At 34.8% G+C, this 130,587-nt stretch overlaps 21 protein-coding genes and 1 non-coding gene across 36 annotated transcripts; 11 read left to right on the top strand and 11 right to left on the bottom strand.

Moving 5' to 3' along the window:
- The first annotated feature begins 552 nt into the window (after window positions 1-552).
- Window positions 553-9,464, top strand: LOC109006538 (kinesin-like protein KIN-7E). 7 transcript variants are annotated; one of them, XM_018985842.2, is made up of 18 exons: window positions 553-743; window positions 817-948; window positions 1,277-1,479; window positions 2,142-2,231; window positions 2,315-2,563; window positions 3,516-3,605; window positions 3,696-3,796; window positions 3,907-4,020; window positions 4,094-4,175; window positions 4,252-4,319; window positions 4,420-4,485; window positions 4,632-4,756; window positions 5,404-5,740; window positions 6,609-6,710; window positions 6,798-7,259; window positions 7,416-7,775; window positions 8,248-8,567; window positions 8,917-9,464. In XM_018985842.2, exons 5-18 carry the CDS (start codon window positions 2,344-2,346, stop codon window positions 9,236-9,238), a joined length of 2,769 nt encoding a protein of 922 aa, XP_018841387.2. In that variant the 5' UTR covers window positions 553-743; window positions 817-948; window positions 1,277-1,479; window positions 2,142-2,231; window positions 2,315-2,343; the 3' UTR covers window positions 9,239-9,464. The 7 variants fall into 7 exon arrangements, with proteins under 7 accessions (XP_018841387.2, XP_035542398.1, XP_035542400.1 ...); XM_035686505.1 differs by lacking the exon at window positions 817-948 and having other exon boundaries at window positions 2,327-2,563; XM_035686507.1 differs by lacking the exon at window positions 817-948 and having other exon boundaries at window positions 8,254-8,567.
- Window positions 9,465-10,160: 696 nt separating this feature from the next.
- On the top strand, window positions 10,161-14,579 carry LOC109006539 (NADH dehydrogenase [ubiquinone] 1 beta subcomplex subunit 9-like). The gene is made up of 6 exons (XM_018985848.2): window positions 10,161-10,361; window positions 10,509-10,550; window positions 12,746-12,827; window positions 13,245-13,300; window positions 13,883-13,956; window positions 14,345-14,579. The coding sequence occupies exons 1-5, from the start codon at window positions 10,230-10,232 to the stop codon at window positions 13,922-13,924; spliced, it is 354 nt and encodes a 117-aa protein (XP_018841393.1). The 5' UTR covers window positions 10,161-10,229; the 3' UTR covers window positions 13,925-13,956; window positions 14,345-14,579.
- A 4,267-nt stretch (window positions 14,580-18,846) lies between these two features.
- LOC109006541 (arginine decarboxylase-like) lies at window positions 18,847-21,786 on the bottom strand. The gene has a single exon (XM_018985850.2). It carries the CDS (start codon window positions 21,308-21,310, stop codon window positions 19,157-19,159), a length of 2,154 nt encoding a protein of 717 aa, XP_018841395.1. The 5' UTR covers window positions 21,311-21,786; the 3' UTR covers window positions 18,847-19,156.
- A 13,877-nt stretch (window positions 21,787-35,663) lies between these two features.
- Window positions 35,664-39,588, bottom strand: LOC109006542 (V-type proton ATPase 16 kDa proteolipid subunit-like). Its single transcript, XM_018985851.2, has 3 exons — window positions 39,338-39,588; window positions 38,129-38,414; window positions 35,664-36,200 (listed from the first exon to the last, which is right to left on the bottom strand). Exons 1-3 carry the CDS (start codon window positions 39,411-39,413, stop codon window positions 36,068-36,070), a joined length of 495 nt encoding a protein of 164 aa, XP_018841396.1. The 5' UTR covers window positions 39,414-39,588; the 3' UTR covers window positions 35,664-36,067.
- Window positions 39,589-40,732: 1,144 nt separating this feature from the next.
- LOC109006543 (polyprenol reductase 2-like) lies at window positions 40,733-44,871 on the top strand. Its single transcript, XM_018985852.2, has 6 exons — window positions 40,733-41,257; window positions 41,895-42,244; window positions 43,115-43,349; window positions 43,963-44,061; window positions 44,224-44,295; window positions 44,411-44,871. The coding sequence occupies exons 1-6, from the start codon at window positions 41,102-41,104 to the stop codon at window positions 44,513-44,515; spliced, it is 1,017 nt and encodes a 338-aa protein (XP_018841397.1). The 5' UTR covers window positions 40,733-41,101; the 3' UTR covers window positions 44,516-44,871.
- Window positions 44,872-45,590: 719 nt separating this feature from the next.
- LOC109006544 (protein BASIC PENTACYSTEINE4-like) lies at window positions 45,591-49,747 on the top strand. 4 transcript variants are annotated; one of them, XM_018985858.2, is made up of 4 exons: window positions 45,591-45,761; window positions 46,434-46,604; window positions 48,395-48,574; window positions 48,680-49,747. In XM_018985858.2, exons 3-4 carry the CDS (start codon window positions 48,506-48,508, stop codon window positions 49,556-49,558), a joined length of 948 nt encoding a protein of 315 aa, XP_018841403.1. In that variant the 5' UTR covers window positions 45,591-45,761; window positions 46,434-46,604; window positions 48,395-48,505; the 3' UTR covers window positions 49,559-49,747. The 4 variants fall into 4 exon arrangements, with proteins under 4 accessions (XP_018841403.1, XP_018841401.1, XP_018841404.1 ...); XM_018985856.2 differs by having other exon boundaries at window positions 46,434-46,714; XM_018985859.2 differs by lacking the exon at window positions 46,434-46,604.
- Window positions 49,748-53,942: 4,195 nt separating this feature from the next.
- LOC109006545 lies at window positions 53,943-57,722 on the top strand. Of its 2 annotated transcripts, none has more exons than XM_018985861.2 (5): window positions 53,943-54,133; window positions 54,323-55,716; window positions 55,863-55,995; window positions 56,089-56,173; window positions 57,188-57,722. In XM_018985861.2, the coding sequence occupies exons 2-5, from the start codon at window positions 54,452-54,454 to the stop codon at window positions 57,415-57,417; spliced, it is 1,713 nt and encodes a 570-aa protein (XP_018841406.1). In that variant the 5' UTR covers window positions 53,943-54,133; window positions 54,323-54,451; the 3' UTR covers window positions 57,418-57,722. The 2 variants fall into 2 exon arrangements, with proteins under 2 accessions (XP_018841406.1, XP_018841405.1); XM_018985860.2 differs by having other exon boundaries at window positions 53,943-54,227.
- Window positions 57,723-60,141: 2,419 nt separating this feature from the next.
- On the top strand, window positions 60,142-60,225 carry TRNAL-CAA. The gene has a single exon. It is a non-coding gene; the product is annotated as a tRNA-Leu (tRNA).
- Window positions 60,226-60,989: 764 nt separating this feature from the next.
- Window positions 60,990-63,169, bottom strand: LOC109006546 (amidophosphoribosyltransferase, chloroplastic-like). Its single transcript, XM_018985862.2, has one exon. The coding sequence runs from the start codon at window positions 63,110-63,112 to the stop codon at window positions 61,367-61,369; it is 1,746 nt and encodes a 581-aa protein (XP_018841407.1). The 5' UTR covers window positions 63,113-63,169; the 3' UTR covers window positions 60,990-61,366.
- A 3,140-nt stretch (window positions 63,170-66,309) lies between these two features.
- Window positions 66,310-67,182, top strand: LOC109006562. The gene is made up of 3 exons (XM_018985882.2): window positions 66,310-66,431; window positions 66,554-66,619; window positions 66,827-67,182. The coding sequence occupies exons 1-3, from the start codon at window positions 66,384-66,386 to the stop codon at window positions 66,872-66,874; spliced, it is 162 nt and encodes a 53-aa protein (XP_018841427.1). The 5' UTR covers window positions 66,310-66,383; the 3' UTR covers window positions 66,875-67,182.
- A 4,850-nt stretch (window positions 67,183-72,032) lies between these two features.
- Window positions 72,033-72,777, top strand: LOC109006551 (indole-3-acetic acid-induced protein ARG7-like). The gene has a single exon (XM_018985871.2). The coding sequence runs from the start codon at window positions 72,336-72,338 to the stop codon at window positions 72,774-72,776; it is 441 nt and encodes a 146-aa protein (XP_018841416.1). The 5' UTR covers window positions 72,033-72,335; the 3' UTR covers window position 72,777.
- Window positions 72,778-80,730: 7,953 nt separating this feature from the next.
- On the bottom strand, window positions 80,731-81,438 carry LOC109006553 (auxin-responsive protein SAUR50-like). Its single transcript, XM_018985874.2, has one exon. The coding sequence runs from the start codon at window positions 81,333-81,335 to the stop codon at window positions 81,021-81,023; it is 315 nt and encodes a 104-aa protein (XP_018841419.1). The 5' UTR covers window positions 81,336-81,438; the 3' UTR covers window positions 80,731-81,020.
- Window positions 81,439-83,786: 2,348 nt separating this feature from the next.
- Window positions 83,787-89,840, bottom strand: LOC109006549 (transcription initiation factor TFIID subunit 14b-like). 4 transcript variants are annotated; one of them, XM_035686693.1, is made up of 8 exons: window positions 89,418-89,704; window positions 88,974-89,062; window positions 88,643-88,864; window positions 87,639-87,826; window positions 87,439-87,569; window positions 85,050-85,826; window positions 84,710-84,890; window positions 83,787-84,097 (listed from the first exon to the last, which is right to left on the bottom strand). In XM_035686693.1, exons 1-6 carry the CDS (start codon window positions 89,535-89,537, stop codon window positions 85,740-85,742), a joined length of 837 nt encoding a protein of 278 aa, XP_035542586.1. In that variant the 5' UTR covers window positions 89,538-89,704; the 3' UTR covers window positions 83,787-84,097; window positions 84,710-84,890; window positions 85,050-85,739. The 4 variants fall into 4 exon arrangements, with proteins under 4 accessions (XP_035542586.1, XP_018841414.1, XP_018841413.1 ...); XM_018985869.2 differs by having other exon boundaries at window positions 83,787-84,229; window positions 87,439-87,560; XM_018985868.2 differs by lacking the exons at window positions 83,787-84,097; window positions 84,710-84,890 and having other exon boundaries at window positions 84,956-85,826; window positions 89,418-89,840.
- Window positions 89,841-90,785: 945 nt separating this feature from the next.
- LOC109006548 (pentatricopeptide repeat-containing protein At2g13600-like) lies at window positions 90,786-93,140 on the bottom strand. Its single transcript, XM_018985867.2, has one exon. The coding sequence runs from the start codon at window positions 93,102-93,104 to the stop codon at window positions 91,683-91,685; it is 1,422 nt and encodes a 473-aa protein (XP_018841412.1). The 5' UTR covers window positions 93,105-93,140; the 3' UTR covers window positions 90,786-91,682.
- A 400-nt stretch (window positions 93,141-93,540) lies between these two features.
- On the bottom strand, window positions 93,541-94,088 carry LOC109006557 (auxin-induced protein 15A-like). Its single transcript, XM_018985878.2, has one exon. The coding sequence runs from the start codon at window positions 93,993-93,995 to the stop codon at window positions 93,690-93,692; it is 306 nt and encodes a 101-aa protein (XP_018841423.1). The 5' UTR covers window positions 93,996-94,088; the 3' UTR covers window positions 93,541-93,689.
- A 1,320-nt stretch (window positions 94,089-95,408) lies between these two features.
- Window positions 95,409-95,998, bottom strand: LOC109006558 (auxin-responsive protein SAUR21-like). Its single transcript, XM_018985879.2, has one exon. The coding sequence runs from the start codon at window positions 95,929-95,931 to the stop codon at window positions 95,629-95,631; it is 303 nt and encodes a 100-aa protein (XP_018841424.1). The 5' UTR covers window positions 95,932-95,998; the 3' UTR covers window positions 95,409-95,628.
- A 1,693-nt stretch (window positions 95,999-97,691) lies between these two features.
- Window positions 97,692-98,163, bottom strand: LOC109006559 (auxin-responsive protein SAUR21-like). The gene has a single exon (XM_018985880.2). It carries the CDS (start codon window positions 98,086-98,088, stop codon window positions 97,786-97,788), a length of 303 nt encoding a protein of 100 aa, XP_018841425.1. The 5' UTR covers window positions 98,089-98,163; the 3' UTR covers window positions 97,692-97,785.
- Window positions 98,164-104,083: 5,920 nt separating this feature from the next.
- LOC109006554 (auxin-induced protein 15A-like) lies at window positions 104,084-104,951 on the bottom strand. The gene has a single exon (XM_018985875.2). The coding sequence runs from the start codon at window positions 104,858-104,860 to the stop codon at window positions 104,549-104,551; it is 312 nt and encodes a 103-aa protein (XP_018841420.1). The 5' UTR covers window positions 104,861-104,951; the 3' UTR covers window positions 104,084-104,548.
- A 1,188-nt stretch (window positions 104,952-106,139) lies between these two features.
- On the top strand, window positions 106,140-106,615 carry LOC109006556 (auxin-induced protein 15A-like). Its single transcript, XM_018985877.2, has one exon. It carries the CDS (start codon window positions 106,208-106,210, stop codon window positions 106,514-106,516), a length of 309 nt encoding a protein of 102 aa, XP_018841422.1. The 5' UTR covers window positions 106,140-106,207; the 3' UTR covers window positions 106,517-106,615.
- A 2,476-nt stretch (window positions 106,616-109,091) lies between these two features.
- Window positions 109,092-109,424, top strand: LOC109006552 (auxin-responsive protein SAUR21-like). The gene is made up of 2 exons (XM_035686242.1): window positions 109,092-109,144; window positions 109,181-109,424. Exons 1-2 carry the CDS (start codon window positions 109,092-109,094, stop codon window positions 109,422-109,424), a joined length of 297 nt encoding a protein of 98 aa, XP_035542135.1.
- A 1,001-nt stretch (window positions 109,425-110,425) lies between these two features.
- On the top strand, window positions 110,426-110,962 carry LOC109006561 (auxin-responsive protein SAUR23-like). Its single transcript, XM_018985881.2, has one exon. It carries the CDS (start codon window positions 110,492-110,494, stop codon window positions 110,783-110,785), a length of 294 nt encoding a protein of 97 aa, XP_018841426.1. The 5' UTR covers window positions 110,426-110,491; the 3' UTR covers window positions 110,786-110,962.
- Window positions 110,963-111,388: 426 nt separating this feature from the next.
- LOC109006547 (pentatricopeptide repeat-containing protein MRL1, chloroplastic) lies at window positions 111,389-120,409 on the bottom strand. 2 transcript variants are annotated; one of them, XM_018985863.1, is made up of 19 exons: window positions 119,962-120,409; window positions 118,735-119,500; window positions 118,277-118,571; window positions 118,007-118,070; window positions 117,772-117,916; window positions 117,559-117,674; window positions 116,932-117,060; window positions 116,507-116,680; window positions 116,224-116,382; window positions 115,750-115,890; window positions 115,577-115,676; window positions 115,373-115,481; window positions 115,166-115,257; window positions 114,194-114,284; window positions 113,633-113,864; window positions 113,443-113,535; window positions 112,853-112,901; window positions 112,269-112,365; window positions 111,389-112,111 (listed from the first exon to the last, which is right to left on the bottom strand). In XM_018985863.1, the coding sequence occupies exons 1-19, from the start codon at window positions 120,289-120,291 to the stop codon at window positions 111,874-111,876; spliced, it is 3,420 nt and encodes a 1,139-aa protein (XP_018841408.1). In that variant the 5' UTR covers window positions 120,292-120,409; the 3' UTR covers window positions 111,389-111,873. The 2 variants fall into 2 exon arrangements, with proteins under 2 accessions (XP_018841408.1, XP_018841411.1); XM_018985866.2 differs by lacking the exon at window positions 119,962-120,409 and having other exon boundaries at window positions 118,277-118,588; window positions 118,735-118,848.
- Window positions 120,410-130,587: the final 10,178 nt, after the last annotated feature.

Raw genomic sequence — 130,587 nt, 5'->3', positions numbered from 1 at the left:
CACCAATGTTTTGTTTTTTTGTTTTCCCAATATTCTTAGGAATCTCAGAAACCTCACTTACAAATAGTAAAATACAACAAATTTTCGTCTATTATTATTCTTGCTTTTATTAAAGAAAATCATGATTTTTCAACTGCCAAACGTACGGATCGAAACTTTTTTATTTTGTTTAATGACTCAATAATTATTCATAATTTTTTTTTTTTTTGATAATTGGAATTTGGGACGGCATTATTAAATCCAATGAAAGCATAATATACATTTAATAATTATTAAAAAAGGGAGGATGGAATTCTCCTGAAAAAGAAAGATGCAATTGGACGGTGATCATAAAGCTGAAATCACGACTCGAGCTACCTATTAGATTAAATAAATAGAACCCACGTGGCGCGAAGTTAACCACCTCTGTTGCACTTTTTTCACGTGACTTGGGCGGAGTTCCCCACCCCACGGCCCACCGCTCTCGGAACAAAAGCAAGGGCACATAAGTAAATTCAGCACTCATTTTCCATAGCTCAGCAGAGAGAAACTTCAACGTTGACACCGCGTCAGAAAATTCTTGGAGCTTTGCTACATTCACAGACACGGACACGGAGAGCGAGAGAGAGAGAGAGAGAGAGAGATGGTTGGTGTTTGAGTCTAGCACCAACTCTGTCTCTCTCACATTGTATATGCTACGGTTTTTCTGAGATCGTGGAGGCCGAAATTTCGCCCATTTTCACTGTTCTATCAACTTCCGTTCAGTTCAGTTCCGTCCCTTCCTTTTTTTTTTCGTACTTGTTCTTCGTTTTTCCTCAGTTTCTTTCCTTTTTCCAGCTTTCATCGCTTTATTCCACGCGTAAAGCTTCATTGTCTCTGCTTTTACTTCATATTTGCGCTTTGAAGCTACGTCTTTGTATATATTTTTCCCATCTCTCTCCTATTGTGGTCCTCAGAAAGTTTGCTTAGGTCAGTGAAATTAATATTCTTCTTGATTTTTTTGAAAATTATGGACCTTATTGTAAAACAGTTTTCAAGATCTACTGGATGCTTCTGATTTTCAAGTAATTCGAATTTCGAAGTGTATTTCATTTTCCTAGTTCAGAAGGTGAATTATTTGGATTTGAAGGGGTTTAGGTATTTTTGTTGAATGCATTTACCGTTGGATTAATTTTAAGCACCAACGTTTAGATGCGCTAAATTCGGGGAGTTTATGGGAAAGCGTTATAAAGCTTGTTCAGGAGCGTAATATATACATACATTAGTTTATAAAGCGGTTTTGGATTTTGTGCTACAGACAACGGACGTTGAGGAAGAGCGAGAAGAGAGAGTAGCCAAGCCAAAGCGTTCAGACTTGGGTTTTTTTTTTTTCACAACAACGCGGGCAAAGAGGCTGAAGCGGCGACTTATGCGGGACTCAGAAGAGAATCACAGAAGGAATTGGAGCTTCTCTGTTCTCTAACGCCTAACAGCTTCGTGAAAAGGACAAACAAACCAGAGGTAAACTTCACCTAGTAAAAGTCGTTGTGCTTGTAGATGATGTATGCTTGTGTGTGTGTGTGTGTGTGTGTGTGAGAGAGAGAGAGAGAGAGAGAGAGAGTGACGGAGCGGTAGGTTGGGGACCGGCCTATCTGCAAAGTTCCAAGATCGGTTGCCACCGAAAATTATGTGATATTCCGTTACTTCGTCTTCAAGCGTGGTGGGTTGCCACTACTGCAAGTCTTTCTGTTCTGACATGCCATTGATTGTCGTTGAAGGAAAGAGTAAAAATGCAAAACAAAATTTTAGATAATTAGGAACGAGGGCAATCTGTGAAAAGTAGTAATAATAGTAATTATAATGATAATGATATTATTAATGGCATAATAATAATTATTATTAGGATCTAAGTATTATGAAATGAGTTAATCACAACAAACCCAAGAGTAAGAGTAACCTTCTTTTATGCTTTTCCATTTTATTGGGTGCTTGCTGATAATCATGATTAGCTTGTCGTTTCAGATACATGAAAGCCTTTTTTTTTTTTTGGTTGTTGGATAAAACACACGATTAGCTTGGTGGTGCTGGTATAACCCTTAGTTAGTTCGTTTCTCTTTTTGCGTGTTTCCTTTATTTTTCTTGAGGTTGGTTGGTTAAGACCCATGATTAGCTTCTTGTTGCAGATGATGATGCGTCTAATATCTTTTAACAAGTGCAACAACCTTGCTTTTAACATCTAAACCGTCTTGCATTTTAGGAAAGCAATAGCTACTGTGAGTACTTGACCACTAGCACTTATTTTTACAAATTGAAATTATGGATTTGTGTTGATTGAATTGGCTTTTGGCCCTTGAAGAACTGTTGATAGAAACTGGAAATTAAGAAATGGGAGCAATAGGTGGGGAAGAGCTAATGAAGTGGGAGAAGATGCAAGGAGTGAGTGGTCGGGAGGAGAAGATTCTTGTTCTTGTCAGATTGAGGCCTTTGAGTGAGAAGGAGAGTGCATCGAATGAAGTTGCAGACTGGGAATGCATCAACGACACCACAATATTATACCGGAACACCCTGCGTGAGGGATCCACATTTCCAAGTGCCTATTCTTTTGGTAAGGATGCGTTCATCTATATGTTTACTCTGTCCACAGCTAATCCTTTTCCATGGCTGCATCTTGAGTACAATGTTACATGTAGCTTGTATGGATGAGGCAGGTTCTCTTGCTTTGGAACGTATTTAGCAGACTTGTAGTATACACACAAGCAACTAACCATTTGTCATGATTAAAATTTGCTTGCTTTAAGCTTTGGGCTGGTATTCTTAGTAGAGCTGGGCTAAGTTGGGTTATGCCCAAGAGTGTGGTGGACCTATTAGCATGCTGGAATAGGTCTCATAGTAGTGCCCAATTAGCAGCCGTGTGGCGGATGATTCCTTTGTGCCTAATGTGGTGTCTATGGTTGGAAAGGAATGACAGATGTTTTAATAACAAGGAGCGTGCAATGGGGGAAATCTGGAACTTCTTTGTATTCTCTATTTTCCAGTGGTTTTCTGCTATTGTATTGAGGGGAGGGAATGTTCATGAGTTCTTATCTTCTTTCTAGTCTATTAGAATGTAATTAGGTGCCTCTCTTAGTATATTTCCTGTGTACTTGGGCATTGCCTAATTTCATTCACATCAATAAAAATGATTACTTATCAAAAAATTTGCTTGCTTTAAATAGAATTTGTAGATAGCTTGGAATGCTATTGTAGCTCTGCTTCATCTTCTTCTTCTATATTTTTTTGGTCGACACTTTTCTCAATTTAATTTGACTAGAAAGCTTTAAATTTATTTTTCCCTGAATTATCATGCATTGCTTATAAAACCAAAACATTTTCATAGGTTTAAGTATTGAAATTAGGCTTAGATCTTTTCAATGCATCAAGCATCAAAACAGGCGTTACCAAATTTGTGTTGGATTTTACAGTGGTTTCAGTTGGCAGATGTTTTAACAGAGTTCATAGAGATATAGGTTGGTGTATGTTATCTCAGTTCTTTTCCTTTGGTCTTATTTTGGTGACAGACAAAGTATTTCGGGGCGACTGCTCTACAAGACAGGTATACGAGGAAGGGGCCCAAACAATTGCTCTTTCAGTTGTCAGCGGTATCAACTGTAAGTATAATAGTGTCCTGGCTATCTAATCTATTTTCTACATGTTTATTACTCAACAAGTGAAAACTTTCCACCATTTTGTATTTTCAGCTAGTATTTTTGCATATGGGCAAACAAGCAGCGGAAAGACATACACTATGGTTGGAATTACCGAGTACACGGTGGCAGACATATTTGACTATATACAAAGGGTAATAAAAACTACAAATCTGGTGTGTTTGTTCCAGTAGCAATTTCATATTTCAATGAATATTCTTGTTTGTAGATTTTGTTGACAACTTTTTTTTTTTTTTTAATTCAGCATGATGAAAGAGCGTTTGTTTTGAAGTTCTCAGCAATTGAGATATACAATGAAGCTGTCAGAGACCTTCTTAGCACAGATAATACTCCTCTTAGGCTGCTAGATGATCCTGAGGTGGATATTAGTTTTCTTGTAAGTTCCTTCTATGAGTATATGTATTGATTTTGTGATATCACATTATCATCAGCGAGGGACTATCGTGGAGAAAGTTACAGAAGAAACTTTGAGGGATTGGAACCATTTTCAGGAGCTCCTTTCCATTTGTGAAGGTAGAGTATTTTATAAAAATTCTGCTGTTTTCTGATATTTTATATGTATATTTTTTAACGTAGTATATTATTGCAGCTCAAAGACAGATAGGGGAGACATTGCTGAATGAGAGAAGTTCCAGATCTCATCAAATTATCAAATTGGTTTGTCCCTTCTCCTTCCCCTTCTCAAATTAGAGCATATATTTTACACGCATTGTTCTTGTTTTTAACCAAAACCTTCTCTGGGTATTCACTGTTGCAGACAATCGAAAGTTCTGCTCGCGAGTTCTTAGGCAAAGGCAATTCAACCACCCTTGCAGCAAGTGTGGTATGGACAAATTATTTCCCATTCAATCTGATGTTCAATGACAAAAACATTGCCTGTGGGTTTTATCAGAAGATTCCAGGGCACAAAATTAAACTGCAAAGGTAGTTAAAATTTTTGAAGTCTGTGTCTGTGTTTATTATATGCAGAATTTTATAGATTTGGCAGGGAGCGAGCGTGCATCTCAAGCATTATCGGCTGGGGCAAGATTGAAAGAAGGTTGCCACATAAATCGTAGTTTACTTACTCTGGGAACCGTTATTCGCAAATTAAGGTTGTCTAATTCTTCTTTCTTAACAATTTTCACCTGCAAAATCATTCACCAGTCTAAGAATTTTCTAACCTATCATCAGTTAGGGTTGTGGGTGTGGCTATTTGTTAGTTACTGATCGTGTCTATTTCAGAACACTTTTATGGATTGAAAGCTTTAGTGCAGTTCTATATTTGTATTGAGTTGCTATCACAAAAATTGAAGCTTGGTTGCTTCTACCACAATGTTTAGGATGTTGCTTGTAGTGAGAATTCCCTTGAGACATTAATTCCAGAACACAATATCTTGTTATGTTACTGTCTCCAAATATTTTGCTTGTTACTTGTCAGATGCTACACTTTGCACTATGACGAAGATAAATTGTAAAAAATATTGGAAGGGTAGTGACTAGTTTCTCTCTATGGGTAAAATCTAAGCAACCTTAATGCCCTGTGAGAACTAAATATTACCTTGTTCATTGACACTCAAACCTTGTTCCCACATCATTGGTTCATCTCTCGTTCTCTCTCTCTCACTGGTTGGGTATGTGTGCACATACGAGCTATTTTGCTTGATTTTTCTGCCTTTCTGGTGTTATTTGGTGATTGACATGCTATAGTGGTAATAATATTATTTCTAGCTTCATGATCTGGTAATATGATTGTATGCAGTAAGGGAAAACATGGACACATCAATTACAGAGATTCTAAGTTGACTCGCATTCTGCAGCCTTGCTTGGGTGGCAATGCTAGAACTGCCATCATTTGCACTCTGAGTCCTGCACGAAGCCATGTTGAGCAGACTAGAAACACTCTTTTGTTTGCTTGTTGTGCAAAAGAAGTGACGACAAAAGCACAGGTCAATGTTGTCATGTCCGATAAGGCCCTGGTTAAGCATTTGCAGAAAGAGCTGGCTAGGTTGGAGAGTGAGTTGAAAAGTCCCACCCCTGCTTCCTCAACTAGTGATTATGCAGCACTACTGAGAAAGAAAGATCTCCGGATTGAAAAGGTTATTACTCTACTTTATCTGTCTTAACTTCCCTTCATATGTGACCACAGTTACACATTTTACTATATTTGTAAGTCAAAATGTTATTTGCACTATGTTGGGCCCACCTGCACGGCGGCGCGCGGGGATAGGTTGCGTTTGGGTACTGAGGTAATCTCAGGTATTCTGTGAATAATAGTGAAAAAGTAATGATAGAATATTGAATAGTAGTGAAAAGTAATAATAAAATAATGAATAGTAGTGCAGTATTCTCAGTACCCAAACTAGGCCTCAATGTCATGCTGAAGTTGTTCCTCTTTTTCTATCACAAAATGTTAGGAAAAAAGAAAAAAAAAATGTCATAAGAGATGTTAGAGGGTTAGCATCTGAATGTGTCGGATGTCGTCCATGGGTTTACAGGCACCTACTTTCAGAAGGTGCTGTGTACATCTTTTTCTTAAGGGCAAGGTCTTTGTGTATCTCTTTTCTAAATAAGTTCATAGCTAGTTTTGACAAAAATGTGACAACCATAGACTTCAAAGTATAGAACTTTGTGCCACTCATAAGACTATGAAAAGATTCCTTTATAAAGTACCCTTAAGGATCTCTTGGCTAGTTACAAATGTCTTCATTTTTCTTTAGTTGATTACATGTTATAGGTTTGTTTCCAGAAGTGGCTGTATCTGATTCAATTATTCAATTTGTACTAATATCCGTACTGTATTCATGCATTCTGAAACCCCCTTTTAACATAATCCAGGAGGCTAATAATATGACCTGGTGTGACACCCAACTTAAAGCATTTTAGATTTTAAAGGTATACGAGTTATAAAGAGCAAGCAACTTGTTACATATTGACTAATTGTTTATATGTTGTTCTATCATGCAGATGGAGAAGGAAATTAGAGAGCTAACTAAGCAACGAGATCTTGCTGAATCGCGGATTCAGGATTTGCTTCGCATGATTGGAAATGAACAAAATTCAAGACAAGTACATAGTTTCATAATCATTATTGAGTTCCATTGCATGTTCAGAATGCTGTTCTAACTGCTAACTCTTGTTTTTATTCTCATTCAGGCTAGTATTAGTGATCATCCTAGATCTCATGGGGAAGATATGTGGGATGATGATTGTTCAGTATCAGAATCAAGTGTTGCTGATCTTGGTTATCCAAATGTAGGGGTCAGAAAGTTTGAAAATCCTCATTATGATGATGGAGATGGAGATGGCAGGAGCTATCCAGAGGACCATTCTCTTTCTGATGGTACCTTGTCACCACTGTCAACTGGAAAGCAATTGGTTAGATCTCATTTTAGTCAGAGGCAAGCGGACAGTGCAGTAGGAACTGCAGAAGATGCTGATGACTACTGCAAGGAAGTTAGATGTATCGAGATGGAAGAGTCGAGCAAGGACAAGAATTCTGAATCCCATGCCTTAAGAACTGGTAGAAATGAAGAAACACTGGCTTTGAATGTGTCTAGGGATGGAGATGGAGCTGGCCAGGAAATGATGTCTACTCCTGTGAATGCAAATAGAGAAGTAAGTCAAATCCAATTTGTTTCCTAAATATGGCGTGTTGGAGCAGAAATTCCATGATGTGCAAATGACTATTGATTCTCTCGTCAGTTCTTACCTAATTATGTGCAAATGACTATTGATTCTCTTGTCAGCTTACCTAATGAATCATCTCCACAGGCCATGGAAGCTGGTATGATGAGCTCTGGAAGGCTTAAGTTAACAAGGAGCTGGAGTTGTAGGGCAGATCTCATGACTGACTCAATTGAGAGCACCCCACTTAATTGGTTTGAAAGAGAATTCCCTGGAAGACCAGAAGGTCTTAGAAGGAAGTTACCTTTATTAACTTATGATGCCAACGCTAGAAGCTTGTCAAGAAATGATTCTCAGTCTTCTATTGGGACTGCTTCCATAGACGAGCAACAAGCAAAGGGCGCCAAAACTTCTGCAGATGTGGAAATTACAAGCATCCAAACTTTTGTTGCGGGACTAAAGCAAATGGCCAAACTTGATTATGAGAAGCAACTTGTTGATGGTCATGTGAGACCATGCCTGTTTACTTATATTTTAACTCCTGTTATGCTAGTATTACTTTTCTCATAATCTCTGTTATCCTTTAGGCCTCGTTTGTTTTGGGAAAACTTTTCATCTCATCTCATCTCATCTAATCTAATCATTACAACTTTCCCAACTTCCAATACAAAATAAAATAAACAATTCAACTTTTTCAAATCCCAAAACAAAAATAATATTAAAAAATATACTCTAACAATATTTTATTCAACTTTTTAACTTTAATCTCATCTCATCTCATCTCATCTCCGAAAACAAACGAGGCGTGTCAGTTGAAGTTTTTTGTATTCATGTCAACAGGAAAATACTATTAGATGCAATGAAATGCTTGTATGGGCTTGGAAAAATACTGATAGAATAATAAATTGCAGAGTTTAGAAATTTTGGGCAGGCTAAATCTCATCAAATTTGCCACCTCCATTTTCTATGTGCATGCTAGGATCAGGAGACAGGACCAACTGTTGATAAGTTTGGAAAGGATGTGCAAGATGTAGGAGTTGATCCAATACTTCCAGCACTAGAAGCTCCTCTAGATTGGCCTCTGGAATTTGAGAGGCAGCAGAGAACGATAATTGAACTCTGGCACACCTGCAATGTATCATTAGTCCACAGAACCTACTTCTTCCTGCTCTTCAAAGGTGATCCAACGGATTCCATTTACCTTGGGGTGGAGCTAAGGAGACTATCTTTCCTCAAGGAATCATTTTCTCGTGGAAATCAGATTCTGGAAAATGGTCGGAGTCTCACACTGGCCTCAAGGTTCTCTCTCTCTCTCTCTCTGTCTCTCTCTCTGTGTGTATGTGTGTGTGTGTGTGTGTGTGTAAGGAATCTCTGTGAAGAAACCTTTAAATCTGAAACTCTGGGATGCGAAAATATTTTATGGTACAAGTTTTTTTTCAAGACCTCGTGCGCCTTTCTTCTCTTTACCCATTGGGAAAAGCGGATGGGTGTCCTAAGAAAAATGTGGTAGAAGTTTAATCTTTCTTTCAACTCTTTTCCCTCCGGTCTGAGGCTTTGTAGATGTTACACTTTTGGTTCCTTGCAACATAGAAATTGTTCCACGGGTGTTTTATGCACAAGAAACTAACATGCTTGTTTGGAGAGACAGCATGAAGGCTCTTCGTCGGGAGAGAGAGATGCTGAGCAAGCTATTGCAGAAAAGATTTTCAGAAGAAGAGAGAAAGAGACTTTTCCAAAGATGGGGTATTGCATTGGACTCAAAGCGCAGGAGACTGCAGCTGGTGAATCAACTGTGGGGCAACACAAATGATACGAATCACATCATAGAGAGTGCTGCTATTGTTGCAAAGTTGATAAGGTTTGTAGAACGGGGGCGGGCCCTCAAAGAGATGTTTGGGCTTAGCTTCGCTTCTCCACATGCAAGACGGAGATCGTTTAACTGGAAAAACAAGAAGGCAATCCTTCTGTGAGCTTGTTTGTATGCCCATACATATATATATAAAATAGCAGAGGTGATGTCTTTCGGGTTAGTTTGGCCATATAGCTTTCTTTTTTCACGATTGAGGTTGAGACAGCTTGTTTATGATTGTAATAGAAGCCTAAAAATCTTTGACTTGGAAAACTTCATTGGGTTTTGGGAATCTGGCTTCTGTTGTATCCTTCACGAATATAATCCATGCGTGTCAATTTCTTGGATCTGCCGAGTTAATTAAACTCTAGTCATCTCTCCTTGAAACTCTCTCTCTCTCTCTCTCAAACACACACCCTTGTAATACCTGAGAAGATGATTTCCTATCTAAATTATATGGCAGTCTGTCAGCCTCTCATTGAGAAGGTGAAACATAAAAATGTATTTGTTAAACTGCAGAGGATTTTGGCTTAATGCAAAACGAGCTATACCATACATCAAGACTCTAATTGAAGTCAAATTGTGTTACGTCAGCAATACAAAAGATGTATCTTCCGGCTTCCATTTTCAACAATTTTTTAGGACTCGTTCCATTTCGCAAATGAGATTAATTGAGATTAAAGTTAAAAGTTGAATAAAATATTATTAGAATATATTTTTTTAATATTATTTTTATTTTGAGATTTAAAAAAATTAAATTGTTTATTTTATTTTTATAAAAATTTAAAAAAATTGTAATGATTAGATGAGAAGAATTGTGAAAATAAACAAGACCTTATAATTGAAATGTTAGTTCCGAAATAACATAATGGGCCACAAAATCATTTCTTTCCGGTGCTTAGGCGTCACATGGGAACAGGCCCCCTCATTGGGCTCATGTCTCAAACACAACTTTTTAAAAAGCTGCTATAAAACAAAAGCCCAGAAGAAATCCTAATCCAGGGTGTATACGGTGTCGTTTTGGTGTCCTAGCCTTCGACAAAAACTATAGCTTCCGCTGCCTGAACTGTGCCGCAGAAGGACGAAGAGTTTACCGAGAGAGAGAGAGAGGGATGAGCGTGGCATCTACAGCAGCGTACGCAGCTCGGAGAGCAGCCCAGAAGGAGAGGGTTCGGATCCTGTACAGGCGAGCCCTCAAGGACACTCTCAACTGGGCTGTCCATCGCCACCTCTTCTACCAAGATGTACTACTTCCCTGCATCATTCTTCACAGATCTTTTGTTCCCGATTCCATATCGTCGATTCACATAGCCTCAAATTTTGAATCTTTTCTTTTTTCTGCTGCTGCTCACCTTTTCCGCTTTTAATTTTTCTTGATTTCTCTATTTCAGGCTTCAGACCTCCGTGAGCGTTTCGACGCCAACAAACACGTGGTTCGTTCTCTTAGAGCCTTTTCCTTCAAACAAATTTCTCTTCTATTCGTTTAGAAGTAATTCAATTTCGCTGCAAAATTGGTTTTTTAAGCCTTACCAATGTAGTGGTCTTCTGTTTGTAAAATTATACCTATAACGCAAACAATCCCAACTTTGATTGACGGGGACTTGTAAGAGTGGGGCATTGCTATGGATAAATTTTAATTCGCGTTCTGATAATTTTTTCCCCTTTGTTTTTGCGTAGAAAATACTTCCCGGGTGTTGAATTATGAATGGGAACTGGCCAAATCGTTGCGAGGGGAATTTTTTGATCCTGGATTTTGGGAATTAAAAGACACTGCATTTTAATAAAATCAAGAGCATTATCTTTCTTTTATTTAGAGTTAGTCGTGTTTTCTTTTTCTTTTCTTTTTTATAAGAAAGTTTTATTAATATGAATGAAATAGGCGAAGTCATGCCACATGGAGTATACAAAAGAAACACCTAAATACATTCTAAGAAGCAGAAAACGTCAACAGAAAATCATGAGCAGTTGCTCTGTTAATCGTGTTTTCTTAGAGATTCTTAGAGCTAGCCATTGCCAAGTCTAAAATTTGGCTAGAATCTTACATTTTGACTATAATATTAACTTTTGACTATCTGAGTCCATATTGGATTAGCCATTTTAAAGTCAAAATAATAATATTATATTATATATTTTAATAATATTTGACAAATTTTTTTTTTCATATTTTGCAAATACACTTCATATATTTTAATAATATTTGATAAAAAAAAATTATACAACAATTCTTGAAACAAACAAACTAATTTTTGCCAACCCTTCTTCTTTTGCCAACAAGTAGAGTCATTGACTTTAATTTGTAGTACGGCAAGTCACTCGGATGCACATTAACTTTACGCACCCAGATTGCTACATACATTCATAGCATTGTGAGATTCACAAACCAACTACTCAGTATTAACCAAAAAAAAACTAAGAAAAACTATGATAGAAAATAAGAATATTTTGCTATTTATATTTTTATATTGTGTATTAAGCCGATAATGATAGAAAATAAATGTACCCTCAATTGGAAACCTCATCATAAAAGAAAAGTAATTTGGCAAGAAAAATTACCAGAAAGGGATGGAAATTAAGGAAAAATAATAAAAAAACTCCTTTGGCCCTTCAATAGTGTGTCGCCAAATATAGCTAGGTGGGGAAAGTTACTGTAGCTGTAGCTCAAAACTAAAAAGTATGGCTATAGCTAGTTCAATGTAGAAATTTTGTGACCAAAAAAAGTAAAATTTGCACTTGGCGTTGGCAATGGCTAGGCCATTGCCAATGCTCTTATGATGGTAAATTCCTGAGTTTTGACTGTTCAAATATGGTAGGAATCACCCTGAAAGAAAACAAGAAATAAAAGATCAGAGCGAGAGAATTAATTAGAATCTATTCTAGCGTGCTCTAAACCTACAGTCAACTAGCTACTTGCCTCAGTTGTCTCCTGTGAGAAGCGTGCCCATACCTACTACCAAAGGGATTCTTAAGCGTCCCTCCATTCCAGACGAGAGAGCTCAAGTCTAATTCTCATTTCCCACTTAGTCACTCACAAGATTCAGAGGGGGGAGCAGCAAGTCTTTTCTGAAAAAACTACCTTATTCATGTTTGTTATTTATCTATATGGTCTGTCTTTCGACTGTAAGTACTGGAGGAGAAGCTCCTTACTTCAGGGCATTGCAATAATGTCACTCACCCGTTATAAATAATGAGATGTCAACTATAATGAATGCTATTATATTTTAGAATCAACACTATGTGATATGTTGTTTCTGTGTCCTCAAAATGTTTATATCTTGAACTGAAACTGCAATATGAGCTTGGCAACAAGTCTTGTGTGCAATTCACATATCATCCAATTTAGTTTCAAGTTTCTCTCACGCAGTTCAGATGTTACTATTGTTTTTACATGACTATACAAAACATAGATAAGCACAGAAATTTGCATGGTATGCCGATGTATGGTATACAAAGCAGTTATCTGTGGAATTAAGGAAGGCGTATAAATTATTAGAATTGTGATGACGGTTATGATATGATGGTGAAGGTAATAAATTCTAGTACCGTATTCAAATGCAACTCCATGTGACTAAATTCTGTTCCTTTATTTTGTTAGTCTGCCTGATGAATTGTTTTGTATGTGGATTTACAGGAAGACCTTGACACAATTGATAGAATGATAGCTGATGGTGAAGCAAGTCACAATAAGTGGCGGCACCCTGATCCTTATATTGGTAAGCAGTATGGTGGAATGTAATTCAGAATTGAGGTTAAAATATACTTGTGTTCTACTGCAGCACCTCGGTGAAAAATCTTGAGTGTTATTTTGATGGCATGTTCACGATACTTCCTAAGGTTTGGAAATTACTGACAGAAAATCCATCTGTGTCTTGGATCTTAACATGCATATAAAGGTTATGACCCTTGTAGGATTGGCATTCGTAATATTTTTGGGACATTAGACAAAACTGCATGCATTGGCATGAGGATGGACTACTGTGCAAATATATTATTGAGTTATGTTCAGTTATCGTTGGATGCTGTATGTGATTGTGAAAATATGAATCCCGCAGTGCTTTATATTTATAGTTTTAAGTCTACCTATGCAGTATGGAGCCCACTTATGACTTCCTTTCCTTCATTTTTTGCAGTTCCTTGGGCTCCTGGTGGTTCAAAGTTCACTCGAAACCCAACTCCGCCATCTGGGGTGAGTTATTATGATAATTCATTTTTGCAGACATGATATAGAATCACTTTTCCTTTGTCAAATTTTGTAGTGAAGGCATTGCATTCTTGTTACCAAGCCTGCACTTGTGCATTTGAAACAATTGTTAAATGAAAGACTACATTGATTTTTGTCTATGTACTTGAATGTTGTGTACATGGGAGAATATGTGGACATGGATAGGCATTTTTCTTACATTGATTGTATGACCGTGGCCATATGAGATGGTTTCATTTTACTTGGAGGAATCCTCATAAAAAGGTATTTCTACCTTTTACCTTGTATACGAGACTGGAATATAAAAAAATGTGAGAACATTGGGAAAAAGAAAGAGGGAGATTCTATATGTTTGGGAATAGGGTTGTTTTCATTTGTTGAACTACTATGTCCTTTCTGTTGATATCCCATTATTCCTATTAGATTGTGAAATGTAGTAGTAATATTACATGTTGGTGGATGTTTCAGTTCAATCCGCAGCCTCTCGGACTTCACCACACTTGTGAGTCAAGTGATGTGGTTTAAATTTGTTTCTGACACAGTTATGATATTTTTTTATAAATGCAGATTGAGATAGTATACAACTATGGTCGAGAAGACAATGACTAAAACCTGCTTTCTATTTGTGGCAATAAATAAAGGTTAGTTAAATAATTTGCTTGACAGCTTGTTTTTTGGTAATTTTGTTTGAGCTTGTAGCTTAATCATGAAATCATTTTCAACAAGTACAATTGCACAATCGCTGCAACAGAATTGAATGAATATCAGGAAGGGATCAATTAATTTTAGGTCAACCTAGATTTGGTTATATGTTATTGTTCTTTCTTTGTTGGGAAACATGTAATGCAAGATATTAAAGACATTTTGTTGCTTATTCCCCTCAAGCATTTATATTAGCAATGTGTTCGACACACACACCCTATCAAGTATTGCACACAGTAGTCAATTGGAAGGAGTTGGGCTTATTCACTCTCTCTACTTGTTGTTAGATCTTTTCAATATTTAATATGAACAAAACTACTGGTGCAGATTGACATGGTCAATGACTCCAAAGATGATGATGGTTTTGACGATCAAGGTTGGTGTCTTTGATGCTTTTTATATGTGATGCCAAATGGTGGCTTTGAACTTTTGAACGCTTGAGATGTTCACTTGCTCATTCATGTTTATTTGGTTTTCCCTGGAAGTGGAATATAAAAGACCTCCCAAGTGTTAACTTAGCATGCTACATGTCGCAAATTCAGCATAAGCATTTTGATGAACACCTTGATTCTGTCCATCCGCACTCCTCCCCTGTAATTTTTTGCCTAGTCCGCAATTCGGCAATCATTCAACATTAATCAGGGTCTATCCAACCATGAAACTTTTACAGTCCGCAATTCCCAACCCTTTTTGGCCTAGTAAATTAAAAGGAGATGAGCGGATGGTGCATTAAACATGACTTTGAACCCACTGAGCCACTGCAACGAAGATGGTGTATGAAAACAAGGATTCTATCCATCTAGTGTGAAATATGATGTATTTTAATCATTTCATTTGTTAAAATGATCAAAATATTTCATATTTTACCCTAAAATAGATAATGGATACTATCCATTTCAAGTGAAATGGAAATGAACCTTTCATACTTGGAAAGGCGTTTTCTTTGCTCTGTATGTGAAGGAAATCTGTACACTATAACACTATAACGTTCCTTCCAGAAATTTTAGTTTTGAAAAAGCCTTGGATCTGTTAAATATAGTCACACCATTATCCTCGTGTCAAGATCATTTACGAATCCAAAGGTGAAACATCATCCATACTATCCCATTCCCTGGACTGCCAATTGATGCTTCCAATGAAACAGGCTCAGCATTCAATCTGTGCCAAACATCTTTATAATATCTCTACTTCTCCATCAATACCATTCTCAATTGAATATTGAAATGGTTTGAAGGCATTGTAATTTGGAAATCACTTTTTGTCCATAACTCCAAATATTCGCGTCTCCCACTTTCCTTTCATGTTAAGCTATTTATATATATATATATATATATATATATATATATATACACTTCAACTTTCATTTTCTCAAGCGTTTAGTTTCCCTTGTGCTTTGCCCTGATTTGGATTGAAAACTCGTTTCATCTCTTCATTATAACTTTTTTAAATTTCTACATAAAATATAATAAATAATTCAATTTTTTTCAAATCTCAAAATAATAATAATATTAAAAAATATATTTTAATAATATTTTATTCAACTCATCTAAAACCATCTCAACTCATCTCTGAATCTAAATGAGGTCATCTCATCTTATCACATTATTACAACTTTCTCAAATTTTTATATAAAATATAATAAATAATTTAATTTTTTTAAAATTTTAAATTATAATAATATTAAAAAATAATATTTTATTCATCTTATCTAAAATCATCTCAATTCATCTTTAAATCCAAATGGGCCTGGATAAGGTGGCGGTGGATGATGAAGTATCGAAGGCCGAGGTCAAGGAAGTTGTGATCCAAAGAGATGCTGCAGCTTGTTACGTGTAATATAGCCTTGCTTATAACATAACATAAAGCCTCAGCACTCTTGAAGGCCATATCCATGTTGAATAGTGAGAGGAAATTCATTTCCCACGCTCTCAAATTGCTTAACATAAAGCCTGCCCCTGTTGATCGTAGCAAGTTCAATCATATCAGTTCTTGCCTGTTCAACCTTCATCTTTGTTGCAACGTGAAGAACATCCCCAAGTTAAATGAGATGAAAGGGAGGGGCCAAGGAGTAGAGCTGGGGACCTCGACCTTGTCCTTGATTTGCTCAATCTTCTTCTCCTTCTTGGGCGTCGCGTTCCGGTACGGTACGAACCCTTGAACCTCTTCCCTTTCTTTCGTCTTCTTGTCCCCACGCCCGCACACTATCGACGCCACCCCTCCTCCCGTTGATGATAGAGCATGTCGCTGCGTCGTCATCACCCGCCTCGCTACCGTGCTGCACCACTACATCATCGCCATTTTCTCGTGCTCTTTGTTTTGTGCTGCACATTAATCGATGCCACCCTGTCCCAAGGGGATGGAAATGAAATGGCAATCGATTATCGGTACTCACCCAACCTGATCTGAAAATTCCGGTTTCATTTCGAATCGATTACGATACTTCAAAACTAACCCGGCCCGAATCAAAAGCCTTTGAATTTTTTTTTAAAATTTTGTTTGTAAGTTGGTGTTAAGAAAAACATTCTACATGTAATTTAATTTATAGATTAAAAGTTAAAATTTAAAAATTTAGATTTTGCAAAGAAAAATGCAATATTAATATGTTGAAAATTATAAAATTCAAAATTCAAAATTGAAATTAAAAAAAAATTAATAAAATGAGTAAAATGGTAAGTAAAATTATAAATACACGTGAGTAATACTACTCTTTTGCAAGTAAAAAACTTAATATTTAATCTTAAAACCCAAAATGATAAAAATATTGATCATGGATGGCACAATATTCTTATTATATATTACAGAACAAAAGTGCCAATATTCAAATTCCGAATCTACCCAACAATTAAGAAGTAATCTTACATGATTACCCAAATTCCTACAAAACTTAATTTCCTCTTCTTTCATTCAAGTTGAGTCTCTAATACAGATGGGGGGGTGGTGGAAAGCATTTTGCTTTACTTCTGCCCAAAAAGAAAAAACTTGTTTTTTGCCTTACAATGAATGAATGCTACAAAGGGATTCCGATGGCTGAAGTTGGAACTGACAAACACTATACAAAGTTGTTAGGGCGAACCCCAATTCAGAATCACAAACTTTCCTCTCTGCTGTCGTATTCGATCGTGGATTGTCATCATTCTTTTTCTTTTCTTTTCTTTTTTTGTCCTAAGCGTCATCATTCTGTGTATGCTGTTGTAAAGGTCTAATAATAATAATGGCTGAAGGTCTCGAGAACTCCCAAGAAAATGAATGAGATTCTCATCAACTCCAAGTCTAAGCACTGTGTTTCATTTGCTAGCAGGAAAGTTAAGTGCCTCATCATCCTACTCTTTTGGGCCTTTCTAAGTGCATCTTTTTTGTCTTTTGGAATATTTTAGATTGTTTGTAATTTACTGATCGGCTGGGATTTGTGATGACCAAAAGGATTGACCCACAGGCCACAGCATTGAACCCCACTCACTTCAAGCACGCGAGAGAGATCTTTATCAGAAAAAAGGGTCTCTATACTGCACAAAAATTCAGCAAATTAAACAAAGGAAAGGTTATTATCTTGTGAAAAGAGTCTTGCTCATGTCTGGTTCCATAACTCCTAAGACTGAGAGACTCAAATCGATGCTTGTCCTCCCTCGTCCATGTTTTCATTCATTGTCCCATCCCATAAAATGCAGTATCAATTTTTCCTTCTTTTTTTTCTAAATTCCTATCACGACATTTATGTGTTTCACAGGTCACAACTCTCCGGGTCCGGCCGGTCCCTACATCTTTTGTTCCATGTTTTGAACATTGCATCCAAATCTTAGCCACGAATCGTCTGGAGAACTTACAGCTACGCAGAAACATACAAAATTAAGATCGGCAAACTCTCCCCCAGTTCAAAAAACAAAACAAGTCCATCCAAACCTCCCCACGGTCCCTTTTTGAATGGCATGGAAAGACAATCAGTCCTATCTTTTTTCTTTTTTGTTTTTAATTTCTAAGACTGAAGGCAGAGAATAATCCGGGGGTATCGAAGATCTTTTAGATTTCTTGTTAAAATCTACGTGGAATTTCTTTTTGTAATTTCAATCACTATTCCGTCGTAGTAAATGGCATATATTAAAACAAAAAATCTACTCAACCTCCTACTATTCATACAACCTCCACACTCCACATTATTTTTAATTTTTATTATTTTTTTCTTTTATTAAATATTTATTATATAAATAATGAATAAATAATTTAAAATAATTTAAAAAGAATAAACTCAAAAAAAAATTTTAAAAAAATATTAAAAATTTAAAAAATTTAAAAAAGTGTAGAGTGTGGAGTGTGGTGGAGGTTGTGTAGCAAAGCTCATATTAAAAACACTTTGATAGAGATCACTCCCGATCTCTACGCATTAGGCTTACCACACGTAACCAAGGGATGTGTAGTAAAATATTAAAAGAATAGAGAGTATTATATATACAAGAAAAATTCTTTTCTTCAACTACTATTTATCACCCCACATCTTATGAAAAACACCTCTACATCCTATGAAAAAAACTATAGATATGGAGTAAAAAAGTGAATAATAACTAATGGACAACATTCCTCTATATCCAATCGCAATTTTGCTGAAATTTAAGATTAGTGCTGTTAGTGTTTAATGGCACCAAAAAGACACAACTATAAGAAGACAACCCCAACCCCACAAACCCCGAATCTCACTACTGCTTGACACTTCCCCTTAAGATTCTTACACCGTTTCCATTTGCATCAGTCCAAACAAAACAAAACCCAAACCACCCAACCAAAGGCCCTACACCGCATCGAAAGTTCAACGGCCAACAAGTCTATATGACATGACAATATAAAAAAGGGTGCTTGCTTGCACTGGCCGAAACTTTAAAAAGTCTAATTGAAAAGAGGAGTAAAATAGAGAGGATAAGATCCCGAATTTACAAAAGGGCGGATTCGGTTCTCAACCCCCCCACCTTCACTACTTAACTACATGCAAAGGACCGACCCTCTACTACTTTCTTCTACGTCCTTCGCTCTTCATGGAATAAAAAAGAACATTAAAAATAAAAATAGACAACGAAACACTTGAAAAAAAAAAACAATTAACGACGACGACGACGACCACCTCAAGCACAAACAACCAAAGCAACTCCACAAATCTCAAACAACACCATAAGACCACTGCTCGTCCTCAGCGGCAGCTGGATCCTTGTAGACATCCTCGTTGCAATAGTAAAAACCGCTGTTATTGATAGCAGTCATGCTGCAAGAAGAGGCTCCCACCACCAGATATGGCATGTTACGGAAGGAATGGGCCAGGTAGGCGGCAAGAGAAGCAGTCGCAGTCGCAGTAATGCTGTTCCCATCAACACACTCCTCAGCTCGGTGCTTTAGTGTCTGGAACATTAGCTCCGGTTCGTGCTGCATCACCCGGAGAACATCCCCACACGACGGGCCCGGCACTGCCCGTGTCACCGCAAAACTTTGCGGACCGTCGCTTTGCAACACCCGCACAACGCTCGGCCCACCGAACAGATTGTGAAGCCCACCGATCGCCTCCTCATAAGCCCCGCCCAAGAACATCCCTAAATAGTACCGCCCATCGCCTTCCAGCTCATGAAGCGGCAAGCTTGACTCGCCGCCTATAAACTTGTCAATCTTACCATCGCTATCACAGGTTAAATCCGACAGAATTCCCCTCGCGGACGGCCTTTGATCGAGACGATGAATGGGAACTATTGGAAAAATCTGGCCAATGCCCCAAAAATCAGGAATCGAGGTGAAAATAGATAGATTCACATGGTACGTACGGACTGGATCGGCTGCTCCTATTTCCTTTGATACCAAATCACACAACCCATCAACAGCTGCGAGTTGTTCCATCCCCAAAGACCCATCCTTGAACTGATCGACACAGCGTTGCTTCAACTGGTCAGCGTAGAGCAAACAAGTCTCGTACTCACCCCTCATTGCCGCATCCGATAAGTTTTCATAATCGGCACGAGCTTCGTCCGGAAGCCCCTCAACGAAATACTGTAACCCAAACGGAGACACCGCTGGGGACTCGTATGTACTGGCTGAAACAGCTTCAAAGATCAGAACCGAGTGATGGGAGACAATAGCTCGGCCGCTTTCGCTGCATATAACCGGGTGCTTGACAGACCTGCGGCCGCATACCAACCGAACAGCTTCAACTACAGTTGACGCATAGTCTTCCAGACTATAACCAACCGATATATCGGACTCGCTGGATTTGGATCCGTCGTAATCGATACCCAGACCGCCTCCGATGTCGATGACCTGCATGTGGGCGCCGAGGCGAACTAATTCGCAGTAGATCTGTGCGGCTTCACGGACACCATCGCCTAGTAAAGCTGTGGAAGGGATCTGAGAGCCAATATGGAAATGCAGCAATTGCAGGCAATCAAGCATGTCCAACTGCTCAAGCTTCCTCACCACGCGCAAAATCTGAGTCGTTGTTAACCCGAATTTCCCTTTCTCGCCCGATGTCGACCCGAAATGGCCCGAATGCTTCGTCCTCAGCTTCGCCCTTACACCAATAACAGGTCGAACAGAGAGCTTCTTGCTCAAGTCGATGACCAAATCAAGTTCCTCTTCTTGCTCAAGTACAATCACAGTGTTCAGGGCGAGATTTCTAGCAAGCAAAGCGAGGGAAATGTACTCTGCGTCCTTGAACCCATTACAAATAAGAAGTGACTGTGGATTACCTTTACACAAGCAGCTCATCGCCAAAAGGAGCTCCGGTTTCGAACCAGCCTCCAACCCGAACCGAAAGGGGGACCCGAATCTCACTATGTCCTCGACAACGAACCGGTCTTGATTGCATTTCACCGGATATACGCCCTGGTAATGAGCCCCATACCCCTGGGACTGGACCGCGAGATCAAAAGCAGATTGGAGGGACTCGAGCCGGTTCTTGAGCACGTCAGGCAGGCGAACAATCAGGGGCAACTGCAACCCCAGCCCACCCAACAATTTCGGATCCGAGACTTTCTTCACAATCTTCATTAAATCTATCTCCTGGTGTGCCAGCGTAGCCGCTCCATATGGGCGCACCGATAAGTTCCCAGACGCGTTGGCCGAGAAGTATGGCGCGCCCCATCCATCGATATTGTAGAGCTCGGCCGAAAGGGAAGGCGACCAATGGGATGCCTCCACGTTGTTGCTTGCTGGAGGAACGCCCGAAAGTGGGACCGGCGCGGGAAAAGAGCTACCCACCACCGGCGTGGCAACAGCGTAGCCGGGAGGGAATCGAGCTGCAGCAGCGTCCACGCAACACGCCATGGCCGGCATCTCTTTCCGCGACGATCTCAAGAGTTAATTACAGAGAACCAAAAAATGAGGGGAAGGAAAGGGGTCAAAAACTGTTGTTAGGGTTTTCTTGAAAGAATCGTTTTTCCATATGGTTTGTGAAGGTGGGGGCTTTAAAACCCGCCGAGGCCGAGGCCCCGGCTACCCCCTCAAAAGAAGCAGTAACAGATCTATCGAAAAAGAGAAACCCCCTCTACTTCTACCCTACAAGCCCGAATCCTCACTCCTGACCCTCAGAAGAAGAAGGATTTCACGGCTTAAACGGATCTGCTCCGTTCCGACTGGGAAACAAATCAACGTTTAAGCTGCGAAAACAGACCCTACCATGCAGATCTGGGGAAAGATGAGGGAGAATGGAAAAGGGCAAGTTTCCCGGGAAAGTGATGGGAAAACGGACGGGGAACCGACGGCAAACGAGGGGCGTTGCAGGGTGTGAATGAGCGAGAATTGCATGGGAGGTGAAGCGGCTATTTATAGTAGTGGGTAGGGTTGGGAGTCGGATGGTTGGCCCGGAGCGAATATCTTTTTCAATTTCTCGGGTTCTTCTCTTTTAATTATAATTTTTTTAACTTTTCTATTTATGGCTCTGGGATTCCTCTCCTAACGACTAATCAGAGTCGAGTTGCCGCGTGGCCGCTTGGTTGTGGGACCCGTTTCTTTGCAGTGCTTTCTCTCCCGAGCCTTCTTCGGGGCTATATAACGCCGAGAAGCTTAAAGTAGCGTATAATTCGGAACGATATCGAATTAGGAAGCCAGCGCGAAGTTTCTTTGTGATGTGGATTTCCTTCTACAGCCCTGATTTTGCCACGTAGCCATCGGGCTGTTACGAATACCTGGTCCTCTCTTCAGTTTCCACGACAGGTGTTTTTTTCCCTCAAAGCAGGTCACGTGCCGGTCGCCTGGACTATAAAGTATAAACCCCCCCCCCCCGGATAAACCTTCTTCATCTAAATTAATACCAAAGTTTTTCTTAATTTTAGTTTGAATTTGAATTTAGAGATGAGTTGAGAGTAATTGTAAATAATAGAATAAAAGTTAAATTATTTATTATAGTTTAAATAAAAATTTAGAAAATTTATTTTGAAATTTGAAAAAATTAAATTATTTATTATATTTTATATTAAAATTAAAAAAAAAATTATAATAATTAAATAAGATTAATTGAGTTGAATTTTAAATCCAAACGAGGCCATAGTCAAAAGGTCAATAAATATAAAATAAGAGCAGTGCTACTCCCACCGCTGGGGGCTCCCGTTAGTTGTTTTATGTTTTTTCTTTTTTTATTTTTTTACATGTATTTTTTAACAGTTTTAAATATTTTAAAAAAAATCATAATATTATTAAAAAATAATTACTTAATCATTTAAGTAAAAAAATAATACAAAAAAACCAGCAAGAAAATTCAACGAGAAGAGTAGCATTTTCTATAAAAATAAATACCTTACCCACTTTCTAATCATTTGAGTTTCATTTGAGTTGTACTTGCCTCAAAAAGTTTCTTCCTTATCGTGTGAATATTATCAATGTTTTCAAAATTTTTTTTTTTTTATTGAGCGTGATTTAGGCTAGATTTTGATTAAATATATATATATATATATGTCATCTCATATCATGATTATAATTTTTTTAAATGTATATATATAATATAATAAATAATTCAAATTTTTTTAAATCTTAAAATAATTATAATATTTGAAAATAACATTCTAACAATATTTTATTTAACTTTCATTTTAATTCATTTCATCTCATCTCATCTCAAATCAACTCAACTCAATATTCAAACCTCTTATAGTCTATCTATTCTTTATAAACAACTAATTTCTCATAAAACATCCCAAAACCACGTGACATCATTCAATGAACACATGCCAACATGCCATCATTGACAAGTATTATGTCAAGAGGTGTTAAATAGTGCAAAAAAAAAAAAAATTTGCACAAAAACATTCAGTTACGAAGATGCCCATATTGTTTTGTATTCAAAATAGAAACAGAAATTGTTAGGGTTATCGCATTCTTCATTATATAGACACAAACAAACAAAATAGTGAAACTTTATTCAGTTTAAAATACATATATATATATATATAATTTGTATTTGAACCTTCTAAAATACAAATTAACGTGATATTGCATGTAATAGTGACACGTCAATTTAAGTTAAAAAAAATAGTGTCGTCAATACTATGTGGTTGACCTAACATAACTACACATGATATAAGTTAAAGAAAAATTAAAAAAATAATTAAAAATGCTGGGTAAATAGAATAAAAGAGAAAAGTACAAATTTGGCCCTTATAATTGAATCGCGAGAAATTGAGGGGCATTCAAGAAGCACAACTGGTCCTCCTCGGCTAATCTTATCCACGAGAGAATCTGCAAAGTTGACGCTCCAATTTTTGAAAAGTTTTCAACGGCTCTGATGCGATGGGCCCCCCCTCTTAAATTTCTTTGACGCGCATCATACGCGTAGCTACAGGCATATACGCATCCACACCCTAATTTTAAGTTTGGTGCATATCAATACTAATCTAACATCAATTGATTTATGATATGAATTATCATTTAAGTTACGTGGACCGTATATTGATAATAAAATAATTTAAAAGTTAATAAATTTATATTTATAATTCACATAAATAAATAAAAAATTAATAATGTGTTTATTTGATATGATTTGATTTAAATAAGAAATTTTAAATTTTAAATTTTATAAATGAAATATTATCATTTACGTTATAGTGCGGTAATATGTTTGATTCAGTCACCGCAACACATAACGTTGTTTGTAGGCATTTTATCTGATGCATTTATTTCAAATATTTTAAAATATTGAACATAGTAGATATTGTAATTTGAAAATAAATCAAATATTAATTTAAAATAATCATTATAATAGTATATATTATCTCCTACACCACACACTAATATATAATTTATTATTTTTTCTTTATGTTCTTTTTTATATATATATATACAAGGGGAATGAGAGGATATATACCATCAGGCCATCGAACTCTTGGCTCTTTATGTTTTCTTAAAGGAAAAATATCATTATTCATTCATTAAGAAATTTAGATTTATGACTGGATATATTATGAAACGTCCTCACATCAAACATGATATCATAAAACTAAAATAATGTATTTAGAGCTTCACCAGTATACTATTTTATTTTGTAACTGGTTTAGTCTTCACTACTGCCGATACTCTCTACAGACAAACGTCAAAGAAACAACACTCTTTGTCTAAATAGAGACTCAACCTCTACAAACAAAAGTTCGAGAGGCGAAATCATTTTTTATTTTAATTAACAATAAGGAAAACAATAAAATAGATGCAAAAAATAACATAATACAGTTTAAATCAACTCCGGCATATTTCATAAACTATAGTGATACGTGAAGGGAACACGTTTGTCTCTTTCAACCATAAAGATCAAATTTAAAATATATGGTGGTGGCAAGTCCGATGATTTGGCGAGTATGGCGAGAAGAGCTACTCGAAAGGCGTGACACGTGAGAACCACGAGTAGATATGAGAGGTAGGTGAGGACCACTCACTGGTGAGAGAGGTGCACGAGAATCACGCGCGGTAATTTTTACAAAATCATCATATTATTCCGAACGATTTATAGTCTGATTGTCTGTTTGTACAACGCGTATCTCTTAAAAGTCATCAGAAAGCTGTAAAACTATTTTTTCGACTCTTTATGTTTAAATATGCATATTGATGTATAAATACAGTATTCTAAAAAAGTATGGAAAATATTATTAAAATGAACTGGAATTATAATCGGGGGAGGTCACGGGTGGGAGTGTCTGGGTAAGGTTGATTTGGTGACTGCAGCCGCACAAGCCCGTCAAAAAGTGCACACCACGCCCCCCGGGCCCACAACCACGCATTAGCTTGCGTCTTGGTGAGATGAAGTTACATATATGCCCTTTATCGTTCGGAGTTTTCCCAATACGTCTTTTGATATTTTCAAGGATTCTTGCATGGGCTCACGGGTGCCGCCTGGAGATGCGGGTGGGGTGGGTATAAGCAGGCAGGAATTATTCACGTCGTGAATGGACGACATTGACCTTGTCAATCGTGTCAAGCTACGTGTTCCACTCTGTTTGCATTTTGTGGCATAATGGATTTCTGTGTTCAAAAAGAAAATGATTTTTTTTTCTTATTTATTGTTTAAAAGTAAAATCATTTTTATTAAATAAGGGCAGGTTTGGGCATTAAAATAAAACATAAAATTCTCATCTCATCTCATCTTATCTCATCATTATATCTTTTTCAAATTTTTATACAAAATATAATAAACAATTCAACTTTTTCAAATCCCAATACACATTTTTCAAATCTCAAAACAATAATAATATTAAAATTTAATATTTTAAACTTCAAAACAAAACACAAAATTCTCATCTCACCCCCCAAACTTACCCTAAGAAACATATTCATTAATAGCAGAGAGCCCGTGACTATTCCAGCTTGAAACTACACTACAGCTACTCTGTCTGCAACATTTTGCTCCAACAAATAAAAACAAGACTAATGTAAATTTAAATAATTTTATTTTTAAAAATTTTTTAAATTATAAAATTATCTCTCTTAAAATGATATTTTTTTCATTTAATAAAATATTTGCATATACAGTCTTCACTTTGAGACTGTAAATAGAATTTTTTCAAAAATAATATTATTAATCAAAACAATTAGGTTCTAAAATATTTGTTGTGAATTATATTCGCTATAATCTTTTGTTTATTGTCGTTGTTGTCAGTTATGAACATTATGACGAAAACATGTCAACCGTTAGTATTTCGTCACGTTGTTATTGTTATTGTTGTTATTATTATAAATATTATTATCGTCGTTATTCTGTATGCCTTTTGGTCTCTATGAATTTTCTTCAAATTTTAGTCAACTTAATCACCCCATTAAAAACACCATAGAGTATCTACAAAAGGCATCAAATGACGAATATGGGTCAACGTACGAAAAATGGTAATATAAAAAAATACATATATCTATCAAATGAAAAACGCTTATATGTAGTCGGATATTTGCATAAAAAGAATAATTTCTTATTGAAACGAGTACATTCTTATAGTAAAATAAATAGTCATTTTCATTACAAATAAATATAATTCATAAAACATAATTATCTTTTTTTTTAGTGTTTTTTTAACATACTAACCACGTTAATAAGTTACCCAACTAACTAATTAATATGAGCTTTGATTTCCTTTATAGGCATAATAAAAATCCAGAAAATATATTTGTAATCATAAATTGTATAATCGTCACATAATCACTTTAAAAAAAATAAGTAAAATATGATATTCATATGAAAAAAAAATAATTTTTAAATAATAAACTCTACTTTTTTTTAAAAATAATTACACAATAATTACATACTTTACGATTGTATATAAAATTATTCATAAAAATCAGAACACGAGATGATATATTTACCCTTTGAATTTACTTGATAAAATATGAGCATTAACACGTGAAAAGGGAAGACCAAGAAGACCACCTTTTACACGGAACTCCGTGTTATTTGACTAGGAAGGCCTGCCCGGCGAACATCTCGCACGTGTGTTTCTGTATTTTTAGCAATATTTTCCTTAATTGTATTGTATTTTTATTTGTACGTCGTTGCAAAAGTGTTATCTAATTGGTCGATGTTGATCTCTTACGACCCATCCAGATCCAAGGTTGTTAAACACGAAACGATTGAGTACAATTTTCACCCACTAAACTCGTGCCCCCCACCGACTTAAAATTCAACCTGATTACAAAAGACGTAACTCGAAAGGCCAATTAAATTTTGAGTCTTGGACCCAACCTCGTACGACAAGTATTATTCATATTATTTAAATTATTATAAGCATCAATTGATTACTTCTTTTGTCAGAAGAGTCATCAAAAGATGATGAAAAGTATTTTTATATTAAATAATTGGTCTAATTGTTGATTCTTAACTATTGGTTTATCTATTAAAATTAAATAAAAAAATATTTTAATTATAAATAAATTTTTAAGAATTGATTATTTTAACTCATAAATTATCATAATTTAATGTGATATATTATATTTACTTTATAATAAAAATAATTATATAATCTGATATATCACATCAAATATATCATCTTGTAAGTTTATTTTTATGAAACTTTTTTATGGCCAAATTATTTTTCTAAAAATATATTTCGAATTCAATTATATTTGTTAACTAGCAACTAAGCATGCCTATACCAAGTAATTGGCTGACGATGTTTTCTTAAATATGTAACAAATATAGTTCATTTTTATTATTAAAATTTTCAGATTTAATCACATGTATCAATAAAATATTTTTTAAATGATTTCATAAGTTTTCTTTTAAATGGAGATGTAAAAACATGACACCAAAATAAATATGTTAAAACACTATTTTAATTAGAAAAATTATAGATATATATATTTTTTATAATTATGTTTTAAATCAATATTTATTTTATAAAATAATTTATAAAAGTAATATAATATCCTCAAATATGATTATCTATTCATGTATGTTTTATCTTCTAATTAATGATGAGGCTTGCTCGGTAGAAGTAGTTTTGGCACCAAATTTTGTACCAATATTCATATAAATTTTTTTTATTTAAAAAAATAAAAGAAAAAAAAGTTTAGAGAATAATAAGATCTTCTATTTTACAAAAATTATTTTTATTTTTAATTAATATTATTTTATTAAACAGATATCTTACGTACAGTAATGCAATTGTATGCCACGTGGAGAAGTTGCATGTTCACCCTGAATGATTAGCGGAGCAGAGAGCAATAACCGTATGGGCATTTCGGACCTTTCAATGGAGCCGGGTTCACGAGGAAGAAAAAGAGTGATTGGGGTTGGTAGGCCGTAGGGGGGAGAGGGGCTGCTATGCTAATAATTCTGAGGTGGCAGAATCTAATAGGTCTGAAGGTATCTAACGCAATCCCCGCTACTTTTACTTGGGATTAGACAAGCGATTATTCCGGAGTTCTGATCCAAGTGGGGCCCACCAGGAATCTGAAATTAGGATCTTCTTTTCCCCCACTGTGGGCCCATAATCCAGATTCTTGACCGTTGTGAATTTCAAACTTAGATAAGGTTGGCCGTAAAAATACTTATTTTATATTCAGAACTGCCGTAAACGTAAAGAAATTATATTAATATAAATTTATAAATTAACGTAATTTTATAAAATTTATTAGATCTATTTTATAATAAAAATTATTTTGTAATCTGATATATTAAATTAAAACATATCAATTTATAACTTTATTTTTATATAATTTATTTGTGAATAAAATATTTTTTTTTATATTATATTTTAATATATTTTGTAACCATATAGTTTCATTTATCAAGTTGCATAATAATTATAACCTTCATCCAAATTTTTTATTTTTACGAGAAACATTAGATTTATAAAAACAAAACTCACAAATAAAATATGACTTATTAAATATATTTTATAATAAAAATAATTTTATAATTTAATACACCACAACAAATCTCATCAATTACTTTATTTCATTGTTCATAAGTCTGGTCAAACCATCATCAATAAATCTAATTATTCCAATTAAGTAAGGAATATAGGAACCGTCGAGTCGGCAGTATTATCAATGGGTTGTTTGTTGATTTTTGGACAATAACCAACCAACACACCATGTGTTAATTATTATATTGTCTCTATTTCCATCTTCATCTTAATCTTCTACAAGCTCGATGACTTTTGATTATGCAACAAAAAAGTAAATATTCTATGCTTTTCATGCGGTCCTTCTTGCAATAAAACTTTGATTAATTAACTTTTATTCATTGGCTGTTTCCTCTTTTCCAATATTGGAATCTCACCCTATTTGCTTTCTGTATTCAAAGATATTAATAATGCTGGAGCCACCACTAGGGCTTCTGTTGGGCTTTAACAAGTATTTTTTTAAGTTTTTTTTTTTATATAGATTTTTTTAACAATTTTAAATATTTAAGAAAATCATAATATTATTAAAAAAATACTTTCTTAATCACGAAATAATTTATTGATTAAGGAATTATTTTTTTAATGACGTTCTAAATTTATTTTATTTTTTTAAAATATTTAAAAGTGTTAAAAAATTCATATAAAAAACAACTTAAAAAAAAAAAACATATGAAACAATACATGTTAGAGCTAGCGGGAGCTCAAGCGGTGGCTCTAGCATTGTCCCAAAGATATATAATTTTCTTGATTGCTAGCTCTGTTTGTAAATTACAATAATTGGAGAAATATTATTACTATTATTATTATTATTATTTGATTTCTTGAGCATGCATGATGCATGCATGGTTCAACCTCTAAAAGAAAATTAATTAGCACTCTTTGTGATTGCTACTTCTCGAGGGAGATTCCATGCAACAATCATGTGACTTGTCTGTCAAATAGGGTCGAGTTCGATGATATTGAAATAGAGAAATGATTTGGGACCTGAATTTGGGTCATGAATTTGTATCCCGAAAGATGCCTCTTTTTTTTATTATTTAGTGATTAATAAAATATTTTTTCAATGGTTTTATGAATTTTTTATTTTTTTAATATTTATGATGATTAAAAAATATATATATAAAATAAAAAAAATAAAGAAACACTTTTAACCTTTTCGGTGAGTTCTCGGACTACACTACTCCTGGAATATTATTGTCTAATAATAAAATAAATTGTTTTTTTAATTAATATAATATCAGTGAAAATAGAGAGAGAGGACCTTCTTTATTAATTGCAAAGATCGGCTCCTATTTGTTTTTACTTCTTATAATAATCAATGCTCTTTTTTTTTTTTTTTTACTTTTTTTTTTTGCCTTTTTCGATCATGTCTCGAAAAGCTAGCAAAGAAAAAGGGGGAGGGGGGACAAGTTATGCTGTGCCCCAAGCTTAAATATTTTAAATGTCTTTTATCGAGAGAGAGAGTAAATAAAATAAATATTCATTATAAAAAAATTTATGTACAGTCAAAAACATTTACATATTTTATTAATGTGATTAATTATATTATTTTTCATTCACATATTTTTTTAATATTATTTTTTTAATATAAAATAATTATTTAAGTCAATCACAACAATAAAATATATAAAAAATATACAAAAACGACTGTATATAACAGAACTCATTTCTTATTTTCATAGTATTTTTCAACCAGAACAAAAGTATGTATGATGGGTTTGAGCATTAGCATTTGATGATTTAAAATTAAAACATCTAGCAAAGTTGGAAAAACTAAAAAACAAAGTTGAATTACTATAAATTTATTTGACACTCTAGTCTATCTTATATCCTGTAAAATAATATTATAAATAACTTAAATCTCTAGATAGTCCAAATGCATAGAAACTAGATTATGTGAACTACCCAACATGTATTTATTTTTAGCTAAAATTTAAACTAGAAAATTACATAATGAGATGCCGATGCTCTTAATTATGCATGCGTAGGGGTTTCATGTGAATTCATTAACAATCTATGCATGTTAAGTGAAGAAGTTATTTGACATTATTAATTGCACCATTTGAAATATTTAAAAGAAAGTTACAAAGTTACGCACAAACTAATCGAGCTCCTTTGATTTGTCAGAAGCGGAAGATGTAGAATATGCGCCGGATGCAATCCTTAATGGTCTACTGTTGGCGAAAGTTAATGCAGTATGGGCTATAATCGAGTTGAACCGAGCCAGTTTTTGACTTATTGAGCTTGGCTCGATTCAAAATACTCAAACTCGATATTTTTAATTATTATTGTTTGAATTCGACTCGATAAACTAAATTTCTAATTTGAGCGCGAGTCTAACCCAAAAAAGAGCTCTCAGATTTAATAATTAATAAATTAAATAAATAAAAAATCTAATTTTAAATTTGTATAACTAATAAGTAGAACATCTAGTATTGAATTATAAGATTTTAAAATTTTATAAATAATAAATATCTAACCAGTTGATATTTATCAATAATAACAATATATTATATGCATACGTAAATTATTAATATATACATATAATATAATATGATAACATATATATATTTTATACGTAGTTCTCATGTACTAATATATGAAATTATTAAATCTTATCGACTAATTATTGTACAAATTATAAAATATAACTATGAAATATATTCAATATATAGATATAAATAATTAGGTAACATATTATATATTTAATTATAAAAATGACATGTTTATATTATTAGCTAAGACATATACATATATATATATATGTATATACATAGTGTATGTACATGTCTATTAATCTATTAATGAGTTTTAATTTAGTCGAGCTAATGAGTCGATTTGGGCATAAAAGAGCGGGTCTTAACGAGTCTTAACCGAGTTGTATGTGTTATTTACTAATCGAGCGAGTATATTGTTTCACAGACGAGTTTTTTTTTTTTTTTTTTACGAGTCAAGTTCAATTCGAATTTAACCGGACGAGTACCGAGAAGCTATCGAACATACTGGTTCATTTACAATCCTACCAAAGACTCATTATGACTGAAACAATCTTTAAGGGATGTGCCTTGACCAAATTAAAAATATTCATTTTTCAAAAAAGAAAAAAAAATGTATTTATAAGTTGGTATATAAAGTAAGGATAAATGATATTTGCAGTTGTGTAGTACGTAAGCGTCATGTAATAATTTAAAAAAAATAAATAAATACGAGACATATATATAAAAATTAATTTTTTAATAATAGATATCACTCTTTTAAAAAAAAAATTACGCTATATTTACACATTCCCTATATCTAGCATTACTCGCCCGTGGAACTCAATCTGCCACTTTTGTCGCCAAAGTTGTACCTCATGTAAATGGATGGTTCAAGCCGCAGCATTCATGCATGAAATGCGCTGTCGACCTTTTTTTCCGGTAAATATAGCCTAAAGTTGCTTTGGTTGTTAGCAAATTAACAGTAGTCTCTATCCACATGCTCTCTATCCACATGCATCAAACTCGTACAGCACTCCAACTGCATTCGCCAGCCAACGCCGCACGTAATTAGACAGAGATTTGCTACACAACCTCCACCACACTCCACACTCCACACTTTTTTAAATTTTTTAAATTTTTAATATTTTTTTAATATTTTTTTTTGAGTTTATTCTTTTTAAATTATTTCAAATTTTTTATTCATTATTCATATAATAAATATTTAATAAAAGAAAAAAATAATAAAAATTAAAAATAATGTGAAGTGTGAAGGTTGTGTGAACAGTAGGAAGTTGAGTAGATTTTTTGAATTAGACACGACGTAGAGAGATAATAAGTGGATGATGATATTAGACAATAATAAATAATATTTTTTCTTTTAAAAAAATGGCATGTACGTCAACCACACATGAAAATATTAATATATCGTTTGTGTTTATCTATTCACTTTGATCACTTTTGTAGTTAATTTTTTTTTTATTTAATAATTAAAAAAAGTGACTTTTAATATATTGATATGTTTTTTAAAAAATATTTAAATATATTAAAAATAAAATAAAATACAAATATAAATTTATGCTAGGCCGCCCTTGTGCTAGGCCGCCCAGCAATCATTACTGGACGGTAACCTAGCATGACTCTAATCTTAAAAGTAGCCTATTCGAACACTTTCGTCAAAATTGTGTGCAAACACATACATTATATGAGTAATTCTACGTACAAGTTCTAAATAGATAAATTTTATACAAATTCTTTGTAAAAAAGTGGATCCTACTAATAAAGAATATGTTTTTTTTTTTTACATTTTTTTGAATGTGGGATCCATTTTTTTTATAAAGATTTGTATGTAATTTATCTATTTAAAAATTGTACAAATTATTTACCTATATATTTATATATATTGAGTACTATGACGTGGGATTATCTCTACAAGTCCATGTTAGCGTAATATGTGGAAGCTCTTTAGCAGAGTATATTTTATTGACGATGGAGTCACCCACATTCTCTCTAACTGGAGCTACTAAATATTAAAATCGATCCTAGCTAGTTAGATACAAAAAAGTGTCAACTTTTGTGTTCTTTTTATTTTCTGTCATTTAATAATTAAAAAAAAAAGGGATACAAGAGATGAAACATGATATGCATCCAAAAAGCCGTAAGATTAAATAATTGGGAGCCAACGTACAGATCATGTTATCATGCATCCATGGCCAACCAAAGATTAAAAAAGCAGAGCATGTGAAGGAGAAAAAGATGCTCATGATCAGGCAAGTAGCACTGAAAATGTGGCTTTCCATGTGAGAGTGGGAGCGGAGGAGGAAGAGATAAAAAGGAAATTATAATATATATATATATATATATTTATATATGTGGGTTCCAACATATGCATGTAATTATCCTTAACTTATTGAAAGATGACCTAATTTTTTCAGGTTGTGAAATCTGACCGACTTCCTGAACACATTGTGATCACCATGTATACCCATATATGTTCCCCACTATCCACCATTGATAATGTTCATTACTACGAGTTTAAACCATTTAATTGTCTCTTCGAATTCATTTAAGTCAAGACTGAATAGTTTTGGGCTTCAAGCAATATTCAAAGCTTCCATTTACCATCAATAGTTCATATAAATATATATATATATATATATTTTTAAAAAATTATTTTTATAGGTAAATATATATTTTTTATTTGGGAGGAGGTTTCAAACTCTAAATCTTCATTTTGAAGGTTAAGGATTATGCCAACAAGACGACAGACCTTTGACATAAGTATATATTCTTACGTAACAAGTTAACAACTAATTACTCAAAGCCTTAATCCAAATTAGTTGGGGGGTTGAACCCATTAAGAGCACTCTCATTGGATTAGCTAAAAACTAAATTCAATGAGTATTTAGCTATTAAAGAGTAAAATATGCTCACATTGAATTAGTCAAATTCTAAATATTTATAATTTAGCTACAGTAACTTTTAAAATTTTTTTCTAATTTAAAGGTTACTGTACATATATCAAATACATATTTTATTAATTATTTCTCTTTCATTTTCTTTCTATCATATATTTTATTAATATTAATATATTAATTTGACTTAGTGATATATTAATTTAATAAGAACATGATTATTAATTAATATATAATAAGTAGAATAGTAAAATATGATAAAATTAAATATTTTTGAAATTATTAATTATTCATTACTATATAATGAATAAATGTATAATCTAATGTGGAGATTTAATGTGAATAATTAAAATTAAATTCATCTTATATTATTTTATTATTATATAATAAAAAAATAACTATTATAATGTAGAGATTTATGTGAATAAAATAGTTAAAAATTAAATTTCTCTTATATTCATCAAAATTATCCTTTAATTATAACTAATCTAATAAGAATGCCCTAAGAAGTGGGTGATGCGAATGGTTCAACTTTCTTGGCCTCAAGCAATCATTGATCAACGCTTCCATTTATGCGGGGATGTTAATATTATGATAATGGTCTATATGGGCTTTGATCTATTTGAGATTCGCCCACTAATAGTTTACACACTCCAATCATTGCCCATCAACTCATGCACGTGATCTCCCATGCACCATTATTTTTAGACCCTTTTGCCAATCTTCAGGACACTAGCTTATTGTGATAGGCTAGAAAAATTAATCTTATCGGTTACTATTTATTATTTCATATCTTATATTTTATAAAAAAAAAATTATAAATGTAAAATATGAAAATATGTAGTAATTGATGAATAAAATTACTTCATTTTTTATTAACAATTTTTTCATTTGTTTTCATTTCATCCACCATATTCTTCTTAGTTATTAATTTGGTCAAGTTTTTAATTTTCAGAATTATAATATTCAACAACGTTTCTAAATCCGACATTTACGGCTGGCTCATTCTATCCAATACTAACCCCTTTCTCCCGTGAGCCTTACCAAAAGTCTCCTAGTATTAGGCACCATCGTCGGTTCCACAAACCAAATTCACCTTTTGACTGATGTGGTCATTTTCAAGGCACCTAGTTATTATGAGAAATTGTGATACACTGTAGATTTTCTATATTTCATTTTATGAGAAAATTCATGATCCTTCCTAAAATGTATGCCTGGAGTTCAACAACAAACACGGAACCCATCTCAAAAATCACACGGAAGATTATCTTTTCTTGACATCAAGCACAAGAACACATACAACCAGCTCGACGAGCCATTTCCCCATAATGTATTTTTATATTCTTTGCGACTTAATTATCCAGTTTATTTCAATCAGAAGAACCGACCCCAATGTCCTTGTATAAGTATACATTTGACAACCAACTCACTGAACTAGGAGTATAAGACATTGCCAAGATAAAAGTAGGATACTGAAGCCAGATGTTCCGACATTTGAAATTGATGAGAAAATCACGGATGCACTATTTCCATGACCATGATTCATGAATCCTATATCAGCTCGAATTTCTAAATGGCAAGATACATCAATAGATGAAACCAAATCAGAGTATGCTTCAGAAGCTTTTTTATTAGACGCACAAACTCAATCCTACTTCTACAATCTCAATACCACCAAATTGCTGGCAGAGCACCACCCGCTTCCAACAAATCAATCTAGAGAGCTCCCCGGTACCATCCAGGAATTACTAACCTGTCCACAATTAATTTCCTCCTCAAAATTACACAAATAAGTAGGTAAAAAGAACCTTCAGCAACACAGCACCCTTCTTAGTCTGCTCTGGACTGGCCAGCTCTTGAAGACAAGATAATGCCGACAATAAGACCATAGAGGGCAAGTGCTTCGGCAAATATGAGAATAAGAATCATTCCAACGAAAAGTTTTGGCTGCTGTGCATTAGCTCTGCAAAACACATTCATATACTCAAGGGGCAGCACAGATTAATGGAAACTAATATGAAATGTGGAAGGAGTGCTGATTATAATTTCACTACAAGCACAAATCCAACAAAAGCATCCTCAAGAAGTAATCAAAATTCTAGAAAGTCCATAAGCTACACACCACTTAAGCATAAAAATCAATAATGCATCATAATCCAAACAGTGGCACAAGACTACTGAGTTTTGCAATACATGAGCTATTTTGTATTTTTTCCATTTTTCCTACCAAGTAAATCAGGGTACCTACTTGTTTCAAGCATTAAGTTCTCTGTCCATACCTAAGCTCTGTTTCCATTCACGTCATAAATGACACTAACCCTTAAACAAGCAAACTGATAATCAGTTTATACCTTATACCATTATTGATATCATCTTTGTTGTATTAATATGAAGCTGACATTTCAATCGCAAATCAACGTAGGATCCCAGCTATCCCCAGAATGCAGACTGAAGCGGAGGATCACAAAATGCAAAACAAGGTGCGGACCAACCGCTTGATATATATTAGAAAAGGTCTCCTTTGCTCATAAGTGAATTTCAACTTACAGAAATCGAATGAGAAATAACAACATATTTCTCATTCACAAATATAAGCTGGAAATGGAGGGGTTTAGAGAAAGGACCGATCATAATAATTTGAAAATAGATAAGAAGATACCACTCTGAGCATGATATCATGATAATACTTGATCTAGAATTGCGCCTAGAATAAACAAAGCGATCACTAACCAACATGGCTGCCATGAACTACCCTGTGCAGGCTAGTAAATTTTAAGGCATGCAACACGCTTTATTTACAAGTCATTACTTCTACAAGGTCAATGTACTTCTGACTATGGTTAGTCTATAACATCCAATCAAAAAAAAAAAAGTTGAACTTCAGAAGAGGTGAAGATGAAGACCACCCTCAAAATATAGAGCCACTGCATGCTCTTGAAAACACAGTCCTTTATCATCCTATTGGAACCAGGAAGCATGGGAATGCCAAATAAAATAAAACGTTCATGTGGATGAAAATTGGTTGTGGTTCGTTCATCAAGTTCCATCTCTGTTTCTTTATTTTACTTATATAAAAAAAAGTTCCATCTGAATTACCAACCACTAAGAAAGATAACCACATTCAGCACCAACATAATGTAGACACTAGAGATCATTATACACTAACCCCATGATGACCACATCTTTTCATCTAGTGGTTCAGGAGGAATGAGCCCCTAGTTGGACAAGGAGGTTTAGAGTAGCAGATACAAAGATAAAAGATACCCATCTTTCTTACATGAATAATTGGGATATTTTCCTCAAACCCTTCTATGTCAATCAATTAACCCATTCCATCCCCCTTCCCCCCCCCCCAAAAAAAAAAAAAAAAAAAAAGACAAATGCCCCTAGAACATCTTAAAATAAGGCCCCATTTGGTTTCACAAATGGTCTCAACCCATCTCAACATCCAAACACCATTCAAACACAAACACTTTTCAATTTTAAATTTCCAACTTGTCAACTTTTTCATCTAATCAAACTATCTCACTACTATTCACAAATTTCTCATCTCATATGTGTAACCAAACGAGGCCTAAATATTCTGGATTGGTCTTGAAAATGTGTACTAGATGAAGAAACAACTATAAGCTATTTCAGTAAGTCCTAAAATCTACTGCGAGAAGGTTAGCCTGATATTGCAACCAAACTTGATGGTCCAATGGATAAAATAAGCATGAGTAATTATTAGTCTGAGGCTGACACACAACATTAGAAATAATCAATTTAAGAACCGACCCTAAGTCCCAGAACCATCCAAGAAAATAAATCCACAACTCAGTAAGAAACAATTACTGATAATAGGAACTGAATATATGTGTACCAAATTCATATAAGAGATTAGAAATATACCTAACACCAGCATCACCAACAATACCAATTGCCATACCAGCAGAGAGGCCAGCAAGACCACAAGCAAGCCCAGACGAGAGATGTGCATAACCATCAAACAGGTAATAGGACTTGGCCTTTGGGTTAATCCCGGTACTGATGATAACTGCAATAATAAGGCCGTAAATACCCAGAACTCCAGCCATAACAACTGGGACAATGGACTTCATCACCAATTCAGGCCTCATCACACCCATTGAAGCCACACCAACACCACTCTTTGCAGTCCCATAGGCAGCTCCCATACCTAAAGACGAAACAAAAATAATAAACTACGCAACTAGCACTAAACAATCACATTGTTCCTAAAAAGATTAAAGAAAAGCAATTCCCATTAATTTTTATAATTTTTTTTTTATTGGCACCGGGTGTCAGGGAATAGTGTCCCGACTAATCCCAGGGGTGCACAGGCCCTCGACAATAAGTTTTCCACAAGTTCACATCGGGTAATTCAAGAGAAAAATCCCTTAGCCCAATGGCCCTTAGGAATTGTTTGCACCCAAGATGATTCGAACCTTAGAGCGAGCGAGCATACTACAAGACCAAGGCCTTTACCACTTGAGCCAACCCCTAGGAGTCTTTTTTTTTAAGAATCTTACTTTTATTTGGTTAGCCATAGGGTGATGGGTTCTCTGGTCGAGGTTTTAGATAATAAATAATCAAACCTAAAAAAACGTAGTAAGGCCTACACCAACCACGCTAAAATATGCAATAATTACATAATTGAGCGCTTTAATCAAATCTTACATATTACACCACTTGATCTCCTAGGGAAACGAGAACTATACATCAAACTAGCGTTAGCTGATATATTTTTTCCGAGCTACATGTAATAATAAAATCGATATAAGCCATCCGACAATTCCATACAAAAAGCAATGACAATGGGAAAGGAAAAAAAGAGTAGCAATCATATGTTAAGTTTCCGTCGAAATGACGAATGAACTGAAATACAGTTTCTTTGCAGTTGGGAAGAGGCTACAGGCTTTATTATCAGCCAAACATACTCAAGAAACAGAATGGAGAACCGAATTTCGGATTTCTTTGGTTAGAAAATATTTTTCCCGAAATCAGACAGATAAAAAAAAAAAAAGGAAAATTCAGATCGATCTAGATGAGATAGAATGTATCGGTGAAAGAAAATGTAGGTAAGGTTTAGGGTTCAGTTACAGGAGAAAACAAGAGCAGCAGCGGCGCCAAGGAAGCCGAAGAACGGTGCCGTTTCATCGCCGCTGAAAGGAGACATTTTCGATCGTGGATCCGCAACGGCTTCCGTTCGGGATGTGAGAGCTTTTTTAATAGAGTTATTGGAGCTTCGGATCTTTCCCTCTCCGCGTCCTAATTTTTGTTTGTTTCCGTCCAAGAAAAGGCATGGAAACTGGAAAGAACAGGACGGTCCACGTGCTTTGTAACGACTAGGACACCTTGCGAATCCTATCACTTTACAGATTATTTAAAATATATATGATTTTATTTTAATTAAAATATAAAATATAAAGATAAAAAAATAAAATTATATATTTTTAAGTGATATATAATTCAATTTAATAAGTGAATTATACTACATATAATTATTATTTACTAATTATTATTTATAACTAATTTATTATTATTTTCATGTTTAAAAAAAAAATTAATATTTATAATCTTAAAATATGTAACTTTTTAAAAAATCATTTCTTTCATTTAAAATTTTTAATTTTTTTTGACAAATTGAATTTTGATACATCAATATTAGCGTAGAAACTAGGCATTCCATATCAGCATATAAATAAATATTTTCTTCCATATTTTAATATGTTAATAAAAATATTTATAAATAAATTTTTTCAGAGAGTGATGTTATCAACTTCATGGATTCGCTACTTGTTGTAAAACTTATTACAACTATAAAAAATATATATATATATGATGAAAAAAAACTTCCAAAAGTATTAATGAATCGACAAACATTAATAAATAAACTTATAAATTATTATCGTTTTTATTTTTCTCCGTCGCAGTTTGATGAGGCCGGGCTGATCAGAAAATTAGAAAAAGGAGAGAAGACTAGATCTTATGTCTGAAATTGGGTTTAGGACTTTTTAAATAGTAAGGTGAAATGAGATGAATTAAGATAGTTTGTGAATAATCATAAAATTATTAATTAAAATTAGATAAAATAAAATAGAAATGAAAGTTTTCAACTCACCTCCATATCCAAACGGACTTTAGTATACGTAAGTGTTTGTGGTCTAAGACTTGCCACAAACCAGATTATACAACCTTGATCTTGGCTCCTGCTGGACTGCATATACGTACGTGTTTGAATTAATGTCAGGTGCCAGCATGTTTCATGGGCTCCAAACTGCATGCATGTGATCTATATTAGAACTTTGAAACAAGCAGTAAAGATTCTGAATTCGAAACCATATGATTCTAAGCCGATCCATCGTTCAGGCTCGAAACGCAAGTCCGAGCACGCTCAAATAAGCATGTGCTATGATAAGCCCATTAGTGATCAGCCCGTTGTGGATTTAGATTGACATCTCGTCTCATATTATCTTATTTAATTTTAATTAAAAATCTCGCAAATCCGAACGCAATCAAATCATACTGATCTCAATCCAAACGGCCGACACTGCGAACCGTTCTCTCAGCCGTCCTCTCATAGACGCGCTGTTGTTTGTGTCCGCACAGTGCGGCGCCGTGTGCAAGATTGGAGCTCCATGTTCCGCAACCCAAGACTGCACGCCTCGTACCGCTTACACTTGGCGACTCGTGCACCTCGTGGTCCTGATAAATCCACTACAAATCCGGTGGTTTTATGGGCCTTTCGTGCACCATTGCTCTGCGGTGATGGCGCTTCTATGGAAGCCAGCTGAACTGGACCTTTCTTTTTAACTAGCAGTTTAGAACTCGTTGGGCTTAGTTTTCCTCTGGGTTTCTTCCAAAATGAACTTGTGGCTTGTTGGATTGCTGAGAGCAGCTTGGATTGCTGGGAGTTTGCCTATATTGATAGCTTCCGTGCCGTCTTCTAGGCTGTTTTGGTTTCGTGATGCTCTTTTGGGCTTCGCTAAGCGTGGGAAGACATTGCAGTCTTCGTCGAAGGTGAGTGATAGTTTGGTTCGATGCAAGTGTTTTTGGGTCTCCTTCGTTGGGTTAGTTTGGTTGCAGAGAAATTGAAGGGAAAAAAGAAGGAAACGAGATGAGAATATTGTGATTTGCATCTCCGTTTTGGCTTTTGGATAATAATAAGGATTAGAAAATCAACGGTTGTGTTGGGCTTTAGCTAAAATGATCTGTTGAGATTTCTTCAATTCATTATGTTATATTCAAGTTTCTTATTTCTCTAGTTCATTCCTGGAGTTTTGCTGATATTTGTTCTCCAACATTTGTTGGCAACTTAGAGAAGCTTTACTATATTTTTTGGAGTAATCCCACCCAGTTTTGATGGAAGTTTAGCCTTTCGGTTAGTTATGGCCTAGCTTGTCATTCTGCCGTACGTTTAAAGAATCATACGAAACTTTCTGTCCTCTGTAGTTATTCATCTTTTAGGGTGTGTTTCATTATCAAACTTCGCCGTATTGTTTATTTTATCATTTGCAATGAATAAATGGAATGAGTGCTAATCCTAACGTTTCACCTCAAAGAGAATGAGAAGTCCTGCCTCAATCTACCGTTCCTAAAAGAAGAGAGAGAGGAAAGAAAATCATACTCTAATTTCATCTGTGTTATTGGATTGCAGAGATTTACCGTTCCTCAAAGGTTCTTTCGCCACTTTTATTGGGTGGCTGTTGTGTGGACAACAATCCTGCTTGGTTCAACTTGGATGTATGCCTATTACACAGCTCCGTTGGTTTCAGAGCCATTGCTTTACTCCGATATGTCCAGCTACTTGACTGGAGGCTCACATATTTTATCTTGGTCCAAATCACATGCAGCATCAACAAAACAAAGATTTATGATCTGGAGATCTGTTTTTCTTCTTTTGTTGATGGAAGTTCAAGTTTTGAGACGACTTGTTGAGACAATATACGTGTTCAACTATAGCCCCTCTGCTCGGATGCATATCTTGGGTTATCTAACTGGCCTGTTGTAAGTTTCTTGAAAATCATTAGACTTATTGTTCCCTTGCGTTGGTTGTTTACCAATTAAATAGTTCTAATTTTTTGAGTGTAAGATCTCAGATATTTCTTATTAAACTAGAAAAATAAAAAGATCCCAGATATTGGAATGTAGTCTCTTCTGCTCATATAGCCAACTCTAGTACCATATTAGGGTTGTGATCTTAATTCCTATGGTGAAATCATGAAAAAGAAAGCATTTACCCTTTTACACATGAAGTGACCTCCTCAAAACTCAAACCCTCCTCACCTTTATGCTTGACAGCCCAAGGCTTTTACCATTGCAACAAGACATGAGACATGTGATCGCACAATTTTCCATTGACTACTTAACACAACATGATTGTGACCAACCTGATAAACTTAAGATATTGAATTGAATTGATCTGCTGTTATACATGTAGTCTAATAGATCAATTTTAGTCGGGGAAGACTTATTTTTCTGGTTGAACCTAGGTTTTAAATTCACCATAAATAAAATTATATGGTTCCTCACAACTGGTGAAGCCTATCTCTATACCTAACTAAAGAAATATTTCTAAAGATTATTCTATTAATAAAATTTATTTTACCTAATAAAAAAGGAAATATATCTAAAGATTAACCCTGTGGAGGTATTTATATTTTAAAATGTGAAATACTATCTTACTTGCCAAAGTAAAAATGAAAAAAAATACAAATCATAAAACCTTCATTTAGTCTTTTAGTTCCACAGCGAGAATGCTATTAATGATAATTACAAACTATTTTCAGCTTTTCTAGTTCCCTGTTGTTGGTATTGTTTGTGTCAGAATTAAGTGATGATCTGCTGACATATTTTATTTTCTGGAATCTGGATTAGTTTCTACACAGCAGCACCACTGTCGCTTAGTTGCAATTGCATACCAGAGGTCTATGAATTTCTAGTGAGTGAAGTGGCTGAATTCATTGTCAGAGGCAAAAATCAGATGCCAGCCATTGAAATTCATTTATGGGAATTTGTGAATCCTCTTATGAAGCTTGGGTGGTGCCAGTGGATTGGTGCAGCTATATTTTGTTGGGGATGGATTCATCAGCAGCGTTGTCATTCAATTCTTGTTAGTTTCACTATTTCAGCGATCAGTTTGTTGATTTAGATGTCAACTTATTAGATCTTTGACTCATTGTTAATGGAAGCTTTAGTCATACGTATTGTTTAGGGAACAGCTTTTTTTCTTCTCTATATTTTGAAAACAGATGTCCTTTTGGGTTATTAAAATTTGAAGAAATTGACATTATGGAAGCATAATTCCAATATATGTACACGCGCATGCACATCTATATTAATGCACCTACTTACGTATTATATGTATGGATAGATACGTGTGCTCAAACATGTAGACTTGCAGCTATTTGTCTGGCACACGATAAATTGTTGTTGTTTTCTTTGGACATGAGTACGTTAAACTACATTTTGTTCTTTCTTGTACGCTCTTTATTTGCTTTTCTAGTTCCACTTTCCACATTCAAGTTTGTCAAGTAAGTGGGAAGTGAAGTAACGAATTTGCAACAATATGGAATGATCACTTCCATTGGTGTTGCCAACACAAATGCTCACTTGTTTTATCTTGGATATGCAGAATGAAAATGTTAGTTTGCATGCTGAGACAGCCGCTAAAATCTTCACATTTACTATCCTACTGTTGTTTGACAATGCATGTTTCTTCTCAGGGCTCGCTACGCGACTATATGGAACAAGTTGATGAATATTTAATCCCCCATGGTGATTGGTTCGAAAGTGTTTCATCTCCGCACTATCTGGCTGAGATTGTACCTCTCTTTCTCTGTGTGTGTGTGTTTGTGTGCGCACACATGTATTATCATTCCCCATGCATTGTTTTGATATCATGGAACATCCTCCTATTATTGTGTGCCATTTATGTTCTGATTAAAATTTGAAGGTCATCTACTTATCGAAAAAGTAATTTGTAGGTCATCTATGCTGGTGTTGTGGTTGCCAGTGGAGGAGCAGATCTCACCATATGGTTACTTTTTGCGTTTGTGGTATGGTTCTCAATTATCTGTGCCAAGTTTTTCACAATCATCTTTGTTTTCCTTTCCTTTCCTCTGTGCTTCACCTTGATCCTCATCTAAATGAAGTTATTTTTTTCGTTAAAAGGTGGCGAATTTGGTGTTTGCAGCAGCAGAAACACATAGGTGGTACCTTCGCAAATTTGACAATTACCCAAGCAACCGGCTTGCTGTTATTCCATTTCTTTACTGAGCCTATGAAGAAGAAATTTAGGAGAAAGTTAGTTGGCTTTGGGTCTGTGTAATTACTACCATTAGCTGCTTGAATGAAGGAATTTAAAAGACACTCGGATATCACATGAGTCAAATGAGTAGTGGGAAAGTGGTGATAGATAACAAGGAGAAATCTGGTGAAAGAAACTTGGGGGATTGGTGTGAAGCTAAATAGAAATAAGTTATAATCTTTTCTTGAGCATGGCCCTGATGGAAGATTTGAGCATTCTCTGTTTAAGACAACATTTTTAGGTGAAATTTACAAGTAATCTTGGGGATTCGTGTATTGACCATACACAACTTTTGCTTGGATAAGAAAAGTTCAGTTTTTTGAGCTATTTTTTTAGATGAAAAAAGTTTGCAGAATAGATAGGAACCATTTTAAAAATTATTGAGATGTGTTTCTTTCGAAAGTGATAGAATTCATTGAAAATATGAAATTTTTTTGTAAGACATGATTTTTATTTTATTTTTTCTATCGAAAAATATGTTTTTTAATTTCCAATGCATGTTCCATTCCACTCTCCCCAATTCAAGAAGACGGAAAATAATGTGGAAGAAAATAATGCTGTAACGTGGTGTATAGAAGTTTTTAATAAGAGTAATGTTATATACAGTTGTGGAATATATAAATGTCGTGCAGTCGTTTTGAAAAATTGTAAGATCTATTATTAAAAAATTAATTTATTTTTATGTGGGTCTTATATTTATTTATTTTTTTAAAAGCGACTGTACGGCGTTTGCAAATTCACAATTGTAACTATTATTTCTTTTTTAATAATAAATTGTGAGAGATTTATGTGAAATTTCTTTCATTTAAAAAATATAAAGAAAATTAAGATCCGGTTTAAATATATAAAATAATTTTATTTCATTTCATCATTATAATTTTTTTAAATTTTAATATAAAATATAATAAATAATTTAATTTTTTTAAATATTAAAATAAAAAAATAAAATTTTATTTAACTTTCAATAAAACATTTCATCTGCTTAACCGAACAAGTCATAAATATCAATACAATTAATTAGAAACTTTCAGGGAAAAAAATGGCCGTAGGCCCGTAGTATTGCAATTGGAGCATTGGCGAAACCAGCCAACATTAATACATCCTCTTCAGTCTTCTGCCCGACACTGGTTTTTATTTTTGTTGACAATCTCTGAAAGTTTGAAGCTAGGCGTTTTCCTCTTGGAGCCTGTCCATGCCGGGTTTTCCGTCATCATTGTGAGTATTCTTCTGCCTGAGTACTCTTATTCGCCGTCTCTCTCTCTCTCTCTCTCTGAATTTTCACGATGTTCATACATTTTTTATTTGCACCTCTCTGGGTTCGTGCTTATCTGTGTACCTTTATTTTGGATTTTGTTTTGTTCAAAAAACCTCGACGTTTACTTAAATTCGCCCATACAACACTCATTTTCTTCGGATTCGAGCTGCTGTTTTCTTTGGACTCGTCATTTTTCGTTGAGTTCACTCGAATTTGGTGTTGTGTCAATTAGTCTAATTTAGGTGTTTTGTAACCGGAGTCGTGTCATACAGAACCTCACACCCTCACACCAATTAAAAATATATGATTTTACTCATCGATCCTCATATTTCATGAAATATATTTAATAAAATATGAGGATTAAATATACGAGGGTAAAAAATACAATCACGTATTTTTAAGTGATGCGCAAGAGTGTGGAGCTTATATTTAGAATTTTTCTTGTAACTGTGATTGAAGTCGTAGCTTAGAAAAAGAAACTGGAGTTGGGATTTTTCATATAGAAATTGCATGATTTTATTTCAACTCTTTCAGATGAGCGTTCTCTGTTATTTTACTGTTTCTATTTGTTTCGTAACTTTTTAGTGAAAGCTAAGTTTTTTCCCCACTATATTGAAATTTGATATGTGCAGGAGTTCAACCTGTAAGAAAACCAGAATGCCGTGGGACTCGGGTTCCAAAGCTAATGTATTGTATGATCTTCGGAAAAGCTAGTCCATCTTTGCATGGGTTTCGATAGTGAGGAAAGAGTGAACCGTGAACGTATGTGGAGATTAGTTGGTGGGGCGTACGTCTAAGTCAAGGTCAATAGTTTTTTTAGACTTGATGGATGATAAAAGTCGATGGTACTAATGAAGAGGCCATTTTTTGAAACTATTCTTGTGATGGTGAGGGTTTTGGCAGATGAAAAAAGGTATAAGTTAATGGCGTCTAACAACAAGGATGATTTTTTATCTTCACTAAACACGTTTCTGGATTGAAAATCTACAAAATCTCTGTGGCTGGTGTCACATATAGTGAAAGTGGTCTTTTTTCTCTCTCCTTTGTTTTCTTTTCTTTCTTTCCCTGTTATTGTGAGCAGGGGTCAGGTGAGATGTTTAGATTAGATGTTTGCTTTTGTGAGTCATTAATGCGAGCCATTTGAATAAATTGGACTTTGATTGGTATTATATATACACACACATGTATATTATCGTTTGAGGGGTGGACATGGATGATAATGATATATGACAATGAGAAAGGTAAATGCATTTTAAGGTTGGGGAGTAAAAGGAAAGGAGATAGAGATGGGCTTTGGGTTGAGTAGTTTCCTCTTTTATAGCCTTTGAGTAATTTTTATCCGTGGCAAGTTTCTTTCCTTATCCGAATTTTTAATTTTTTACTGTCCTTGCTTATTTAGAAGGGCTATTCTTTCTGGGCCAATTAGAGATTAAGTTTTGATTCCTGGCACATCCACTAAAGCTTTGTTTGTGCTCAATGAAAATTTAAAGTGGAACAAAGCTAACGGTTACCTTTTTTTGCTTCATTCCCTAAATATTACTGGAGATAATGGTTGTCAGATCATATATGCATGCTTAGATTACGATAAGACTGATAGACGATGAAACTTTAGGGTACTAATTATGAAGCTGGAATAATGGAGTTGTAAGAAACTGTTTTTATGATGCTGCTTGTTGCAGGAGATAAATGGTAAAAAATATGAAGAGGCCTTGCTATGAGGGCTTGGTATCTTCAAAACATATACTTTGGATGCTTGTGCTGTGTCCTTGCAAGGTTAAGGCTTGATTTTCTATTTTTTGGTAGTTTAAATGATGCAGTGGGAGTTAGGCTACCTTTCAAAACACTGCAGCTTATCATATATATATATATATATATATACTGATTTAGGGCAATGATAAATTATAAGATCTTAGAGAATTTTTATAATTGTTGGTTTCTATCTGCTTAATCTTTTATACTATAGAGTTTTTTCCCCTTTTTAGCTAATTAGTTGCATTTAGAGAAGACTTATGAATGGGTTGGTTGCTTAACTTTTATGCTGTGAGTTATGGTTAGTCAAAGCAAATGAAAAGTGTTAAGTCATGGTAAAAAGGGTAAGGTGTTTTGAGTGCTATTCCTTTTTTTTTTTTCCAGTGTCCATGATGCGCAGACAAAAGTCTTCTTTATTCTGTGTTTGAGGCATGCCATTAAAGCCGACTCTCCTGCTGTGAGAAGACTAAAACCTTTGCTGGTAAAAAGGTTTAACCACACATACAGTGCAGTTTTAGGTGGTGATGCTTTTTTCACAATGTCTGATACTGGCTAACCTAACACTCCCTTCCCCCCGCGCAGGGGGAACAAAAAGGAAAAGAAGAAGAAGAAGAAAACACATAAGCTCACTAAGCACCTAAGGATAATGCCCTCTAGTTACATTATGGCAGTTGTAAATAGAAGAACACTTAAAAGTTGTGATGTTTTCTTTTTGCTCTGCCATTCTTATGGTTGAACTTCTTTTCTTAAAAGTTTGACACCAGAAACTAAGTGGAGGCATCATTAGCTCTCTTGTTATTTACTGTTTGACTTGGTATTCAGCTTTTGGTTTCTTTGATAGCAGACCGTGTCTATGAGATGGGAAAGTAGTTGAGGCCAATTTCTTTTCAATTGGGAGTTTGAGAAGCTGCTTGAATCCGATTTCTTCCTTCACTGCTAGTAATCTGGACCTAAGATGGATGATGGTCGGAAACATGAAAATGGGAGACATAAAATGGATTATTACAGAGAATCACATTCTCCGGTACCATGAAAGCAACAAAAATACCATTTTCTGTTGATATCTTTTTTTTCTTTTAGCATACAACAATTCTATATAATTTGAATGGGATAAAAATGAAACTTGCAGTGGAATATGGTGCCCCAGCATCAACTGAAGGAACCAAATGCCTTAGTCATGAATAAGAAGATCATGTCTATTATTTCTGAGAGGGATGCTGCCATTCATGAAAGAAATGCAGCAATATCAGAAAAGAATGAAGCATTGGCTGCCCGAGATGAGGCACTCCATCAACGAGACGAGGCGCTTGCTCAGCGGGATAGTGCCCTAATGGAACGAGACAATGCCTTTGCAGCACTTCAAGTCCGGGATAATACCATGAACTTCCCATTGGGTGGTGGAATTCAGCGTGGTACAAAGCGCATGCACCACCTCTCAAACCATCCAGATAACTTGGCAGAAGCTCCTTACAACACAAAGGAAGCACAGATAACCAATGCCTTCCCAATAACTGTTATAGCTTCTGAAGCTGTCAGGTCACATCAAGCAAAGCGTACAAAGGACAACAAGTCAGTTTGCTCTAAGCAATCGAAGTCTCCGAGAAACGGAAAGAAATTAGGTGAGGATTTGAATAGGCAGGCTGCTTCTGTTGGTACGAAGTATAGATCTGAGTGGGACGGTCAGGATGTGGGCTTGAACCTTGTTATTTTTGACGAGTCTACCATGCCACTGCCAGTTTGCTCTTGCACTGGAGTACTCCGACAATGCTACAAATGGGGGAATGGTGGGTGGCAGTCATCTTGTTGCACCACCAGGATGTCAATGTATCCCCTGCCTCAGATGCCAAATAAGCGCCATGCACGAGTGGGTGGGCGAAAAATGAGTGGAAGTGTCTTTACAAGATTGCTCAGCCGGGTGGCAGCAGCAGGCCATGATCTATCACTACCATTGGATCTCAAGGACTCCTGGGCCAGACACGGAACAAATCGTTACATCACCATCAAGTAGGTTATGGATTCAATCTCTGGGATAGAGTGCATTTTCGTTTTGAGCCTCTCTATCATATCCTAAATTCTACCGATATCTTCATTTGTAAATATTGCTGGACTGAATGGAAGCAAGAGATGGAACATTGATAGGGGGTCCAATATAGATGATTTTTTTCTTGGTAGTAGAGTTTGTACTGATTGCACTATAGATTGCCAGACTTAAAAGTTCTCTGCTTGTTTTGCAGCCTCACCAAAATTCCACCTAGAAATCTTCAGTCCAATAGAATCAGCTACATTTAAAAGAAAATCTTCCATTTCCATAAATCTTTATTTCTTCCGAAATCAGAGAATAAATAAGAGCAAAGAAACTGGAGTGAAGACCTCCAATTATATTGTGTATTCATGTAAATGGCATTTGTTAAAGACAAACCATTGACCACGAAGATGAGATGGAAGAAATCAGTCGCTGCAGTCCGCATTCCCCGTCTCACTTCCCAAACCTATCGTAGTTAAAAAAAAAAAAATTATCACTGGTTGTGAGTTGATTGTCAATGTCGAAAATCAAGCAATTACTGGGGATGAAGCTCAGTTTGTGCCATTTGGTTAAGGAGATAATAAGATTTGAACTTCCACATTGGCTTCCATAGAGGTTTTTCAAAATAGAAATCAACATAAGAATATCAGAGAGAGAGAGAGAGAGAGAGCCAAGACATAAAGTAACGCCGTCGTTTGGTATATTGGGCCCCAAGAAAGGACAAGACGGATTTCCCTTTCCCAGTTTAATGGGCTTTGCCCTTCACGACGTAGGCCATGCTTATTTTTTTGCTTTTTAGTTGTGCTCCAAAAATTTGCGACGTGTTTAGAAGGTCCTATGACCACCTTTGGGGTCGGTGGATCCCACTGTTTTGAACTTGAAGTCAACATGAGGATGTCATCAAAGATGTCATAAAAAACGGTACTTTTATGTCCACGTGTAAGCTATCACATATCCATTGCAAACAAATATTATTTTATTTTCAAAATACTTATATACATTCATAAATATTATAAGACGTATATATTTTCTATCACTTTTTTAAATCCTCTTCTGACTACACAGTTCATATAAAATGTAATGAGATATTTTAAATAGTAAATAATTTTTTTGAATTAAAATAAGATTAAATAATTTATAAAAAAAATATTATATATTTATAGTGAGATAGAATGAGATGTTTTTAACTTTTTTGAAATTTGATAAAATGGTAGGGGCTATCAATTATTGAAAAATATTTTTAATTATTGGGTAAAAAATATTATGAATATATTAAAAATAAATCACATCTATTATTAATTTAAAAACTCATAAATATTTTGGCTTTCCCAAAAAATATTTTTATATTATTATATTATGACATATTTATTATAATATATTTTATAAAATTAGAAATATATTTTTCTTATTATATATTACAATAAAATAAAAAATTCTAATTGATAATTATATATATTAAAAATGTGGTAATTAGTGTTAATGTAACGGTACTATAGAGACAGATAAAACTTTGTAGCAGATCAACTGTAATTTTACTGTAGTGATGGTTGAAAAATTAAAGATGAAATAAGATTTTGTTTTCTACCGTTGGGATAGGCATATTAAAGATGAAGTACAACTCAGATGATATGGGCATCCAAACCGACACTAAACTTTTACTCTAAATTAGTTTTTCTTTCGGAATAATTTTAAAATTTTATACATTTTCAAGCTTTGAAAAGAGGAAAAATACCATTATGGTACCGACCATAACCTTGATCAAATAAAATTATTGCCCTTTTCTATGACCAAAAAACATTATTGCCCTCTAATTCACTTAAGTGCAATACATGTTAAAGAAAAAGACTATTTGTAAGGCTTTTTTTTTTATATATATATAAACTTAATATATAATTGGAGTGAATTATACAACGACGAAAATTATGATGTTTTAACTTTTTTTTTTATATAATTATAATAAGAAAAATGATGTTTATAGTTTTAAGTTGTGTAAGTTTTGTGCATTTTATAAAAAAAAAAATTGATAAATTTGAGATTTATATAAAAAATTATTTTTTAACGATGCAATTAAGTATAAACTGCACAAAATCTGTACACTTTATAATTATAATTTTTTTAAATTATAATATAAAATATAATAAATAATTTAATTTTTAAAATTTTAAAATAATAATAATATTAAAAAATAATATTTTATCATCTCAACTCAATTCAATTTAATATTCAAACACATTTTAAAACCCTTAGCCAAGGCAGACATGGTTGGCAGCGTTTGTACGGTAATTCCATAATAATGTGTAGTTATTTCCCTGCAAAGAGTGACTGATTTCCAATTGAAATCACTGCCAAAAAAGTGGCATATTTAAAAGGTTTTAGGTGAGTGTGTAAGATGCCAATTTAAGATGTTGTTTTCCTTTTACTCACTGTGCATCAACCATTTCTTGTTTGAATTTTCCAATAATTAGGGTACATGGAATTCGTATTTAAGGAATTAATTTAATTTTTATTATAATATGGAGTTTTATTAAAATAAAAATACAAAGGATGAATTCAACATCAACAAAGCTTATTGAACAAAATTTTCAAAATAAAATCATGGGATACTAAGAAGTATATGTCTTAGATGTTGAAAGTAATTAGAGCTAGAGATAGCATGCATAAGATAAGATGTTAGTGTATTCCGTTTAAAAAAAAAAAAAAAGTAAGATTCATAATTAAAAAGTAATTTTTTTTTAATAGAGATTTCATATTGGAAAATGATAAACGCATAATATTTTTCACAACACTTTACACAACTATATTTTAAAATTATGAATATTTCTTATAAAATACCTCATAAAAATAACACAATTTTATAAAATATCATTATTTTAAAACATAGTTATGAATTATGTTGTAAAATGTATCGTGGATATCATTACTTGGGATTCATTTCACTCAATTATATCGCTATTTTTTTAGCATTTAATTTGTTTAATGCTTTAATGCAAAATATAGATTGATGGGAAAAATACTAGTTATCCTCATCGATTTAATATTTTTAAATGTATGAAAATAAAATATTACATGTTTTTATAAAATAAATATGATATATTTTAAATGAAATAGATAATATATATATTTTAATATAAATAGAGAACAAAACCAATGATATTTATAAAATGTCCTTTTAGGAACAATGAATGTCAATGTTGAAAGCTCTTATTTACTATTTATCATTTTCACACACCATATATTATATATTTTTTATATATTTTTTAAAAATTTTTATATTATTCTATTTTTTCTAAATTAATTGAGTTCTTTTATTCATTATCTATATATATATATATATTAAATATTTAGTAAAATAAAAAATAAAAAATTATATATGATATATAGTGTGTATAAATGATGAATACATTTTTTTTTTTTTATAAATTACATACCTTGTGAGACGTGGACGGTGTATGACATACACTCTTGAATTTTATAGTTTTTTTATTCTTCGTTCTTGCGGATGAGCTCCAAGTGGAGTCTCACCTTTATGCTATGTGCATCCACGTATTTAAGTTAAAATAGCAATCAATTAGAATTATTTAATTAATAACAATACCAACAATACAAATAGACTATATATCTATAATTTTATAATTTTCGAACTAATAACTTTATTTTATTGAAAGGTAACTAATACAAATAGCCATCTATTCATATGTTAAATCATTATAAATTTAAATAAATTGAAAGGTAATTAAGTTTTAAAAATTAAAAATTATCCGTATTTCTTTTATCTATAACATTTCATATTTTCTATATATAATTTTAAAAATAATTTTTGGTCAGCCGAATTCATCCATTTTTATCTTTATTTAAAATATTTTGAAAAATCATAAGATTTTAAAGATCAGGAGGAGTGCGTGTTTTATGCTCGAATACTTACGGAATATAAGCATAAAAATAGAAATAATAAAAAAAAGAAAGTCCTAATTATCACAAGAATAAAACCAAAAAAAAAAAAAAGTAATTAGGCCCACATAAAATTAAAAACAAAAAGAGTGCAAACCAATAAATAAGAAAATAAATCACTTAAGTTATCACACTTTCTAAAATAATACAGAATAATAATATATCTATAATTATTTTACAATCAATTAATATTATTTGTAGCGTTTTATTAGAAACAATTTTAATATATAATTATAAAATAATTGTAAATTTATTATTTTTTATACCAATTTTGAGAGAGAATATAAGCTGGAGAGAGAGAGAGAGAGAGAGAGAGAGAGATGAGGTCGGAATAAAATTGAAATGCGCAGGAAATGCAAATTCCGCCCAAATGAAATTCCTATTAAATTCACGCGTAACCAGCCATGAAATCCGTGTCGTAGTCATCGTCGGCGTCATCGTCGTTTGAGAGAGAGAGTGAGAGACACGAAGAAAGCGCTTTCTTGAGTTCTTCTCCTTCTCCTTCTTGTAGAGAGAGAGAGAGAGAGAGAGAGCGTGAATTATTTCGCAGAGACTGTGGCTTTGGCATTTCCGCCAGACTAAGTTAAATGAGGGGGACAATCTCATTTAGAGGTGCCATTCTCTAACGCGGACCATCTCTGTCTCTGCTAACTTGTGTTGGCCGGCAATTTTTTGCCGTCTTGTTGTAATGCCACCTTCTCGGACGGTATTGTTTAGAGAATTCCGGTGGTTATACCTTTTGAATATCCTGATGCGTTTCCCCTTCTTGTTGTTTAATCTTTGCTTTTACTCATTTTGCAGATTGTTGAAATTTAATTTGCGTCACCGAGTGAGTTTTGGTTTGGTTTAGAGTTTGAGTTAAGATTTAAGAACTCTGTCAAGTGGTAGTTTAATTATCATAGAGTAAAGGAGTGAGAGCTTTGAAGCAAAATGGGTGACACGGAAGAAACTAATAGTGATACGATGCAAAGACTTCATTCTTCATTTGGAACTTCTTCTTCTTCCATTTTAAAGCAACATTTATCAATGGATCAACTCAATATACGCCAATTGAGCCCTTCAGTTAACCGTGCCCGCCATTTTCAGCCAAATTTTAGTGGAGATAGTACCAAAAGAATTGGTATACCGCCTTCGCACCCCCATCAGATCCCACCCATCTCGCCGTATTCTCAGATCCCGGTGTCCCGGCCGGTAAACCAGCAGACGGGTTCTCAGAATTTTAGCCCGGGGCCCGCTCATTCGCGGTCCTTGTCACAGCCGTCGTTCTTTTCGCTTGATTCATTGCCCCCCCTGAGCCCGTCTGTGTTTCGTGACTCCTCATCCACGTCGATTTCTGATGCGGTGCCGGGTGATGTGTCCATGGAGGATCGGAATGCGGGATCGCGTTCTTTGTTGCCTCCCTCACCTTATTCGAGGGGAGATGCTTCCCGGGTTGGGGATAGTTTACCCCCTCGGAAAACGCATAGAAGGTCTAATAGTGATATTCCATATGGGTTCTCTAGTATAATGCAATCTTCACCGCCCCTCGTTCCTTTGAGAGTAGCTGGTGGTTTAGAGAGGTCGTTGTCTGGAAGAGAGCCTGCTCAACCGGTTAAAAAGGAATCGAGTTGGGGGAAAGGTGGTGAAATCAATACCGAAGGTATGGATGAGAGGAAATCAGAAGGGGAAGTTGTGGATGATCTGTTTTCTGCATATATGAATTTGGATAACCTTGATGCATTGAACTCTTCGGGAACAGATTACAAGAATGGAAATGAGAATCGCGAGGACTTGGATAGTAGAGCAAGTGGGACAAAGACTAATGGAGGTGATAGCAGTGATAACGAAGCAGAAAGCAGTGTGAATGAAAGTGGGGGCAACATGCAGAGGGCAGGACTAAATTCTTCAGCTGGGAGGAAGGAAGGGATAAAAAGGAGTGCAGGGGGAGATATTGCCCCAACTACCAGACACTACAGAAGTCTTTCTATGGACAGCTTCGTAGGGAAGTTGCACTTCGGTGATGAGTCACCGAAACTGCCACCTTCACCTGGAACTCGTCCTGGACAATTGTCACCCAGCAATTCAGTTGATGGTAATTCGGCTGCCTTTAGTTTGGAGTTTGGAAATGGCGAGTTTAGCGGGGCAGAACTGAAGAAAATTATGGCAAATGAAAAACTTGCTGATATTGCGTTGATGGACCCAAAGCGCGCGAAAAGGTATTACATTCTCTATCCTTTATAAAACTCATCAGAATAAATCACCAAGAAGCATAAATGGCCGTGCTTGGTTTCCCATTTTTTGAGAAATTTTGTGTGAAATTTTTTAGATATATTCTATTAACCTTAGTGGTTGTCTAAATTAGGATTTTGGCAAATCGTCAATCAGCTGCTCGTTCCAAAGAACGGAAGATGCGGTACATTTCAGAGTTGGAACATAAGGTTCAGACTCTACAGACAGAAGCTACCACATTGTCTGCACAGCTTACCTTATTACAGGTGGGGATTTGAACTGCTGATATTTTGTTTCTGTATACCTTCATTAACCATTTCCTAAATTGCTTTGCTTTGTCTTCTTCACATTGTGTGCAGAGAGATTCTGTTGGTCTATCGAACCAGAATAACGAATTGAAGTTCCGTCTCCAAGCAATGGAACAACAGGCACAACTCCGAGATGGTACATACCTTCTCTTCTAATTTTGCTTTTTATCCATTTCGTTGGTAGATTTCACAATGTGCAACTATTGACATGTTTAAGTTTATTTAGGAAGTAGGTAATTAGTTATGGATAATTACTAATTGCTTCTTATGATTGCTCTCCTATATTTTGGGTATTATTTTCTCTAATTTTGCAGAAATATCTTTATCATTATACATTCATCATGAATTGGAATTGTTACCGTAAGCTCACCACCTATATGGGTGGGTCTTAATGCTTCATTACTCGATAGACATATGAACTGTTCACTCATTGTTGGTGTATGATGCTTCTTTCACTATATTGGGAGAAGAAAACCTTATACTTGAGCATTGCTTTGTTCAGTTGTTTGGTTCTTTTCAGCTAGATATATCAGTTTATCTGCAGCACTTCAGCTAGATAAAAAGTCTGGCCATGTCAAATTGTGAGGCATCAGGTCCCCTACTGCTAGAAAGCAGGAACAACTAACTTGACTTAATTGTATGTGGACTAGATTCATGAACTCCATAGATACTTAAATGCAAGGATCAAGGGCCCTACCAACTTCATTCGCCTGCATTCATAAACATTTTATTCGCTGAACAAGGCAATTAGTGTCATTTTTTTCTCCTGACAGTACAATGGCAATACTGATTTTGAAACATATGCATGTAAAAGCATTTGAGCATGTGGATCTTGATTGGCTTAGTAAAACAATCTTTTGGGTTGCAAAGAATGAATTAGTCAGTTGCATATATTCTCAAAATTCATTTCCAGTTCCCAACCTTACAGTTGGAGGAAAGTATAAGATACTGACCTAGAAATATCCAGGATACGCATCTCTACACATGTGATGTCATCAGTTCTCTTTCTGATGCTCCATTGACTGTTCCCTTCCACATTTCATGTCATTATTCAATTTTCAACACCCAGTGTTAACACCAAAACTCAGAACCTTTTGTGCTACATTGGGCTGCTGATGTGACTTTACTTGCTTGTGGCATAATGGGACAGCTTTAAACGATGCCTTAACAACCGAGGTCCAACGGTTGAAGCTAGCTACGACAGAGTTGAGTGGGGAGAACCCTTCAAAGTGCATGGTTCCACAGCTTTCTGTTAATGCTCAAATGTTCCAGTTGCAGCAGCCTTCTTCTACCCAGCACAACATTCATCAGTTGCAACAGCAGCAGCAGCCACGGAACGAGAATAGTAACACAACCTCGAAACCCGAATCCCTCCAATAGGATGTGAAATATGGGATTGTTGATTGGTTGGCCCTTCGTATTATCGCTCACTATAGTTTAATATCCGGTAGTAGTTACCAGATGCATTCATTCGTTCTTATACCGTCTTTCAATCAAGGTGTGTTAATCATTCATTCAACCTGTAATGCGTGTCCATCTCGGACTATGGTATGAAGTCATATACAAATCCCAACACTAATTTATGTTCTTATCTTTTGCTTAATTCTGGTAGATATCTTGGAGTGTACGACATTATTGGGCACAATTTCGTGTTTTTTCTTTATGACTTTGGAAGAGTTGATTCACTTCCGCCTTTGTAAGAATGATGCTTATTTTTTATTGCTTCATGTTCTGCTCGGTGGTTAAGCTCACCGCGTTATAAAATTTTATAAATATAATTTTAAAAGTAACAGTTTCCTCTTAATAAAAATAATAAAGAAATAAAAACTATATTCACTCTTGGAGTACCACTCCATGGGAAAAAGTTGAGATTATGGTTGTTGTTGAGGTGATCTAAGATATTTTCATATGTTAGACTATACTCAACATTCAAACGCACTCAAGTATTTTAATTTGAAGTGGTATGGAGTGGGTCATAATATTTGTGTTTTATTAGCAAAATATATAAATAAAATAATTATTCCATTACTATAATAAATTAATTATTGATGGGATCTATTACTTCAATTTTTCATAAACATATCTCAATTTACTAACTTTAACATAAAACTTATTCAAATATCTTAACTCACTACTATTTATAAATAAACTTAGATTATTTGAGATATTTTTAGCATTCAAATGGAGTTTTAAGAAGATAGATGGAAATTGAGGGTTGGAGATTTGCTATAGATCAGCAAGTGTACACTCTCACACCTTATACCTGACGTAAACTTTTTTTCCTCCCCTCAAAACGAACAGTTTGAAGACCTACCCACCCATTTCTTTCAAATTTCCACCCATTCAAATTTGATGCCCACGCCGCCCTTCCTCTGCCCAGCACCCCGCGTCGTCCTCGCCCTTCCCTTTGGCCAGCACTGCGGTGCATCGCTCCTCCCTCTGCAATTCCCTCTGCCCAACGTCGCTCCTCCCTCTGCCCAGCTCCCCTCTCTCTCTCTCTCTCTCTCTCTCTCTCTCTCTCTCTCTCTCTCTCTCTCTCTGTTTTTGTTTGTTTTTCTCGTGCATTTGTTTTTGTTATGCATTTGCATTTGCACTTGTGTTGTGTTGTGGAGTGGTAGGGTTGCCGTAAGGTTTTAAATTCACGCACAGGCCATTCTACAACTAGGGTTGCCGCTTATCTAGCGTAGAGAGACCTCCACTACTTGATCCTCCATGTCCAAATCGAGAAGAAAGTTGCAGTAGGCTAGTCACCAACAACCCACTATCGAAACAAAAGCACCTCTCACGGCAGCACCACACTCTTCTTCACAAACGATTTCCTCCCCTGCCACTCCACCCCTTGCACTGCCCAACATGGTTGTACCGCACGATACAAAACCCAATAGCCCCACGAGACCAATGCAATATTTATTCTTGTGTTTTTTTGTTTTTATGTCAGGGAACCTTTCCAAGGCAAGGCCCTTTGGACCCACCTCTGCAGAGTAAACCTCGATCCCGTGCACCACACTCTCGAAAGTTTCCCTACATGGAACTAGTTAAATTGCTGGCTTTTCATCATGGGATGTGGCCCCAAATGATTGTTTGCACCTATGAGATGTTGAATCTTAGACCTTGAAAGAAGTGATACCCCAAGACCAAGGCTTTCACCACATGGGCCAACCCCTTGGGGTTCCAATGCGACCTCTATTCTTTCACCACAAAAATAGAGCACTACACTTCCACCAAGCATAGAAAACTAGAAAGCCACAACTCTCCACAACCTCTCTCCTCCACTGCATGATGCTCCTTCACACAAACCTACAGCCACCGTCACGTCAATTGCTCTACCATGGGCAATATAGAGCAGCGACGAACCAACGTGCCCACGATTGCCGTGAACCAGCGAACCTCCACAAAAATTGCCTCATGGAGCTTCCAGCCACCCCATTTCCGTTGCACGATATTCCCTCTCTCGTTTGGCCCACAACGACTCATCTCTTTTTTTGCTCCTTGCTTCTCGGTATGATAGCACCCATTGGTCTCTCTCTCTCTCTCTCTCAGTGCTCTGCCGCCACTCTTGCCACCGTTGATCTCAACTCAGCCACCCATGTAGTCTTGCCTTCTTCTGCATGGTGTCCTCTATTTTTATTGGGAGAGCTTTCAAAAGAGAGGGGAAAGAGTGAAAAAAGGGAGGTGGAAGAGCAAAAGAAGAATTCCTGAAGGGAGTGGGAAATTAGGCGTCCTTGGGAGGTGGATTGAGAGAATTGGTTCACTTTAGTTAGTGAATCTAGTTCACACGTAGGGTGTGGGGTATGGGATTTGGCATAGTCTCTTTAACAAATTTAAGTTAAAAGTTTCGGTAAACTCTTGATATTGGACAAAGATTGCCCACGAGTTGCGGGCACATGGGAGAAGAAAAGAATCCCATTGCTCTACAAATTACGAGTTCCTAGAATTTGTACGGACACATGGCCCCTTGCCCTCACTCATCAAAGTCAAGGCGATGAGTGAGTCGGAGTGACCATTGCGAGTATTTGACAGAATATAATCTCATTCATGACAAATTATATTCACTTGATATAAGAAAGTTAATGTATAAATGAGATGGAGAGAAGGGAACGAACAGTCAGGATGGCCGAGTGGTCTAAGGCGCCAGACTCAAGTTCTGGTCCTCGTGAGAGGGCGTGGGTTCAAATCCCACTTCTGACATCTCTCATATTTTTTTTTTTTTTATTCCCCACCCCCCTTCTCGTTCTCTTCATAAACGGTAATTAATGTAATTTATGGCCAAACAAAAGCATAAATCATAAAAACTGATGCTTGTGTCGGGCAGAAAATGGCCGACTCTGCAGTTTGCATGGCCAGGAGTTGCACTTGCACTAAAGTCTTTCTTTGCTTTGCCCATTCAACGCCAATGATCTTTCCGAGGTGCGTGGCAAAGAGATCTCGGTTTGACGTCCGTACTAAAATTTTAAAAGTCGGTTTTGCCAGCAGATCACCCAAATGTTGGAGCTGTGCGTTGGTCATGCGACAAGTCAACATTGTAACTTTCTCAGAAGACAAAAACATGAAAGTTTGATATCATGTTTTTAATTATAATTAATAACATTGAAATCTTCTTGAGGTTGATATATATATATTATCAGCTGTGCTCTATTATATTTGTTCTTTTGTTTTGGGTGACTTTAGAATTATTTATTAAGGATCGATTTGTCTTGTTCTGTGGAAACTTGGAATTATTTACTTTGGTAGGATCTTTGTTTTTCGAAGCAACCTCAGTAAGGTATTTTCAAATAACAGATGCTTTTAACCAATTTTCTAATGCATTAAATTATAAAATTATTTTAATAACAAAATAAATATATAAATTTCTTTGTGACTGTTTAAATTTAAGAGTACAAGAACATCAATAACTTTCATGGTGCACGATTTGGAAACAATCATAGAATTTGTAAAAGTCACACATCAAGCAATTCATCCATGGCAAAATTGAATACTTTATTATGTAGTAAAGGGGGAAAAAATGGTAGTGGGAAGAGAGCCAGGAAGGAATAGTAAATACTCCAGAGTCCAGATATCAAAGCAGACCTTGATACACAAGATTTGACCTTGCATATAACAAGACCATGCAAAGAAAATCTGGTAAGCTCATAGAGATCAGATCATTGCCCATCATCACAAAAACTAAATACTACGACTAACAAAATTGTACAAGCATTATAGCTTTAAGAATCCGAATTCATTTGAGGATGCAGATACAACTGCATTTAGATCATAAAAAAAAAAACGTCTATACGATAAAGCCGACAAATCGAAAGCAACACAACTATCCATCCATGTATGACGGGCATTAGGCACCACTAACCTCCAATTCTGTTTTGGGTTTTGCTTGAACCCAACCTCCATCAATGGATTCTAAACTCCCATTTATGCCATCATCGACAAAATCACCAACCCTTTTCACCTTAAGTTCTCTAGGTTCAACAGGATACTTTCCAGAGAAGCAAGCATAACAATAATTGGGAGAGTCAGTATCCAGCAACTTCTTCAAGCTATCAAATGGCAGAAAAGCAAGCGAATCTGACCCAATAAACTCCCTAATCTCCTCTGCGTTCATCCTATTAGAAATCAACTCCTCAGAACTAGGTGTATCCACTCCATAATAGCAAGAACCGATAATGGGTGGACTTGCAATCCTCATGTGAACTTCCTTAGCTCCTGCCTCCTTTAACAACCTAACAATCTTGGAAGAAGTTGTTCCCCTCACAATCGAGTCATCGACAACCACAACCCTCTTTCCCTCCAACACTGCTCGCACCGGTGACAATTTAAGCTTCACACCAAAGTCCCTTATCTTCTGAGATGGTTCAATGAAAGTCCTCCCAACATAGTGTGACCTTATTAACCCCTGCTGAAATGGCACGCCAGCTTTGGCAGCATAACCAAGCGCAGCCACTACCCCAGAATCCGGCACTGCTATCACAACATCACAATCAACGGGGGTTTCAGTTGCAAGTATCTCTCCAAACCTGTAGCGTGACTCGTAAACAGACCGCCCGAAAATCACCGAATTGGGCAAAGCAAAGTATATATGCTCAAAGATACATTGTTTTGGTTGAGGATGAGGCATTAGGCAAAGTGATTGCATCCCACTTTTGTCAACCACCAAAACTTCACCAGGAAAGACCTCCCTCTCATATGTGGCTTCAATCAAATCAAGAGCACAAGTTTCCGAGGCAAACACCACAGCACCGTTCCTCCTCCTTCCCATAACCAAAGGCCTAAACCCAAACGGGTCTCGCACCGCAACCAGCTTGTCCTCGGTCAAGAACACCATTGAATAAGCCCCCTCAAGCTTCTCGCATGCATCCACAATTCTCAAAACAAAAGGCCTTTCTTTTGAAATAGCAATAAGATGAAGCACAACCTCTGTATCAGAACTAGTATTGAAAATTGAACCAGTCTCTTCAAGCTTAGCCCGAAGAGAACGATAATTCACCAAATTACCATTGTGGGCTACCCCAACAGAGCCAAACCTGTACCCTGCAACAAAGGGCTGCACGTTCTTGAGCATAGAAGAACCCGCAGTCGAGTACCGCACGTGACCAATAGCCAAATCGCCGGGCAAGTGATCGAGTTTCGACTCGTTGAACACTTCGGAGACTAATCCCACCCCTGTAACCGATTGGAGCACGTTGTCTTTAACGGCAACGATGCCGGCGCCTTCCTGGCCACGGTGCTGCAGCGAGTGGAGAGCCAAGTAACAGAGCCGGGATGCCTCCGAGTCGCCGAATATTCCGACGACTCCGCACTCTTCGCGGGGCTTATCGTCATCATCGAAATCCAGAGAATGATCTTCCGGGCATTGTTTTGTTGAGGGGAAAAGGTCGGATAGAGGGTTTTTAGATGAAGCTGAGAGAGGGGTTTTGTGGGTGTGAGAGGAGGTGGGGTAGTGGGACAAGCAAGGTTTGTGAGGGAAGGAAGATTTTGGGAGGACTTTGGAGGGTAGAGAAATATGGGTATGGGGTTGGTTCAGAGGGAGAGGAGCGGGTTTTGCTAGATAAGAAGAGACAGGGGAGAGATTGGTGGCGGCCATGGGAGAGAGTGAAAGAGCTTGAAGAGGAAGGAATAAGAGAGTTTGAAGCAGCGAGAGGCTTTAAGTACTAGGTCGTCTCATTCTAGAGACTCCGAGGGAATCAAAAGACTGATTCTGTTACCATGTATTTTGACTAGAATATTGATTCCCACTCCACATTTTAAAATAAAATATTTTTTTAAATAAACGCTATTTTTATAAAATTATCTCTTATTTAACACATTATTATAAAAAATATTATAAATAAATAATTTTTCTTTATATTTGACTTTCTTTCATAATTCGTATATATTATTATTGCCTAAATTATCCCAAAAAATCGTACAAGATGATATTTTGCCTCAAAATCCGGGGATTACATGGATAAAATTTGGATTGTCGTGTCATTATAATTATAGAAGGTTATAGGCTATAGGGGCTCCGATGATGTCGTTTTCCATATATCTAACTACTGACTAAGAATTTCTTTTTTTATTTTTAGTCCAACACTCCAACTTCATGGTTAGTCGGCTGGTCCAATGACTTTTGAATCATAAGGAGGCGGTCAATGTAATGAGCACTAGCCCCATCCCCACGTTTGGAGGACATGTTACATTAGATGTTTGGTTGAGTGCTTTTAATCTTTCACATTCTTTGCCACTATCATGCTTCTAAATCTACTTTCCTATCGAAGAATTAAAGCCACATTTTTTTTAAAAAAAAAAACGTTAGTCTGCAGTCCCAAAGGTACCGTTCGGTTTGACCGTTAAGGTAATTTTTATATTTTTTTTCTAAATGATGAATGAAGTGATTTTAAATATATTAATATATTTTTTTAATATTTAAATATATTAAAAAAAGAAAAAAAAACTCAAAAGTGACGTGAGGTACACTTGAGCGGACTATTCTGAGTGACAGAGTAGTCCGAATCTTTTTTTTTTTAAAAGAATAAATTCAATTCTTTTTATAATTATATTTTAAATGAATCATATTTTTGTGATATATTTAATAAAAATATCTAATTTTGATTTTTTTATTTTTTGGAGTACTTGTTGACCCAACCCACTTAAGGAGTTTGCGATTTGGGCAACCTCAGTTAAAGTTTTTTTTTTTTTAGAAGAAAAATAATAAATGTACTTAAAAAAAAACTTCCTTTTCCTCGTATCATTATTGATATGTTGAAAGAGTAACGTTACATATACTTACAATTTTTACCTATACTTTTATTTATAAGATTTATTTTGATAGTTTTGTTTTCAAATTCAAATTTTAAATTTTAAATTTCATAATTTTTAACATATCAATATCTAACATATGGATAAGTAATTTTTTTGTAAATTTTTCTTAAGTACAAATAATATTTTTTATATTGAAAATATGAAATTTAAAATTATTATAAGTAAAAATATAAGAGAGATGTTAGGGAATTCGTTTTGAGCTTTTCTTTTGTTTGCTTGATTGGATTTTTTATTTGTTTTTAATTTTTTTTGATTTGGTGATTAAGAAAATATTATTTAATATTTTTTTTCACATTATTTTTTTAAAATTTTTAAATATTTTTAAAAAATGAAAAAAAATTTAAAATATTATTAAATAATATTTTCTTAATTATTAAATAAAAAATAAAAAACTCAATCGGACAACAAAAAGGTGGCCCGTAATACCATAGTTAAGTCGATTGGGCGGTGCTAAACCAAAGGTACTTCTGAGTCAATAATGTCATGCTATGCTATTTGGTTGGCGGATAGGACTTGAGAGAAGACCTTGAAATTTGATACCCTCATCTTGGGCCGATGGAGCAGCAAGTGGCACAAGTTGTGGAAAAATCTACCCTCCACCTTTCTGCTTTTTCCACGCCGCTGGCTAATATCTATAGGGTAAGGAAGAGTTGGAATTTCTTTGGCAGGGCCACGAAGTCCATAGTATTTCTTGATTTTTCTTTTCTTTTTCTTTTTTGAAGTAATATTTTAAGTGGGGTCCTCATGGTGGTGGAACCCAAAGGATCAAGGCTCTCCATCGTCCCCACAGAACGGGAAGAGGTGCCAGTCAGGCGAAAGACTGCTGGATTACGTACCTGTTTTTGGGTTTCGAAAGTGAGTCCCAAAATCCCACGCTCCAAGAGAAATGGGTAACAAACATAGGGACGATAAAGGAGATACAGGACTACACCACAACCTCAAAGACACCAAAAGATATACCATTACCAACACAGCCTGTCCTTGTCTTCCCCTGTTCATTACGTTACTCTTCTCCAATGAATTATATGTGTTTATGTGGTGGGTCAGGCACCCACCCAGTTGCAACCCTTCGAATCTGGTATCTGGTCCATGTTCCGGCATGCTACATAAACATCAATCCTTCTTTCAAAAAAGATAAAAGAGGAGATCAGAAAGCGATAATAAAATAAGACAGAATCTTTCAGCCTTTTGCCATCTAAAACTCAATGGAATGCATCAACCATAACAAAACAACAAAGATGATACTTTAGACGACCTTTGTTTGATGTAAATGCTGTTCCTTCTTCGGATGGTTACTGCAATATCTTTTAATTGTAATTTATTTGCCTATTAGAAAGGATTGCATTAAAAATGGTGTTTTAAGGTGATGGTTAATAATTAATTAATTATATTTTAAAGCACTAATTTCAAAGTTTCATAATTGATAATTGTATTTTTATTTGTCGTTCTAAGATTATTTCATTGCCCAAAAGTGATATTATTTGAAATTCGAAAATATTTCAACTCATTTTATTTAATTATTATAAATTTTTAAACTTTCAAATCAAATACAATTAACAATTTAACTTTTTAAAATTTTTAAATTAAAAATAACAACAAATTCTATTCATCATCCTCATATCACACACATGATTTTTTAATTTTTATTTTTATTTTTTTTATCAAATATGTGATGTATGAATTATGAATAAAAAAACTCAATTAGTTTAAGAAGAATAGAACCAAAAAATAAAAATAAATATGGTATGTGAGATGATGAGTAAAAAAATTTAAAAATAATATTTTAATAATATTTTATTTATTTTTTAACTTTTATCACATATCATATGTCATATCATCTCAATTCATTATTCAAATCTCGAGACGTTAACATTTTAGTTAAAATTGGGTTGTTTCGAGAGAAAACGGCCGAAAATTTAACGTCGTTTAGGACTAAAGAAAATGAGGTCGTCGTTTCGTGCTTTAATTTATAAGGCCCTTTGATCTTTTGCACGCTCCTCTCTGTCTGTTTTCTCTCGCTCGCACGCACAGATCCGAAGAAGAAGAAACTTCCGATGGCGCCGCCTCCTGGACCTTATTCTGGAACCAGCACCCTCGCTTTGGTAATCTAGTTTCTCTCTTTCTCTCTGTTTGGTTTCCAAGAAAGAAAAAAAATGAGAAAAGGTCAAAACTTCATATCTCGAAGCTTTGTAAAATCCGTGGGTTTTTGGGATTTCCTTAATAGGTGGCTCGTGCTTCGGCTTTCTCTCTTGGACTCGTTTACGGTAGCCTTAAGCTCAAGTACCTAAAGGTACTTCCAATCGTTACTTCTTCTTTATGCAAAAATTACTAATGTTCGATTGTATTGCAAAAATTCATTTTTCATTTGCATAAAATTTCTTAGTTTTGGAATTTAGAGTTCAGTCAGTAAATGTTAGATTGACATACATATTTAAAAGTTCATTCTTTTAATCATGCACTGCTCGCTCATGAAAGTTTTTTTTTTTCCCATCTTCAGGCAAAGGCTAATTCTCATAAGAATGCTGAAGTAAAGGCTCATCACTGATGGGAATAGGCTCCCATTAACGACGGGATCTAGGCATGTCTTCTGTTTGGAATAGAAATAATAAATAATGATTGATTGTACCAATTTTTTCATCTTTGCTTTGAAGCATTTTGGATTCTGATACCCAGCCTATAGCTGCTGAAGTTTCCTATGAGCCATTGTTTTCTCTGAGATCTCTTTACATGGTCGCCCCCAATTGTCATGACATTTCAGTTTTTACTTCTGAGAACCATGGGGGAAAATCTTAGATGATTGTATCTTCCCTTTGTTTGAATAATTATCATTTTTGGCTCTGAATTCCTATTGTATGATTTCTGCAGTGTTTGATACGCCCTTTACCCTCTTGGCATTTGTTTGTCTTAATGATCTTTAGGTCGATATGTGGTTTCAACTGCTTATTTTCGACAAAAGAAACTCAGAATAAACTTATAGATGGATTTGTTGTGTACCTTGTACCCTAGGTGCCGTCATACTTTACTCTAAAATGATGAAATTGATTAAAGTTTTTCGTTTGGATTGGGGAATACCTGGATTGACTTCATTAGGCTTCTTGATAGCAATTTACCCAAATCTGTGTAATGTCACAAGTAGAACTGTAATTTTGTGCTCTCGTGAAGCAAGTAGAACTGTGGGCATTTGTTCTGATCTAATGCACCAATTTGAGAACATTTCATTGCTGAAGAGCCAGCTATGGACTGTTGTGTACTATAATTATAGAAGGACGCAACTGGTAATTCTATTTGAGGTTCAAAGGTGAGGGTTTTTTTTTTTCTTGTGTTTGAAAGAAAAAATGAACTCCATTCTCTTGGAATCAAATGAGATACCTGCAGTTCTGCAGCAATGTGCATTGTTTGCCCTTCATCCTACTCATAAAAGGAAATATGAAAACATTTGATTCTTCATACGATAAGATGAAGATGGACATGTTGAATTGGTAACAGGAAATGTTCTCACAAAACAATGTCCAGGCTAGAAGGGATCACCAACTGTTGATGACCTTCAATGTTCCTCATGAAGAACAGCGCGAAGGCTGTGAGCATTTAAGCCGTGGCACCTAGTTCATGGAGGTTGTATCCATGGCTATGATTGTGTTTCCAAGTTTCGGTTGTCTTGCAGGTTTGTCCTAATGTTCATGGAGGGAGGAATTACAGGACTTGCTAAGTTTCCGAGTACTACTGCTATTAGTTTCCCTTTCATCTCCATAAAATACCTTGACTCTGTTCTTACTGGTAACAAAACCAGGCACCTTTTCAATACGAAGAGTGTCCATTTTGTAGTTGCAAATGAATCTTGGCTTGAGATATACGTAATACGGGCATCAGAGTTCTTTGGAGGTGTAAAACAGAGAAGAAAACCAGAGAAGGGAAAGTAGAAAACTGTAGAAAAAAGAGATTTCAAGATTCGTGACTTTCTTGATTTCTGTACATGTACATATGACTACTGAATGAATATATATAGTTAGTTTATTTACACGTGTTGTATTTCTATTGGTAGTTAATTACAAGTAGACTACACCATCTCTAACACTTTCCCTCAAGATTCAAGATGTGGGATGATGATTCACATCTTGGAGAGGAGATAGGAGAACTGTCTAGCAGACAATGCTTTGGTAAGTATGTCTGCTATTTGATGCTGAGAAGACACATGCAGTGTACAAATGAGGCCTGATTGTAGCTTTTCTCTAACAAGATGACAGTCAATCTCTATATGCTTTGTTCTTTCATGAAACACTGGATTTGTTGCTATGTGTAAGGCTGCCTTACTGTCAGTCTGTCATAGTATAATACAGCTGGAGAGGGATGTGTTACACCAGGATCCTTCAGCAAAGAAACCAACCATGTGATCTCACAAGCACTTGATGCAAGAGCTCGATACTCAGCCTCTGCAAATGATAGTGATACAATATTTTGTTTCTTGGATTTCCAGGAGATAAGTGAATCACCAAGAAACATACAAAATTCAGTAACTGATCTTCTAATATTTGGGCATGTGGCCCAATCTGAATCTAAAAAGCCTTTCAAATGAACAGTGGATTTTGCAGAGAAAACTATACCTTGCCTAGCTGTATTCTTCATATAATGTAAAACCTTATTTGCAGCATCTAAATGTATAGTAGCAAGCTTGTCCATAAACTGACTCAAGTTATTTACAGCAAAAGCTAAATCTAGTTGTGTAATGGACAAGTATAACAGTCTTCCTATAAGTCTCATGTAATTTGTAGGATCAACCAAGAGATCTTCATCTATTTTCTTTAATCTGAGAGATTGGGTTCCATAGGAACTTGTGCTTATTTACAAGCAAGCAGACCTGCATCATTGAGAAGTTCCAGTGCATAATCGCTTTGGCATAAAGATAGGCCTTTACTTGTACGTGTCACTTCCAAACCCAAGAAGGATCATATCATTGCAACGTAGCCAAGCTTCATGGAAAGGATCAGAGGAATTTGTTGGTAACTGTAAAGAACCATCGATAAATGAGAGTTTATTCTTGGCCTGCAAAGCCATGCGTATAGATCGACTCCATGTGTGATAATTTTCACTCGAGAGAACTTGAGTGAAAAGACTAAGACTAGGATTATCTCCATGATGGAGAAAAAAAGGTGTAGACAAATCATTATTTGGATTAACAATGGAGGAAGCGGAAAAAGAGGACGCCATTGTTGAAAGAAAAATCTGATACCATGTAAAATAGAGAAGAAAACCAGGTAAGGGAATGTAGAAAACTGTAGAAAAGGGAGATTTCAAGATTCGTGACTTGATTTCTGTAAATGTACATATGACTACTGAATGAATATATATAGTTAGTTTATTTACACGTGTTGTATGTCTATTGGTAGTTAGTTACAAGTAGACTACACCATCTCTAACAGGAGGTGCTGGGTTAATGCTGGTTTGGAATCAAGGGATAATATTACACTTAGGCCTCTTACCTATTGGGCCTCTTCCTTAAACGGAGTTAGGTGGAAATAAAGTAGCGATGGCAGGGGTGGACCTCAGCATGGTCTAGATTTTATAGTTCCTTCCGAGTCCAGGCATTTGTGATACTTACCTGGTTACTTTGGGCATAGAGATGAGGAACTTTTTGCAGGTTTGGAATGTAGATGACTTGGATAGTAATGGTCTGCAACAAGATCCCGCGCATCATAGCATGGACTATATCCAGAATTCTCACTACTAATGAAATGGTAACCGGTCATGATTACCTGCTGACGAGCTGCGGCTCATCTGATTATGGAGTCGGTCATATTTTCGCATCAATGGGTGAGCAAAATATTTTTGTCATATTGGCTTTCTATTTTTTACAGGGTCCGATAGCATCGCCTTGAACCACTGGCTAAGGGGGTAATTTTTAGTCTGAGACTCTGAGATCTCTTGTTTTTACTTGCATCCTCAACTGGTATTATAACTGCATTAACAATTTTCTCACTTGCAATGAAATAGGAACTGGCCTAAGATTAGGGGTGAAAACCAACACTATCGGTGCAATTTTTTTACCAAAATCGACGCCGACCAATGGAGGAGATTTGCATGGAACAACCGACCATACCAGTCGATGGGGAGGAGAAATACATGCTGTATCGACTCTGGTGGTTCTCAATCCCCCTAGTGGTGAAGTTTGTCTGAGAGAGTAGAGAGAGGGTGTGTTGTAGAGAAGAGAGAATGAAAGAAACTAAGAATCGGAGAAGAAGATGGGAGGAGAGCTCAAATCGAAATGCCATTTCAATTTTTTTTTTTAACAGTTGAGATATAAAACGATGTAATTTCACTTAAACTTAAGTGGAATGAAATCGTTTTAATTGCGGTATATATAAAATATATACATTTATTTAATCGGTCGGTTCGGCAGTTTAGTTTGATCTAGGTTCAAATTGGAACCGAATCGGCCGTCATCGGTTTTACCTATTTTATGTTGTCGGCCGACTGGTTCTTGACTCCTTCGACATAGGTCAGTTCGGCCGGTTCCTATTACCCCTACCTTAAGATTGGAGAAGCAAGGCTTTGCTTATTTGAGATGCAATCGAGAACTTTGGCTTTTGGGAAGGGGGAGGGGGGTGGATCTTTTGTGTTCTGATTGTTCTTATAGAAAGTTATTTTTGTTTTCTGTTTTAAGTTGTACGGAAAAAACTACTGTGGTTTGCTCACCTCAAAATGATCTGTAATATGAAATAAGATCGAACTTTTTGGGTGAAGAACTCATAAATACAAAAGAGTGCAAGGGATTAGAAGGTCATGATACTCGATCATAATTTTGGGGATCAAAATGCTAGATCGACACTTTCAACCAAAAGAGTGAAAGAAAGCTATAATTGGAGTTTAAACCCTTGAATGGACTAATTTTAAGCAAAACCAACCTATCACAAGTTTATTCCTAAAGATTTTGGGAGTGGTTATGTGCCTCAATTAGTGGTAGACACTGAATTGGGTAGTGCATTGTACCAAAAGATTTTGATTCCCTGTTCCAGAAGACACATGATTTTGATTCCCTTTCACTTGGCTTAAGTTCAATATAAAATACATTAGCAACCTCACTTTCCTCCATAATAGGACTGCAAAGACTTCTTGATTCCCAAAACATGCTTGGATCCATATATATTGGCCCATCTAATCACTCCATGAGCAGGTCCCAGTATAAATTCCTCATATCCTCCATTATTTTCTATTTTAATCCACAGTACTATGTTAATAAGATACAGGGAGACAGGAAATCAAGGGATCAGAAATAGCAGCAACAAACAAATATGGACTGCATCTGTTCCTTTCAGCTTTAACTTTTGAACTTAACTTACTGTTATAGCCTTGTTCTGTTCTGCTAAACCCTTGTTTGGGATCAACCAGTGGATCAGTTTCTAGTGTTGAAGATGTATATTTTCTTGGACAATAAAAAGGATAGAAAAACTTGGTCTGAAACATGTCTATGGTCTCCATCTTTCTCCCTCACCAAATTTACTGTATATGCTCATTTTCCATATCTTAAATGCTCATTTCTTTTCATGGAAATTATCAGAGCTGATGTAAAGAATCCATGAAAATGCTACAGAAGAGCTTTGAGCTTTGAGTTCTGGTAACATGTGGGCTTCTCCATTGCAAAGGACAGACACAATCTAACCAAATCATATCATTTGTATCAAAAATATTTATCTCAAACTAAATGACACTAATCGATGAAATAGACATTTGTTTAATGCAACATCCCACTACAGTTTTTGGGACATCTCCCAATAATAATAATACAACATGCACTTAAAGTATATTATTTTATACAAGCAATAGACATAATCTCGTGATTATCTCCAAATTTAAGGCTACTCTTCCCCTCCTGAAATCATGTATATAAATACCCTTCTGCTAACAGTTTCCTCAGGAAATTCTCAACGAGCTCAAACCAACTCACTCTTAAGTACTAAGCATCGTCTTTCTCAAACTCACTTTTCCCCACTCTTTTCCGTCACTTTCCAGAGAAAATGTCTCCGGGGATGGGAAAATGCAACAGCATCCGCCGCATTGTCAGAATCCGACAGATGCTCCAGCGCTGGCGCAAGAAGTCGCTCATCACGGCCTCGCGTGCGCCGTCCGATGTTCCGGCTGGACACGTGGCGGTCTGCGTGGGGAGCAACTGCAAGAGATTCATTGTGCGCGCGACGCACTTGAACCACCCAATCTTTAAGAGACTTCTCGTGCAGGCCGAGGAGGAGTACGGGTTCTCGAACCAAGGCCCTCTAGCGATCCCGTGCGACGAGTCGCTCTTCGAGGAGGTCATCCGAGTCGTGTCGAGTAACTCATCCCGATCCTCGAGTCTCGAAGACTTCCAGAGGTGTTGCCACGTGGAAATCCGGAGCCATCTTAACTTCTTGGGTGAATCCGGACCGTTGCTTCGCGCGTCTTCTGAAAAATCAATCTGCTGAAATAAAAATGACCAACTGATTTTTGAATTTATTATTAATAGTATAAATTATTTAGTTTTTTTTTTTTTTAATGGATGGGGGTATATAAATCAGAGCTTAGACATAATACCGAGTCAGCTCAAATTTTTTTTTTTTTTTAAATCGAGTCAGCTCAAATTGAATCGGTGGAAAGTAATCAGGAAGGTTGCTATTATGTGATTATATGTCTCTTGTGAAGACTCGGATGATCGATTGTAGGATTAATTGCAGAGATGTAACAAAATTTGTTTTGTTTTTTGTTTTTTTTTTTATTGCCTATTTTGTGTAGTATACAATTACACATGCATAATATTTATATTATTTTTATATAATTATTACCAATGCTTGGAAAAAAATCTACCCGTGAATAACATGATTAACCGGAGCCTTTTCCGAAAGGTAAACTGAGAAAAAACTGGAAATATGTGTTTAAATGATTTTTTTTTTCGTTTGGAAATTATTGATTTTTTGATGTTTGGTTGGTATTTTAGAGCGATGCTATATATTATATTAACGAGACTATAACCTTACAATGCGTGGATTGTTATGTATGTTACGTATGAGGGAGAGATATTTAGAGAGACATGATTTTATAATGGAAAAATTTGAAACGGTTTATAAATCGATTTATTTGACGAAATAATATAAAAGTTGAAATAATGTATTTGGGTGGAGACTTAGAATTGATTTATATCTTTATATGTTAGAAAAGAAATTAAACTTAAAAGTTATAACAGTTCATAATGAAACATTATTTTTAAAAAGATTACTGTTCCATAAACATAACACTTCAAGTTTAATAGGTAGAGTGTCTATTTTTATGAATAGAATGTCACATCGAAATCATATGACTCCGTTTAAAATATAAAATAATATAAATATTGAATTAATATTTTTAGGTAAAGTCTTGAATCGGTTTATATCTTTACATCTAAGAAAATAATAGAAATTTAAAAGTTATAATGGTTCAAAATGAAACATTATTTTTAAAAGATTTATCGCTTTATAAACATGACATTTCAAATTTAATGGGTAGAATGCCTAATTTTATAAGTAAAATGTCACATCAGAATTATATGATTTCGTTTTTATATATCTATTACTTTTAAAAGGTTTAACATTTCATAAACATAACATTTCAAATTTAATAGGTAGAATACCTACTTTTATAAGTAGAATGCCACATCATAATTATATGACTCCGTTTTTATATATAGTAATATATATCTCATTTTCATTCTATTATATAAAATGTCACACTTTTAAATCATTTTTTTAATTTTTTGTTTGAAAAATTTTAAAAATTAATGGACAACATAATTTTGTCACAGTAGGATGATGATGAAATGAAAGTATAATATATAAAGTTTCATCACCCTAGGAGAAAGAATATATATATTTTTTTCTTCTTGTTGTCCTATTGTTTACCACAAAACTTGGCACGCTAACTTTAAAGATGCAAAATCCATTCAAAAGTCAAGATTTGAGCCCACTCGATCTTTAGATTTGAAGTTTGGTCTCAACATAACCCTATCATATTCAATAAAAAAAGAAAAATTATATACAATATACTATTAGTTTATTTTTATTTTATTATATAAGATGTGACATATTTATTATTATTTGATGATCTTTTATTAGATAATTTTTTTACTATTTAATGGTAATAAATATATCACATCTTATATAATGAGATGAAAGTAAGATGAAAGTATATTATATAACATGATTCGAGAAAAAAAAAATTCTTTTTGGTTGTTAATTGAGTACAGCCCATCTAAAGTTGCATTAGTTGTCAAATGAATGAGATGGATGACACTAACCAGCAAGACTTTGTATTATGGTGATGATTTGTTGGACACGGCTATACAATTTCGCCTTAATTTGTGCGTAAACTGAATGTAAAGTTGCTGCAATATTGGTGGATCCCAGAAACGACATTCACGCATACTCAATCTCATAAAGACATCATGATAATTCGTTTTCTACTCTTTTTTAACATAGAAAAGATATTTACAATTCTAAATCGTGTAAACGTAATTATTTTAAAAAAAGTAAATAAAACATTTGATCCACACGAAAAGAAAAATTAATTTATTAATAATAAACTTTATTTTTTTCAAAGCGATTATGCGATATTATCCACTTCATAATTATATATAAAATTATTCTTTTTAACGGTGTATCTCCTACAAATATAGAAGAAGAAAGACTTGAAAAAGTGAAGGTGGTCATCCTTTATTTCTTTTGATGCCTTTTCAAATATACAAACTGACTTGGATTCGTAGTATGTATTGCATTAAATCATATCAATTTGTATATTTATTTTTATAAAAATTTTTTGTGGGTAAAACAATTCTTCTGGTGAAATTTACTTATGACAGACATGATAGAAAAGAAGATGATGATATGCAACAGCCTACGTCGACCAAGCTAGCATAATATATATTCGATCGTTATGATGATAGAGAATAAAAAATCAACGGTCGAATTTAATTTCAAACTCGATGGAACAAAAGACCAACTAGAAAATAAATACAAATAGTTGTTAAAGTTGATTGCATTATTAATTAATTGGGAGATAAGCTTGGAAAAGAATGATTTAGACGTGAGCATCTTCCTCCTACTACACTCTTTTGGAGATCAAGCTTTTTGAGGAGCTCCGAGTTCCACACACATCTCCAAAGCTACATGTCATTTTGGCAATTATATAAAGTAAGTAGCTACTAGCTAGGCCAGGTAATTAAATTACTCTAAGCTTAGTCATCACGAATTATTTAAGAATAATACTAGATATAATCAAATGATATACTTTTTTTTTTTTTAAAAAAGAGAAAAGTTATGCATTAATCACTATTCAGTACCCCACACCCTCACATTCTATGAAAAAAATTATCAATGTGAGGTGTAAGATAGTGAATAATAACTAATGAGAATAATTTTCTTTTTAAAAATGAGACCTATTATTAAAAAATAAAATTTTCATATTTTTTATAAAATAACTTAATATTTTTATGTTATCATATCAGAAAACGTGATATTATTATTAGTTTTATAATTAGAAATTATCTAATAATTACTCTTACTAATTTATACTCAGCCTGCCGGACTTGGACTAGACAAACGTAGATTGGGCTCAAGACCAGGCTGCTCTGATTGGGCCCTCCATGCCATCTCTGATTCCCACATTCAAGGTGCCAGCTTTCCCAATGCTATTATATCGTCGGCCTCTCCCAATCTTTCTTTATACATCATGAGCTCCTCGATCGTCTCCCAATGGAAACAAAAAAATCTTGCGCATCAAAATCATGTCGACATTCAAGTAGTCACGAGTCAAAGAGAGATCGAACTTCATGTGATAATGTATAATTAGCAAAAAAGGGTAGTCTGACTATAGTATCATCCTACTCGCTGAGAATCGGATCGGAGAAAATTGCTGAGCATCATATGAGTAATACTATATATCACACTCTCATCTTATTTTGATCATATTAAATAGTATGTGACATATTTATCACTATTAAATGATAAAGAAATCAGCATGTGGTAATAAATATATCATACCTTATTTAATAAAATGAAAGTGAGATGAGAGTATGATGTATATAATTTTTCATATATATATATATATATATATATATATATATATATATAAAGGCTTAAGATTATGATTTGGATATGGGAAAAAGGAAACGCATGCAAAAAGTTGAAAAGGATCGTGCACGCTCATGGCATCCAGCTTTCACAAATTGTATGGAGGTAGCCCAGGCCCCAGCATGTCTTCCCCAAGTCTCCTACTCGATCGACCTCACGTACAACTTCCTTTCGGCCTTGTCCTTCAACCAACTCAACGAAACACTTTTATAAAATATATACAACTTGGAAAAAAGATAAAATAAAATAAATAAAACAAAACGTCATGAATGACAGAGTACAAATTAAAGATTAATATGTACGTACTATATATGATTGTATCTTATCCATGCAATATCCGTAATAACAATGCTATTTTTTCTTCCGTACGTATATGTTTGGATCGAATTTGATCTTATCCCAAATTACATTGTAATTAATTGGCTCTGATCAGAATAGAGCATGATCAGCTATTAATAATAATATTCTATAAGCAATTCATGCTGCAAGATCGTAGCTAGCTAGCGCGCATACACATACATATATATATACACACATATATACACACAAATATACACATATATATACACATATATGTTTATGTATGTATGTATATTTTTGAAAAACATAATGTCGAAATTCAAGTGGGGAAACTCATGAAGTGATTATAAGTAGTTAATCTATCTATGCTAGTGTGAAGTTGCTGATAAATAGGGGTGTAAAAAAAAGAAATCGAAAAATCGGTTGAATTTGACTGAACTTTCTAGTTTGTAAGCGGTCCTGTGCGATACCAATTTTTAAGAATCGAAATTGGTGCTAAACTGGTGCGGTGTCAGTTTTCATATTTTGAAAGTCAATTTCAACCAAACTGGACCAATATATATATATATTTATAATTTTTTGTATTATATTATATATATTATATGCTAAATTTTTAATTAATATAATATTAAATTTTAATCTTATTATTCAAGTATATTATTCATATAACATAAAATTAATATAACATGTCATATAACATAAAATTAATCTTATAATTTTTAATATAATATTTGATATAACATATAAAATTTAATCTTATAATATAAAATTAATATAACATAAAATTTCAATTTTCATAAACATTAATATTAGGTTATTAATATAAACTTACTTTTGATATATAAATATATATAATATGTATTTATACTATAATATAAATAGACTAATATAGATAATCTGTAAAATTGAAAAAATCGGACCGAAACCAAAAAATCCGAAAATTCCAGTTTCGCTAGTAAATTGATCCAATATTGATTCTTAAATTTTTAAAATTGGTGTATATCAGTTCGATTATAAAAAAATGTACAAAACCAGACCGAGGTGGACTAGTTAGTGGTTACACCCCTATTGATAAGCATGGTGTAGGTTAATGGTTGTTCAAATCTTGATCTACATATGCATGCATGTGCCATTTTAATTTTGGTTGGAATATTTGTGCCATTATTGTTGCTTTATTTTTGTCTTGACCATTGGCTTACAAATCCATGGAAAATTATAGAAAAACCAATCAATTAACAAATATTTAAGGAATTAGGTGTGCTTGTTCTATCATATCATATATATATTACATAAAAAGGGAGAATTAGACATAGTCACATTGTACCTATATCTCTGCCTGTTTGGCCAGCTTGATCTATAAAATCAGTATTTGGGAGTCTGGGACGTTCCTGAATTATATTAATAAAGCAGGACAAATTTATATCATAATTCCACGTGATAGTCCAAAGTCTGCAAGACAAGACAACATATATGTTCGTAGCTGTGCATGGATGCCTATATATTTGAGATTAATAAAAATTAAACCTGTTTAGACTGAAAAGATAAAATTTGCTAATATATATAATCACGTGGTTCGAGCCATATAATATCTGAGAACACATCTGATCAAAATCCTTAGTTTTTCAATGTTTTAAAATGTTCATAATTAATGGATTTTTTTAATAAAAAAAGTACCCAATTATATATGCAGGGTCGATATTCGATCATGTACTTTTGTTTTTGAGCCCAATGTGACAATAATTTATTTTACTAAAACCACAGTCCACATATATGTAAAGTGTTAAAATGATTACACTCAATACCTTTCAATTTGTGTGTATTTATTTTTATTTTTCTGGGGGATGGATGATACTCACACATTAGGGTGCGGAAGTGCGTGAAGGCCATGTGCGGAAAAAGCCATGCATGAGGGTCACACACTGAGAATTTCACTGTAGTTTCGCTTCATTCTGGTAGATTGGCGGCTGGAGAGTTGTGTGGTGGGACGCGCGTTGAGAGGCGGCCGTCGGGATGTGGTAGATTTGATAAAAACCGAACCGGTGGAAATGAGAGAAAGAAAACACTGTCATGAAAATATATACACAAAATAGTACTAGAAAAGGAATGGAGAGCACCCTCCTATCTGGTGGAAACACTCGAGAAAGATTGAATTTTTAGAGAGGAGTAGCTTCTCTTTCTAAAAACCGAAGGGTTTTATGCAAGGTTGGTCAATGAAAGACTTGTGTACTTAACAGTTAATCGATTAATACAGAATTATTTTCAACGGAGAAGATCAATTAATGGAGGGTGAAACTGGAGCAGGCAAGGCTCCTTCCAAGAAACTACAAAGAACGTGGGGGGTGGGACATTTGGGACAAAATGCTTGCAGAAAACATATTGCAGCCAACTGTGAACTTGTACGCCTGAATTCAGCACTTTTTTCTCTCAAATTGATGTGAGAGATATGTATCAGTTCTTAGTCAATGATCACCCTGTTTGTACATGTGAATTCTGTCCCCAAATGGCCAATGGGTCGCAGTAGTGATAAATACTCAATACTTTTCACAATATATATTATAAAATAAAAATATTTTTATAAAATGATGTCAGTCTTATAAGATATTTTATAAAAGTAACCCCTCATTTTAAAATATGATTATATAAAATATTATATAAAGTGTCGTGTGTTTATAATTTTTCTTATAGTAAATAGTATATAATCTTTCTCGGCATGCTTGTAAATCCTGTAAACGTGAATATTAATATATAGTCAAGGAATAGTAATCAAGTACAATAATACCACTCAAACGCGTTGAGAGAGAGAGAGAGAGAGAGAGGGAGAAAAAAGTCTTTGGGTCATCATCTGGGTCATGCTCACTCTGGATGCTAATAAAGTATCACATGAGACACGACCAATATTTCATTGATAGAAATTGACTCAAACTTCGATGATAGATTTAGGGTTAGAATTTAGATTAAGAAATGCTTTAATCACACAAAAATTTAATAAAAGTAAATTCATAAATTTAGATCATGGATATAGTATGTTATATTGTAGAATTATTTTTATTATAAAATAGATATAATATATCATATAAAATTATATTAATTTATAAATTTACTTTAATAAGATCTCTTAGTGACTGACTATAGCACTTTTAAATTAAAATTGAGGGCTGATCAGTCTCTCTAAATGCAGATATTCCAGGCATTCAGACCATCCCAAGTGAACCTGATCAGTACTAAACCACGCATCTATCTCGAAAGCAATCTTCAAGTACAAACAAATGCTTAAACCTCCAATAATTCCACTTGCATGCATAATACATCCAAAGACAAAGGAAAGACTAAGTTTCAAAGATTCAATTTTATAAAAATATCAACCATGCTCAAGATAATGCTTCAACCTGATCTTCATGAACTCACTCTGAACATTGAGGATCACCTTCTTGACATAGCCCTAGATTCCAAGAAAATCCATCTCAATAGGCCTATCATGGCTATCAACACTGGGCAAGTACCTTTGGAAATAGTACCTATGATCTTTCTCCTTCACGATCACTCGATCGGTTCATTAGTTCTTGTGCCATCATCTCTAGTACTGTCAGTCACGTTCATCCCATGTAATGCATATACGGTGGCTATATCATGTGTAATGATTCTTCACACTGTTTGATGTCCATTTGTTTCTTTTTGTATTTTTGCTTTTCAAAAGCGACCAACTTTTCATATTGGGGCACTCCGAAATCAAAACCTAATCTAGCCAAAAAAGAAGAAAAAACCTCAATCTAATAATAAAAAGTACGCCTCATTCTTTGACAAGCTATTCTGTTTAGTGTTGGAGTGCTTTCCTTCCAAATCCACCTTTTATTATAAGGAAAACACTATATCCACAGAAAAAAACCACCGAAAGTCTTTGATTTGACTCAAGATCTCGTTTTTGTTAAAGTTACAAGGCACTCAGGACATATTAGAGAGAGAGAGAGAGAGAGAGAGAGAGAGATTTGAAACGTTAAACAGGCAAATTATCACCCTTGCTTCCATTAAACTCATCTCACAGGGCGTAACACCCACCTCTGTGAGGAAAATCTCAACCTTTATACATCTTCATACGTTAGAGTCATCGAACATAGAAAACCAAATGGCTTCCTAACAAAAAATGAAGGCCAAAAAAAGAAAGAACATGAACGAGAAATGGAGAGAGATGTAAAAAAAAAGAGAAGAAGAAAGTTTTCCTGCTTCATCTTAGCCATCTTCTCCAAGAAAACCCATCAAGTACTAGTTGATCTTCTTTCATCTAAGCATGGAAGTTAGAGAGCGGAAAACGACTTCTTCGCAGGGAATGGTAAGACCCATATCTTGATCGAAGCCGAATTCTTCTTCAGCTTGGTGGAGGAGGCACTGGAACTCAGGGTGACTCAAGAATGAGATTGGGACAATATACCTGCTTCTATTTTCACCAACATAGACAGCAAAATGGCCCTTTGGGACGTCTAGGGGAAAGCTATCCTCGTCGTAGCCATGCTTCTTTCCCAAGCTCGAACATCTTTTGAGGATTTGCTTGATAACTGCGGTTTGAGGAAGTTTGTTTGATATTCTAATGGCCATTTCGAAAGTTTTGAGACAAATGGTTGTCTCGGACAAGAGAGAGATGGAAGCTAAGGTAAAGAGATAAGAGATTGGTGAAGTGGAGGTGGTGGTTATGGGAGGGGTGGGGGGGTATTTATGATGAAGGTTGAGAGAGAGAGACAGAGAGAGAGAGGGAGAGAGGGAGAGAGATCATGTGGAGTGTGGGAGGAAAGGACAGACCACGGGTGTTTTGGGGGTATGTGTAGTATAGGTTGCAAGGACAGGGTGGGAGCCAAGCCCATTGGTTTTACTCTTTCATGTGTTGGTTCTCCTGCTGACAACATGGACCCCAAGTAGTTGTTTTCATTTATAATTCTCGAGGTTCTTTTCCACAAATTGATATTGGAAAATGATTTCCGTACAATTCCTCTACATCTATTTTATAATTTCATTTGAAATTGAGGTTAGTTTTATAAATTTGAGAATTTTTTTTAATGAATTAACATGATTGTATTGATTAATTTCAAAATGAGTAGTAAAGTAGTTGTAAAAAAGTTGTAGGTTGTGTTTGGATAGTCACGTTACTATTATTTAATATTTTATCATTATTTTTCATTTACTTTTCACTAATTTTTATTACTATTAATAGATTATTTGAGATCAACTCATTACCTAAACGTAGCCTAGTATATATGTTTGCAGTTTGCGCTCCAATAGAGTTTTGTTTGGTTCACTTTGTTCTATCTAATATCTTTTTTATTTTTCGAATAAATTGAAATGTATGATGGAAAGTTTTGGAGAAATAATCTAATATCTGTAGGTGAAATGATCCATTAATTTTAATTTTAGAGAAATGCTATTGTTCATCTTGAATTTCTTCATTTGTAATTGATGTTCAAGCAGTTGATATATGGAGCTACTTAAACTATACAACTGCGTTAGTCACTGTGAATAAAAATTATAAAATAAAAACGAACTTAGTAGCATTGCTTGTAATTTTATGTGATTTGTTGAGGGAAAGACTACTGAATTCGATGACGGGCGAAGGTCTCCACTCTTAACTGAAAGTATATCTTCCCTATATTTTAATGTTCTACTTAATATAATTAGATTATAGTAATTCTCTCTCTTTCTCTCTACCTGAAATCGCTTACAATAATTCGTACTCTTTCAGTACAGTCCCATTGATGCTTGGCTTTTTCCAATTGTTGGCTTGTGATTCTGCGGACTCGGTTACATTCAGGTAGGTCAGAGATACTTTTAAATGAAAATTAAAAATTAAATAAATATTATTTTTTAATATTATTATTATTTTAAAATTTAAAAAAGTTTTGAATTATTTATTATATTTTATATAAAAATTTAAAAAAATAATAGAATAAAATAAAATGAATAGAAAAAAAAGTTAAAAAAGGTCTGGCAAAAAACCATGTGCAAGTCACTGCAACCTTTGCAGCTTTTCAACTCCCTTTAACCCACAAATCGTTACACTTTCTGAGGAAGTTAAAGCGAAGCCCAAAAGTCTGATTTTTTTCCTTCCATACACTCAAGTTGCTTATTCACATATTCTCCAGGATCCTAACTTGTTTCTCTTTTGGACCGACCCAGGATAACTGCACTGCCTTTCGTGGAGTAGAGATGGCTATTTGATTCATACCCATTTATGGGATCCTCACAACCAAATGGGTGTAGAGATTAAAAAGACTGCTACTATGAATGACTTCTTGCCAGTCGTCAAGGAACCTTATTCTAGTGGCACATGATTCAACAGGTTTTTTTTTTTTGTCACAACTTCAGGAGATGGAGAAATCAAAGGTGAATTTATAACATAGAAAGACAATGGTACGTTTGTTAAATTCCCAAACAAAACATCTAATTTCCTATAATTGCAATGTTTGGAACTAGAAGAAAAAAGCTTCTCCAGAACAAGGGGCTGCTTCTCATGTGGTCCAGTTGATACCATCACCACTCTTTATAGAGGAGTTGTAATCAGTCATAAATCTACTCCAAATGTGCACCACTAAAACCTTTCTACTTCCTAGCTTAATTGGCTCCTTTAAGCAAAGTTCTCCCCTCCATGTTCTAAGGCTCTGAAAGAGATTATTTGTTATATACATTTCGTGCCCTGATACAGCAATGCCAATTTCCCTTTTTCCTATTTGTTTGTTTGTTTTTTCTCAAGCCCTCAAGAATCGTTTACGGTACACACCATTCCTGACATGCACAGAAGCCCTACAAACCCATTAGAAAATACGTCCTTAATCGGTACCTTAACACCAAGTCTAAAAAATCTTCATCAGCTGAAAGACACAAGTATTTTCTATATTCTAATCACAAATAGATTACATAAAAATAATTTCACAAATTAATGTGACATGATATGATTTATTAGATTGTAAAGTTCATTTTATTATAAAAAAGATATAATAGATTACATAAAACTACATCAAATTGTGAATTTATTGTCCACTAGTTATAGAAGTGATCATATGTAAGTGAGGATTAGACTGGAACTGGAGAACCTGAAAAGTACAATAAATAATTTTGTGTACGTTGTTGTCCTTGGAAGCAACTCTCCCATGTTCTGTGAATGAGATTGGTCCGGAGGAGAGAGAGGATAATAAACAGGAGGGGGACTAGAAAGGCCCACCATTCTCACCTAAATCATGCAGTTCCTTGCAGAGCCAATAGACTAGACGATTTTCTTTAAGGTTGATGGTGACTCTACCTTTGGGTTTTACACATGACGGCCATGTTACTCTTGCCCCAAACAAATGAGTTGCGAAAAGGATTGTGTCCGCCTAAATAATTCACAAAAAAGTTGTAATTTGCGTGCGTTCCTCTCTATGAATCCTTCAATTCTGTAAAAACTTTTTTCCTGAGTTATTTTGTCCTCTATTACCATTGAAAGAATCTGTCCTTTATGACTCTTGCTGCAAATTTGGTCAGTTATGGTTAATGAGATCATGATATTAAAACATGACTAGACAAGATGGTATTATCTCTCTCTAAATTTTCTGAGCGTCGATAGTATCTGAGAATATAAGATTTATGCAATGATATCATGAGGGTGTACATAAGAAAACACCATTCACACCCCCCGCGGGTTGTATGGAACGAAGAGTCTGGATTTCAATGATAGATCTCGGTGATGATGGCAAAAATAGCCCTATTCATTAGAATGGAAAACGAGGGAAAGAGATCCCAGAGTGGGCTTAGAGGGAAATGGTCAAGAGAAAAAAGGTAATAGCAGGTGTGCATGACATATAACACAAATAGCTAGACGGGCAAGTCTGCAAATACCAATCATTACATTAGAACCTTGAGTCTAAGAAGCCTAGAATCAGATAAGGTTATGCAATAATGGAGAAGGAATTTAAGAGGATTTATGAGAGTTGAGGATAGGCTCAAACCTGGTATGTGACAAACCAAGATGTGAGCGATAATGGAAATAAAGTGCACTGACAAGAACAGCAAATGCAGGCCCTTCCGAAAGCTATTGGCAATGGTCCCAATTCCTAATACACCGTTTATGAACATCAAAAGGACTAATGGAAGTACTTCAGGAGGGCCCTCAGCTTTAATTGATATGAACTGCATAATTCATCAAGGGAAATTGAAAGGAAAATTTAACTAACCAGGGTTAATTTAGGCGCATATTTAGAGAAGACAATAAGCATAGATTACATAATTATTACAGAGCTGAAATATTAAAAATGATACACACTTTAAAGGAAGATATTAGCAACATACAGAGTTTTAAGGAGCAGTTTCCAGCCTTTCCACTCACCAGGCCCCATCTTGCAGACAAACCTTATGGAGAAACATGATGCATATTAACAAAGCTTTCACTCAACAGGTTAACTAGACATTGGTCTTCTTGACTCATCTGTTAAACAGAAAAGGCTAAATCCCTTGCAGGCATCCTTGAACCCAACAAATTATGAAACAGTACCTTCTGGAATACCCTCATACGTCTTTTGTTCTAATGATCAAATAAGCCCCATATAGAAGATGGGTTCCTTCACTAGGAGATTATAATTTATATAATCATACTCGACTCTCTGTGCATGAACAGACTCGTTATGTTTTATCAATTTCCCCTTAATAGTATGGGAAATGCATTCATTTTCCTTTGCTTCACTCAACAGGATTTATAACAAATGCTATATTGGAGAGAAAAAAAAGTCAACCAGACCACATGCTTTTATTTCACGCATTTATGATAAATGCTTTAATTTCTTTTGTTGATTTAATGATATATTTGTGTTTTCCTCCTTATTTATAGTTTTTTTTTTTTAAATATCTTTAAGTGAGACAGTCAAAATATTCTCCACAGCTGAGGAGATGCACATCACTGTTGCAAATAGGGCAACAGGCTTATATGATGCAAAAACCACTTTGAAGTTGAATCCCACAGAATCTGCATGAATAAGATAATATTCACGAGTCAGAGATTGTTTTCAACTGTTGATGCTGCCCATCTATCATGCTTATTTGTCTCCTGAGTTTAGCAAGATGAGCTTGTACCTAATACAATCAGAGCAAAAACAAATGGTCAAAACCTTGGCTTCTACATTTTTTCCCCCAAAAAAAAAAAAAAGTATCTAAATTAAGATATGTCAATGACAAACTTGCCTAAAACAACATAATGTGCTTTCCACGCTAAAAGAATACATACACGTTCAGATTCTTCCATATCTCTATAGACACAAAATCCACCCCACTATCAACTCTGAAAATTTGGATATAAAACCCATTCAGACAAAATTCTGATCCTAGTTTAGACAATAAGGTCTAAGCGATCTATTAAGTAGCCCGCTTGAGATGCAGAACTCCATGACATGTTAATCAATACAAATGTGAGGGTAGAAAATGATGTCCAACATGATATGTCAATAATGAGCATACGTGCCCATAAAAGCAATTGAATTGGGAAGAGAAATAAAGCACTATCTTTACAGACTCTACACATACTGATATAGAGCTCAGTCAAGGAGGTTAATTTAATACACCAAATCGAAGAAGCAAAATCGGCAAAAACATGTAGCCTCAGCTATTTGGCATTAAGCACTAATCCTGTTCTTCCATTCCATTCACACTATGTGAATAAGTCTGAGTATATGGCCTCAACCATTTCTCGTCTTTAGAGTTCAATAACTTTTCCAATCTTCTGAGGCTCAGAAATGTCTTTAAATGTATAGATAAGTATTTTTCTTTCTTCTTTATTTTATATTAAGAAATTTGGAGGGGGAGCTTAAATAAGGCTTACATGTTTTGGGGCCTTTTACATGAGGAACTCGTACAGATAGGGGTAATATATCATTATGCTATAGTGATGATTCAGCAGTCAGTCAATGAGTGTTCCATAACTTGGATCCCTGAAAAGTTTTGAATCATTAGAACTGTGGAACTATATTTCCACTCCATTGTTTGTGAGAACACTGTTTTAAGGACCTGCGCATCACAAAAATGACCAGATGAAATGCCTATAGTTCAAGTTAGCCTACTTCTGGAGTATGAGCCTTTATTGAATGGTTTTCATTCAATTGCATGACAATGATGCTAACCATAAAGAACTGTTATGATTTTATCAAGATGTTGTGATGTTAAAAACAAAGTTCAATCAGTTTGCGTATAAAAAAATATACAGCCCAATCATTCCTTTTCTCTGGAAGGAAACTTTAATATTTGATCTACCCACGCCTAATCGTATACTGGTCTTTTCCACCACAAACTCCAAAATTAGTAGCATGCACCTATCATATATGACAAAAGCGAAGAAGAGACTCTTTATATTGTAGAACAAAGTCCTCTGATCAGGTAACCAAGTTTATTCTAACGGGCAGAAAGATAAGAAAAGTTTCAAGACAGTATCTTAACAGAACATAAACATGCAGAAAGGATGGTACCAGCACTGAAACATGCAATGCATGACATACGGATTCAGATTCCATACAAAGAGAATAGACATTTATGGTTAATGACTTAGATCATCTAGTCTCCAACAAAAAAGGTTGCATCACGGACAGCACACATGCTTTCAACGAAGCAAGGGCGAATATACTCTTAATTGGATGGAAGAACCATGGAAAATATCCAAGACTCTCACTAATAATAAATGAAAAGTATTCATGCTTACCTGCTGACGAGCTGCTGCAAGTTGTAATAGCTCATCTGCTTCTGAGAAATTCATGAACCACTGACTCAAGGGGTGGTCTTTAGTGTCACCTCTCTTCTTTCTATTTGCATCCTCAAGTGGTACTGCAAAAACTTTTAAAAGGAATATTGATTAGTAGAAAGGATGGTCGCGACAAATTAAAGACAGAGTAGGAAACAAACCAGGAGGCGGCAAAGTGAATCCAGTGTGTAATCTGGGCACATTTACAGCTGGATGATTCTGCACACGAACTAAAAAGCCTTCTGAAGGTTCAGGGAATGCGATCTCATCAAAACATTCCACAACAACAGGCTTTTTACTGGACATGGGTCCAGATTCATCCTCTGGGTACAACTTCAAATGATGATATCTATGAATGGAGAAATGCTAAACTTACTATAAATTTCACTGTAAAAACCTTACAAACTCCATATAATATGTGACACATCACTAGTCTAATAAATATTAGTTTGACTTAGTTTTCTATTTTGAATTTTGATTGGTGACATCAGTTTGTAAAGCCTATGTAGTAAAATTTGTAGTACCTCTAGCATTACTTACGTGAATATAATAAATAATATGATGTAAGCTGAATAATTTATATGATCCTTGCACATTTTTCCTTCCTCATTTATTTCAGTATCTTGTATATTTCATTCAAGCCTTCTTTTGAACACAGAAACGATCAAAAAATATAGTTAAGGGGTAACACTTGGCACAAAATACATTCTAAAACTCAGTCGACTTAGTTTGGCCTCCTTAGCCAGGCTGATTGGTTCCAATCAAAATTTTTGGAGATGACCGAATAATATGTTGTGTGAACAAAAACATGAAAATCAAATGATAAAAAATTGTAACTCAAATTACTTTTGTTAAACCCGATCCAACATAACCCATCAGAGGGTGATTCTTGATCTATATCAATCCTATAATACAGGAACCCGGGGGTTATTGATCCAGGTCATATTGATTATTGTGGACTTCGGAACCATGTACGAATTGTTTCAAACTTAATTTTGTATTATTATTTGATGGACGAGCATGGTATGGATATTTGATCTATCCTCCAAAACACATGCTGCTCAAATACGTTTTGGGCCGAATAATGCCAAAAACCAAATGAATCAGAACAAGAAACCTATTAAAAAAATCAGAACAATAAATAAGCTAAAAAAAAAGAACTTACAAGGTCAATGGCTTATCACAGAGATCGCTATGGAAGTAGAGAGTAATGGCGATTTCGAATTCTCCCCACCCAGCTTCCGATAACTCAAATGGCGGTGACTCTACAACCCTTGTGGGGTTCTTGAAACTGGAATGCAACTGAAAAACAGCACGTTTTATCACCACCCCTATATCCTCATTCGTCGCCCCACGAACATACACAGTCCACTTGTGCGACTGGTACCTTATGAAAATTAAACAATTACAAAGAACAAGCATTTTATTCAATATGTAAAGCAAGCTATTCGAGGAGCCATAAAAGCTACCAAAACAAACACCTAAACGGTACTTACTCGCTTGCCTTCTTACCAAGCCAGAATGAGACGTTACCATACACGATGGGAATGCTTATTTCAACGTCTTTGAGTTTTTTATTCAACATCTACAAGAAAATCCATTAACAATGGCAAACTAAATAAACCATTCTGTAAAGATATAATAGAAAGTTCAAAACAATAGTCTCAAAGAGTGATATTCAAAAACGGTTTTTGGATTCTCGGAAGCGTTATCATGTCAATAACATGATGGGTAATCATTGAATCCTTCATTTGATTTTAATGCAACTTATGAACTCACGAATGGTAGTTTATTAAAGTAAAGCAAAACTGAAAACAAGTTATTTGCATTGAGATTCAAGAAGGTTTTCATAAAACAGTTTGAGCTTCTCGGTAACACTGTTTTGGCAATGTGGATAATGCGTATGCATCCAAATTCGAATCAAACAAAGAAAGGGGTACCCTCTTATCACTGTCTTCGGATTTGACCATTTTGATTTTGGTGCGCTGTGATTTGGGTGTGGGCTCACTTGTAGCCGGTTGATCTTGACCGATCTGTTTGGAAGACGAACTGTTGATCATATCTTCAAACGCGCTCCTCTTCCTCCTTGGGATCAGACTGGAATGCACGAGTTAGGGGTTTTCTACGAGACATTAGTGTATGTTCTCGATGTCAATAGGGTCTCTAGAATGATTGCCTACTGCGAGATTTGCATGTGTATCCGTGAGCTCACCTTCACCATACCGAATAGTTCCCTGTTTCATTTACCGTTAAAATGATGTGCATGACCCAAATCTATATTTGTGGGTGGTTTTGCAGTGATGCCCTTATGCTTGGGATAATTATGGTTTTCAAGCCCAAATTTCCTAAACAAGGGCCAAGTTCAGACCTTCTCCATATTCTCCTCATTTATACCCTCTGCTCAGCCACAAAGTTATATTTTCTACTCATATTCATGCTTTGGAAACTGAGAAGCGAGGTCGACTGCATGAAAGAGGGAGTTGTTTGTCCCTCGGTTTCGTATTCTTGAGGATCAAGTTTAATATCGAGATTTAGTACTTTCTTTTGATAGTTATATTTGAGAATAAATACTTGGTTTTGTCACTTTGTTCAACAAGAAATGATATTTATAAATGGGCAAGCGTCGCTCAATCTTTATGAAAAAATGAATAGATACAGATCTCACATGAAAAAATTTAATTTTTTAATAGTGAACTATATTCTTTTTTAAAACGATTGCGCGACGCTTATACACTCCACGACTGCATGTAGCATTACTCTTATTCAACTGAGTCCAATTGTGTGAACCATCATTGCGTTCTCTTGAAGATGTTACTGTTAGATCAGATATAAAAGTTGCACTGCTCAAAACATGAATCAAATGACGAATAAAAGGACCCTGGGTGTTCTATAGAACCCAAGACTGACTATACTTCAATCATCCTTACAAGGAAATTGTTATTGAAAGTTCCTTAAAAACTGAGACTGATAAAGATTCTCTCTATTTCACGTGAATTGAAAATTAAGGAAACATAAATGCCTGTAGCACACCCGAATGTAAAAAGGAAATCCAAGGTAGAAGAATGAAGAAGATTGAAAGAGGAAAAACAAAGTTCTTTTAACATTCCAAATAATAGTCCTTATAAACTACTGCCTCAGTACGTATACTTTAGGCACCCATAATCGGAAAGCAACAATAAGGGCCATGGGCAAGTTCGAAAATAAAGAAAGACTAGGCCTAGTTTGTATTCGTAATCCATCTCAACCCACCTCAACTCATCTCATCTCATCATTACAATTTTCTCAAATTTTCACATAAAATATAATAAACAATTCAACTTTTTCAAATTTTAAAATAACTTTTCCAAATTTCCACACAAAATATAATAAATAATTCAACTTTTATTCTACTATTCACAAACAATCTCAACCCATCTCAACTTATCTCTAAATCTAAATTACTCCTAAAGTAGATAACTAAGCAGAAAGCACATGGGTTTCTACATCACCACTCCGGCCCACTAGGACAAACTTAATAAATCCAATGTAACAAAAGAAACAAGTTAGCTGGAGGCCCATCAAGCCCGGCCCAAGTTAATTGGGTTTTTTACAATGCCCGTTACCTCAATTCACCAAATTGAGGTGTTTCCCTTTCATCCAAGTAATAGGAACTCATACACACAACTAATAATACAATCACCGATGCAAAGCCCCATATAGTATGACTGGGGGTCACCCAACCACCTGCAAAAACAGAGATCCCAGATGAAACTTTGACTGATGCATTTCGTTTTCCGGATGAGAGATGCTAACCTGCTTGCAAGGATTCCAGCCTTGGGTCTTTGGGTAGACCAAGTGTATTTTGAAGGTTCTGGTTTCAGCCGGGATTTAGCTTCACCTTTGTTCTTGTTCTTGACTAATAGTCCATAAGCTTGTCAACTTCAGACCTCAGACCCCTTTTTTTCCTTATAAGTAACTTCTGAACTTCAGACTTGGAGATTCCATTGCAAACATGTTAATTACAAGCTTCATATATAACATTACCCAACGTAGTTTTCCATCTCCCTTCTTGTCACTTCCTGTTTCAACTTCTATTAAATGCTTCCATTTAATCACTTACATCATCAGAACTTGAGTTTATAGGCCATTTGAGGTAGCTTTAGATTTAGAGTCGAGACATCTGATAAAGCAAAACCTCAGATGTTGTACATATTCCTCTTTCAGAGCTACGTGACCTCAATCCAACTACATCCAATCTCTTTCTTTAACCCTCTCTCTTTCATCAATAACCTCAACTTCTCAATCTCATTCCACATACCAAATTTTGCATATAAATTTGATAATATAACATATACCCCCACATTCTGTGGATCCAATTCAAGTGCCTTTTGAGCAGCCAACTTGCCCAACTCTATATTTCCACAATCCTGACAGGCGGTAAGCAAAGCACCCCACATGGAAACGCTGCAACTGCCATGCCCTTTATAGAGCGTCCCATTCACCAGCTTCCATGCCCTATCTAACTGACCAGCCCTACAAAGCAAGTCAATCAGACAACTGTAGTGCTCTTGGCCAGGGAACAACCCGAAGTCACAAGTCATTGATTCAAAAAACTTGACCCCAAGGTTCACTTGGCCAGTGTGACCACAAGCAGAAAGGACTGTCACAAATGCCACCTTGTCTGGTTTAATCCCTTCCTTTAACATTTCTTGGTATAATTGAACAACTTCTTCAAAGTATCCGTTTCTACCATACACACCAAGCATTGAAGTCCATAAAACAACATCCCCTTGACACTCTCCTCTTCTAACCCCTGCCAAATTAAAGACTTTCCAAGCCTTCCCAACTACGCCACACTTTCCATACATTTCAATCAACGAACTCTTCAGAAACACATCTTTTTCCACATCATATAGCGTACGGATCAAATGAGCATGCACCTGGATCCCGACTTTAATAGCAGATAGCCCAGCACACGCATGCAATATTGCTGACAATGTGAAGTGATCATAATCCAAATTCAATGCAGGCATCTTAAGAACCAGTTGAAGTCCCTCAAGCCACATCTTAGCCTCACCATAACCTGATAGAAGTGCATTAGCACACACCGTGTTTTTTGCAGGAATTTCATCAAACATCGCTTCTGCATCCTCGATAACCAACAACTTTGCGTAAAAATCGATTAGAGCGCTTCCTACGAATACACTAGATGACCAACCTGATTTGGCCACAAGGGCATGCACCTGCTGACCGAATCTAACATTTCTGATAGATGAGGAAGCTGCTAAAGAGCTACACAATGTGTAAGTATCCATAGGCACCCCGTTGATGTGCATGAAAGAAAAGGTTTTTAGGGCTTTAAATGCCAACCCATTTCGGTTAAAGTCGGATAATATTATATTGAAGGGTAGTGGGTTCCCCGGGTTCATGCACTTCAAGAAATTTTGAAGGTTGTCTTTGTGACATGAGGCGTATGAGCGGATGAGTTCGGCAAGAAAATTAAGGGAGCTAAACAGCAAGCCTGTTCTGAGTAGGTGAGCGTGGAGCTTCTTGATGGGTCCAAGATTTTTCCATTGGGAACAGTGGTTTGAGAAGCCAGTAATAGAATCCAAGCTTGGTGCTTTGCGTAAGCTGCATTGGTTGGACATAGAAATTTGAAGCAATGAGGTTTAGGTGTTACCCTACTAGGCATACGTAAAGACACTTTGCGCCTCTTAAGTAAATTTTTAGGAAAATGCTAGTTGATTAAGAAAATAATTATTAATAAAATTATTTTTTTTAATGATTAAAGATATTAAAAAATTGTTGAAAAAAATGAACGGGGAAAAGAAAAAAAAAACTAGCGGGCCCGGCCCGCTAGCACTTTCCAATTTTTTATTTTTTAACGATCAGAATTAGATACGGATGCAAAGAGAAAAGCAACATGCACCATTCGGATGAATTCACCAAGGAGATTATTGTAGAGTCTAAAGAGAATAAATTTCAACTCCAAATTGTTTCAAATTTTACACTTGATTGTAACATCTTTAGTGAGTAAACAATCCCCTACTCTCATCTTCTACCAAAATAGAAATAGAATGTACATAGAGTTATAAAATTGTCACTGTTCATTTAATTTAATTAGTTGTAATATCTCGGAGTGAGTATAAAATAATGGTAAATGAGATCCCTTGCTATTCAGGAGGGAGAAGCTCTTGCCCTTTCTTCGAGTATGACACGAATGTCGAGTCGTATCACAACAACTCATGCAAGCAAGAAGTGAGATTCATGAAGATGTCTTCGATGCATGGAATTGTGAGACCACCCATTGGATGATCAAAACCAAATTCTTCCTCAACCTTACTTAGCAATTCTTGAAATGAAGGCTGGTTCAGAAACGACACTGGAATTAAGAATCGTTTCTTTTCGCCCTCTCCGACGTATACTGCCAAGTACCCTTTTGGAACATCGGAAGACATTGAAGCTGCTTGCTTGGCAAATGAGTTGGATCTGCGGAGAATGTGCTTTGCATGTAAAATACCAAGCAAACGAATAGCCATTGCCTATTTATCTCTCTCTACTTTTGCCAAAAAGATTAAACAGATCACAGATGAAAATGGAGGAGAAGAATATGAGGATCTAAGGACTTGTTGTGGCTGTTAATTGATGTGTATGCATATGCAAATGCAAATGCATATATATAGATGAATCAAGTATCCCAAATGTGGTGTAGAGGCATTGGGGGTGGAGACTTGTTGTAGACATAACCAATTGAAAGATCACATGGACCTGTCTTCCAACAAATTGTCAAGAACTCAATAGTAATTAAGACTTGAGCTTTGTCGGAAGACATCTTGCGCATGCTTCTCTGAAGGGTCCCGGTTGAAATCAAAGACATATGGATTGTAGGAAAAAGAAAGCTCTAAACGAGTGGCTGATCTCTTACAAGAGATCATGAGGAAAGGCTGAGAGACATGCATATAACATATGTCGATTCATTTCTTTTGACAAGACAATCTATCAGGCCAGGGGACCATTTTGCTCTTTCTTGTATGATGTACATATTCGATAAACAATTGCCTATATTTATGGATAAGATCAGCCCTATGATGGATGGCTAAAATCTTAGGATGTTATGCTTGAGAGCTACGCTCAAAAGCGCATCCAATGATAGGTCAAGTAACAGAGCGGCAAAGAGCCATCGTTAAAAGCTTCAGAAATGGCTGAGCATTGATTCCCTATGTTCACTACCCAACTGCATTAACAAGGATTGTAAGCATTAGCTTTTAATGATAAAATTTGTTTACGTTCAACGCAGCATCACCATCTTCTCTCTCACATTTTGGAATTAAATATTAACACGTTAGTTTATTAAATATTAATATTGTTAAAAGTAGTGTTACAGCCACAAAGAGATTTTATAAAAATAAAATTACGAACTGACGTGATTTCATGCGATACGTTAAATCTATTTTACAATAAAAATAATTTTATAATCTAACATACTATATCAAACCACGTCAATGTATAAATTTAGTATTTTAAAATCTATTTGTTGTTAAAATATTTAATATAAAGTTATTAAACTATCAGACTCGTGTCTTTTGGCTTTTCCAAACTCATACCTTTTTAATTTTATAATAAATAATTCATAAATATAATTATGGCATATATTATTTTTTACTTAATCGCTGGATACCCGTCTAAAAGTCCAACTTTATGCTAATCAGATAAAAGTCTATTGCCCGTTAAAAAAAAAAAAAAAAAGGTTTTAAGGTAGAGGTTTGGTTAGTCGATACTGTAAAATTTAATTGCTAAGGCGAGCTTTCTGCTGCTAAATCGGTCACGTTTCGCTTTTATAGAGATCACTTTACAGAAAAGCTAGTTACCAAAAACCATGTACAGCGAAATGTTAATTTGTAACGGCGGCATGCATTGCTTTAAAAGTACAATATTAGCAATAATTACAAAGGTTATAATGTTGGAATGCTACGGCCTATGATTGGCACTGATTTGAGCCTTAACAAAAAGAATAACACTTGGAGATCTATGATTAAGAACACAGACAAAATATATAGTCCCATGCATTGAAGTTTTTTGAAACTGCAATACAATCTGTAATATTTTCTTCAGCCTGATATGTAAATTTACAAAATTGTCTCTGCTATTCTATTTTAGTGCCGTCGCCACTCATCATAGTTCACGTAAGCGACAAGTGAGATCAACGAAGATGTCTTCGCTGCAGGGAATGGTGAGACCACCCATTGGATGATTGAAGCCAAATTCTTCCTCAGCCTTGTTTAACAGTTCTTGGAATGAAGGCTGGTTCAAGAATGATACAGGAACCAAAAATCTCTTCTTTTCACTCTCTCCAACATATACTGCAAAATGGCCTTTTGGAACATCTAAAGATGTTGAAGCCGCTTGCTTTATAAATGAGTTTGATCGGCGGAGAATGTGCTTAGCATGCAAAATACTGGGAAATCGAATTGCCATGACTATCTATCAGTGCTAATGCTGAGAAAGATGATGAAGATCAAAGATGGTAAGGAAGAAGAATCTGAGTTGTTGTTCTGGCTGTGAAAAGATATGTGTATGTGTATTTATAGATGAATGGTGTCCGAGAAAATCTCTAAAATGTGGAGTGGGTGGCGTAGAGGCATCCAGGTGGGGATTGGAGAGAGACATAAGCATTTGAAGGATCACATGGACTTGTCTTTCAGCTTATCATCAAGAAGTTGGCAGTGATTGAGATTTTGGAGCACTCTGTGCCCAAGCGTTCGGTGGGTGAACAACCTAAATCAAGAATGCCATGGTGGATAGGATTGGACATATGCATGTTGATTACTCTTTATTGACTAGAACAAGTGAATTGGAACCGGGTTAGTCTATTTGTGTTGTGCATGTAAGATTTTTTATTTTTATTTTTTTTCTACGATAATTTTATTCAAAGCTAACTTGCTCTTATAATTACAGTCAGTTTAGCCTCATCTTTTTGCTGAGTAATAATTCTAAGAAAACCAATTTAGAATATCCTTGGAACAAATTTTGTTCAGTTAACTACTTATCTGGAAAAGAAAAGCTAATCTGTATCAGTAAGTACTCTGATTCTCTCAACAAAGTAAAAGATATTCGTTTATTTCAAAAAAGAACAGTCAAAATTCTAACTGTAAGAAACATGAGAATCAGAGGATATAGACAAGGATCATCACTGTTTGAGGAGAGAAACGTTGACATTTATAGTGTGTCCTCAACCTAACTCACCCACCTTTTTGTTGCCCTAGTAGGACTTCCAGAACCAACCCCTGTGAAGAGCACATGAAGTATGTCCTACAAGTAGTCATAGTGCCAGCCAACCCATATGAAAGAACTATAGCATTATAAGTGGAGAAAGAATTGCAGGAAACTAAAATAACAATTCTCAGCAGACTCGACAAATTTCATCTGCATGTGTTGAATATTTGAGTATACAGACCCCACAATTGCCACATTTTTTAAATAAACTGAGTCATTCAAACATGGAAAATATAATGATGGGCGAGAGTCACTCAGAGACTTGATTGGTTCCTCCGAGCTAATTAGTCTTGGTGAACAGGCAAAATCATAAGATTCATATATTCAGTGGCCTATGACATATGGTTCTTGAATGAGTAAGCCTTGATCAAATTGTTAGCCTTTGGTAGAATCGAATGGCCATTACATTGACAAACCCCCATTGTTATCATAGATGGTTCATGTGTCCCAATGTGAGTACTTGTGCCAAATTGTCATCAAGGAGAATAAAGTTATCGAGAATCAAAAAAGAAATTCATGTTCAAAATAATTGCATGAGTCCCAACTTTCATTATATATAGAAAATAAGAATATTACAATGACATTTGAAAGAGCCTAAATCCTAATACTCTTTATTCAAAAAAGAAGAGAGGTTTTTGGGCTAGATGTGGCGGGCAGTGCAGGTTCTCAACACTGCCCAATAGCATGGCTTTGATTTCACTAATGAGATACTGACTTCAAGAAGATAAACAACATCTTCTCGTCATGAGATTTGGTAAGAACCACCCATAGGATGATCCAACCGAACTCTTTATTGGCCTCAAGGCACCTCCTGTGACTTTTTCCAATATGCCTTTTGATACATCTGGGGCCTCTGGAGCCATCTCTGCATCTGCTTGAAAATCTGTTAAGCCTGAACAGTCCAATGCATGTGGACAGTGGAAATGTTTTTCAGATACTACAGTACTTTCTGTTTTGTGACTTTGTCAATCGGATGTACATTAGCCACCCAATACTTCCCCTAAAAGAGAAGTAACTGTACATGAGGCTATTGCTGATTGATATCAGTGCCATGTATCACGATCTGTTTAGGCCAGAAGTGAGGTCAATAAAGACCTCTTCTCTGCAGGGAATTGTTAGACCACCCATTGAATGATTGAACCCAAATTCTTCCTCAGCCTTATTTAGCAATTTCTGGAATGAAGGTTCATTGAGGTATGATATTGGTAGAATGAATCGCTTCTTCTCGTCCTCTCCAACATACACTGCAAAGCAGCCTTTTGGAACATTTTTAGCTGTGGGAGCTGCTTCTTTACCACTTAAAACAGGCAGGCGGAGAAGCTGCTTAACATGCATCATAGCCAGAACCCGAGTGGCCATTTAGATGTTGTCACTTTAGACAAGGTTGAAGTTCACAAACGGATTGGGAGGGAGAAAAAAAGTTGATAAATATTTGCTAGAGAATAAGAGGACTTGATTTGACTCTGGAATAACATGCGTGTGTATATATAGATGAAAGTTGGGGTGGGAAATCTCTAAATGAGAGTGAGTGGTCTCAAGTGTGAGGCAATGGAGGATATCTAGGAGACATGTGCATTTGAAGTATCACATGGGTTTGTCTTCCAACTCATCACCAAGAACTTGGGGCTGGTTGGGATTATACTTCACACGGAAGACTGGAGCCAAACAATTTCTGGGATAGCAACCTACAGGGTACCCGACCAAAAGTTAAGAGATGTGGCTTGGAGAAAACTGTGATGGAGTTACATGGCTACTAACAAGATGTGAGATCATGAAATCCTAAACTTACTAGGGATTCACTTTTTTTTATAAAGGATCTCCTTCTCGATCTGTAGATTCATCGTTTTACAGTTGAGTTAGCTTGAATAAGCACAATTTATACAACTTGTAAAAATGCGCTAAAAATTAAAGAGATGCAAGAACACAACTGCTTTAATAAGATGCCCTAAAATAAAATTTCTAGATTCTTGTTTTAGTATTGCAAGACAAATCCATGTGAAGAGCATATGTTATGTGGCCAGCATTGTCTTCAAGCCTGTCTTTAATAGAAATCTACCAAAGGTAGGGGGACTAGGACATTTTTCAAGAGGGATTTTATGATTTTGCCTCTAGTTTTTTTTCATGCTTCAATCTATTTGTTGTTATTCATCAATCACTTTCCTCTCAAACAACAGAGCAAACTAAGAGCCCACGTTCTGTACTTATATTCCCTGCTGATTAAACCAACCGACTTATTGGACCAAATATAAACTTGTAGGTATAAATATGTGGACCAGGTCTATTATAACTTTGGCACAAACAATTTACCACTCCATGTGAAGATGTTGCATTACACATTCGGCAGAATAATAGGAGGTGATATGATTAGGTCCTGATTCTGAACCGATGATTAATTGAAAGGGGAGAACCAAGCCACCCAAGCATGTGGTGTTGTCGATGATTCTTACATCCTGTCCAAACTTGACCAGGATAACAAAATTCAGTGAGCTATATCTTTGATAAAGAAAGATTTTCCTTATATTTGTTCAATAAAGAAATTTCCATTCATAGGCCATTACCAACTTATCACAATGATCAACTATCATAACCATCACTTTCAAACTGAGTTTGAATGCTTAAAATGTATATTTTAATGATTGTATTGAATGCTAAATAATGACCATGGCTCATACAGATGAAAGGCTCCTATACCATCATGTGAAGGACAATAACAGTAGTGAGTCATTCATTTTTATCCTTCACAACAGATAATTTGAGGAAACGTTGGGTTATTGTCCTAGATTGGTGTCGTATGTGTAAAAAGCATGGGGAGTCAGTTGATCATCTGCTTCTACACTGTGAGGTGGTAAAGGCTATATGGGATGAGGTCTTCTTAAGAGTCGGATTGTCTTGGGTTATGCCTTGTAGGTTGGTGGACTTTCTCGCAAGTTGGAGAGGTCTTTTTGGAGATTCTCAGATAGTGGCAATTTGGAGATTGGTACCAATATGCTTGTGTTGGTTTTATTTGGAGTGAGAGAAATTCTAGATGTTTTGATAATCTTGAGAGAACATTGGTTGAGCTTAAAGCTTTCTTTTTTAAGTCATTGTTCCTTTGGGCGGGGGCTATAGTTTTTAACGGATCTAGTGTCCATGATCTTCTTCTTTCTATTGTAACCTCTAGCTAGGCAGCTTGTCATGTATACTTCCAGTGTAGCTGGCCTTGCCTATTTCTATGAATACAATATCCTTGATTACCTATCAAAAAAATTTTTTTATCCTTCACAACATAGTTCTAATTAGAAATGACTAGATTCAACAAAAGGGAAAAACTCCAAACGCCACAGGAAGATAAAAAGAAACTTGGAGAAGAATCGTGTACATATGCTGTCTTCCTATGTAAAGGGGGAGAGATAAAGGGGTGTCCTCAGAATATAGGATAATCATGCACTTCTATTTATACGTCCAAATTTTTTTCAGTGCATAGTTTCAATGTGTAAATCATCACCTAGATGTACTTCATGACAATGAAAATGGCCATCGTTTTGAACATTTTCTGCTAACACAGGAAAATGCTGACTGCACAATTGCCTTCTTATGAACTCAGCAATGACCTAGCTTCTGAGAAATCTCTTAAAATGTGGCTCAGCATGTTTTTGAGCACCTTTAGGAACAGATCAATAATATTCTGAAGGTTCCGGCCTCATGCTTGCTCTTATTGTATATTTTGCAAACTTGAAGTGTTCTGGGCCCGGACTTGGAGACACCATGTCAGCAAATCAATTGAACAAGCCAAATCTCAACAAACAGAGAGCTATTTTCCCTTCCCGACCTTTTCACTTAACAACTAAAATTAAAGGCTATCATATCACTAGCGACTTACTTTGAATTTAATGCAAACAAGGATATCTTGAAATTGACTGCAAAGGCAGCATATTCTTCCTTTTCAGTGTTAGACTGCATCCACTTGTGGTTTCCGTCCAACTAAATCGAAATCTTTCTCTAACCCTCCTTTCATTCGAACAGTCACATGTAATGGTGCAGCGTGTCCTACCTCGCATATTGTTTATTTAAGAGTTGTGTCATGTCTATTTTTACAATTAAAGAGCAGGTATTAGAAATTGGAAGAGGAAGAATGCTTGTTGGGTTAAGCGAGCAAATGAAGCCTGAAAGAACAAAAAAAAAAAAAAACATAAAATGATTTTGGCCCTTTCTTCATAAAAGCAACGACAAGATATGAGTGTAATTTCTTGATTTCCATTATGAATACCATAGATTCGATTCAACCAGTTCCATTTTCTGCCAAAAAAGCAGAGAACAAGAAGAAGAATAAAAAAAGAAAAGCAATTTTCAATGTATTGGCAGTTCCTGCTTTACAAAATTGTCTCGTGGGCAGTTTGACCTCATTCTCTTATGAAACTCAAGCGAGAAGTGACGTCCATGAATGTCTCTAGTTTGCATGGAATTGTCAAACCACCGGTTGGATGATGAAACTCGAATTCTTCTTCAGCTTTTCTTAGCAAATTTTGAAATGAAGGCTTGTTCAAATAGGATACAGGAACCACGAATCGCTGCTTCTGATTTTCTCCAACATAAACAGCTAAGAAGCCTCTTGGTACATCTGAGGAAGTTGAAGCTGCTCTAGATGAAGTCAAAGCAGACCAACGGAGAATTTGCTTAGCAAGAGTAACGCTGGGGAAACGAACGCCCATGGTTGCGTTTCTATAAAATATTTAGATCAGAATGACGAAAGAGATCCTAGAGGATTTGTTGTTTCAAACAAAAGCAATCTTCTGAGAATGCGAAGGCTTGAGTTGGTTGTAGCCATAGAAATGTGTATTTATAGATGAACATGCTACATGGGAAAGCCTCTGAAACTTGATGTGTGGACAAGATGAATTTGTTGGGATAATCTTGTCATGACACATTTCATGAGAGAACCACATGGTCATGTCTTCCAACCAATCAGCAAGGACTGGAACTGAACAATATTTGTGATTGTCTGTTAATAAACACACTGCCCTACAAATTTGACATAATCCAATGAAGACCAGCGATAGGTCGGAAAAGAAAAGCTAGATGCTCATGTTGCTACGAAGGCAATTAAGGGGCCCTTGGACTGGGTGGGGACAAGGCCACAAGCTCAAGACATGGGTGGTGAAGTCTATGTTTTCAAATGGACAACAAACAAGCAAGATATCCAGTCAAACTGGAAGGCCAACTTAGGTTTGGAAGTTAAAAGATACAAGAAGAAAAGGCGTAGAGTTTCAGAAGGAATTCAAGGGGCCAGGAGATCAGGAAAGTAATGCGTGTGCTGACCAACCCTTGTGAATTCTATATATATACCAAGATAAGCATTCCGTTTGAAAGGTATAGTTCAGTCATTTTTATAGTGATCTCTAGACTTCAACATCTTTTTTCTGTTGTACCTTTGACTCCCCTGTTTCTCATCCCACATACCAAACCCAGGATGCAAACTCCTCATTGCATATTTCGATCATGTTTATCAGCAATGATGTCATTGTCAACAAATCATCTCTTATCTCCTATGAATATCCTTGTGTTCAGTTTGAATCCCATTTAAGTTTCCATCCGACTAAACGAAAATCTTTGTCTACCCCTCTCTTTCAAAGCCTCCAACCAGAAAGTAGAGAGTGCATCTGCCCATCTCCTTTAAGGAGCATCTCAATCATTAGTTTCCCTGCCTTATCAAAGTCACCCGGCCTACAAAGCAAATTTGATTGAATAAGCCATGTATTAAAATTCCAATCACAATTCAAAAATTCATGGCTTGGTCCCTTTTATCAATCTCTTTGTATAACCAACTCACCTGTGTCAGTGTCCATACCCCCCACATGCACAAAGCCTTCGAGTCCATAAAGCAATATCCTTCTTCCTTCCTTCTCCTCCTCCGATTCCTGCCAAATGAAAGGCTTGCTATACCTTCCCAATGAGGCCACACCTACATTATGTTTTAATCAACAATCGCTGCAGCAATACATCATTTTGGGAAAGTAAAAGGAATATTGCCTCACCTAAAATTTTTGCTTCAATGTACATCCCTGGCACACTATTGAGAGATGATTTTATATATATATATATATGCACATATATATATATATATATATCTGTGTGTGTCCGTGTGAGTTTGTGGAAGATGAAGTTGAAAATAAGGCGTAGCCATAGGAATATGTTACTCTAACGAAGTCACGTTGTCTATCCCAAAAAAATAGCGTATGTGTTTAAAAGAGCAATGCTACTCATAAGCCTCACACCTTACACACCCATTTAAAAACATATCATTTTACATTTTTATCCTATTTTACTTACAAATATGTCTGGTATCATTTTTATTACGTGGATAAAAAAGTAAAATAACATATTTTTAAATAGGTGTGCAAAGTGTGAAGTTTATGTCTAGAATAGTTCATATAGTGTTAAAATATCTGGCATCCGCGGTACTCATAGAAAATAGATTATGAGAACTCGGTTCCTTGTCTGAAAGAATTAAGGGTGCCCAAGATGATGAAAGAATAAGAACAAAACAGAGAAGAGTTTGAAAAAGGACTGTATGTTTCATTTCATAAGATCATGGGTTCTTAACACTGGTAGGAACTGTGAAACCCACGGTAAATAGTTGTTGTTGTCTAGTTTAATGGAAATGAGCTGAGTGAGATTAGGAATGGGAAAGGAGGCAACAGAGGATGTATCTGACATTTTTAATAGTGGTGTTAGCCTTTGTGGCTCTTTGATACCATGAAAGAATAAGAACAAAACAGAGAAGAGTTTGAAAAAGGACTGTATGTTTTATTTCATATTTACAGATCCTTATATATACATACATCTTGTAGTGTAACGGGTAATTAAAGGCAAGATTACAATGACATAAATACAAGATTACAGTATCAAGACAGTAAAGGAAAATTCCACATCTTTTCCCTCAAATCTTGACTATGTCAGAATTGGTAGATCCTATGATTTCAGCAGTTCCAGCTTGGTGTTGAGTGGCAGATCTCTTTTCTTGTCTAGCGTAATTGCAGCATATTGGTTAACAGTTAATTGTTACGTGCTTTTTTTTTTTTTTTTCGAGCTGTTACAGTCGTACTTAAGATTGGGCATCGGATTTAAGGGTGCCTAAGATAAGCAACCCGTGGCTTTTCCCCAAAACCACCGGTAATACGTCGATCTTCTTGGATTTCATGGAACTCGTTATGAAAAAAAAAACGTCTGTATCTTTTTTTATAAGAGGTTGGGGACTGACATCTCATGAAAGACAAGAAAACAACTATCATTTACTGTAAGATCATTGACGAGATGTACATATATCTTATTGGGGAACGAGAAACCAAACTTTAGGAAGAATTTGAAGGCAGAAAAATGAACGAGAAGGAGCAAATTTGATTAGGATAAAGCTATGTTTGTTCTCGATTTTATACATAGAGAAGGAACAGAGAGGAAATACATCAAGCCACAACAACACACGCTTTGTCCTCTTCTACATTCAAAATTGGAGAGACTGCATTTTAAAGCAAATATCTTTGCATGTTTCCCCTTCAGTCTCATGCAATTGAAGCCACAGAAGTCAAAGGTTCTGACTTGGCAGATTCTGAAATGAGCTTGGATCAGAAATCTCTTGCATATGCAGTTGGGCAGCCTTTGGTACATCTTTAGGCACTGTGAGTACTCAAAACTGCAGTGATGAGAAATTCTATTCATCATCCAGCCTTTAACAATGATTCCCTTGTGTGACATCAACTGACATAGTCTGAGGAGGATGAAAGGGTGATATCAAAAGAATGATGAATGGCGTTTTTGGTTGAGTGATATATGCTATTCTCCACTCTCATGATCCACTTAAGCGAGAAGTGAGATCAAGGAAGATATCTTCTCTGCAGGGGATTGTGAGAGCACCCAAAGGATGATTATATCCATATTCTTCCTCAGCTTGAATTAGTAAGTCTTGGAATGAAGGCTGGCTCAAGTAAGATATTGGAACCACAAACCGTTTCTTTTGGCTCTCCCCAACATACACTGGGAAATAGCCTTTTGGAACATCTATGGCCTTCGACGCTGCTTGGCTTGAACTAGCACTACTTGAAGTACGTTGAAGATTTTGCTTGCTGGCCTGAATAATTCTGGGTAAACGGAAACCCATGATTTTGTATGTATTTCTCAAGAGGAAGGACTGAAAAAGGATCTGAAAGACTGAAAGGATTTGTAAGAACTGTGTTTTTTTCTAGCGAATGGGAAGGCTTGTGTTGCTTTTGAATCCAATGATGTGTGTTTATATAGATGATAAGGCAAGGAAAAAAATCCCTCTCTCAAAGGAAATGAGTGGTGAAGACTGCAGAGGCATATAGACAGCTAATTAAAGACATTGTCATGAGGAATCATATGGATTTGTTTTACAACTCATCAAGATAAATACATGTGTGATTGGCCAAAATGTCTGCTTTTACAGAAACATCAAACCCTACTTCTTTGTTATATAGCAGCCAACAAAGCACCCACTAGAAGTCTTCAGTTACTTGGATAAACACAAACAAAAAAAACTATGACAGTGCCAAATGTTTAAGACTCGTGTCATAAATTAAAAAAATCAGATTAAGAGTTTCATTACTCTTGAGAAGATGGATTTCTATGAATAACTTTTGCGTAATGATTTTCTTTATACCATTGGTGTTCTTCATTTGGGTAATGATCTTTACTCTCACTGTGAATGTAAGCTGAAACTTTTACTAATGAAAGATGTTCATTCACCAAAAGTAAGAGAAAAGAAAATGAAAAGAAGTGGTTGGTTAGTACCAATTTATCAGAAGTTGGTCAAGACGAGACTGGCAATAAAAAAAAAACAAAGAAAAAAAATACTTAGTCATGATAAGTCTAAGAGATCACAAGTCATGGTCTACTTGTTCATGATTTAGATGATCTAAAACAGGAGTTTGGCAATTTGAGACCTTGTTTCTGGATAAATGGTGGGGGCCTCGAGTTATGAGAGTGACCAAACAGAGGTTGGTTGGCTAGTTGGCACAAAAAAGCCACTGAAAAGCACAAGACCAAGTTCAATGCTTCTGAGAACAACCAAAACGAATCTCAAGATCCTCTCGGATCTTTGACGGCCAGAATACATACATTTTCATTTTTAAAAGAGATAGTGCTTTATTAATCCGGAAATCAGGGCATGTACGTTCCCATGTATACATGCATGATTTTCGCGCAAGTTGCGCCTCCCCTGTTTCTTCTCATCACTGAAACTGGTAGGGCATGATCTCTTGCATGAGAGAAGGCAAACCATGTGAAAATTCAACAATAACTCACCTGATATGTCTCCCAACATTCTTTAAGCAAAGTCTTATACGTTTTCTTATGCAGATTCAGGTCTTGACGTCTGCCTATATATATAAGTTCAGGTTTCAGGTACCAACTATGCCATTTCAACTCGAAAGTTTTCAGCAATCAATTATTAAAGCCTTTCTATCATCCATCCACCTCTTCTCGGAAAATGGGTATCCGATTAATGGGGATAGCGCATGCGAAACAAAAGCTCAGGCGATCTCTTTCGGCAAGAATGGGAATGTTTTCAGCCACTAGTAGTGATGTTCCAAAAGGCCATTTTGCAGTTTATGTCGGAGAGTTTACTCACAAGAAGAGGTTTGTAATCCCATTATCTTTCTTGAACCATCCTCTATTCCAAGACTTGCTCGACCGGGCCGAGGAAGAATTTGGATACGATCATCCTACGGGCAGTCTCACTATTCCTTGCAGTGAAGAATTCTTCACTAGTTTAACTTCAGCTCTAAATTGCTCATAAAAATGAAAACTCAGAGAGAGAGAGAGAGAGAGAGAGAGAGAGAGACAATGAACTTCAGTCTCGTCAATTTTGGTTATTGTGGGTTCTTGCCAAATAGCATTCGTGGGATGTCTTGCATTTGTAAATAATTTTTTTATAATTAGATTTTCTGCAGTATTTCTACTCTGTTGTGTGCCTCTGAGCTAAATTCCTAAAGCTGTGCATCTGCTAAGAATTTCAATGTTTTTTTAATATTATTTTTATTTTGAGATTTAAAAATTTTTTATTTATTTTATATAAGAATTTGATAAAGTTATAATGATTAGATGAGATAAATTGAAAAATTTTGTGAAAACAAACTATGTCATTTTAACCAGAATAGTAAATAAAGCACAAAGTTTCAGATTAATGGAAAGAACTCACTGATTAGAATCCCAACAGATACAGAAAACCAAACAAGAACATGACATGCTGCATTAGATTGTGTGTATTCTTGTCAGCTTTCTTAGTATGTTTTTCCTATGTGTTTACTGATTGGTCTTGGTCGTTATCAAAGTTGAAATTGGGCCTAAAATCGTTGTAACAACTTGCAAGCCGCCTGCCGGGAAAAGTCTACGTTTGGGTAGTGAGAAGTATTGAGAATGTTTGTGAATAGTAGTCAAAAAGTAATAATAAAATATTTGAATAATAGTAAAAAGTAGATGAAAAGTAATGAATAGTAGAAAAGTAGGTAAAAAGTAATAATAAAATAAAGAATATTATTATTATTTTGATATTTGAAAAAATTAAATTATTTATTATATTTTATGTAAGAATTTAAAAAAATTGTAATGATGAGATGAAACATTTCTTATATCCAAACGAACCTAATATATATAACACAATAAATATATACATAGACATAATCGATCAATATAATTCTAACAAGAAAAATTCTATTTACAGTCTTCAAATGAAGATTGTATATACAAACTCTTCATTAAATTGAAAAAAATATCATTTTGAGAATGATATTATTGTAATTTTAAAATAATTTAAAGAAAAAATTGATTAGGCTTGCACATACAATCTCTAAATTGAGACTATATTATAATTATATTTGTAGTTCTGAGTGAGAGATTGCGTGTACAATCTTATTAATAAATAAAAATAAAAAAATATTATTATAATTTTAAAATTTTTTTAAATATAACAGTCTCGATTTAAAAATCGGAAGTAGAGTAACTCTTAACATTATAATTTATATTATCCTCGTAAAATCTGAAAAAACTACCATAAAGTTACTTAAAAAGCAGAGGATACGTACGAAACATTGCCTATGACGATGGTTAGCGTCGCACACCAATTCATTCCCTGCATGCAGCATTTTCTAATTGCGGCTATTGCATGCAGTTACAGTATGTCTTGGCAATGATTTCATGCGCACATGTACTTACTGACTGATTCAGTTTCTGTTGTTTTTGGCATATTATAATTTTTGCGGCTATTGCATGCAGTTACAGTTAATTTTTTATTTTATTTAATAATTAAACAAGTAACTATTAATAAAATTTTATATTTTTTAATTTTTTTAATAATTAAAAATATTAAAAAATATATTTAAAAGAAAATGATAAAAAAATATAAAATATAAAATATAATATGAGTGGTAAAGGAAGAATAAACTAGTTGGAAGGGTATCATTACCCTTATAAGATAATGATAAGTTCACTGTCTTCCTATCATTCTTTTACTACTTTATAATGTATTTAAAATTTTTATTATTTTATTATTTTTAAGTATTTTTTTAACATCCATAATCATTAAAAAAAAATTAAAAAAATATACAACTTCACTAATAATTATTTCCTTAACTATTGGTAAAATATAAAAGAAAATGAGTAGTAAATTGGCCGGTGATAGGAAGTAGTAAGCCTATCATAATCCTATTATGTATGAACACTACTAGTGGGCTATCGCTGGGCATACCGTTACTTAAAAATTTGTTAGCTTTTTTTTTTTTTTTTATAGATATTTTTAACATACTTTATCATTAGGAAAAAATAAAAAAATACACAATTTCACTCATAATAAACAAATAAAATAAAATACGGTAAGATTGAAAGATTGAAGGATAAACTCATGGGTTCAATTAGCATTTTTTATAGCATTTTGTATGGACTATACATGAGCTCTTTTTCAGAGGATATCTTACTCACACTCATCATGCCTCGACTCTAGAGCGATAGAATAACATTAAGATTCTTTGGATGAGTTCTCGGATCTTGAGCAACTGCGTACGTACACATTGAGAATATGAAACACTGACGTCAAGGTCGACGTTAGAGCAAGATCAGGTTGTTTTCTATGCTGAAAATGGTGGGCGAATAGCCATTTTTAGCGTGCATCCTATCAAGTTGGGTCTGTGCATGACAGAACCACATTCCTAAATCCCATCATGTTGAAAAAAAGCATGCAAGCATATAACTGCACCTCATCTTCTACAAAATACCCAACCATGCATTTTTCTTAAAGAAACATTATCAAGTTGCATCGTTTTCAGCTAAAAGAAAATCTCTGCAAATTCTTCATCTCTTTGATGTAGCAGTGGCAGAAAATGGGTATTAGTCTGCTGGAGGCGATTCTTCATTCTAAGCAAATTATTCAAAGGTGGTCTCCCTCTAAGAGTCAATTTTCAATGACCAGTACGGTACTAATCGATGTTCCAAAAGGCCATTTTGCCATATACGTGGGAGAGAAAGAGAGGAAAATGAAGAAGCGCTTCGTGGTTCCAATATCCTACTTAAAGCATCTTTTGTTCCAAGACTTGTTGTTTAAAGCTGCGGAAGAGTTTGGCTTCGATCACCAAATGGGAGGCCTCACAATTCCTTGTGCCGAAGAGGATTTCATCAATCTCACCTCTCGTTTAAATAGCTCCATTAGAAGCTAATGTAATTTCGAGCCTTTTGTTTAATTTTCTATATATATATATATATATTGATGAAGTTTTGGTAGACGTCATCTAAAAATTAACAGCAAACGCTGCCTATTTCCGACGTAAATGGGGAAGGCCAGCTTTAAAAACAAAATAACAGTAAACAATAACCATATCATGCATGATATATTGGTGGAATCAGAGATTCCAAGCCCCTGGATCCTTGAGTTCTTGTCGGCAGTGCAGACTCCAGATGCAATTAGACTGATACGGTGAAGACAACTGACCATTGCTAGGCCGCATGTACACAGAACTGGTGGCAGCCGAGCGCGAGCGGCTCCTACCAACAAGTGGCGCAGACACTTCATATGAACGGTATGTTCAGAAGCCCAACTTCTAAGAAACTCCAAGCCCATCCCTTATATGGCCAATATATGGGTATACACGACAGTACAGTCATGCGTACACAGATTGTACGAGGCGGTTTTGCGTTTATCTTCACTGTACGTGTGGACTGAATTCTACAAAGAGATGATCATGACCAGATCGACAGGTCTTTAATGCATTTTACTCATGATCTGGTACTCTGTCTTCTGTTGGCCAGAGTATTGGGTCCATCTCTCTTGTACATCGTCCTCTTCCTCTCTGCCGTGCAAATGCATTTGTTTGTTGTACAAAAAAGCAATCACATGGGTGTGTTGCTCTATGTTTTCCAATGTACGGCCATCTGTTTTTGAAGCATTCAAAGCTGGAAATTATAAAAATGTAGTGGCACGGTCGTTGGCTTTTTATTCGCCCGTGAATTTCAACATGCAGATGGGTCCTCTGCCCAATGAGTTGGTGAATAGGTATGACTATGATGAAGCTAAGTGAGCAAAGCCATGTGAGCCTTCAGTAAGGTAGGCCCTCTTGCAAGCCAGCCTCCTGACATCACTCCCACTTGAGCCTGCTGAAATTTAAAATATCCACTCTCTAGTAATAACTCTATAAATACAAACACCAGAGAAGCCTTCAAACTCCAAAGCCTTCAACCCAAACTTACACAGCAAGTTCTATCACTTCCAATATTTGTTGTATTAGTCATGGGTATGCGTCTGCCATCCATGCTTTCCAATGCCAAGCAGCTTCTCAAACTGCACTCGATGCAGACCAGAAATCAGTCAGGCGTTCCAAAAGGCCATATTGCAGTCTATGTGGGAGAGATCCAAAGAAAGAGGTTTGTGATTCCCATATCATACTTGAACCATCCTTCATTCCAAGACCTGCTTAGCCGAGCTGAGGAAGAGTTAGGATTCAATCATCCAATGGGTGGCCTTACCATTCCATGCAAGGAAGATGCCTTCATCGATCTCACTTCCCAGTTGCATGCCTCGTGAAAGATGAAAGAATGATCAGCAGTCCTATACAATTTTGACATTTTTTTTTCTACTCTCAAGTAGATGTATATTTTACAACATGTAAATGGATGAGCGGGAGTAAATTGCTCTGCCAAAAAAATATCAATCAGACATGAAGTTCTTGCATGTCAAATCATCTATAACTCCTCACCTTTAATTTCTCTAGCTTGTTTGAGATTGTTTCGCACTGAATTGCACTTCTAATTAAACCCAGAGCAGAGTTTCTTGAACCAAACATGTCACGATTAACATTGAAAGAGTTCATCAAGAGTTGTCTGCTGATAGGAATCGTATGAAGCAGGCAAAATAACCATTTCGAGGTTGATAGTGGAGGAAGGATAGAAGAAAAGACCAAAATTTAATATTATTATTATTATTATTATTTTTAATGCTGAATGAATGAGAGTAAACTTGGTGTTCGTTCAGGCAAATGGTTTGTTCAATAAATCAACCGATTTTTTCACTTGCCAGCATGCGAATTAATATTATATTACAGTTCCTGAAAGTTTCCCAAATTCTCAAATGTTGAATCCACCAACGCTTGTTATTAGCATTCCAAAACAAAACCAAGACAGAGAGCTGTGCCAAACAACCCATAATAGGCGTAGACATTAAATCTGCGTTATAATTATACAACTAACATTATGACGTAACAACTCAATTTTATTTAGCCTCGTAATGTCCCCATTAATGAGGCCATCATCGAAGCTTCAGCCTACTGCAAAGGCAGTGAATAAATAGAGTGTAATAAAGCTCATAAAGCCTCGCAAGTCTACATACATCTCAAATTGAAGATAACGGTGCAATCCTGTCCTTTGTTTTTATATCAAAGAAGGCTAAATTGCTTTACGCTCCTAATGGTCACATCGCTTTCTCTTCAATGATTTGTAGAAAGAAGGCACTTACTACATTTACAAACGGGTGCCAGACTTTGAAAAATGGAGTAGTGGCAAGTTAGGCTTAGGAAAGCCATTGACTAAACTGTTAACGGCATTGGCTTCTGCTAGGAAAACTGCATAAGATTCTGTGGAGCTATCTCCTAGTAGGAATGAAGTGGTATTCCCACCTTACTCCGAGGACAGATTTCCAGTTCGAATGTCACGCTGCTGATGGGTGATTCCTTTTCCAAGTCGTGACTGGGATGAGCTCCAATCTCCTGGTTTCCCCATGAAAGGAGAAACATGAAGCTTTGGCTGAAACCATCTTCTCAAGACTAACCCATTGATTCTGATTTTTCCGTATGATTCATTCCCTTGGTACTGTAACCCAAGTCTCCTTAGTAATGCTGCAACTGCCTGGCTAACCCTGTGATGGTAATAGTATAACGATAACCCAAGATAGGAATGGAAATTGTTAGCTATTAAAAAACTCCATGATCTTTAACATGGACAAATAAGACATTTACCAAAAAGAAAAAAATACTTGTAATAGCATATTGTAATTACAAAAGAGATCTTCTCACCTTCCTGCAAGATTGATTGTCTTATCCCCCCCCTTGGGAGACAGAAGTTGTGTCTTTTCCAAAGGCAGTAAAATAGTTACGTTCGGTAACTTTGCACCTGCAAAAATTTGAACCAAGATCGACAAGTTTTATGGCCTAGTATGATAAAGATGTAATTTCCCCATCCATTTCCTAATGATAGATGTTAAATGGTGTGAAATATTCCTTTCAGAGTAATTTACTAAACAGGAAACAGGAAACAAACCCGACACACCAAGTTACAAACCAATATTTCAGTGGAGTAAAATTATTTTCTTTAACTCAATGTATATCACTGCAAGATAATTTCAAAATATTTATTGGTAGAAATAATTGCAGTGCTATGATATTGAGAAAATGAAAACAGTGAACTACATCCACGGTCATTCACACTAAAGGAATAAAGCAAAGCTGACCTTTTTGCCTATACTTTTCTACTCAATAAAATATTCTTTAAATTACTGATTCTTTTCAGGAACTCATTCAATTAGATTACCTTCTGAATGAAAACTAACTCATAGGACAAATCTGGAAAACAAAGATTAAATTAATGTAAATAATATTACCAGCAGCAAGCCGATGCTTGAGACCTTTCAAAACAGTTAAGAGGTAGACCTGGCAATGTTTTAATAGGATTTCAGTAATTTGAATTCATGAACTATCATAGCACATGTATCTTGCCTAAAATGTTTTGCATGAGAGAGAGAGAGAGATGCAGTAACATAGATTGTTAAGATCCGGTACAAATATAATCAGGGTCATTATGGCATGTTATGCAAAAGAAAGTAATAAATAATCAAAATCAAAAAGAAAAAACCTACAAAAGGAAAACAAAAAAAAAAACTAACCACCAATATGAAGACAAACCAGAAAGGATGTAAAAAGCAAATGAAGTTGGTCAAAATGAAAGGTTTCACCACCAAAATATAATAAATCTAAAAGTTTTAACAGTTCACAGAGTTGCAGTACAAGCAAGGTATCCAAAATATTTAAACAAGCATATAGTATCAGTTTCATATTCCTTCAATCACCCCCAAACCCTTTTTCTCTTTTTTATTTTTGGAAAGCTTCAATGACTCTCTAATGAAAATTCTGAAACTGTGTAGCAGAACTGATCACCAATATCTTTGCAGCAATGTTAGAAAGACAAACGCACCTCAGCAGTATGAATTTGCAAGTTTCTTACATCAACAACAACAGGAATTGATTTTAAGGATACACATGGAACAATTCCAAGTGAAGCAGCTTCCTGTAATTTGATAACAGTATCAGATGGTCTCCTGTGAAGTTTTCATAATAATCACAAGTTTTGTACAAGCGTTGTATCAATTTCAGCTCCGACTGACCTCAACTACGGAAAAGGCACGAGGGTCGTATTCTCCAAACCCATCTATTAATGAATAGAGGTTTGAGCATCTTGATATGTCAGCACTCACTCCTAGATTCTCAATGAGTTTATCTTGCAACGACACATCATACGGAAGATGCAGGCATCCCAAAACTTGTGATAGAACTTCCATGGTAGGCATTACACCAGCAACCATTGCATCACGGTACACCATTAAGGCCACTGATGTCCTGAAGAAAGAGGGGGAGAAAAGGTGCGGTGAAAGTACTAAGAGACTGCATAAGTCTTGAGAGCAACAGTTTCATGATAAATGCTCGCACCATAGATAATAACTGCTATTGCAAGCCGGATAAGAATGAAACTACAGAAAGACAATGGACATCATTTTGAATATGTTCACCCCGATATCCCACACCACAGTTTCAACCATATGTATATATATTGTTTTTATAAGTACATATATGTTTATTTTTAAGTACATATATGTTGAATTTTAATTGCCTAGGATTCAAGAATCTGCTAACAGAATATTTGCAGCAGCCGAAAACAGTTAATTTACCATTTATTGTCAACTTGTGGCCGTCCTGAGTCAAAAGACACAACAGGTTCGCCAAGTGTACACGCCTTCACAAATCCCCGTAGGCACATACCTTCAAAGAGAATAAATTTATATGATTATCAGAATTTTCTCATTCATAAGACAGACAGCAATTTTGAAAAAAGAAAAAGATTTTGCATGTTGAAAATATGAATGGGAGTTGAGCCAGAAAATAACTGGAATCCATTACCTCTTTTCCTTAAATCTCAAACACAATCAAAGCCATGGAAAAGAAGCTACAAACATTATTATGACTCGTGTGACAAAAATATCAATTGAACTCATGACCGTATGATCCACCTAGACTTCCAAAGGATATCTAAAAAGAGCACAACTCCATATCCAGATTCTTGAACTAACACGCGAAAGCTTATATCTTTATTTTCAGCACATATATGGTTTGACGTATAATTAAGGAATCATTCTTCTCAACCTCATTGTGACCAATGTAGAAATATCTTTAAGATGTGCTACCTTTGAAATCGATAGGATATTCTGTATATTACATATGGCTATATGAAGTTGGATAGAGTTTAATCATTACTCCATGAAATATTCCAAGATACGATTAGGTAGACTGCTCAATAGCATCTATAATAACCATGAGTGAGCTAATGGAAGGATGCAATTTAATCACCCTAGCACAAAATGCAACAACATAACAGAATAACCAACCTTTACCATGCATAATGATCTTCTGCCACAAACCCTCAATGTTATTTAATTATTGGGGTGCTTTTTGACATCTGATTGGAAGAAGAACTACCTAATTCATGTTGCATAAAAAATGAGGATGTATGACCATTTTTTAAGGATGGAGTCACCAAGAATGTAAAAAGAATCATGTAAACCATGTGGTGTAAAACACAATGAAAATACTTAATCAAGGGGAAACAAAACTGGACCAAGAAACTAGAAACCCTGCAAACTCACCAATTATGCATCTACACATAACAAGATTGAGGCTAATTCTGTCCCTTTTGGCTTGAGAGAGGAGCATGAGGCCTGCATCTAGATCATCCTTCCTATAAATAAGGTCATGAAAAAAAAAATCTTTACAATGAAGAGTATAAGTTTCCTCAAGAAAATGCAAGTGTAAAATTGGTGATTATAGAAATTAACAAACTCTATAACACTTACTTTTCACTTGCCACTAGAAGTATGGAATAGGTGATGCAGTTGGGGGACAAGCCCAGTCCCTTCATATCTGATAGAACTTCCATAGCTTTCTGTAACTGATCTCCATCACCTGCAATGAAGTTCCATTATTTGATTTCTAGAAAATCCTCATAATCATTGAACTCAGATTATCCTGATAAGGAAAAACAATATACATAGACTTACACAGGGCAGTGATCAAAGCATTCACTGTTGAAACAGTTTGCCTCATTTTCATAGATTTGAGGTCCTCATATAGATCCAATGCTTTCTGCCAGTTTTTGGCCTGAAACAAGGAATTGGGAAACTCTTTCAACGTCAATTTGTAAATTATTGCAGAATCACCATACAAGACTTACCTTGCTACAGGCTCCCATCAAAGAGCTATATGATACAATTCCAATGTTTATTCCTTGATCCCTAGCATTTTCTAAAATTTCAAAGGCGGCATCCAGCTTTCCAGCATGCCCTGCAGCATCTATTAATACACTGAGAAACATCTGCATTAAAGAATAAGAAATTTGAGTGAGAAATCTCCACATTGTGAATGCAAAGCAATTTTGTGGAAAACAAAGAAATGCGGACACCAAATGGAAAATTGAGAGATAAGTTGCTTTGCCTTCTTGAACAACCAACAAAAGACGAGGAACTCTAGATTTTAGCTTCTTTCCTTTCTTTCACAGACCCTAAATCACTTGTACTAAAAGAAGTTTGAAGAAGTTAAGAAGCTACTAATGCTATCATTACTTCACCATTGTTAACAGATTATGATCTGAACTCAAACAAGTAGAGCATAATGTTAAGTGGAGAAAAAGTGAAGCTAACAAAGGAACCTCATCAGGGACAACACCCTTCCTAGTCATATCGTCATATACTCTGCAAGCAAAACCCCAATCACCACTGCAACAATTAACAGCAATGGTGTAAACCTCTGGAGTGCCCTTAATGTTATATTGATGAATCATCTCATATACTTCTTGTGCCCGATCAACCTACAATTAAATGTACCATAAAATGTTAATAAAAATGGATAACAATAGAAACATGTAAGGAGACATGCATGCCTATAATGATGAAAATGACCAAACAGCTATTGTGATAAAAAGACAAACGCACCTGACCAGCATTTGCACATGCCCTTATTAAAGCACCGATAGTGATGTGATCAGGATCTATGGGCTGTGTCTCAGCCCCCATTTCAGCTAACACATCAAAAGCTCGATCCACTGCCCCTGATTGACCGCATGCAGTAATAAGTGCATTGAACACAACTCGATCTGGCTTCACGTTCTACTGCATGCAAGATTCTTTTAGCATGAAGACTTGGTATCCTTAAAGTAATGAAACTTCGTTAAAAAATGCAAAAGGCACATAACTTACTTTTTTTTATAAGTAAAAGGCATATAACTTACTTAATATTTAAAGGATGAAGTAAACAAGAACACGCAATGACATCATTGCTAATAAACTACAGAGAAATAACAACTTAACAGACTCACATCCGCAATAGATGAAAACAGGTAGTGTTTCCCCAATCTTACCTTAGACCTCATTATCCCATAAGCACCAAATGCTTTAGCCACTTGACCTGCTCTGGCACAACCGTCAATAAGGGCTCCATATGTATGAACATTTGGTTCTACTCCAGCATTAACCATCTCATGAAACACCTAGGTAGAGGACCTTGGTGAATTTAATAAATGTAGCAAGCCAAGAATAGGATACATAATAATATTTCACTTAAACAAAGTCTAAAACAGTGTTTGACCATGAGGCTCGTGAGCTACACCTTTCCCAAGCAGCAAATAAATTTAACATAACAACTCTGAGCCAGTAGGAGGGAAGTGGGAAAAAAGAAGAAGATAAAATTAGAAATGCAACCGAGATGTAGATGGATACCAACTATATCATTTTTATAGTTTCACGCAAGAAACCTTTAGCAAAATCAAAATCAAATACAGAGAAAGATGTTATTTCTTTACATAAAGAAAACTAGATGGGTTGGATTGCAAGCCATACAAATGAGATCAAGACAACAGTTTATTGTGAGCAACTTCATAAAAATGACAAAAGGTAAGGAAAGAGTTCCAGTGAGTAAACCCAGGTTAAAGATCATATATATTGATTGTAATCTAAAATAAAAGAAACCAAGAAGGAAGGTATCATACTTCAAACATCAGATCAACTTTCCCACTTTTAGCACAGGTCGAGATCAAAGTAGTGTAAAGTTTGCAATCCACTTTGAATCTAGCCTCCTGGACAAGTCGCAGAACTTGGAAAGCTCCTAAATGCACAAAACACAACTCATGAAAGTGGAGCATACTTGATTACAAACAATGAAAGACTATAACACAATAAACAGCGGAAGATAAGGAACTTACCTTCCGAATCCTGAGAACTCCCACACACAGACATGAGCATATTAAACGTACTCAATGTTGGGTTTGGAATCAGCTTGGTGTAACGAAAAGCTTCATTAACAGCCTTTTGACTTTTGCACTTTTCAAAAAACTTTGCATGATAGACCTGAAACCAAAGAATTCAATGAATTTGATATATTACAAATTCAATAACAGAACAATAATTAACAGCAAAATGATACTGCTACAAGTTTACCTTATTCATATCCAATAAAGAATTTCTTTCCATGTCTTCAAGCAGTTCCACACACTCAGTCAACCTAATAGACCCATGACACGAAGGATAAGATCTTAGGCTTTTGAAAATAACCAACTAATTGAGAAAGGCTGGAATAGACACTCTCTCAAAGTAATACTTTAGAACTGTGCTTCACTGTTTATTCATTTCAAACCAAACTTGCGATTTAGCACTTCCGCAGAAATTCTCTTGTTGAGAGCAACTAACTTTAAAAGTATATTTGCTTACCTGCCAGCTCTTAGCAATCGATTGTAAGCGCTAAGTTGTTCAGAAGGATGCTTTCCGTCAGTAACTTGCATCCCATTTGGGTGGGGGAACTGGTGAAAACTTTGATAATTTTTTTTATTCAGATTTCTAATCATCCCATTTGGGTGGGCTAACAGGGGCAAACTTTGATAAATTTTTTTATTCAAATTTCTAATCTTCCTGTCCCTTGGAAATCCATTGCCTTTTCCAGAATCTCTTCTTCTGTAGGGAAGCCCTTCTTTGTAAGTTGCAACAGGTACATTTCCATCCACATTTTCTGAATCAGCAAACATCCTTTATATAAAGTCAGCATAGTGAGGGAAAGTTTGAAAAAAAAAGAAAAACAGTCTGCTATGATATGGAAGAAACTTAGTGCTCAAAGAACGACAGAACAACATGAATAGAAATGGTTTCAGATTCCATATTATCTCCGGCATTACCTGCAACCTGAACAGAAATCTCTGTTGATAATTCCGATTTCTTTGGTGCAGTGTTCCTCATCAATGAAGAATATTTATTTCCATTGAGAAGATAGGCATGATGAGAAAATGATTTTGAAGCACTTGAACTCGCTTTAGATTTTCCCACGGACTCGTTTGGTTCATAAAACATGTAAAGCTCTTCTCTAGCCGAATCTCCAAGAAAGACATTATAGCTTATGGTTTTGCCCTCTTCACCATTTTCAACATTTTCTTCGTTGCATTCATTCACTTCTGCAGGTGCATCATTTATGTTAACAGAAGCAGCACTAAGCCTGATATTATTACCCATTAGTGTAGGCAACTCCAAACTAGAAACTAGTTCCTCTTCAGATCCTTCCACTTGCAATGTAGCCATTTCATTAGTGGAAGTGAGAGGTTGAAGCGCACAGGAGCCAAAGACGGCTGTGGAAAATGATTGAACTCCAACATCATTTTCTTCCGATTTCAAAGAATTAATAGAATTATATGTTGTGAGAACGTCACAACCAGGTGGCAGTGATGTTTTACTGACAGTAACATCTCCATCCATCAAAGCAGAGGTCTGAGATAGCAATGGAGCCTCTCTATCCGCAGAAGCATGGCTGTTCACTGCAATTTTATGTCGAAACCATTTTCTTTCTTCTCCCTCACCAAGCTCCCCAAACCCAAGAATCTGACTTTCAAAAATCCAGTTCATAACATCTTGTCCTACTTTAAATAACGCAAAATCGGGAGGCCTTGGCACCTATAATCGGCAAAAAGTGAGCACAGGCCATGCCGTCTCAACCATATACTACGATCCTAGTTAAATAGAAGCATTCACTTTATATTAAACTAAATACATTCAATAAACACATTCGGATAAAGAAACCTGATAAAAAATAGCTGAACTTGTTTTACGCTACAGATGTGATCATATATAGCAACACATGGCTAGTAGTAGCCTAGCATACGGCAATTAGGGTAATTTTCACTTCGAAACCTATTGGTCATTTTGTCGTATAATAATTGATTTATATCATGAAAAGCTCCTTTTTTAGTAACTGTCAATGTTCGCAGTCGCACACGATGTACAATAGTTAAAAACAGAGACTATCATTTTGACATCGTCATCCACAAGTTAAATAGGCAATTGAATAAGACTTATAAAGAAAACACTTAAAATAACCAAATTGCTTTAAATTTTAGCAGTCTAAGTTCACAAACCTCTCTATCACTCTTCTTTCTTCTATAGTGCTTCAAGAAGACGACAGAGACGGCAGAGAAGGTGAATGCGGCAACAACGACGACTACGAGGAACGAAGAGTGAGAATTCAGAGAAGCTCTGAAGAGAAATCTCGGAGAATGGAGGCCAAGCCCTACTCTCGAGAGTTTTCTTTGTGTCCGAAGAGCTGCTGCTGATGGCGGCCTAAGAGTGTGGGAGTACCCAAGGAATTCCCCGCGCATGGATCGGAGCTTGGAAGAGGAGGAAGAAGGGAGTGGATTCCATGTGAGCAGGGTTATGGTTTGGGGTTTGCAAGATAAGGTCATGTCCATGAAGTCACAGAGAGAGAGAGAGAGAGAGAGAGAGAGAGGATAGGGGAAAGAAGAAGAAGAGGAGATTATGGAGCGAGAGTCGAGACTCTTCAAGACTTGAAGTGAGTGACTGAGGAAACGACATTCTGGTTGGGTTTTTGCTGGCGTGGCATCTTTCTCGTCCTGATAACAGTCATAGTTTGTTTGGCTCACGTAGGCGAGAAAGTGGATATTATTTCTTTTATAATTAATAATATTTTTTGGATAAGGATACTTTACATCTACTTTATACTTCTTTACTGCTATTTTTTTATTTTCCTATTTGAATATAGATTAAAATTTTCAGTTTTTTTTTTTTTTGCATAATTTTAAAAAAAATTATAAATTAATTACAAATAAATTTAATTTAAAAAGTAAAATAAGGTCAATTTTTATAAAATTAAATTTATTTTTAATTAAATTATATAATTACGTTAATTGATTGAATTTATTGTCTTTTAAATTATACAAAAAGATCATATTATGAACTTTTTAATATAGATTCAAAGAATAAAAAATTTGGATAGTAAAATAATAATAAATGAAGTGTAAAGATATCAATGTTTATATTTTTTAATGAAAAAATCAGTGCGACTCCACTTTTACAAAAATATAAATAAATAAAATATTTATTAAAAAAAATATATTTACAAATCAACATTTTAATACATCAAGTTATATAAGTGACGCAAAACATAAAGAATGATGTCCGAAGGTTTTATAGGTGTAACCAATGTTAGCTGGTTTTTCTTTCTTTTTTTTTTATTGGCTATCAAGTGATGACTTTGTTCAGTTTCTTTTAACAAAACAAATATGCTGTCGTGATGAAACTATTCAATAATAAGCTGTAGCAAATGAAACAGTAATCAAAACTAAGCCTGTACATCGGGCCGGATTTTTTTCAGCTCAATCTAGAACTCAGATAAAACCCGATTATCTAGGTTCCACCTCGGAACAAATCCGAGCCGATACTCGCGTAGAAAAACTTAGGTACACCTGATACCTTAATTTTTTCAATTTAAATGTTTTGATTTTTTTTTTTTAGCAACTCAAAAGAAAAATATATATTATGTTTAATGAATCATTCATTTTATGTTTTTATTTATTTATTCTTTCTTCACATGACTTTTTATTGGTGGTCAAGGAATATGTAAGTTTTGATTTAAAAAACTAAATAAATTGAATTTGAACGTTGCATCAACATTTAAAAAAAAAAAAAAAACTCAAGTGCAACCCGAAACCCAGGTTTTGGATTTTTAAAAACCAATTTCAATCCGAGTTCCCGCCCAATTTTGAAACCCTAGTTTCAGTCCGGATATACTGAGTTGGAACCCAAATAAACAATACTAGTCAAAAAACTTATAATTTTATAGGGACTTCTCTCACTCATGACATTTTTCTTTATTGTCATTGTATGTTCAGGATCTGACTAATTTTAGGGATATAAATCATTTCACAACTAAATAGTGTGTTAATGTCACTTTACTAAAAGTTTCAAGCTATTATTTACATCTCAAATTTTATAATAATTATTCTCAATTTAAAATAAATTTATAAAAATGATTGTGATATGTCTTTACTCTTCTAATAAATACATGGTTGGCAGGAAGAAGTAGAACAAAAAAATCTAAATTTTATAGACAAGCACGATTAGACATACAAAGATAGTTAAAAAGGAATTAAAAATTAACGTAACTAGATTTTAAATACATAATTTAATTCATCATAAAAAATATATATATATATATATTATAATACAATGTATTCCATCAATTTTTATGTATATTTTTCTTAAACAAGCAATACACTTGTTTTCGAAGATTTTCTATACGTGTCTTTCCGGCCGGCACAGGCAACGTTTTCGGGCCTTACTACCGAAGCCCATATTAAAACTTCAAATAATTTCCTCTTCATTTCGGGGTACAAGCCCAAGGCACAAATACAGTAGCACGACCAGAGCAATTTAGCGGGCCAAGATTCCGGCCTTTCGGCACAGTTTCCTCGTCCAAGCACTGGATACGCGAGGTCTGGCTTCACTGAGCTAGATGGATCGCAAGACCATAAAGCAGTGTGTTCTGTCCCCTCAAGTATCGCACCCTTCCTCCACACATTACTCCCATCGTCCATCTTTGATAGGATTGAAAATAAAAATGACTGAACCGAATCGGATCGAATTGGACTGGTGAGTTTGGTCCGATCTAGTATCGGTTTTATTTTTTTTTAAATCAATTAAAAAATAGTTTGGTTTTGATTTTTTTTTTTTAACACTAGGCCAGACTAGTTCATATATATATTTTAATTTTTTATATTGTATAAAATATTTTTTATATGACTTTTTGTATTATATATAATTTGTATATATAAAATAATTTTGTATTATATGATAATTATTAATTAATATAATATTAAAATTTAAAATTCTATATAAATAACTATATATTATCACTATATTATATATTATAATATACTATAATATATTATCAATATATTATTATATATTATAATATATATATACATACTATATATATTATATAATATATCAGAATAATTGGACCAGAACCGATAAAATTAAAAGTACCGATTTAAGAGTACAAACGATGCAGTTTCAATTATTTAAATATCAAAATCGATATATACTGATTCGATTCTAAAATATGTCCAAAACTGAACCGTTACACCCTGCTTCTTTGAAACAGGTCATTCTCCTCCATTCCACAACTAGGGTCCTTCGCCCGAGCTATATTTCTAAACCTGCAACCCATCCGTGCTCCTTTCTCCATATTTGCCTCCATGTCAGTGATTCACCAATTCTATGCCTCCTATGAAGAAACATACATTTTCGCACAAAACCCCAAAACCCCAAAACCCTCCATTCCTTCTGCCGGCGAGTATTGACTATATTTGCTTGGGAGTCGTTAGAAGGCACTATGTTTGAACCTGTTTGAACCTCTGCCCTATGTTGCACATTGTCGTGCGAATCTCTGCATTTTACATGTGAATTCCCAAGCTAATGTTGACCCTGACCTAGCAGAATGCTGACCCTGAATCTCGGGCCTTAAAGCAAATGTTGTTTTGTGTAGCCTTCAAAACAAGTTCACTGACCATTGCCTACACAATTGGCCTCGCGTGGCTTGCAATAGTTGAGTCGCAGCCTCGTGGAAGAGCTCGGTTGTCTCTTTTAGACCAAAATGGTGTATAAAGTCGCAGTGCCCAACCTAATGTAAGATACCCCTATGAAGTTAATCAGGCCTCGCACCGCCATCCCCAAGTTTGCTCGTTGTTGCCTCCATAACTCGACCACCACGGGTCCTAAGACTCAGTCCTACCAGGTAAGCGTGTATGGCCCCCTATTTAAATTTTAGTTGTTTGTATATACATTTTTGTGAATTCTCCCTTGTCGATTTTTGTCAAAGTGGAAATTATAATTCTTGTCCGTCGATTTCAAAACTGTAAATTTTGTCAATTTTTGCATGCTCTGTACCCTTGTTCAATTTCTATTTAAAAAATGTTTGGGAATGCAAAATGTGTGCTCTGTTTGTTGTCTCACACGAGAGTGCATAGTTTGGTGTGATACCACAGTTTGGCAAATGATTTTGACTAGGATTGGTGTTTATCTGCTGCTGAAATTGTATTTGTTGGGTAACATGTTTGCATGGGATTGGTTTGTTGGGTAACATCTACTATTGATATTTTGACTGGGATCGATTTGTTGGGCAACATTTTTGTTGGGGATTGGTGTTAAACAGAATGGGTATGGTTCTACTTGTGAAATATAGATGGATGGGTGTATGTTGAATGGGTATGCTTCTACTTGTGAAATATCTATATGCGTAATGAGCTTCCATAATCATTATTGAACTTTCATTATTGTCAAATTATTGTATTCAAAGACTCATGTTTCTTCCACAAAAACAGATCATCACCTTTTTGCATTCATAGACACTAGAGAATTTTTGTGTCCTTTTTTAATTCTAAACTGAGTTATGACCTTATAACTATTTATATTACGGCAAGTCTTAGGGTATGTTTGGGTAGTGTGAAGTGTTGAGAATGTTTGTGAATAATTATGAGTAGAGATTGGAGTGAGTTTGTGGGTCCCATTGAGATTATCTTGAGTTGTTTGGATGTGTAAAGTATGTTGAGTTGTTGACTTTTGAGTAGGTAGTTGAAAAATGTGTGGATCCCATAAATATTATAGTGATTTTATTTTTAGTAATAAATATTATAATGATTTTATTATAGTGATTTTTTAATATTATTAAATATTGTAGTGATTTTATTTTACTTTATATATAATAATGATAAATATTATAATGATTTTATTTATATATATATAATAGTGATAAATATTATAGTAATGTTATTTTTTATTTATATATTATAGTGATTTTATTTTTAATTTATATATAATAGTGATAAATATTATAGTATTTTATTTTTTATTTATATATAATAGTGATTTTATTTTTTTTTATATATTTTAGTGATTTTATTTTTTATTTATATATATAATGATTTTATTTTTTATTTATATATTATAATGATTTTATTTTTTATTTATATTTAATAGTGATTTTATTTTTTATTTATATATTATAGTGATTTTATTTTTTATTTCTATATTATAGTGATTTTATTTTTTATTTATATATTATAGCGATTTTATTTTTTATTTATATATAATAGTGATAAATATTTTTTATTTATATATTATAGTGATTTTATTTTTTATTTATATATTATAGTGATTTTATTATTTATATATTATAGCGATTTTATTTTTTATTTATATATTATAGCGATTTTATTTTTTATTTATATATAATAGTGATAAATATTTTTTATTTATATATTATAGTGATTTTATTTTTTATTTATATATTATAATGATTTTATTTTTTATTTATATATTATAGCGATTTTATTTTTTATTTATATATAATATCGATAAATATTTTTTATTTATATATTATAGTGATTTTATTTTTTATTTATATATTATAATGATTTTATTTTTTATTTATATATTATAGCGATTTTATTTTTTATTTACATATAATAGTGATAAATATTTTTTATTTATATATTGTAGTGATTTTATTTTTTATTTATATATTATAGTGATTTTATTTTTTATTTATATATTATAATGATTTATAGCGATTTTATTTTTTATTTATATATTATAGCAATTTTATTTTTTATTTATATATTATAGCGATTTTATTTTTTATTTATATTATAGTGATTTTATTTTTTATTTATATATTATAATGATTTTATTTTTAATTTATATATTATAGCGATTTTATTTTTTATTTATATGTTATAGCGATTTTATTTTTTATTTATATATTATAGTGATTTTATTTTTTATTTATATATTATAGCGATTTTATTTTTTATTTATATATAATAGTGATTTTATTTTTTATTTATATATTATAGCGATTTTATTTTTTATTTATATATAATAGTGATAATTATTTTTTATTTATATATTATAGTGATTTTATTTTTTATTTATATATTATAATGATTTTATTTTTTATTTATATATTATAATGATTTTATTTTTTATTTATATATTATAGTGATTTTATTTTTTATTTATATATTATAATGATTTTATTTTTTATTTATGTATTATAATGATTTTATTTTTTATTTATATATTATAGCGATTTTATTTTTTATTTATATATAATAGTGATAAATATTTTTTATTTATATGTAATAGTGATTTATTTATTTATTTATATATTATAATGATTTTTTTTATATATTTAATAGTGAGAAATATTATATTGATTTTATTTTTTATTTATATATAATAGTGATAAGTATTATAGAATGTTTGTGAATAGTTATGAGTAGAGATTAAAGTGAGTTTGTGGGTCCCATTGAAAGTATTTTAAATTGTTTGGCATGTGAAGTATTTTCAAAAGTACGAGAATACTTAGAAAGTGTTGAGGATACTCTAGTATCCAAAGACAGCCTTATTCTCTTATTTTTTGTAAATTTTTAAGTTGCTTCATTTGCTATAAGTGGAGAGAGAGAGAGTCCTTTCGACATAGGAAATGATATTTGAAGTTTTAAATTTGTGAGCACTAGTTGGTATTCGAATGTTTTGTTGCAATTGGTAACAACTTTGAATTAATTGAAGCCGAAAATGTCTTATTAAGTGAGGTTATCTTTCACATTTGACTGATGATTGTTAGGCATTAGGGTCACAGTCTGTTAGAAATACTAGATCAAAGTTCACAGTAAAAATGATATTAACTCATCGGAAATATCTTGGATCTAGTGCAATTGTTCCACAGATTCTTCATTGTCGTTGTTGTTCATCCAAAATTTTCCGTATCGATGGTGGAGTTTGTTACGTAGTAATATACCAGAGCAACACCTACATATTTCACAACCTAAATGTTGAGACTAGAGAGAACCATTTAAGAAAGAGATTTGCTATTTATGATGCAAGTGTCTCATCCAAAGGGGGGAAGGACTATGTAAATAGCCCATCTAAGCTTAACCCCCGGCTGGCCATTAAGGGTCAGCCATCAAGTCTCATGCATGAAGTAGTTTAAAAGTCAATTCATAACCTCCAATATAAGGTAAAGGGGTGCCCACTCTGGATGCTCATTTCTTACATAGTCAACAGTAAATAGGGAAGAAGCAGTTGATGTAAGATTTTATGAACAATGAAGGCTATGGAAAAAATGAGGTTTATAAATGTCTAAATGAAATACATTTGATAGACAAATAACAAGCGAGGAAGTTCAGGTCTCTTTGTTTGATATGACAGTGATAAAGAATAGCTTTTGTGGTTTCTATGATTAGTCACCCACTTTGTAGAAGCATTTCTCTATACTAACCTAGTCTTGTGTTATTTGGGCTATAATTGAAGAAAGTTTAACACGTGATATGTTTAGGAATGTGAATCTCATTTTAAATAAACATGTGATCAGGTGGAGCAGTAAGATGGCTTGAAATTATGTATTATTTTTTAAATAATATTGTGTTAATTGAAATACATGATCCCGATAATCTATCATACATGAGGATTTAAAATCAATTTTTTTTTAATCTACTTGTTTATTACAATGAAATACATACTAATTATGATAATTTCTTAACAGCACCTATATATTAGAATAAAAGTCTATTAATTTGTTATTTTTAATCCACAACAAAAAGAAAACCATTCCTCTCACTATCAAGTGTACAAATATCAAACTATAACCACCTTATATTAATTAGGTCGTTTTTGCCAAGGTTCTACATACAAAACCTACTCCTTTAGATATCAATATTTATACATATGATAAGAGACTACTGAACAACTACTCCTTTAGATATCGATTATATTTTGGTCTGGTAAAATATCAATCATATATATAAAAGACTACTGAAAATATCAATTAAAATAGTGAGATCTGTAACTTTAAATAAGCTTTAAATTTGGAGGGGAAGTTGGTAAATTTGTGAAATCTGTAGCTTTCTTCTATTGGATCGTGACTTAAGACTTAAGAGTCATAATTCTACTCCTAGTTGCGAATTGATATTTTGTTGAAACAAAGAAAAGAAGCCAAAACAATCAACAAGATTCTGGTAGCAAGTATGAAGAATATATTTCTTTTTTTATTGCCCCCAAGGTGCTGCTTTTGTTCATAGCTCAGTTTTCTAACCGAAGTGCGTGTATCTCAGAATTTAGTGGGGAGCACAGTTTTTGGGTCCATAGTTCACGTGGCTTGCTAACTTATTTCATTTCATGTTGTAGCGTTACTACTTAAGCTCATCATCATCGTCACCATCTCGACAAGTATGACACCTTTATTATTTGTGTATGACCTTATGTTTTTTACATCAACTCTTAAATTCTTTATTTCCTACCTTATATATTAGAAAAATTATATACATAAACCTCACACTCCTGCACACCACTTAAAAGTATATGAATTTATTCTTTTACCCTCATGTTTCATGAAATATGAAATATGAAATATAAGGATAAAAGAATAAAATCACATGTTTTTTAAGTGGTGTGCAGAGTGTGAAGTTTACGTGTAGCATAACTCTATATATTAATGTCAATGCGTTAGAAAATAAAGTCGTTTTGTTTATTTCCCTATCTGCTATAGCCTATATCTATCATAGCATGTCACCATCTTATATACATGGTCTACGCGTATTGGGTCATTCTATTAAAAGGAGTACTACAACCACAAAGGGGTTACACAAAAGTAATCCCATAAACTGACGTAATTTCATGTGATCCTTTAGATCTGTTTTACAATAAAAGTAATTTTACAATCTGACAAACCACATCAAGTCACATCAGTTTGTGAGATTACTTTTGTACAATCACTTTGTGGTTATAGTATCTCTCTTTAAATACATGTGGAATTCGATTGACATTTACAAACATGTACTTGTTTCCTTTCAAAATTTTGCCGTGTCATATGAAAATATATTAGCACCATATGGATGAACTGATCGAGTCGAGCCATGATTGGGACTTGTGGAATGATGGGATGGAGGATATCCTGATTGAGATGTTGTACCAAGAAACGCTGATGGATACACTTTTTTAAAACCATTTCAAAAATCTCAACTCAAACCATCTTACCACTATTCATAGAAATCTCAAAAGTTTCTCATCACATCTCGCCTCCCAAACGAGCCCTCAAACTCTAAACCCATAAACCTAAAACTATAAAACCCTAAACTATAAACATAAACCTTAAACACTAATCCGAAACCCTAAAACCTAAATCCTAAATCATAAACTCTAAAACCCTAAACCCTAATCCTAAACCTTAAAATCCTAAATCCTAAACTCATAACCCTAAAACCATAACACCATAAACCATAAATTCTAAACCTTAAAACCCTAATCCAAGGCCCTAAAATCATAAACCCCAATCCGAAACCCTAAACACTAAACCCTAAACCCAAATCATAAACCCTAAACCCATACCCTATAACCCTAAACTCTAAACCCATAACCCTAAAACCATAAAACCCAAAACCTTAATCCGAAACTCTAAGCCCTAAAACCTAAACTCTAAACCCATAAAAAATCATAAAACCCTAAACCCTAAACCCATATCCCTAAAATCGTAAAACCCCAAACACTTTAAGCCCTAAAACCTAAACCCTAAACCCATAAAAAATCATAAAACCCTAAAACCCTAAACCTTAAACCCTAATCCAAAAGCCTAAACCATAAACCCTAACATGGTAAATCCTAATCCTGCATCCTAAACCCTAATACTAAACCCTAAACCCTAGTCCTAAACCCTAAGACTCAAAACCCATAACCCTAAAACCATAAACCTTAAACCCTTATCCAAAACCCTAAACCCAAAACATAAAACCAAAATCCTAAAACCCCAAACCCTAAACCCTAAATCCCTAAACCCTAATCCTAAATCCTAGACCCTAAAACCCCAAACCCTAAAGGCTAAAATCCAAAACCCTAAGACCCTAAAACCCCAAACACCATACACTTTTTTCAATCCTCCAACTCCCTAAAACTCTAAACCCTAAACCTTAATCCTGAACACTAAACCCTTCTCAAATATAAGACATTTTCATATATTTCATTCCCAAATATTACTAAAACATAAAACACTTTTCAATTTCAAAATTTCAACTTTTTCATCTAAACATTAAAACTTTCTCAAACTCATAAAAAAAATACAAAAAACGATACTACTTTTCAAGTTTCAAAATAAAAATCATATTCAAAAATCATATTCAAACAAAATTTTAACTTTATAATATTTTTATTCAACTTTTTTCCTTTTATTTTTTAAAACTTAATAAAACATCTTAACTCAAACTATTTCATTACTATTAATATACTGAGATATTTTAAGTATCCAAACAGATCCTAAAAGTACTAAAAATTGACTCTTTGCTTCGTTCATAAAGATTTACAATTGTTATAGTTATACTACGTCACTTATTTAAAATCAAAATAAGATAAAATCTAAAATGTGACATTTTTACTTATAATATATTAAATATAACTATTATTTTAAATACTATGTCAACTTTTAAATAAAATGAGGCTTTATTTAATGGATAAGCATGAATGCCAGATACATACAATAATTAAGGTCCAAAGTAGAAAATTCTCGCATAGGAAAATGATGAATACGCGACACGATAGACTGCAAAGTCGACACAATAACTCCTTTACCTTTTGCTTACATTTTTTCTTCAACTTTTAAATCTTGACCCAATACAGCTAATCTTCATTCTCGGGCT

Source organism: Juglans regia, chromosome 16, assembly GCF_001411555.2.
Source record: "Juglans regia cultivar Chandler chromosome 16, Walnut 2.0, whole genome shotgun sequence".
Classification (NCBI taxonomy): Eukaryota; Viridiplantae; Streptophyta; class Magnoliopsida; order Fagales; family Juglandaceae; genus Juglans; species Juglans regia.
The sequence above is the reverse complement of the archived record's forward strand: the minus strand, read 5'-3'. Positions and strand labels throughout refer to the sequence as shown.

Coding starts and splice junctions, on each gene's coding strand:
- LOC109006538 (XM_035686506.1), top strand. CDS start 2,344: ATGGGAGCAATAGGTGGGGAAGAGCTAATGAAGTGGGAGAAGATGCAA. Junction 4,486..4,631: donor CCACCCTTGCAGCAAGTGTG/GTATGGACAAAT, acceptor TATTATATGCAG/AATTTTATAGATTTGGCAGG. Junction 5,741..6,608: donor AAGATCTCCGGATTGAAAAG/GTTATTACTCTA, acceptor TCTATCATGCAG/ATGGAGAAGGAAATTAGAGA.
- LOC109006539 (XM_018985848.2), top strand. CDS start 10,230: ATGAGCGTGGCATCTACAGCAGCGTACGCAGCTCGGAGAGCAGCCCAG. Junction 12,828..13,244: donor GCACCCTGATCCTTATATTG/GTAAGCAGTATG, acceptor CATTTTTTGCAG/TTCCTTGGGCTCCTGGTGGT. Junction 13,301..13,882: donor ACCCAACTCCGCCATCTGGG/GTGAGTTATTAT, acceptor TTATAAATGCAG/ATTGAGATAGTATACAACTA.
- LOC109006541 (XM_018985850.2), bottom strand. CDS start 21,310: ATGCCGGCCATGGCGTGTTGCGTGGACGCTGCTGCAGCTCGATTCCCT.
- LOC109006542 (XM_018985851.2), bottom strand. CDS start 39,413: ATGTCTCCTTTCAGCGGCGATGAAACGGCACCGTTCTTCGGCTTCCTT. Junction 38,415..39,337: donor TGCTGCTCTTGTTTTCTCCT/GTAACTGAACCC, acceptor TTTCGTCTTTAG/GTATGGGAGCTGCCTATGGG. Junction 36,201..38,128: donor GTTGGTGATGCTGGTGTTAG/GTATATTTCTAA, acceptor TGTGTTTTGCAG/AGCTAATGCACAGCAGCCAA.
- LOC109006543 (XM_018985852.2), top strand. CDS start 41,102: ATGAACTTGTGGCTTGTTGGATTGCTGAGAGCAGCTTGGATTGCTGGG. Junction 43,350..43,962: donor AGCGTTGTCATTCAATTCTT/GTTAGTTTCACT, acceptor GTTTCTTCTCAG/GGCTCGCTACGCGACTATAT. Junction 44,062..44,223: donor CGCACTATCTGGCTGAGATT/GTACCTCTCTTT, acceptor AGTAATTTGTAG/GTCATCTATGCTGGTGTTGT.
- LOC109006544 (XM_018985859.2), top strand. CDS start 48,506: ATGGATGATGGTCGGAAACATGAAAATGGGAGACATAAAATGGATTAT. Junction 48,575..48,679: donor ACAGAGAATCACATTCTCCG/GTACCATGAAAG, acceptor TGAAACTTGCAG/TGGAATATGGTGCCCCAGCA.
- LOC109006545 (XM_018985861.2), top strand. CDS start 54,452: ATGGGTGACACGGAAGAAACTAATAGTGATACGATGCAAAGACTTCAT. Junction 55,717..55,862: donor GACCCAAAGCGCGCGAAAAG/GTATTACATTCT, acceptor TGTCTAAATTAG/GATTTTGGCAAATCGTCAAT. Junction 55,996..56,088: donor CACAGCTTACCTTATTACAG/GTGGGGATTTGA, acceptor CATTGTGTGCAG/AGAGATTCTGTTGGTCTATC.
- LOC109006546 (XM_018985862.2), bottom strand. CDS start 63,112: ATGGCCGCCACCAATCTCTCCCCTGTCTCTTCTTATCTAGCAAAACCC.
- LOC109006562 (XM_018985882.2), top strand. CDS start 66,384: ATGGCGCCGCCTCCTGGACCTTATTCTGGAACCAGCACCCTCGCTTTG. Junction 66,432..66,553: donor GAACCAGCACCCTCGCTTTG/GTAATCTAGTTT, acceptor TTTCCTTAATAG/GTGGCTCGTGCTTCGGCTTT. Junction 66,620..66,826: donor TTAAGCTCAAGTACCTAAAG/GTACTTCCAATC, acceptor TCCCATCTTCAG/GCAAAGGCTAATTCTCATAA.
- LOC109006551 (XM_018985871.2), top strand. CDS start 72,336: ATGTCTCCGGGGATGGGAAAATGCAACAGCATCCGCCGCATTGTCAGA.
- LOC109006553 (XM_018985874.2), bottom strand. CDS start 81,335: ATGGCCATTAGAATATCAAACAAACTTCCTCAAACCGCAGTTATCAAG.
- LOC109006549 (XM_018985868.2), bottom strand. CDS start 89,537: ATGATCAACAGTTCGTCTTCCAAACAGATCGGTCAAGATCAACCGGCT. Junction 87,570..87,638: donor ATTCACTTTGCCGCCTCCTG/GTTTGTTTCCTA, acceptor TCCTTTTAAAAG/TTTTTGCAGTACCACTTGAG. Junction 85,827..87,438: donor TTGCAGCAGCTCGTCAGCAG/GTAAGCATGAAT, acceptor TGATTGTATTAG/GTACAAGCTCATCTTGCTAA.
- LOC109006548 (XM_018985867.2), bottom strand. CDS start 93,104: ATGTCCAACCAATGCAGCTTACGCAAAGCACCAAGCTTGGATTCTATT.
- LOC109006557 (XM_018985878.2), bottom strand. CDS start 93,995: ATGGCTATTCGTTTGCTTGGTATTTTACATGCAAAGCACATTCTCCGC.
- LOC109006558 (XM_018985879.2), bottom strand. CDS start 95,931: ATGGCAATTCGATTTCCCAGTATTTTGCATGCTAAGCACATTCTCCGC.
- LOC109006559 (XM_018985880.2), bottom strand. CDS start 98,088: ATGGCCACTCGGGTTCTGGCTATGATGCATGTTAAGCAGCTTCTCCGC.
- LOC109006554 (XM_018985875.2), bottom strand. CDS start 104,860: ATGGGTTTCCGTTTACCCAGAATTATTCAGGCCAGCAAGCAAAATCTT.
- LOC109006556 (XM_018985877.2), top strand. CDS start 106,208: ATGGGTATCCGATTAATGGGGATAGCGCATGCGAAACAAAAGCTCAGG.
- LOC109006552 (XM_035686242.1), top strand. CDS start 109,092: ATGGGTATTAGTCTGCTGGAGGCGATTCTTCATTCTAAGCAAATTATT. Junction 109,145..109,180: donor TCTAAGCAAATTATTCAAAG/GTGGTCTCCCTC, acceptor TTCAATGACCAG/TACGGTACTAATCGATGTTC.
- LOC109006561 (XM_018985881.2), top strand. CDS start 110,492: ATGGGTATGCGTCTGCCATCCATGCTTTCCAATGCCAAGCAGCTTCTC.
- LOC109006547 (XM_018985863.1), bottom strand. CDS start 120,291: ATGGACATGACCTTATCTTGCAAACCCCAAACCATAACCCTGCTCACA. Junction 118,071..118,276: donor CGATTGCTAAGAGCTGGCAG/GTAAGCAAATAT, acceptor TGGGTCTATTAG/GTTGACTGAGTGTGTGGAAC. Junction 117,917..118,006: donor CTTTATTGGATATGAATAAG/GTAAACTTGTAG, acceptor CTTTGGTTTCAG/GTCTATCATGCAAAGTTTTT.